The sequence below is a fragment of the Vombatus ursinus genome, unplaced genomic scaffold, assembly GCF_900497805.2.
Source record: "Vombatus ursinus unplaced genomic scaffold, bare-nosed wombat genome assembly UNPS02014861.1, whole genome shotgun sequence".
Classification (NCBI taxonomy): Eukaryota; Metazoa; Chordata; class Mammalia; order Diprotodontia; family Vombatidae; genus Vombatus; species Vombatus ursinus.
The window spans coordinates 16392402-16536580 of NW_020954639.1; the positions used below are offsets into that span (position 1 = coordinate 16392402).

At 38.1% G+C, this 144179-nt stretch overlaps 1 protein-coding gene across 1 annotated transcript; it reads left to right on the forward strand.

The window, feature by feature from the left end:
• The first annotated feature begins 8139 nt into the window (after window positions 1-8139).
• On the forward strand, window positions 8140-106534 carry PRTFDC1 (phosphoribosyl transferase domain containing 1). The gene is made up of 9 exons (XM_027841618.1): window positions 8140-8200; window positions 18642-18748; window positions 21811-21994; window positions 84580-84645; window positions 97139-97156; window positions 99907-99989; window positions 100532-100578; window positions 103351-103427; window positions 105122-106534. The coding sequence occupies exons 1-9, from the start codon at window positions 8153-8155 to the stop codon at window positions 105167-105169; spliced, it is 678 nt and encodes a 225-aa protein (XP_027697419.1). The 5' UTR covers window positions 8140-8152; the 3' UTR covers window positions 105170-106534.
• The last annotated feature ends 37645 nt before the right edge of the window (window positions 106535-144179 follow it).

A 144179-nucleotide genomic window follows, 5' to 3' on the forward strand; every position in this document is an offset into this window, starting at 1 on the left:
CAGTTTTCAGTCTGTGATCTTATGAACTATCCACTCATGAAATACTAAGTGGGTGAAATGGGTGAAGAATTCCTTTTGTCCAGACTATGCTATTGTGGGTCCTGACCCTGCCATTTTGTCACCTGCTAATGCCCTCCTATTATGCCCCTTGACCCACTTCTGCTTGAAATTGCAAGCAGCCAAGAATAGGTGTCAACATGTCCAGATCTGCACCAGGATTCTTAGAACTTGCATAACCTCAATGTCCTGGGTTAAATGGACAAACAAGTGTGAATTAAGATCTGCCCCAGACTCCTAGAAAGTGATACCCCACTCCCACTCTTCTCTATCCCCCTCAAACCCTGTTCCCTCCCTGAACCGTGTTGTTATACCCAAGCAAGAGAGTCACCCTCACTAGCAAAATCAATAAACCTTGCATTGGTTTAAATTTTCTTATCTGGTTATTTGGTTATTACATTTCCCCTTGCAATGCAGTTGCATGTATAGCCCTTAGAACTAGCCCATCAGTACAAATATCTTAGGCAGATACTACAGATGGACAATAAAAAGATTTTGAATTGGACAAGAGGTGAATGGGCTGAACTGCACTTGAGATATTGTACACTGCTTTTAACAATCCAAAGCTTCTCCCTGAAACAAAAGCCTATCTTTGTAAAAATCAAAATTCTTCCTGTAATGACAAATCATGACATATCACAGTTTCTGAAGAATTCAAGTTGCCAGTTACCCAAAAGGCAATAGAGAAAAGCATAAGGATTGTAAAAAGGTTGTAGCACATTAGTTTTCAAAAATAGATGGATAAAAAGCAGCACATACAGTATCGCCAGAGAGATATGTTACCAGGAAAGGAAATAGACTGGCTGTGTGGTAAGATAACAAACCTTGTGCTGCATTGCTACCCCTACTCCCTCCCCATAATTTCTAAAAGGCCTCCATCATGTTGAATGTGGAAGATTTTCAGGATGATGTAAATAAGACTCCTTGCTCTGCAAGAGAAGGCACAGATGGGTTGAAATTTACATTCTGGAAAGGAGTACTAACAGCTCTGAAATCACAATTCCAGTGACAGGATGAAGAAGACGCCACCCAATTCCTTCCATCCTTATGTCGAAAAGGAAATCGGCTTCCTCAAATGGAGTAAAATCCTTAACCTAAATTACAATTTTTACCTTTTTTGTTCACCTAACATTTATAAAGTGTTTTCTGTTCTGAACTACAGGAAAGCAAAATATCATCATCATTTTTACTGGCTTGTGGCCACAATGGATTTCATCCAGACTCTAACCAGTGACTCAGTGACTAACCATCTGAGTCACCAGGTTCCATATGTTTGTGTGTTTCAGAGCAGTTCCCAGGCTGAACATTTTATATTTATTTTCATGTGTCAGTACTCATGAACAATTAGCTATCATTCTGAGTTTAGCATGTATGCTGACACGAAGTGACTCTTTCAGATCTCAGGAGAGAAAAACATTCTATGTTCTGCACAAGAAATTTACCCAATAACAGACTTCAACTAGCAAAATATTTGCAGGTGTAAATTTCATACATTTCATAAATTTGGTGGAGGTCCACCAAACTTCTGAGAATAATCATATGTTTTAGAGAAGTAAGCGACCTTAGGGCAGACAATACTTACCTCATCACCTACTTTAACCTCCTCCTTTTACAGATGAAGAAACTGAAATGAAGCAACTTTGCCAATTTCACATAGGTAGTAGATAGCAGAGCCAAGTTTCAAACTGAAGTCTCATGACTTCAGTCTATTTTCCACTACCCACAAGTAATGATGAGAAGCATTCAAACAGCAAAACCTGAGTGGGTTAGTATGCCTATCACTAGATTTGGAATCAGGGGTGGTTGTTGTTTAGCTATTTCAGTCGTGTCTAACGCTTCATGACCCCATTTGGGGTTTTCTTGCCAGAGATACTGTAGTGGTCTACCATTTCCTTCTCCAGCTTATTTTACAGATGAGGGACCTAAGGCAAATAGGGTAAAGTGATTTACCCAAGGCTGCACAGCTAATAAGTATCTGAGGCTATATTTGAACTCAGTTCTTCCTGACTCCAGGCCTAGCACTCTACCCACTGGGCTACCTAGCTGCCACATGAAATCAGAGGACCTAGGTTCAACTACTGATTCTACCTACTTACTAACTGTGCGACCATGGACAAATTATCTTTCTGGGCCTTAGTTTACTCACTTATAAAACGAGAATGTTGGCTTGGGCAATCTCCAAGGTCCTTAAATGCTATGATCTTTCATAATATCTGTGTGTCTTCATGGTTTTCACTGTGGTAGGAACCATATGATTACTGAAGGGTTATTGTAAATGATAGTACATGACTATGTTTATTATTTTCTTTCATTAATAAAATTATGCATTCAGAAATTTTGATTCTATCATTATAGTTACATATTTATTAATTATACAGATAAGAACAATTACTGTTGAGAAAGGACAGTCCTTTATTTTAATTAAATAAATAATAATGAATTAGGGTGGGGGTTTGGACTAATGACTTAATGAAAGAGATCACAAGTTGATTAATGAAAAATAAACTATTCTATCTATAAAATTAAATATACAACAAGGAGTCTAATGGCAGGCCCAAGTCGGGTAATCTACAAGTGAGTGTGGTCAGACCCCATATCCCAAACCCCACTGAACCTGCTACTTGTGAGGCTCATGTCTCTCTATCTTTTCAGACTTGCTTCATGCAGATACAGAAAGATAGGAAAAAGCTAAAGGCATTCCCCTTGCCTTAGATTTTCAGAGCTATGAATTTCATTCTCCTTATATATGAACAGAGCTAAATCTACAACCTGTTTATGTTCCTAATTCCATAATTTTCTAATATTTCTACATCCAGCATAGTTTCTTATGCCTGCCCTTACTTGTCTCTGGGCAGTAATTTCAGGCTACCCTTTACTTGTGCTTGACCATATAAAAGGCAATTCTCTTTCCTTTGCTAACATTATCTCATTAATTCTCTCCACATCCCAGACTAACAGCACCTTACATTTTGGTAGCATTTTTCCAAGGGCCTTTCACATGTATTATCTCATTTAACACATTCATTGTGTAACCTTGTAGGATAAGACAGATCTTTAGTCTCCCGATTTTACAGTTAGAACAACTGAAGCAGTGGGATGATAAGGGACCTGACCATGTGACATGAGTTGTCATGGTCAGTTAATGGCAGAAGTAGGACAAGAACAAAGAACTCCTAACACCTAGTCAAGAACTCTTCACCGGAGACCAGAGGCATAGCCAAATTCCAGTGCACTTTCCCCAGGCTATACAATATGCCAATGGCAAGTTCAGGGATAAAACCTAGATATTTGAGTTAATGTTATTCTTTGAAAAATAAACTTTGCACTACCTAATAAGTATTATATTAGGGTTTCCTTTCCCCAATTTGCAACCTTTGGTACTGAAATTTATCACATTAAGAAAATATATCACAACTATCTTATAATTAGTCAGAGGAAGTCAGAGGAAATAGCAAAATGAATCAAGTTTACTCTTTCTTCCTTATTCCTCATGCTCAGCAAGCACTTTTTGCTCTGGATGAATAGGCAAATGGATATTTCCAAAGCTGTGGTTATACGGATTCCATTCCCTCCTATGACAATCTACAATTTTTCAGGGTGCAGTTATGAGGTATTTATAAATTATTTTAAATTCTTATTTAAAAAGAGATAGTATAGATTTTTATGATTTTCAACATTTGCTAGCTGTTATTTTGCAGTTTCATACAATCTCTGCAACTAGATCATAAGTTATCTAATGGCAGGGGTCTGTTTTCTATTTCTTGTCCTAGGATCCAGATTGGTAATCAAACCCTGAACACTACACAGTGAATTCAAAGTAATGCAAAAGAAATTAATGTAACCATTTACACTGAAAAAACAAAGTGGATGAAAAATTCATATTGCTCAGATTAAAACAAGTAGTAGCATAGGCAACTGACAAGTTAGTTCACGAACATAAATATTTGAGATAAGTGCTACAAAAGGATAATGATCTGGGCCTGGAATTAAACTGATATCAGGTTGGAGTGTAATCAGGAAATTGTGGAGTGCTTTCAATGCTCCTAAAAAAAAGAAAATAAAAGAAAGACTTCTAGTTCATTGGACACTTCCTTTATGGAAAATTTATAGGGAAACAGGGACAAGAATGATATGGGATGGAGTATTAGAGGATTTCAATCTTTTTCACTGGAGTTAGCATTCACAGAGATGAAATATTTTCTCAACTATCAAGTAAAGTGAAGATAAACCATCTGATAACTCACTACATATTGTTTTATGGTTTTTACAATTTATAAGGTCATAGATTTAGGGCTGGAAAGGATCTTAGAAGCCACTTTGTCCAAACCCCTAATTTTACATAGAAAGAAACTAAGGCCCCCACAGGGTCAATGGTTTACCCAAAGTCACATGAGTAAAGGTGGCAGGTTCTAAATGGAAACTCTAGTCCTCTGGCTTCGAATCCATCACCATTTTCTGTGTACCATGCTGCCTTTACGTAATAATTGCAATAATGCTCTAAGGTTTACAAAACATGACACACATACATATGTACATATGTGTAATTGAAAGTTATCCTTACAATAACTCTGTTCAATAGATGTTATTCTTTTCCTCATTTTACATATGAGGAAACTGAAGCTCAGAGAGGTTAAGGGGTGTTTAGGGTTACACAATTAGTAAGTGTCTGAGGAAGAACTTAAATTCAGGTCTTCCGATTCCAAGTTGAACACTCTATACTCTCAACCAAATAGCTACATACATTAATTAACTCAGCTATAACCATAATACAGAGAGATCAGGTAGAATAATGGATAGAGACCTAGCCTTGGATTGAGGAAAATGGGTTCACTTCTTTCCTGCCTCCAACACATACAGATTGTGGGACTTTTAGTAACTCACCTAACTTGGCGGTGCCCTCCCTGCTGCTACTCACAGAACAACTGTCTCTGCATTTCCTCCCCCAATTTCTACACAGTTGAAATCAAAATTTGCCTAATAGTGCCAGTTTGGTGAATAAGTACAGGCATCCCACATATAAGGTTGCAATAGAATTGTTAAAGCTACAAATTATGAGATTTTAAGAGAAATGGGAAGATCAATATAAAGTGATGAAGAATGAAAGTAAGCAAAATGAGAACAATATATTCAATGACCACAATAGTGTAAATGAAACAATTGATAGAGAAGTGGGGGAAGTATGGATATGAGTGTTGCATACTTCGGTATATTAGTTACTGGGTCAGATTTGTTTAGGTTTTTCTTTGCAACAAGGGAAAGTTTGGGGGGAGAGGGGTTTTCTCAGGAAATTACTCTGGTGGAAGAACCAAAGGCATCAATAAAACTTTTTAAAAAGTCATTGTTCAGCCTCAGACACTTGACACTTACTAGCTGTGTGACCCTAGACAAGTCACTTAACCCCAATTGTCTCACCAAAAGGCAAAAAAAAAAAAGTCATTGTTAAGGGAAATGGGAAAAAACATGGAACAGGTAAAAGGTAAATGTTTCAAAATTTAAAAAAAAAAACAAAACTAACAACAAATAAACAACATGGTCCTAAAGAAGAAAATGAGAAGATACCTCCACCCTATTCCATTGAAGATTTGAGAGGTCTATGACTATGGTACATTGCATGTTTTCCTACTTTTTCAATGTATTAATTGGTTTTGCTGTCTTTTTTTTTTTTCTTTAAAAAATATTGTTGGCTATATGGGATGGCTCTTTGGAAGAGATAGGAGAAGGGATACTGAGAGACATATTCTGGTGGTGCAAAAACCAAAGATATCAATAAAATTTATTTTGTCATTGTTAATGAATTATAGCCCAAACCTACTATAAAGTCACTAAATACTAGCTGCCCACAACTACCACTGTTCTCAATAACTTGCCATAAAGCATTACTTTACCTTCTTTGATTCAATACAAATCAACAAACATGAAGTACCTACTATGTGATAGGAACTGGGCTCTGGTGATACAAAGACAAAAGCGAAAGTACCTTTTCTTGGGGTGTTCGTGTTCCAGGGAAAGCTACAACATGAAGGCAGATAAGTAAATCAATAGAATGGAATCTGCAGAATGATGGCACATCACCCAGGAGGGTGGAAGGATCTGGGAAGGTGGACTTTTTGCTTCTGTGAAATCAATAAAAAATGTTCATTGGAGTCTGCTCTGGACTAGTTTTCACCATTTTGGTGTGAGAATGCTGACCTGACCACCCTTCCTATCCTGATGTGTTCACTGATGTTTTTCATTTTAGGTGAAATCATATATGAGCTTAAGCACCAAAATTCACTAAGTTGTATTATTCTACCCTGCTGGTTTAGAAACTGCCAAATTTAATGGACACTCAGAATCTTTTTAATCATGCTCTTCATGGTCGGGAGACTGTGTTCATGCAGCTGATATGTTTTCCCACCCTGTAGGTGTTCAATAAAAAGCAATTGATGACTATCCTCCTCTCCCATCCTCTTAAGCTTGGCAAAGGTCATATTCGTTTTCCTGGCTTCTACCCAAATCTGAAAAATGAAACAGTAATCCTTGGGGAGAATTCTGAGTCAGACCCTTGGTGGAGTACTATGTCCAGTTCTGGGCTCCATAACTTGAGGGGGTGTGGAAAACTTGGAGAGAGTTCAAAGACGAGGGTCATGGATTTATATGAAAGGGAAAACACACACATTATAGATTCTCATATGTCTGGGGATGGTTTAAGAATGTTTCAGCACACCAGAAGTCATACTGAACCTTTTCTCAAGTCCCTTTCAGGCCTAAATTGGGTTATTCTCAAATGTACCAGATTGATTCAGGTTTCATAGTGGCAGCTCAAATATCCCAGAATCACAGTCTCAGAGCTGGAAGGGAGCTGAATGAATTCATTCTCAGAGTACCACAGAACTTCAGAGCTAGAAGCGACCTCAGCAGCCTCCTCCCGTTCATATTTGAGAAAGACCTTCCACCTTAATCATTGGGGAGTTCTCTGACTCAGACCCTTAGGGGATTATTGTGTCCAGTTCTGGGCTCCACAACTTGAGGGGATGTGGAAAACTTGGAGAGAGTTCAGAGACCATGCTCATTAATAAAAAGGGGAAAAACACATATCACAAGTACTCATATGTCTAGGATATGACCTTAGAGGCGTCTGATTTCTTTGAGGAACAGAGTGAGAATTAGGCAGGATAAAAGCAAATGGAAATCCCCTGCTCCCCCTTCATTCTCTTAGAAATCTATTTTGGCCAATGTGCTGTTTTATTTTTCTTGACTAAACATATTTGTTACAAGGGAGAGATTCTATGCAGAGAAAGGTCCTGTGGAAAGTAGCAATAGATAATGCAAAGGAGGGGAATGAGTGTCAATAAGACGTTTTAAAATTCACAGAAGAAATAAACAAGAATTACAGAATGGAGACAGGAAAAGAGACATTTTGTACTACCATGTTAATTGTAATGTGTACAACTTTCTATTTTAAAAAAAACTACACATGACAGTTCAGTGTTTTTATATCATCTCCTTTTTTGTTTTCTAAACAATTGAAATATTTGTGTTTGTTGAAGATAAAACTCAGATTTCAAAAGAGATGTTTGAGGGTGGGGTAAGAACTCTACTGAAGCAATTGACACTCCTTTCTCCTTTTTTCTCAGTCCTTCAGGGCTTTCAGATACCTCAGGGACACAAGCACCCTGAGGCTCCCAGTTGAGCAGCTCGGGTGGAGCATACACCGGGTGTGGCTGGGTGGTGAGAGGCCGAGGAGGGGCTCCCACCAGGACTCCAGAAGCAAGTAGCCCTAGCGCTGAACTGCCGCAGGGAAAAAGCGAAGCCTCCCAGACTCAGCAGCAGGTCCCCAGGCAGCTTAGTAGAGCATCCTCCCGAAGCTGAGCGCTGGGGAGGGAAGAAGCAGCAGGAGGAGAGATTGGCGCCCAGCCAATGGGAACCCGGGGCAGCAGAGCGATCCTTTCCCGCCAGCTGGCTTGGGGGCGGGGGCGGAGCGGTCCCCAGCGACTGGTACCCGGCGCCGCATCCCCCTCCCCTCCCTGCTCCCGCCCCTCCTGCCCATTCACCCTCTCCCAGGAGCTCCGAGCTCCCTTTCTTTCCTTCCTTCCTGCTTTCCTCCGGGAGAAACATGGCTGGGAAGAGAGAGGAGGCGCGAGACAACGGGCGTGGGGTCGTGGTAAATGGAAACTTCTGATTTCCGGGCAGTAGTGAGCGCCCACACCCTCTGTATCTCCTTCATCCCTCCCTCCAGGCCCCTACCCTTCGCGATCTCTTTCCAGATAGGAATCGAATACCTTTTCGTAATCCTCCTCAGGCTGGCTCCTCAGTCCTAGCGATGGAGAGAACCCTTGGGCAGCGCCCAGTGTCTCCAGGGACACTTTGTTTCCATCTTCCAACAAAGACACTCCATCCTTACCCCTAGAAAAACCTACCCAGCAAATACCAAAAAAACCCAGCCCTTTCTTTTTTCTCTCTCTTTTTCTCAATCTCTCCTACACTCCAGACTTTTTTTCTTCTTCTTCATCCACTCACAAAAGCCCCAGCCACCCTACCCTGGTCTTTGACCTTGCCTTTTGTCTTCACTGCTCCAAACCTTGCTAACTCCAGGCCTAGATTTTAGAAATGGGAGTGAGGGGTTAGGGATGGAGAGGATGCAGATAAGAGAGAGGCAGGTGGGTCTGCGTTTTATAATCTTTCCCTTGGATTTTCCTACCTTCCTTTCTGCCTACCTCTAATGCCTTGGTTCTACCGTAAAATTAAAAGAAAAATTCGATGGGATCAATGTAGGATTATGAGATATAGGCAGCCGACCTCTGTTTTACCTGGAGAGCTCCTCCAGGGGTGTGAGGCCCCTGGTGCTTAAAGGTATTTGCTCTGATGTTTTATATAATTGCCATCCACTCTTTCTTTATTCTCCAGCTGTGATCCAGCATGTCCTTAGGTTAAAAGTTGGAGTGGAAGCAGGTTTCCAATGCTAATCAAAGCCCTGCAGCATCTTTTACAGTGTGCCTCATGGCCTATAGAATCACCACTCTGGCCTTGGTATCCCCCCAAAATCTTAGTTTTTTAGGGCTAGGTCAATTCAGTAAATTTTTGTGAACTGAATGGAATCTGTAAGTTAAGGGGAGGTAATATTTACTTGCATAAATGGAGTGAGAAGAAGAAAATGGAAATGGATAGAGACAGGTAGGGACTCCTAGGGTTCTTCAGTTTAGGACATATTGTTCAAATTTTCATTTAACAAGAGGGATTGTGCAAGTGGAAGTCAGTGTGGTTTTAGTGGAAATCTTGATTTGAAGTCAGAGGACCTCAGTTGAAATCCTGGACTCTGCTACTTACTACTATCTGTGTATTAAATTACTACTTACTTGGGTAAGTTACTTCTCTGGGTCTCAGTTTCCTCATCTGTAAAATGAGGGTATTGGATAAATGAGGGATCTAAGAATCTCTTTCATCATCAAAGCTTATCATTCTACTCAAGAAATTCAATAAAAACAGTATACTAAAAGTCTTAAGCTTTAGTAGCTTAAACCTGCACCAAGACTTTTATAGCACCTGGTTTTTAAGACCTCAATTAAAATAATAATGTTACTTTACATTTAGCTACAGTGCTTTAAGGTTTGCAAAATGCTTTACATTTTTTATCCCACTTTGAGGTTCATGGGTCTTGGCATTAAAATTGCTGTTATACACATTTTCACTTAATTGGGTGTGTTTTCAGAAAAGAGCAAACACATTCAAAATTGGGTAATTATGAGAACAATCACTTGGAATGTTTTGGCTTCTGCCTCTAGCAATTAAATTTTCAATCACTGAATTGAAGCTTTCTCCTCCAGCGCAGAATCCACCAAGAAATTTCTCTCAAAATTAATTTCCTTGACCAAGAAACAGCCCAAAGAAAACAACCCTAAAGGAATGAAGATTATAGCATTATTGTTGGGTTTCCCCATTTCCACTATCACAAAAATAAACCAGTATAAAGGGGGGAGGTCTGAGAGGTAAAATTTCTCGAAGCTTAGAGCCAGCTGGCTATAGTGGTTCTGGGTTCTGAGTCGGGATAATATTTAAAACAGCTGATTTAAGCACCTCCCTCACAAAAGACCCTGTAAGGTACATGCTACAGAGGGTCTCCAGTTTAGAGCTGAAAGAGATCTTAGAAATTGTGTACTGTGACTCACTCATTTTACAATTGAGGAAACTGAGGCTCACAGAAGTTAAGAAGTTCTCAGTGTTATACAAGTAGTTAGTGGTGGAGTCAGGATTAGAACCCAAGAATACTTTTCTCCATTTCACAAATGAGAAAACTGGGGTGCAGAAAAGTTAAGTGATTTAGCTGCCTAGAATGGGGTGGGATTCTAACCCTCATTTATCCTGGATTAAAGTCCAACACTATTTACATTTACATGGTAGCTTACTGGGCTACCCTGTGTGACCCTGGACAAGTCTCCCTGGGTCTTACTTTATTAATAAAATGTGAGTGTGTGTGGCCTTGATCATCTCTGAGGTCTTGTTGAACTCTGAAATCTTATGATTTTTATGCCTTTTGGAGAAGAACCATGTAAATGTGTATGTTATGGAGCTCCTGGTGAGGAAATATCCTTATTAGTCCAGATCAGCACTTTCTCTGCAATTTAAAGTCCTAGGGAGTTTTGGGGGGCTCTTAAAGGTCAAGTGACTTGTTATGATCACACAGCCAGTTTATGTTAAGAGCAGGAATCCAGATTTTTTTTTTTACTCCAAGGTTGGCTTACTAGCCACTACTACTTGGAGCTAGGAGGCACAGTAAGTTGTTGTTCATTTGTTTCAGTTTGAGGTTGTCTTGGCAAAGACACTGGAGTGGGTTGCCATTTTCTTCTCCAGCTCATTTTGTAGATGATGAAACTAAGGCAAACAGGGTTAAGTGACTTGCCCAGGGTCACACAGCTAGTAAGTATCTGAGGCCAGATTTGAGCTCAGGAAGATGAGTTTTCTTAATTCCACACCTAGAGACTCTATCCACTGCATCACCAAGCTGCCCAGGAAGTCAGGAAGACCTAGGTGTAAATCCAGCCTCAGACATTTATTAACTGTGTGACTTTGGGCAAGTCATTTCACTACTGCCTCAGTTTCATCTTCTATATTATCTGGGGATAATAATAGAACCTACCTCCCATGGTTGTGGTGAGGATCAAATGAGATAATATTTGTAAAGCATTTAGCTTAGTGTGCAGACATAATTAATGTTAGCTATTACTCCTCTTTCCTTAAGTCATATAACTATTAACATGACTGTTCCAAATAAGATAGAAAAGAAAGTGTGAATAATTTGTATTCAAGAGAAGATAGAAAATAAGTGAGTAATAAATAGCCAGTGTTGCTAAAATGTCACGGCAGACTTGTCTATCTTTTGTTGTTTAGATACTGTAACTTCTGAAGTACTTGGCCCTTTGAGTACTCCCATAAAGCAGGCAAATCACGTATAAAGTGTGATTCTAAATTCCTAAATTCTATTAGGCATATTGGGTAGGCTTCATCCTCAATTCAGTTTGATAATAAATGCAAGAAAAGCACTGGGCTAGGCATTGGGAATAATGACAAAAGTGAAGAGAGCTTACATTCTAATGAGGAAATAGAAGTATGCAAATATAACACAAGGCAATTTGAGCAAGGAGGAAAACAGTAAGAATGCATTGGAGGATAACAGTAAGAACAAGGGAAGAGGTGAGGGAAGATTTCACTGAAGAGTTGGCTTTAAGGAAGATAAAGATTGTGAAAGGTAAATCAATCAGTCAGTCAATGATTATTTATTAAACACTTAGTTTGTGTCACAGCTAGAGGTGTCCATACAAGTAGAAAGACAGCCCCTACCCTCAAGGGGCTTACATTCTAATGCGAAAAGACTACACATGAAAGGAAGCTGAAAAGGTCAGGGGAGAGACTAGCATGCCTTGGGTTGTGTTGGGCATAGCAGAGGAAATTCTGAGTACAGCCTAGAAGGAAATGAGTCATCCTTGGCCTAGACATCCTCCATAAATGGAGGTTCTAGGAGAAACCATCCAATCAGAGGGATGCCACAGGCATGAGTCCAATACATGAATTTCAGGGCTGGCATGAGGCTTCAGGTTGGTAGAGGAAATCCAGTGGGCAGCCCTAAGGTCTCTTTGGATGATTTGAGACCAGTGTTTTTAACCTAGGGTCTGTGAACTTTTGAAGAAGGTTTTGATAACCATTTCAATATAATTGGTTTCCTTTGTAATCTTACATATTTTATGCATTTAAAACATTCTGACAAAGGGTTTACAGGCTTACCAGACTATCCAAGGGATTAATGACACAAAAATTAAGAACCCCTGATTTAGGGAAATATATAGGATGAGGGAGAAGACATTGAGATCAAGGAACAGTTGTCTGTAACATCAAGTTTGCGAAAGGTAGTAATGTGAAAAAATCTAGAAAGATGGGTTAAGTCTAGATTTTGGAGGCCAAGGGGTTTATATTATATACTAGAGGCAATGGGAAAGCCATTGGAAAAGTCATAGCTTTTTTTCCCCCTATGTATGTAATTAAAAGGAAAATATAAAACTAAAAACCCTTAATCTGAGCAGCTGCTCCTTAACACTTAGAAACTGATTAGAGTTTCCTCTTGATTATTCCCAGACACAGAAAAGGAATTAAAAATTCACTGCAGAAAATCCTCATGCAGATGATCCAAAATCATTTGTATTTGCAAAATAAAGTGTCTGCTTTAAAACTGGTCCAATTGTAACATTAGGCAGAGAATTTGGGGGGAGGGGGAGGGTTGGCAGTCTTTGTAAGTATAGGAACTTGAGGAGATCTAAGGATTTTAAATTCAAATGTATTTCATTTTTAAGATGAAACCAGAGTCTGGTTGATTATTATTGTAAGAAGTTTTAATTTGGTGGTCTAAATTGTTATGGAGTTGACAGATAGCAAGAATTAGGGGATAGAGAGCCAGGCTTGGTCAGGAAGATGAGCTCAAACTCAGCCTGTTACACACTGATTCTGCGACCTTGGACAAGTCATTTAACTTCCTAGCTCCCCAGGTAACTCTCAAAGCCCTAAGTCACTGATGACTTGCTAATATGCATCAGCAAAGGGAATTTCCACACCTGTAGCCCCCTACATTGATAAAATCTCAAGTCTGAACCTAAAGTCAGCTAAGTGCTATGATAGACAGAGTGTTGGACCTGGAATCAGAAAGACCTGCATTCAAATTTGGCATCAGACTCTTATTAAGTATTTGACCATGGACCAAATTGCTTAACTTTTCTGCCTCAGATCCCTCATCTGTAAAATGGGAATGATAATGGCCATGGGTTAAGAAGAACATTGATAAGTTTGTCCAGAGGAGGGCAAACCAAGATGGTGAAAGGCCTTGAGCCCATATTGTATGAGGACAAATTGGAGGAACTTGGGATGTTTAGGTTAGAAAAAAGAAAACATAAGGAGGACAGTACAATTAAATTGTAATTGTAAAAGTATTAGTTGTATAACTATTTGACAGGCAGTTGTTAGAGGCAGACTTAATGCCATCTACCTGTTTAAGTTAAGAGGACTTGAACATCACTGAATAGTGAACACAAGGAGATTTACTTTGCCCGAACGCTGCAAGGATACAGTGGCATTTAGCTTCCTTGAATGTTGCTCCCTTGTCCCTCAATCCATATGTAAATGTGTCTGGTCCACAGGGTCAAATGGTGACTTGGTTGGTCTTCAAAAATCCAAGTTGAGAGCCCTGAGTCCATTGAGTGGGACTTTTTATACCCTTAGGTGACCAGGAAGCTGAGTCAAAGGAGGAAGAGGTCTATCAAGTCCCTGGGACAACTTTGTTACCTTTTAGGGGGAAATAACCCCTATTGTGGGAAAATGGGAACCCTAGTCCTACCACAGCAGTTGTGTATGTGTGTGTGTGTGTGTGTGTGTGTGTGTGTGTGTGTGTGTATGTGTGTGTGTGTGTGTGTCTGTGTGTGTGTCTGTGTGTGTGTGTGTGTGTAGAGGAGGAGATTCCACTTTGTTTTGCATCAGAGGGCTGAATTAGGAGCAAAGGGTAAAAGTTGCAAAATGACAAATTTAGTTTTGAAATCAAAAGAAACTTCCTTACAAATACAGTTGTTGAAAAGTTGAGGAAGTTGTAGAATCCTCCTCCTCAGAGACTGTCAAGGAGAGGCCCAATGAGCACCTGTCAAGAAGGTTGTTTCCAGGGTGCCTTTTGGGTATAGACTGGACTAGACCACTGGCATCCCTTCGAGCGCCCCAGTTTTGCTACTCTGTGATTCTATGAATTCTTGTCTTGCATTTTGAAGTGCCACATTTTGTCGTGTATATAAAAGTCATTCCTTCAACTCTCTGCATAAGCTCCCCCCCCCCAAAAAATACCTAATCTGGATAAATTTTGCTCATATGCAAAAATAAATTCTCAGTAAATGCTGTTGGTATGTAAGAAATGGGACTAAGGGTCGAAGTGCTTCTATAATTTTAAGGAAACCTCCTAATAATTGCCTTAAATTTTGTTTTCATTGGTGATGCATTCACCTTTTTCATTTTTGAAATTGGCAATTTGGTTTTCTGTTGTTTTTTTTTCTTAATTAAGTTAATTAGTGGGTTATCTACTATATTGGTTATTTCATAAAACTAACTCCTAGTTGTATTTGTTAGTTACATGGTTGTTGTTTGTTTGTTCGTTTGTTTTTTTGCAAGGCAATTGGGCTTAAGTGACTTGCCCAGGATCACACAGCTAATAAGTGTCAAATGTCTGAGGCTAGATTTGAACTCATGTCCTCCTGACTCCAGGACTGGTATTCTGTGCAATTCTATGGTTTTCTTACTTTCAATTTTATTAATCTTTCCTTTGATTTTCAGAATTTTCTATTTTGGCATTTAATTGGGGATTTTTAATTTGTTCTTTTTCTAGTTTTTTTTTTTTTCAGTTTCATGCCCAATTCATTGAATTGCTCTTTAATCAATGTAAGCATTTAGAGATATAAATTTCCCCTTAAATTCTGCTTTGGCTGCATCCCATAAATTTTAGGATGTTGTCTCCTTGTTGTCATTCTCTTTAATGAAATTATTGATGGTTTTTATGATTTGTCCTTTGACCCACTCATCCTTAAGGATTAGATTATTTAGTTTTTAATTAATTTTATCTATCTTTTTATTGCCCTTTATTGAATATAATTTTTATTACATTGTGACCTGAAAAGGGTGCATTTAGTATTTCTGCTTTTCTGCATTTGTTTGTGAAGTTTTTATGCCCTAATATGTGGTCAGTTTTTGTGAAGGTACCATGTACATCCAGACAAAAAAAAGTATACTCCTTTCTATTCTTATTCAATTTTCCCCAGAGGTCTCTCATATCTAACTTTTCTAAAATTCTGTTCATCTCCTTAACTTGTTTCTTATTCATGTTATGGTTATATTTATTGAGTTCTGAGAGAAGCAAATTGAGGTCCCCCACTATAGTATAGTTTTCCTGTCTATTTCCACCTGTAATTCATTTAACTTTTCCTTTAAGAATTTGGATGCTATGCTATTTGGTGCATATATGTTTCACATTATATTATTTCATTGTCTATGATACCTTTTAGCAAAATGTGTTTTCCCTGATTATCATTTTTAATTAGGAATATTTTTGTTTTACTTTGTCTGAGATCATGATTGCTATCCTAGCCTTTTTTGCTTCAGCTGAAGCAAAATAGATTCTCTTCCAGCTCTTATTTTAACTCTTTGTGCTGTCTTTCTGTTTTAAGTGTGTTTGTTTCTTGTGAACAACAATATATTGTTGGATTTTGGTTTCTAATCCATTCTGCTTTCCACTTCCATTTTTTCCACTTCCATTTTAGGGGTGAGTCCATCCCAGTTACATGCACAGTTATGATTGCTAACTGTGTATTTCCATCCATCCTGTTTTCTTCTGTTTATCCTTCTCTCCCTCTCTCTCTTTTTTTTTCACCCTGTCCCTCCTCAAAAGTCTGTTTTGCTTCTTACCACTGCCTCCCTTAATCTGCCCTCCCTCTTATCACCTTCCCCTTTCTCTTAGCCACTTCTCCTCCTAATTCCCAGTTGGATAAGATGGATTTCTATACCCAAGAGTGTGTGTGTGTGTATATATATATATATATATATATATATATATATATATATATATATATTCTTCCTTCTTTGAACCAGTTCAGATGAAAGTAAGGTTCAAGCTTTGCCACCTCCTTCCCAATTCCCCTTCCATTCTAAAAACTTCCTTGAGTGTCTCTTTTATGTGAGATAATTTCCCCCCCAATTCTTCCCCTCCCTTCTCCTTTCTCCCAGTACATCTCTCTTTCTCAGTCTTCCATTTTTCTTTTGAGATCACCACAATATAATAGACTCATACCCATGCTCTCCATCTTAGTAGTCTCCTTTTAACTGTCCTAATAATGATAAAATTCTTGGGGTTTACATGTATCATCTTCCCATTCGGGAATGTAATTACTTTAACCTTATTAAGTCCCTCATGATTTCTCCCTCATGTTTGCCTTTTTATGCCTCTCTTGAGTCTTCTGTTTGAATGCCAAATTTTCTATTCACAAGTTTAAGTGAATTGGTAGTTAGGAGGAGAGGAAAGGGGATTGGTTAAAATAAACATCTTCGTTTTCAAACCTCTATATTTTGTATGTATCTGTGTGTGTGCCTACTGCTTAAGAATTCTTTATAAAATTATCTGAACACAAAAAGAAATCTAAGTAGTAAGCTATTTTAATGACTCAGGATGAATATTACCAAGTTCTCTCCATTTAGGAGAAAAAAACAAATTCAGATTACTCTTAGTCCTATGATTTAGTGATTTAGTTGTATAAAATGACTCAATTAACATGTTTATTACTTTTCCAACCATGCTATTTGAAAGAGTACCTCCATCAATGACATCATAGGTACACCAAAGTAGTTCTAAATTGTGCTTTCTGTAGAAAGATGAAGTGTACCCTTAAGCAATAATGTTCACATCAGTTTTCCCACCCAAAATCTCTAGTGCACTTTCTCTCCAGATGATCATGAACTCTAAATTAGTATAATCTAAATTAATATGAAAAATTGTTTTTTTAGAACATGCAAATTCAACAGGATATGCAGAGGTAGCATAAGTCACTATGCCTTCCCTCATGAAACTTAGGGTCTACTAAGTGAGATATGATTAATATATACAATTACTGCTCAATATCAGGCAATATGTAGAATGTAAGTTCCTTGAAGGGCTTATTTATTTATGTCTCCAAAACCTAGCAGAGTGTTTGACATGTAGTGCTAAATGAACATTTATTGGATTACACACACACACACACACATGCACACACACACACAAACATGTACATGCACATGTACACATAGATTGCTGAGCAACAGCATGGCATGGTGGATAGATGGTCAACCTCATAGTCAGAAAGATCTGGATTTGAATCCCACATCTGACACATTTTAGTTTTGAAACTAAGGGCAAGTCTTTTAACCTCCTATGGCCCTCCGCTACCCTCTAAGACTAGAAGTTATAGACAAATGGCGATCTTTATCAGTGCAGGGAGTTTCCAAACTAGAGAATTCCCCCAGACTGATATAATCTTAGGTCTAGACCAAAAACAAACACGCAAAAAATCCAAATGGTTAAATAGTATTTAGGGTTAGAAAGCTAGTATAGCACAGTAGATGGAGAGCCAGCTTTGAACTCAAGAAAACCTGAGTTCAAGGTCAACCTCTGAAGTAGACTGACTATGTGAACTTTGTCAAATCACAACCTCTCAGTACCCTGGGCAGCTCTATAAGACCATAAGCTGTGGAATAGTTCCACTTGGGGGAAAGGAGGTTTTCTCCCCCCAGTAGTAATTCCCTATACCAATGAAATCATAAATCTGATGCCCCCTTCCTCCTCATCCCGCACCAATATAGTGCTGTAGAAATTTCAAGTCCCAGGTCCATAAGACCTGGAGTAATTGAGGATATCTTCATGGAAGAGGCAAAACTCAAGCCGGGCCTTAGAGATGAATTAGACTTGGACAGGTGAAGTAGAAAAGGGAAGGAAGGAAACAGATGCACAGAGGAGACACGACGTTTGACTTATTCATGAGACACATGACCAGTCTAGCTCTAGAACAGGGTAATTTGTTCAATGTCAGTTTCTCCATCAATGTTCAATAACTCATTACTTAACATGTCATTGTTCAGTTGTTTAGTCATGTCTGACTCTTCATGACCCTATGGACCACAGCACATCAGACCTGTGTCTGTGGGATTTTCTCGGCAAAGACATTGGAGTCATTTGCCATTTCCTTCTCCAGGGGATCACCTTTTGCCGGAACTCTCTACCTGTCTGTCTAGGGTAACCCTGCACAGCAAACTCATAGTATCATTGAGCTATGTAAATCTCTCCGCCATGACAGGGCAGTGATCCAGAAGGGTATTGCTTAACACACTTCCACAAATTATAGGAATTTTAACAAATTCTTAAGGGAAATAAGAAGGATCTTTATTGTCATATCCTTTGTAGACAGTCATAGACTGTACTTTTTTGGTGGTTGTTTGCTAGGTCTATAGGTATGTTTTCAAATATACTATCCAATTAAAAATAACCTCAATCCAAGTAATTTTATTTTCAGATTTCCGATGATTGGCCAGGTTATCACTTGGATTTATTTACATACCCACAGCACTATTATGGAGATCTGAACCGTGTGCTTATACCTCATGGTGTCATTGTGGACAGGTAGGTATGTTTTCTTCTTACATGCTTAGTTCAGTTTGATAGGCTAAAAGTGGATTTTAAAGCATGGTCTGAAAGGAAGTATGGTACCATAAAAAAGGACTGAGTCAGAGGACTTGAGGCCTCACCCTGACCCTTCTTTTTCCTAGCTCTGTGAATGAAATGATTGATAACCTTGTTGCCTATGACTGATCAAGGCACTATTGGAACTGTGATTTCTTTATCTGTAAAAAAAGAGGGTTAAACACATAAGATCCCTTCCAGCTCCAAGTTTTTGATGAATTTTCCTATACCTCAGGACCTCCCATTGCATTCCTTATTTCTTGATGTCACCAAACAGACAGTCAATGGGTTCCCTTTTATATGACATGACAAAAAAAAAATCTTAAGGGTTTATTTGCTATCTTTCTCTATTTTTACTCTTTAAAAGGTATCATGGCATATTGGACAGACCACTGACCTCAGAGCTAGGAAGACCTATACTCAAATTGTGATTCTGACACATATTAATTGTGTGACTGTGGGCAAAGAACTTGACCTGTCTCACGGGGGTGGGGGGTGCTAGTAAATGTTTAACAACTAAGTTTGGGAGGGGAGTAATGTATTCAACACTCGGTTTAAGCTTAATCTGCATTACTAAAGCTTTCTTAAATCTAGATGATAAAAACATAATAAGTCAAGCCCAGCTTTATAGCAATTGCTGATTTCTGAGGTCTCAAAGCTGGCAGTGAAAATTGAACTACTCAGCTGTTTGGAGCTGGCTCCAGCATGCCCCTATTCTTGGTGCTCTAGGCAAATCTCTGTAAGACTAAGTTTGCGAGGAATTGCCCACCTGCTTTGTTAAAGGAAGTTTCCTTACCTGGTCTAGTCCCTATCTTCTTTCATTCCTCTCACACCACATGCCAATCACTGACTTGATAATGGGGGCATTGCCTACTGGGACATTTGCAATTTAAAGAATGACAGCATAATGAAATTTCTCATAAGGTTTAATAAAATTGAACAACAGCTAGCAAATTTACTCAAAAAAAAAAAAGGAGGGAGGAAACTCTGATTACCAAAATCTAACAGAGAAAAGAGATCACAATGAACTCAAAGTAAATTCGAAAAATCATCATTGGTTACCATATCCTGAGTGGTACTAATTAATTTAAGAACTTAAAAGAAACAGATGAATATCTGTAAAATATTTTTAAAAACAAACAGACAACAAAGGAAATAGATAACCTAAATAGAGGGTTAGAAGGGGAATCAAATCAAAGTCTGAGGTGTCACTTGACTCTATCAAATTGATAAAATTAATTTTGAAAGTCTGTGGCATGCTATTGCCTTGTTTCAGGCCTTGGGGACAGGAAAGTTTATGCTAAATTCCTTCTTTTGACACTTCCCAACTCCGTGATAAAAGGCAAGTCACTTCATCATTCTGAACCTTGTTTACTCTTCTGAGTAGTTCCTATGAAGAGATGGCCCTTCTCCTTGCCAAGGCAAACTCTTTTTCCATGCAAAGTGATCCCATACCATCCTGTCTTCTCTAGCAGTCAGTTCCATCTATCATCTCCACTCTCTCATTAATCTTCAATTTCTCAGTGTATAATGGCTGTTTCTCTACTACTTAAAAACATGCCACTGCCTCCTCCATCCTCAAAAAACCCTCCCTTGATCCATCCATCCCCACTGCTGTCATTCTCTATCCTCCCCTTAGTAGCTAAACCCCTTGAGAAGACCATTTATAAAAGGTGCCTGTATTTCTCTCCCTCCCATTCTGCAGTCTGGCTTCCTACCTTATCATTCAACTGAAATTACTTTTTCCAAAGTTACCAATTTCTTAATCACCATCTTAAGCTCAACATATACAAAACTGAATTCATTATCTTTCTCTCAAAACTCTCTCCCTCTTCCTAACTTTCTTGTTACCATTGAGGGCGTCATGATCTTCCCAGTGTCCTAGGTTCACAAATTAAGTCTTATCTCTGACTTCTAATCTCTCTCACCCCACTGTATGTCCATCCGTTGCCAAGTCCTGTCTATTATACCTTTGTAATATCTTTTGTATATGACCCTTTCTCCTCTGACACCTCCACCACCCTGGTGCAGGCCTTACACATCTCACACTGGGACTACTGTAAAAATCATCTGGTCAGTCTTCCTGCCTCAAGTCTCTCCCTATTCCAGTCCATCCTTCTCTCAGCTATCAAAGTGACCTTTCTTAAGGTACAGATCTGACCATGTCATTCCCCCTCCACCACATTCAATAAACTCAGGTCACTCAGATCAAATATAAAATCTCCTATTTAACTTTTAAAACCCTTCATAACCTGGCCCCTACTACCTTTCTGACTTTCTTACACTTTATTCCACTCCTTTATAATTTGATGACACTGGCTTCCTTACTGTTCTTAGCAAAAAGCAATCCATTTCCCTACTCTCTATTTTCACTGGCTCTCCCCCAGTAAAATGCCCTCCCTCCTTGTCTTACACCCCCTGAACTCCTTCAGGTTTCACTTACAATCCTCCTTTTGCAAGAAGCTTTTCCTGGTCCCTTTCAATGCCAGTGCCTTCTCTCCGAGATTATCCCCAATATGCCCTGTATAAATCCTATTTCTAGATAGTTGTTTGCAAATTGTCTCTTTCTTTACACTATGAGCAGGAACTAGTTTTTGCCTTTGTATCCCCGGCACTTAGGATAGCTCCAGAGCTTGCTGACTTGAGTTATCTGTAAAACAATACTGCTGGTGTATGAAGTGCCTAGATTGAAGTGTTTGGGCTCAAATGAGTTAATGCTTGTAAAGCTGAAGATTTAAAAGCATTACGTATATGTCAGTTGTTGCTACTGCCAATTTCCCACTCACCAAAAACAAACAATAGCACCATTTGTGAACTGTTACCCTTTCATTTTAGAAATCACATAATTCTCCTAACTTGGAGCTCCTTTGTGCAACTAAATACATTTCCCCCAAAAGTGCAATCTAATGCTGGACATTGTGCTTTGCGCAAATGTAGCTAGGACACTGCGACCCCAACAAATTTATGGCCATTTATTTTTTGTCCTTTTATTTCCTTTCCAGGACTGAGAAGCTGGCCAAGGATATCATGAATGACATTGGATACTGTGACATCATAGTTCTGTGCGTGCTTAAAGGGGGCTACAAATTCTGCGCTGACCTTGTGGAGAATCTGAAGAACATCAGTCGAAATTCTGATACATTTGTCTCCATGAAGGTTGACTTCATCAGACTAAAGAGTTACCAGGTCAGTGAGCAGATTTTCTGTTTCAGTTACATAGCCTGGAGCCAAATAAAAGTGTGCAGAGAAATTAAATTTCTGAAAATAAAAATTCTGAAAAAAAGAGGTGGCTTAGTAGGTGGAGCTATTTTAGGGGGAAAAACTTGTTTTACTTAATTTTGTAAAAAGTATTATAGTACAACACAATTACTTTTATTTTCTCCCAAAACTATTTTTGTTGTATTGATATCAAAATATTCAACTCAAAGGTGATTTTATCCTTTTTTTAAAAAAAATAACTGCAAGTTCCACATGATTACTTTTTAGGGCTTTACTTTGACTTATCAGGTTGGGGAGGATTAGGGTGGCCTAGGGTTTCTATCCCCTGGTAGTCATTCATGGCCCTAGTAGAATATTTTTGCTTTGGCCTCCAAGCATGACCAGAAATTGTAGATGGGGAGCCATTTTAGGATACCCTGTCACCTAATAGGACTAAACAGGCCCAAGGCAATGCCAAGCAAAGGCTCCCCAAAACTATCAGAACTTCTGAAAAGAGAAGAGGGCTTTCCCTTCCAAAGACAACATCCTTACGACCTTGGTCCTTTTGTGCTTCTCTCTTGTACCTTTCCATCCACCTTGCCATATGTTCTATATATCTACCTAGTCAACTGCTTAGAATGTTTTGCTGGTGCCATGTGAGAAAATCTCTTTCTCTCTCTCTCTCTCTCTCTCTCTCTCTTTCTCTCTCTCTCTCTCTCACACATATATGTATATATATACATACATGTACAAGAAATTTTCTCTCTTCTACAGAGAGAGAATGTGTGTATGTAGTTTGGTTATTTATGAATGCAGTTTTATTATTTAAAATAACTTGTTACATAGCCTACTGTATATTACCAAATTCAACTGTGAAGCATTTCTTCTCTCATACCCAATCCTGCCCCAGGGTATGGTCCATGAAGGGCTACGATGAAGTTTAGTTTGGGAAGCAGAGTTGTGTGTGGTAGGTGGGGTGTACAAAGAGAAGAAGATGCTCTCTTCTCTTCTAGCAGATAAGTTCACTTGCCATTTCACATGAAACAATTTTGGTCCCAGGTTGAAGGGCACACCCTTTTAGTCCCAATCTTTGAGTTTTTCAATCCTTTCTTGATGACCCCCTAGTTCCAAAACAAAATTACTCCATTTCAAATTACCTGAGTTTTTAAGTAACGTGGTGAATAAATCTGGACTTGGAGTAAGGAAGACCAGAATTTGAATCCCGCCTTTGATATTTTACTAGTTGTTTGATTTTAGACAGATTACTTAAGCCCTCACATTTTGTTTCCTCAACTGTAAAATGGGTATAATAACACTTGAAGAGTTGCTGTGAGGCTCAAATGAGAATATATTGTAACACTTGGTACACCTTAAAGCACTACACAAGTGTTAGTTATTTTTATTATTATTATCAAGCTAGAATTGATTGATATTTGCTCAATTAAGCCAACCCACTCCATTTAAAGTAAGTGGTAAGATGAATAATCAATTTTACAATACTAGATCATAGACTAAGTAGGAAAAGTCTTTCAAAGTCATTTTGATGAAGTTAAATGATGCCAGATTAGAAGTCTGGGCTAATTGATTGGGGGTTTCATTGCATTCTCTGGGTCCTTTATAAAAACATTGAATCAACTAGGATTGGAAAATTCCAGAAATTAGAATAAGAATTGGTTTTCTATTATGCCCCTGAATAAAGAATGAATGGGGGCAGGGAAGGAGGAGAGGCTTTGACAAGGTTTCCCTCCTTTCCTTTAGCTGGAGGAGGACCTTGTAAGGTCTGAAAGGTCTGGGAAGATTTTGGACTACCCATCTTCTTATTAGTATCCCAGCATTCTCTCCTCCCCTCTCTAGGACAGCATCAAACTGTTTTCAGTGTCTACATTAGCAGCCAAGGATAGATTGGATGCAGGTTTTCTCTGCATAAGGAAAATTTCTTGAGCACCCCACTGAAAGGACTTCCAGCAACATGTGCTCTCTATCCTTGAGCCCCCTTTCCCTTGGACCATGTATGTATTTGTAAGAGAGTGTGTCAGACTTTTGGGGTTGTATTTTATTCTAATTAGTCTTATTCTACTACCTTAATAAATACTCCTTTCTGCAAGCTACTTTAAGGCTGGCTGTCTCTAATGATTCTCAGCTAATAATCTTAGGATGAAGCATACTTGTCAGAGGTCAAGCTCATGGTATTATAGGATCATACCCAACTCCTCAGGGATGCCTCTAGAACTTTGAAGGGGAGATATAGCCTTGCTCTGGGGCCCAATTTATCTGTGAGTTTGGGAGTTGGCATAAGAATCTTTGGAACATATATGGACCACATTATCATCATCATCATTACCCATATTACTATTAGCTGAACATAATTTAGCGGTTGTCTAAATAACCACTTTCACTGTACCCCAGTTCAGAACAAACCCTTGCATTTCTAAAGCTCATCAGGGGCATTCTCAAACTTCTGACCCATAGTTATTAACAGTTCCAAGGCCCATAAATAAGTAGAGCTAATGATGACATTCTTCTTGCTACCAAATGGAAGAAAAGGAAAGTAACTAGGTGAAACACATCAACTCCTGAGACAGTACCTATGAGAAACTTCAAAACAACTCCTGTAAAGGCACAGCTGTTCACTCAAGGCATGCTTGACCTCTAATTAAATATCCTTAGAAGTGGGTGGAAGAAGCTGGTCCAGGCTAGGATGTGATGAGCAAAGACTTGTGGGGAAGTCATGGATACTATTAAAAAAAAAAGAGCATCTGTGTCAGATGAGGCTCTCACCTCTCCCCTCCAGGGCACAGGCTAATTAAAGAAAGTCTACTAAATAAACACAGCCAAATAAGGGTAACCAAACCAGCTCATTTCCCGAGGGTATTGGGGCTTCTGCGTGCCTCTCAAACAGAGTCATTGGGAGCAGCCTTTTTAAAAATGGCATGCCTGCAGCCATGAACAGTTCCAGAAGTCTGTTACCCAGGAGGCTGGAGTGAAGTAAGGGCTGCTGTCCACGTATCACATGGTACTAGTCAGAAAATTCTACCATTTCTCTCTAGAAGTTAAAAAAATAAGCATGTAATTTTAAAAGCTAACCCTCTGAAGTGCTCTTCTAATTCCTCACCATGGTGTAGCCCTGGGTACTTGAAGGCTACATCAGTGGAGCACAATCTCTGTCAGGTCTTGCCTCACTCCAAAAGCTTTGAACACAACCCAGGAATGGACTGGATATCTGGAGGAGGACCAAGCTAACTAAGTTCAGAGAGCTCATCACCAGAAGGTGGCCAGAAGGTAAGAAATCTTTAGAAGAGCTGGAAGGGACCTTAGAGCTGCTTCCAGATGGGGAAAAAGAGGCTCATAGAGATTAACTGCCTTGACCAAAGTCATATAGATAAAAAGGGTGAGAGTCAGCATTTGAACACAGGTCTCCTAACTCTGAGACTAGCAGGTGCTTTCTTTCCTTCCTCCCATCCTTCCTCTCTTCTTCCCTTTTTTCTTTCCTTCCTTCCTTTCTTTCTTTTTCTTTCTCTCCCCTCCCCCCATTTCTTTAAAGAGATATTTATTGTGAAGCTATAGCAACTCCTGGGGCCACCCTCTCTCCTATACTACCCCAATCCCTGGGCAGAGTGGACTCAGACTTAACACAGCTCCTATATAGCATTCACTGCACCAATTTCATTTCCACATGCTGAATTGGTGGATGGATGAATGGATGAATCTCAGCTACTGCTGTTCTTAATCCCTCAGGTCATACCTCAGGTATGGCTGGTTATAAAATCCAGCATGGACTCCAGCTCCTGAACTTCTGGTATCTCATTTTCTTGACTTTTTGAAAATCATAAGGTCATAAGCATCTCCAGTCTCCTTCACCTGAAACAGGAAAGAATAGATGCAAAGAGGCAAAGAATGGAAGTCTGTATTCCCAGCACCATTTGTCAGCCTCACATCATTTCCCTTAACATCACTGTCTCTCTCTCTCAGGAATAGAAGCTTGACAATGAAGAGGCCCAGTGATCTTTCTACCATACCACACTTCCTCTAATTTCCACCCACAACAATTCATAAATGTTATCTACTTAGGAATAGAAGGATTGTGTTTTTGGGTTTTTGGCCACAACTGTAGGTTCAAGAAGAGGTAAAGGAATGCTGACCTGAAGGTAAAAAGAGATAATTTAATTAAAATACATTTGCCCTTCAAGAAACAAATGATGTCTTTGGACTATATTACTTCTAATATCCCTTCAGCTTTAAAAATATGATCTTAGAATTCTATAATTGGTTTAATTGCAATTAAATTAGTTTGAGTTTAACTCAATTTTATTTGTTATAGCTCTAGTAGAATGCCTTGCTTCCCTCAAAGTATAGCTCAGGTGGTACCTCCTACAGGAGTCCTTTTCAGTTATTGCTTTCCCAGACTTCCTCTCTTCTAAATTACCTTTCATTTCCTCTGTATTTCATATATATTTACATGTATACATGCTGTTTTATCTCAGTAGTATATAAACTTCTTGAGGGCAAAGGCTTTTTCATTTTTGTCTTTGTATCTCCATTACTTATCAGAGTGTCAGGGACATAGGAGCCACTCAATAAATGCTTGTTGAATTAAAACAATTTTAAAATTCTAATTTTTTGAAAAGCAGTTGTCTGTGAAACATAGGAATCTACTGTTACTCATAATATTCAATTATACTAAACATTCCATTCTTTGACTATATAATAGTTTAAATCATTTCCATTTTTAAGGTACCTTGATGAATTTGTGGTCTTATTGTTGCTTTTACATCCTCCAACAATGCAGATGACACATGACTCATCCATGGCTATATATCCTGTAAGAATCTTGTCCGTCTTTCTGAAAATCTGCCCCAGGGAGCCCACCTAATAGACTGAGTTTTCTTTTATATCTCTTGAGATTGCATGGATACCAATGGAGTATATTGACCATCCATTAGTTAAACCTTGCTCTCGCTATATGGCCACATATTTTTTTTCCCTATTCATACATTACTATGAAAACATCCTTTACATTGTTTCACAATTGCTTACTTCTACTGTTTTTCAGTCTGTTCATACTAGTCCATTGTTCTTTGGGTAATCTTCAAAACTCAATTCTTTAGAGACTGGTTATTTTGTGACTAGTAACCATTAATATCACCAGAAAACAATTAGTGTGAAAAAGATGGGCCTTTGTTGCAGGGGAAAGCTTGGGGCCATTAAAAGAACTGTGCCAATTCTCCCAGAGGAAATTTAGCCCACTGTCTTCCAATTCTGAGACCAGGTCATTTTTCATTTTCAGGATCTATTTAAGATATATGTACTCATGGACCAGTTAATTGTAAAGGCTGTCTTTCCAACTGCAAAACATAGCCTGAAAAATCATTCTTCATTCACTTGGCTCGTCTTTTGTGGTTATTAGGCTAAATTCTCGAGTGATTACAAATCTGATACAGCAAACTCCTCAGCATTCCGGAGCTTGATGCACAGAGTAGGACATCATCTGCAAATAGGAGCATCTGGAGGACCTCATTGTCTATAGAGAATCCCTGTTCCTTTGAACTCCATATCGGACATCCTCCATGATGATAGCCAACAGCTTTGTTTTATCCCTGGCTAAATAACTAAATGATCTTGAGCAGTTATTTCTGTTATTCCATCTTTCAATGAATCTTGTTTGATTTGACCTATACATTGGGGACACTTTGTTGGAGTAAAACCTTTAAGGTGACAATCGCTCTACCAAATCAAATCCCTTTTTAAAAATAATCAACAAATACTAAGCGCAATGGGAATCAATCAACAAACATTTATTAAGCAACTACTATGTGTCAGGCACTGTGCTAGGCACTGCGGATACAAAGAATAAAACAATCTCAACTCTCAAATAGCTTACAAATTCTATTGGAGGAGATAACATATGTGTGTATATACACATATACACATAATGTATATATTTATACACATATATATAATTTGTATATAAATATAAATATATTCTCTTGATATATAAAGAGAATAATTACAAAGTAGTTTGGGAGAGGGGAGTACTGGGATGGGATGGGTATCAGAAAAGGCTTCATGTAGAAGGTGGTGTTTAAGCTGCGTTTTGAAGGAAAAGAAATATTCCACAGGGCAGAAGTGAAGAGGGAGTGCATTATGGACATGGGGCAGTCAATGCAAATGCACACTGTTGTGAGATGTAGTGTCGTATGTGAAGAACAGAAAGAGAAGGCCTGTTTGGCTGGATTGTAAGGCAGGGGAGTGATGTCCAGCAAGGCTGGACAGATAGGTTGGAACCAGGTTGTGCAGGGCTTTAAAAGCTAAACAAAAATTTATTTTTTATTCTAGAAGCAATAGGGAATTTCTGGAGTTGATTGAGTAGGGAAGTAACATGATCAGATCTGTGTTTAAGGAAAATTTTGGCCACAAGTTGTAGGATGGACTTGAGTAGGGAGAGAGCTGAGGTCAGAATAACAGATTGCAAAAATAAAGGCTTGAGTAAGAGAACAGAAAGTGAAAGCAGTTACAATGGATAATTTTGTTTAAGAGTTTGACTGAGAAAGGAGTGAGAATGATAGTTTGAGGGGATGGAGTCTAATAAAGGTTTATTAAGGATTGAATAGAATTGGAGTAGTTTGAATGCAGTAAGGAAGGAACTAGAAGCTTGGGAGACCTTGCAGATTTAGGAAAAAGAGAAAGGATGATTGAAGATACAAGCTTCCAGGGAAAACAGGAAGAGATGAAATCAAGCACACAGAAAAAGACTACTCCTTTGTCAATGACCGGAGGAAATGAGGAGAGGGAGACTCGAACACAGAAAAGAAATAGCTTTGTGGGGAGGGAGGAGGGAGGCAAGAAACTAATTAGGATAGAATAGAATAAAAGGACTGCCTTGCTGCAGTGAGGACCTAACTGAAGGCAGATCATATGAGTTTAAAATTTGCCCATGGTTATGAAATTTCAGTACAGTTCAGCAGCTTCTGAATAGAAATGGAAGAAGAGGCTAGTGAAAGTAATCTAGGGATAAGTATGGCAAAAAAAAATGAGTAATGATGGGACAAGGAGGTGAGAGATTTGAGAATAGAGGGGAGTATAGAGTGGAAATAGCTAACTACAAGATCAAGATTGGAAAGGGAGGAAAAGTAGAGTCAGAGTAGGGCTAGTGACCTGAGGAAGTAAAGAGAGGTGAAGGACTGAAGATCTCTGATTAGAGCAAAGAATAGGTTTAAGAAGGATGAGGCATAGGATGAGATGGAATGATAGGAGATTGCCATCAGATAAAGGAATATCAGAGTTCTTATTAAGGAAGTGGAACACTTGTGGGCAGTAATGAGATTCAATGTGTGACCATCCCTATGTGTGGCTGAGGTGAAGTGAAGGAGTATGTCCTAGGATTTAAGGAGACTGAGGACTTGCTTTTCAGTTGTGTCTGACTCTTTGCAACCCCATTTTTTTTTGCATTTTTTGTGGCAAAAATGCTGGAGTGGTTTGCCATTTCCTTCTCTAGTTCATTTTACAGATAAGGCACTGAGGCAAACAGGATTAAATGACTTGCCCAGGGTCACACAGCTAGTGAGTGTCTGAGACTGAGTTCGAATTGATGAAGATGAGCCTTACCGAATCCAAGTCTAGCGCTCTACCCACCACTCCACCTGGCTGCCCTGAGGATTAGGAGTTTAGGGAATTTGAGGGAACGCCAACACAGATACTGACATTCCCTAGCATGGAGACAAAAGGTGGGGGAAAGAGGCAGACTAAGCCAGGTATGGAACCTCTATATTTTTTCAGTTAATTCTGTGACTACACAGATGTTTTCTGCTGTAGATTACTGTTTTCAAAAGCTCGTTTGTTCTCATCTCATTCCTTCATCAGCAGTTCCCACAATTCATATGTAAATTTCTCACAAAAATTTTTATAGCACTAAGGAAATAGATAGATAGGACCATAGTTATTGATACTATTTGAATTTTGGAGTAATAATAAGGTTCTAGATTTTTTTTCCTCATGCTTTTAATTATCTGCCCCTCATTCAGATACCTTGAGATCCTTAAATAACCTAAATTTTTGTCATATCTAGCATGGAACTCTATGATTGTCCTACAGTAGCTGCTCTTCTCATCTTTGTTTTCTTCCAGGCCTTTTTCACTTCTTCAGGGAGCATGTTTACAACTGTAATGTTAGATTTCAGATGGGGGAGCTTGGCTCTTTTGGAGGCTCTACTGAAAAGAGTTTGTGATTAAAAAAAGAAAAAGAAGAAGAAACCCTTTCCAGATGTTCCCAATTTTTGACCATTATCCTTGCTATTTCATCCCTAAGTGCCCTTGGATTAATTTTGCTTAATCTCTGACCAAGCTCTATAATTTATGGATGGGTTGTGGTAACCGTAAGGTACAGTTCTTAAGTAGCTATTCTTTGGTAGTGGCTAGAGAATTCAACTCAATGAGCTAATCTTGCTTTCGAGTTTATTGAGGTATCTGCTTTTGGGATCGATTCTTTTAAGTACCCACACTGTAGATATTTAGGGCACTCGTTATTGATAGCACCTAATCTGCTTAATTACAGCTTGGTTGTCTCCTGGACTCTTTACTTTGCTTATAGAATCTCTTAGGCATTTAAATACTTAGGCCTCTTCCTCTAGTCTAGGCAAAGATTGAGACTGGGGAATTCCCCTGCAAATGGACAGTGGATTTCCTATGGACTTGCAAGACTGGGCTGCATTTGATTCAGTAATGTGAAAAGATACCTCTATGGCTCTCTTCTAACTATATCTCTCCTGTGTCAAAATTATAGAAGATTCCTCAAAATAATGAGGGTCTTAAACTTTTGTGTTCCCTTTGTACCCTAGCATCTTACATATATTTGTAATATACATATGTCTTCTATAATATTATGTGTGTATATTGACCAGTTTCTAAAATGCAGTTATCTATATTCTTTTATTAGGATTGGTGATAGAGAATAATACATAAATGACAAAAATTAAGGAAATATAAACAACAAAAATTAAGGAAACATAAACAGAAAGAATGTAATTGCAATAATTAGCACTTGCCTACATATTATGTTTTATATCCTCATGAAATCATCTAGGATCTTTATTTTGAAAGTAGGTTGGTGGTTCTAAATGATGAAAATTTTGTTTCTAGCTAGAACTGTGGCTGACATATTATTTGGTCAGAAAAGAATGTTTTTTAAAAAATGAAACCACATCACCTCTTCCCACAGTTATCTTTGAAGAGTTCACTCACTCAAGTTGTACCACCTGCTACCACCACTGGCAGAAATCTCCTTTTCTTGGTTGCTGTTAGAGGATTGGCAATATTTTTAAAAGAACATTAGCTAGAACATTATTTTTATGGCATGGCTTGTACAATTTATATGAATAAAATATGAAATACCTTCCAAGAAACTGGCCAGCAAATATTGACACTTCTTTTCTTCTATAAATCAAATGAAATTGGGATTTCCTTCTTGGCCCTTACACCATGCAAACTTTCCTCCAGACCTGGACAAATATAGCATCCTTCACTCTACTAGAAATAATGCTGCAGTGCTACTGAGAAGCAACATTTGGCAGGGTTGCAAAAGACTGCTGGACTCTAATCCCCTTACCAACTGTTTAGAGAATCCGAACTTGGTACAAAAGAGAAACTAACAGGCTTTGCTTTGTGACCCATGTGGCTGGAACACCCTAATAAGTTTTTGAGAAGTTAGGGAGAAGCATTTTTTAAGAATCTGAAGGATTTAGAAGTGGAAGAAGATGGAGGGAACAGTAAAGTAAAGATTGTTGGGAGCTGGCAAGTTTGGAAATGAATTTTTGGTCTTTTACAAATAAATTTATTGATATCTTTTATATCACCTATATATCCTGGTGTCTCTCATAACATCTCATTCCTAGACAGCCCTTCAAACAAAAAATAAAAAAGAAAGCGGAAGGGGGAAGAAATCAGCAAAACTAACCACTATATCAAAAAAATTTTTAAATCTGACCTAGTATGCTCTGTTACATACCTATTGCTTTTCACCTCTGCAAAGAAAATGGAGAGGTGCCTTCTAATCACTGTTCTTTGGGGTCAAACAGTCATGATAATTGCTCCATATTCCATTTCGAACATTTTGTTGTTCTGCCCATTTTTACAAAGTCATCATTGCATGCTGGTTTCCTGGTTCTACTTATTTAACTTTGTATCAGTTCAGGTAAATCTTTCCATGTTTCTCTATATTCTTCATATCTATCATTTCTTAGAGTACAAAAATATTCCAATATATTCACATACCACAATTTGTTGAATAATTCCTCAGTTGATGGCCATCTATTTGTTTTCCAGTTTTTCTACTACAAAAATGGGCTACTTGGGGAAGCTAGGTGGTACAGTGGATAGAGTACCAGCCCTGGAGTCAGGAGGACCTTAGTTCAAATCCAACCTCAGTGTGACCCTGGGCAAGTCATTTAACCCCATTGCCTAGCAAAAAAAATGGGGGGGGGCGCTACTGTAAATAATTGATGCATATAGGGCCTTTCTTTTTATCATTTACCTACTGTAGCATGTGCCTAGCAGTAGAATTTCTGAGTCAAAGAGTATGGACACTTTAGTCACTTTCTTTCCATATTGCTTTCCAATTCTCAGCTCCACCAACAGTAGATTAGTGTGCCCATCTTTCCACTACTCCTGATGTGTTGTCTGGTTCTGTCTTGTCATTTCTGCCAATTGCTGATCGTGAGGTATAACCTGCAAACTGCAGAGTTGTTTTGATGTACATTTATCTTATTACTAGTGATTTGGAACATTCTTTCATACTCTTGTTAATAGTTTGCAATTCTTCTTTTGAGAACTGTTTCTTCATATGTCAATTAGATTTTCAAGCCCAGTCCCTAGATGGGGTTGTCTAATTTGCCAAATTTTTAAAGCTGAAATGTTGACCCAGTTCTTGAAATTAACTCACTTTTCATGCAAACAAGCCTAAGGATAAAATTCAGTTAAGGTCACACGTCTGTTTTCCATGAGGTTAGTCTAACATAATATATGAGGAAAGTAAAATTAGAGAAGTGACTTTAAAAAAAAATCTAACAGACCATATTTGCCCTTAAGCATTTGCCCGTACAGCTTGAAAGTAGGCTATGTTTCTCTATTAATTAACTGTTCCTGCATATTGGCAGAGCTAAGAGAGATTTTGAATGCCAAAAAAATACCAAAGCACGACCTTGGCAGGAAAGAAATATTTGCCATGCAGGAGATGTGAGCCCAGCGGAGAAATTGGCAGGCTTATTAAAGAGGCTAGTCAGAGCTAAGTATAGGCAATGTACTTACTCTCAAGGGAGATGAGAGAAATTATTGGCCCATATGGTGACCTTAAATGACCTTTGTGCAGTTTCCCTTTTAAATCTCATTGCCTTAATCATAGAGAATGGATAATTCTAGCAATTGTCTGTTCTTGTATATCCATGGTTTTTTGGAATGGGGATAAACTGAATCCCCATAATATTCCCAGGCTTTATTTTAACAAATGATTTTAGTTATTCAAATCTTGTATTGCATTTAACAAGTAGCAAAGTTTAATGAGGGAATTTTCACTACTTTTTCTAGCCCAAAAGGTTACTACCTCCTTAGTTCTTAATCTTTTTCAGGGGACTAAGTGAAGTCTGGTTACAACTGATAGACCTAAAGCAGAAAAAAAATGGTAAGGAAGAAGAGAGTGGGAGAGTAGAAGGTACAGCAGATAGACCACTGGACCTGGAGTCAGGAAGACCTGAATTTAAATCTGGTCTCAAATACTTACTAGCTACATGACCCTGGAAGGAAATTAGATAATATTTGTAAAGCATTTTGCAAATGTTAAAAAAACTATAAAGTACTAACTATTATTATTATTATCATTAATATACTTAGAGAAGCCATATATTACACAGGTAAGTGAATATGATAACAAGTAGTGGTGACATAACACTTTTTATAGTTCAGATTGAAGATGCTTTAAATATATACTATGTATCACTTTTTAATTTTTTTTTCTAATATGATATTAGCATTTAATCTCTGATCTGACAGTCTGAAGGTCTGAATATGCATGAACAGTTAACTTGGAAATGTCTCTCACCTCAGTAACCATCTGGCTTTTGTTTTTTAAGATGTGATCAATTTCATTTGTGTGTGTGTGTGTGATATTATTTGGATCTTCTCACATCCAGTGCTTCCAAAGTCTTTTCTTTTGTTTTGTGTTTTAAATTAATTTATTTATTTTTAGTTTTCAACATTCACTTCCACAAGATTTTAAGCTCCAAATTTTCTCCCCATCTTATCCCTTCCCCCCACCCCAAGATGGCATGCATTTGGAATACCCCTTCCCCTAATCTGCCCTCCCTTCTATCTCTCCCCCCCCTTCTCTTATCACCTTCCCCTTCAGTTTTCCTGTAGGGCAAGATAGATTTCTATACCCCATTTCCTGTATATCTTATTTCCCAATTGCATGTGAAAACAATTTTTTTGACTTTTGTTTTGAAAACTTTGGGTTCCAAATTTTCTTCCTTCCTCTCTCCCCACCCACCCTCACTGAAAAGGCAAGCAACTCAATACAGGTTATACATGTGTAGTCATGCAAAACACTTCCATAGTAGTCATGTTGTGAAAAACTAAGTATATTTCCCTTAATCCTATTCCGACCCTTCTATGGTCTGACTCTTTTTGTGCTGCTTACTCATGATCCCAGTCAATTACTTGAGTTATAAACTCTTTGTTAAGGTAGGAGTCTGCTTCCAGTGTGAAGAATGTACTGTCACAAGCTTTGGAGGTTTTGTGCAGCTATTTTCAGAGGTACTTCTAGGGACCTGTAAATTTTCAGTTCTTCCAAGGTGGTATGATCAAGGGTGAAGTGTTTACTCCTTTCCTGGCCTGTGCTCTGGTCTCTGAGTGACCACAAGCACTCTTTTCTGTCTTAGAACTGTGAGGAGGATTTCCTCTCCACAGCCACTACAAGTTCCACCATACCAACACTCCTCCTTGCCCCAGGACCACCACCCAGAATTGTGACCCAGATTCAAACACAAGCAAAGCAAGAGAATCCTGCACCAGCACCAGCAAAGAGATCCCAGAAATCCCCCTCTGATCAGCCCCTGTATTCCCCCTCAATCTGTGGGCCAGAAGCTCTGGAAGTTCCAGAAGCGGCCACCGCCCCGGGCCCAAGCTTGGGGACTGGGGCTGGGACCAAGCTTCTCTCTCACTGCAGGCGCAGACTTTTCCTACTGACCTTCTAAGCTGTCTTTGGTGATCATGGGTTGAGAAGTCTGGATACCACCACAGCTGCCTGTGATTTGGTCCCCTGAGGCCTGCTCCAGGTTCGCCAAGGCCTGTTTTGCCAGCATGCCTATGCCAAACTGCACTCCTCTCCCAGCCTGGTGCCACGATATACCTTTCTGATCAACCATCCAGGTTGTCTTGGACTGGAAATTTGTTTCACTCTGTCTTTTTGTGGGTTCTGCTGCTTTAGAATTTGTTTAGAGTCATTTTTACAGGTTTTTGGAGGGGTTTGGGGGAGAGCTCAAGCAAGTCACTGCTTTTACTCCACCACCTTGGCTCCGCCCCTCCAAAGTCTTTTCTTGAAGAAAATATTCATGATATGTAGGTTTAAAGTTTCTGCTATATAGACCCCAAGGCTTTAAGTCCTTCAATTTCTTGACATGGGGTCAAATTTTATAACATTTTTAACCATTCACCTATATCTTCATCTTTGCTTTTAAGTGATGGATTATTCAAGTATGTGTTGATTTAATATGGAGAGTCTCATGGAATTCTTTATAGGACTTCTTTCCTTCCTCATCCTCTGAAAAAGGTACCACATAAGCTACAATTATATTGTTGTTGTTGTTCAGTCATTTCAGTCATGTCAAACTCTTCATTACCCCATTTGGGGTTTTCTTGGCAAAGATACTGGAGTACCATTTCCTTCTCCAGCTCATTTCATAGTTGAGGAAACTGAGGCAAGCAGGGTTATGTGACTTGCCCAGGGTCACACAGCGAGGAAGTGTTTGAGGCCAGATTTGAGCTCAGGAAGAGGAATCTTCCTGACTCCAGGTCCTGAACTCTATTCACTGTACCACATAGTGGCCCTGTAGTTGTCTTAGCAGAGATCTTTTTGCTCAGGCTTGTCATGAGCACTGCAGTGAAATCACCAAATGTCTCTTCATATGGTATTTCTTGTTGCCTTTGCACACATAATAGAACTAACTCCATTGACTCCTTTATTAGCCTTTCCAAGCAAATTTTGGGAATCATCCTACCACTTAACTGCAACCTCCTTGTATCTTCTGATTTCATTACTAGGGAGAATATCACTATTTATGCTATTTATTTCATCTAGTGGTGTTTTAAATTGTTGGTCATTGGACCAACAAGGATCTCACGTTTAGAGTAGGAATAGGTAAGTTAATGTTTACCAACATTCTAAAACTGCTCGATCACTAATACTTTCTGTCCCCTTCTCTGCTACTCTACCATCATTACTGCAGAAGTAAAGAGACCTTAAAGAACTGAGGACCATTTTGTATTTCTTTTTATTTTATGAGTTTCTATTCATCACCAAAGAATTTTCATCACTAAGTGACTAGCCAACTAGTGTAGCATTTCTCCATAATGAGCTGTTAGAACTCAAAAATCATACATAGTCTGTGACCAGGATGCAGGAGAATAACTAGAAAATTTTTCATCTGGAGCAAAAATTATTGAATGGGCGTTTTGAGAGTGGGGTGGGGTAAAATGCAGAAGACAGTCTGGCTGTGGGTATAGTTACACTTGAAAAGGGGGTGGTCTAGCCCTTGCCTTTTAGGACTGGGGTTCTTAATCTGTGGTCTATGAACTTTTTAAACGTTTTGATAACTATTTCATTATGATTGGTTTCTTTATAATCTTTTTTATTTTACTTTATGCATTTAAAAACATCATTCTAATAAGGAGTCTATGACACTTTTCCTCTAAAAAGTTTGGAAGGAATCATAGCATTGGGGAGGATACACAGTATAGCCGTGACTGATGAAGGATGGTGAAGTAAGGCACAAGGGTAGTTGATATAGAGAAAGAGAATGCTTCCTTGCATGTTGGTATCAGGAGGGAAAGCCTTGTTTGCCCCGTGCTAGTTATAGCTTTTGCAAAACCAATGGACTCCAATTTTGATTGCTTAATCATAGCTAGAGAGGACTGTGAGATCTTGAAAGCTCTGCTAGCATAGCACATCTTGTAGCACATTCTACCATGCTAGAAAGTCTTTGCATATACTCTTGATCTCATAATACGGGTCATAGCTAACAATAGTTAAAAAGCCAAGACTTTTTTTTCTTGTATTCACAGTCAAATATTCTTATTTCTTGGGCAGACATTATTGACATGATAATTTTATATCCTCTGATACTAGAAACTTTTTTCCCCAGCTGCAATACCAAAAACATTCTCAACATCCCTAAACTATTCATGCACACTTCAAAGGGAGTTATTTACTAAAGACCAAATCATGTATAGGATTAGGCACCTTGAGCTAATCTGCAAAATCCTTTGAAATAAATCAAATGTATTTGTGACAACCAGAATATAATCCATTTTTTAAAATGCAACATCTGGATAGAAAGATGGGAACATCTCTGCTGAATTCCTGTGTTCACTCAAACAAAAGGTGTTGACATTCCTTGATTTTCCTTTGACCTTTGGTTTTGAAATATATTTACAACCAGTGCTGTGGATAGATTAGGATGCTTGGCACATAGTACATCTTCAGAGTGGAGAAAAGGGAAATGGCCTAGATTTGTTCTAAGCTTGTTTATTTAGAGATTTATAGTTCCATCCAAGTCAGGGGGAAAAGTTGTCCAAAGAAACTGTGAGGTCAAAAGCCTAGTTTTCTAATTTTTGTTTCATTTAATTTCATTATCCCCATTTTTACAGTACTTAAAAATGTTGTTGTTGTTTTGTAACAAAAAAAAGTTGTTGTTGTTTTTTAACATCAGCCATGACAAGATCCAGAGTAGAAATTATATTGAAGCAATGTTTTCTTTCAGTTATATATCTTAAGATCTTTTAATTTTGTATACAATATAACACATTTTATTCAGTTTTTTTGTCTTTCAAGTTTACAGATTTTCATATCTTTTGTAAATATCATTGTTGACAAGTACACATCATTTGCTTTATGGAAAATGAATATATTATAAGAAATATTAGAGAAATTATTAAATTAGAGAAAATATTAAAAATTACAAAACCTCAAGCCTTGATGCTAATGTGAGAGTGATTCCTAAATCACAAAGACAGCCACGTTGAAAAGCATTGCTGGGTTCTACCTAACGGCAGTGTAGCAGATGCCTCAGGGCATCAATTATCGTTCATATTCATGCTATCCCTTTAGAACTTCAAAGTCCTCTATGTCCACAGTCCATATTTTATTAATTATACTTAAGTAAATTCTAATTTTCTGTGTTATCTTAGTTAAAGGTCTTCAGGCAGCAGACCTTCCCCTCATTTTGTGATGGTTTGTACTTTTTTTTTATTCTTGACTTATCTCATATTTACATGTCTGTTAAAATGTTTATAGATATAGACCTGGAAAGGCTCTCAGAAGCCGTCTTGTCCAACCCCTTCACTTTACAGATAGTGAAACTGAGGCCAGGAATGGTTATTGATGTGTCTTAAGCCGTACAAAACTATTACTAATAATAATAGCTAGTATTTATGTAGCGCATTTTATAAGGATTATCTCAGGGTATCAGGACCGTAGGAGATAGATTACTATTACCTCCATTTTTTTTTCATTTTTAAAAATTTATTTTATTTTTAATTTATGAGGCAGGCAGTGGTTAAATGACTTACCCATGATCACACAGCTAATAAGTATCTGAGGTCTGACCCAGGCCCAGGGCTCTTTATCTCTGCCCTCCCAGTAAGTATCAGAGGTATAATCTGGACCCAGGTCCTCTGACTCCAGAGCCAGCATGCTTTTTACTTTTATTCATTTGTGTCCTTGGAGCCCCAGGACCTTGTGCATTGCAGGCACTTAGTAAATGTTTATGGAATTTTTTATTTTGTTGTTGAATATACATGGTAAAATATGACATGTTCCTCCAGATACAGGATAGGAATTGTTAACTAAAAACATCCTAATTATTATGATAAATCCAAATCTTGTAACTGATTTTTTCCCCAGAGTTTCTCTATAAGAAAAAAAATGCTGAAACATGCAAAGTATCTATACCTAGGCAACTATTTAAATAAGGAACAAGAATGTAAACAACAATTGACATTTACATAGTGACTTAAGGTTTACAAGGTATTTTAATTTCATTTAATCCTGTCCATCAATAAACATTTATTAAGTGCCTACTGTGTGCCAGGTTACTATGTGTTAAGCACAAGGGATACAAAATAAGGCAAAAGATAGTCAAGGAACTCATACAACAAATAGCTATGAAACTACAGGTATTCCCTTTTTCCCAGATAAGAAGACTAAGGTACAGAGAGGTTAAGGGATGTTTCATGGTCACCAGCTATTAACGTCACAGGCTGGATCTGAACCCAGATCTCTGCCAACTCCAAGCCCTGGTGTTCATTCCACCATACCAGACTTCTACTTTCTAAAGTAACAGTAGTCTGCAGAATGCAAAAAATCCTTTAAAATATCAGTTGTCTCACTCTTGACATGGTTGTTATCATCAAAACCAATTTAAAATTCCATCTAAGTATGGCATTGTGCAAAATAAGCCAAACTCCTGGTATCTACCCTCAAGGTACCAAATAAATAAATAAATAAAATAAAACAAACTACCTGCCATGCACATGTCTAAGAGACACAGGCACAGTCGACAATCTAAACAAGGGACACAACATAAGAAGAAACACTATACACTTCCCCTGATGGGAAGTCTCGGTTGGTCCATAGGGAAGCTGAAATAGAAAGATAAAGAAGTTGGACAAAATTAAGTATCAGTTAAGGGATGGGGAGCAGCTAGATGGTGCAATGGATAGAGCACTGGGCTTTCAATTAGGAATACTCTTCTACCTGAGTTCAAATCCGGCCTCAAACAGTTACCAGTTGTGTGACTCTGGGCAAGTCATTTAACCCTATTTGCCTCAGTTTCTTCATCTGTAAAATGAGCTGGAGAAAGAAATTTAGTATCTTTGCTAAGAAAACACCAAATGGGATCATGAACAGTGAGGCATGACTGAAACAACTCAACAACAATAACAAAGGGTGGGGGGAGTATAGCATATTGAGTAGGGGAAATCTAGTGAAAAAGAGATGCCCCTAGCCTAGAAGAGAAATGATAAATGGGTAAGCAAAATCAATGGCTATAGAGACAGAGAGGGATGGTCAGATTAAGTAGATGAAGGGACAGAAAGCCTATTAGCTCTCTATGGTTTTAAGAAGTGAAGGAGGATGGAAATTGAAAATTTCTCTAGATTATTTACATAAGAAGTATATGATAATACTTACTTTGTTAGGCTGCAATACTGGGTGGCTCCTGCCACTCTCGCCATGTTCTGCAGGACACCTTTTTTTTTTAATTAGTATTTTATTTTTTCCAATTACATATAAAGACAATTTTTAACATTCATTTAAAATTTTGAGTTCCAAATTTTCTCTCCCCTTCCCCTCTTCCTAAAAACAGTAAGCAATTTAACATAGGTTATATATGTGCAGTCATGTAAAACATATTTCCATATTAGCCATGTTGTGAAAGAAGAAACAATTTGTAAAAAGGGAAAAAAAAAAACAACGAAAAAAAATAAAGAAAGTAAAAATAGTATGCTTTGACCTGCATTCAGATACCATTAGTTCTTTCTCTGGCTGTGGACAGAATTTTCCATCATGAGTCTTTTCGGATTGTCTTGGATTGTTGTATTCCTAAGAACAGCTAAGGCAATTATCATTGATCATCACGCAATGTTGCTGTTACTGCGTACAATGTTCCAGGAGGCCTTTCTTGATCCCTCCCTCCCCTAAACCAGAGTTTTTTCCTCTTAGGTAACCTTCTACCTACTCTTTATAATTTTGTATCTATCTATTATATATATATATGTTGTTTTCTCCATTAGAATACAAATTTCTCAGGGGCTGGGACTCTTTTTGTTTTTCTTTACATATTGGGCTATTAGCAGTGCTTGGCTCATAGCAGGTACTTCATAGATGCTTGGTGTTTGATTGTTGATATTCTGGGCTGGTTTATGATAGAGACTGTAGCTGCACAAATTACATTTTTATTTTCGTGAATTTCTAACTATAAGTTGGCATTTCCCCCCATTATGTAAAAACATTGTTGTAAGAAGGGTCCCATAGGCTTCCCTAGATTGCCAGAGAGGCCCTTGAAACCAAAAGGTGGTTGAGGCCCTGTTGGAGCAACTGGAAGGGCTGTGTAGGGGGAAGGGAAGGGAGGGCATGGAGAGTCAGGGAAGGACCTGGAAAGGCCTCTTGCAGAATATGAAGTCAAGGGAACAATGTAAGAAATAGTATTCAGTTCCCCAGAATCCCCATCAGGTGGAGAGTTCTCTAATACCATTAATCTCGTCATCTCCCATGGCAATTGTAGAGGACAGAGAAGTTTCTTATGAGTTGAGATTAGTCTGATGCTTTAAAGGATCCATGATTTCATCACTGTTGGCTGCTCAGTTACTCTCCCTCCATACCTTCTCAGCCTTTGTGGTTCTGGCCTGCTTTCCCCATAAATCCTCCACAGAAGGTTTCCTAAAGTCCTCTTAACCTTTTGGGTATGGAGAAAGATTGTAGAGGGAAACAAACACCTCTGCCATTGCCATTTGAATTGTAAGGATTGTAGTGTTCTTTCTGGCACCGATTTGTTTATGAATGTCTTTTAAAGAGAGCTAGGTGGACTGTTTCCATGACTGAAAGAGAATAGTTCTAGTGATAGCTAAGGCAGAAGCAGCTTGTTTTGACTGTTACAAAGAGAGATTAGGCATAGCTATCTACTGGCATTAGCCTCTCTGGAGATGGAGATATCTGTGGGCTGAAACTCCTTTAAAGGTCACTTAGTATAACTAAGTCCCAGAAAGGCCCAAGCTACCTGGCGTAGGCCTAGGACCCTGATTTCCTGTGAGTATTCTAGAGAAAATTCTGCTGGCTTTTGTTAATCCTTGCCATTTAAAATAGATTATAGCTTGTGTAATTCTCCACTTAGGCCACACCCCAGGAATACTGAAGGTAGAACAGAATACCTCTGAATTTCTCCTAAGTACGAAATGCCCTTAAGATTGCCTTGGCTCTTGGTGTTTTTATTTTCACCATAATGTATTTTTAATTTATAACACTGTGTACACAGTGGGTGTTGGTTTCACTCACTGGCTTCCAAAGTGCAGTGGGAATAGCAGATGCATGAGGAATGATTTTGTAGAGGTCCATTGTGACTTTCTATCTATTTTCACAGCATTCAAAGCCAAATTGGAATATTTCTGCTGGAAATGTCAGCATTCCTTTCCTTTGAATGAGATACTTAGAAATCTAGTAAATAGGTGCTGTGTCTTAATAAGGCGCTCATTTGCAACTAAAATTTGAAACATTTTGTTATTAAAATGTATACTTTGAGGTTCCAGGAATAGGTTTTTTTTTTTTTCTAGCAAACTCAGCTTTGGAATTTTGAGGTATGAAAAAAGCTTACCCCAAGAGATACACAGTACAGTGTTAGTTTTGGATTTTACTTTCAGAATTGTAGTTCATAGTTATTAAAGTTATCAAAATAAAAAATGTCTAGCAAAACAGATCTTCCCATAAGTCAGTTGATTTCCCCAAAGGTCAAAATAGAATCAATCCCATTAACCCACCAAATTCAAATGTCTCCTGTTTATGAAACCCTATTCCGTAGACTATGGAAATCTTACTCATTTACAGTGGAATCTGAAGATCTGTTCAAGTAGCCAGAAGTGACAGGTGTTTTGTTAGCTTTCTAACCTCCACATATATACTTTATAATCCGTACTTGAGGGATGAGGAGCAGCAGAGCATTAGGAATAGATAACTAACTCTAGAGTCAGGAAGACGAGGATCAATTCCTGCCTTCATACTGTGTGCTAGCTTCATACTGTGGTAGCTAGCTAGCTAGCTACCACTTGCTAGCTGTGTGACTGACCATGGGTAATTTCTCTCATCTCTTAATGACAGACAACTTTCTAAAACCATCATGGTATGGTAGAAAAAAGCACAGATTCAGAATCAGAAAACCTGGATTCAGTACGGACTCTGCCACTTACCACGTATGTGACATTGGAAAAGTCACTTGAACCTCTCTGGGCCTCAGTTTCCTCAACTGTAAAAAGAGGAGGTTGGATTAAATGACCTCTAAGCTCTCATCCAGCTCCATACACATGATGTTACAATACTGCAAGTTAAAGAAGAGTTGCCTGATTTCCATTGGTGTAGGGAGGCTCTGTACCATTTCCTATACCAGTGGAATCCCAAGTCTGAAGAAAAATTAAGCAATAAATATATTCCTTTAAAAACAAGTTAAAGTACTGGGGGTCAAAGGGAGGAAATTACTCAGAATATTTGTTTCCAGCTCAGTTGACATAATCACAGTTAAGTATGTCAGATAACAGAGGTAAAGGAGTATCAATATGTGCTTATACCCTCTTGTCCCTTTATGAAGTAAGAAGACATTCCCTTGATTTAATTAAAAGGGGAGCTTGGCATTCCAGCTTGCCAAGTTCCCATGAGACCCACAGAAAATTCACAGAGCTCAAGAAGAGGAGGGCCCAAGAAATCACACAGAGCTGGGTAAAGTGAAACCTGGCCAGGGGGAACTGCCATGAGGAGTGGGCAGCCGGAATCTTAAAGTGAGGTTTCATGGGGTAATCAGACACAAGGTATGTCAGGATGGATGCTGTGTCACTAAAGCCCTTGCCTTCTCTCCCCCACACAGACCCCAACTATAGACACCAAAGTGATAATTATTTTCCTTATCCCTTTGGGCTTCCTCATGGAAACTTGGAAGATTTTCCTCTGAAAACAGAGGAAGATTCTGTTTCTTAAAAGTTTATTTACCTTTCTTTGTTTTAAATATTTGCTTTGTCTTGTAAGCCAACAGTTTCACTGAATGGTGTTAAACACCACAGGTATAAGGTGTGCTTATTGGGAACCTAATTGCAAGGAGATTGTTTCAAGAGAATAACAGAGAGAGACAGAGAGACAGACAGAGACAGAGAGAAAGAGACAAGAGGCAGACAGAGACAGAGAAGGGGGGGAGAGAAGAAACAGGAAGAGGAGGAGGAAGAGGAAGAGATGGAGGAAGGGAGGGACAAAAAGAAAGAGAGAGAATGAATCAATTTTTTTTTTTTTAACAATTTCCCGTATCAGAATGTTTACCCTGGGAAACCTATCTAGGCAATGAGTCATTAACAAGGCTAGAGAAAATAAGACAATCCTGGACAATCCTTACCACAAGATATTTTCAGTATGTGGCACACACACACACACACACACATACATACATATGTGTATATATACATATATACACACGTGTGTATATATGTATATATACACATATGTATGTATGTATTTTTTTAAACAAGATGAGGGACCTCAGGTTAAGAACCATCCTCTGGATTAGATGATCTTTGATGCCCTTTCCATCTCCCCGTCTCTAAAATCCCATGATCATGTGTGTATATATGCATGTATGTATACATATGTGTATATATGCACACATATACATACATATACATAAATACAGATAGTCTAGATCTTTGGAACTTCCTTGCCCAAGAACTCTCTAGCCAGATGAAATTACAGGTCTAGAGTATCTGTATCTGGGAGAGCTAAGAAATTAAGTGATTACCCGTGGTCACACAGCCAGTCTGTGTCGGGGGCAGGGCTTGAACCTAGGTTGTTCTAATTCAAAGGCTAGCTCTATCCACTATGCCATAGTCTTTCCATAATGCTTTGATGCCTCATCCCACCTTTCTAGATTACCTTAGTTATGAAGTATACCTAATAGATGCTTAAAATATGCTATAACCAAAATACCTTTTCCTTCATTTGAGATGGCAAGAAAAATGCATAAGTAACTAAAGAAAGTTTAAGCATTAACCAGGTTACATGAAATAGAACGTGTCCATTTTAAGAGTTCTCAGTCCTGTTTGAGATAGAGGATATAGTGTGGGTGTAGTCATACTGAGCAGAACTTCATAACAAGCCCCATTCACCATTCATTTTTAAAGGATTGGACCAAATCCCAGAAATCAGTGTTGCCCTCATGTAAAATTTTCCCATATCTGATGTCGGAAACACTTGGTCCCTTAGAAAACACTATAAAGAAATTGCACTGAAAATCATAAACTCTTGGAGCAAAGGTCATGGAATTTTGTCACAATTGCTCTAGAATGGAATTTTCTTTTATTAGATTGTTTTCTGTTTATAGTAGTTAGAATACTTCCAGTTGAAATGTTTTTATTTGCATTTTCTAGTCCAAAAGAGCAAACAATAAGGCCATTATATTCTTTGAGTTCTAGATGCCATGTTTGTAGCAATGTGACACCAGGCACAGTTTCATCAGCCATTTCAGAAACCAGTTAAGGAAAAAGAAAATTTTCTACCCAGCTCAACAGAATATGAAACTCTCTGAAGTGATAGGTATATGCTTTCATGTTGACAGAAATACTAGATCTTCCTACTACCCAAGAATTATATGGTATAAGGAAAGAGGCACTAACCTGGGAGTCAGAGCTGGAATCCTCTTCCTGGCTCTACTATACTGGCTATATCTGTTAACAACTCAGTTTCTATATCTGTAAAATGAGAATGATGCTTACTGTGTCAGCCTCACAGTGGTACGTAAAGATCAGATGAGATCATCTATGTGAAGATAGTTTTAAATCCATAAAGCTCCATACCAGTATTTATCAGCAGCAGAACTTGACCCCAGGTCTTCCTTGCTTTGTGGCCAACTCTCCATCCATTATGCCATAGCTACCTCTCTATACGTGGCATTACAATGCTGCTTCAGGCAGAATTATTCAATGAGATAAGGAACCATAGGATAGAACATAACTTAACATTGGGGGAACTAGATTCTAGTCCATTCTCTTATTTTACAAATGAGAAAACTGAGATTCAGATGAAGTGACTTATCCAAGGTCCCAGAGGCAGCAAGGGGGAGAGTCAACAGTTGAAGCCAGGTCTTCTTACTCTATAACCAGCATTTATTTCTTTATATCATCCTGCCCCTAAAAATGCAATGTTGTCCATATTGCAATCAGTAAATTCTCTAAATAAATTTATATAGTAATTTAGTTTTTAAACATCTTCAACCCAGTTAATTAGTCAGTAGGAAAAACTTTATCTACAATCTCAAGATATGGTCTAATGTGAGTGAAAAAATGTTGGGAGGAAATAGCTAGTAACTGTGAAGTGAATACCTAAAAACAAATGTTTGTACCTGTGTGTGATTGAAAGGCTTAGAACTGACAGCAGTCATCCTTTAAAAATGAGGTCAGTGGAAATCTTGGTTTTATTTTTATTTTCTATGGAACCAATCTCACTGGCTAACGTTCTAGTAGATATCAAGGAATGTCTGAAAATTAACCTCTGTGTGGACTTTTGGATCATTGTTATTTGGCAAAGTCAATAGGTATATTACCGTTATTTTTCTTTTTCTGTTTTATCACTTGTTTGAGAGTAGAAAAAAGAAAAAAGATGGCATCAGAGTGGTTCAACTGTCTACCACACGTAAGCATTCCATCTGGGCATTCCATATGTGCTCTGCAATGAGGCCGTATTCTAATGGATAGAAAGTTGGACACCCAGGACAGAGATCTGGGTTCTGACACTGGTTCATTTAATGTGACATTTTACCTCTACCTATATCAGTTCATGACTGGAAAATGAAAGAAATGTCTACTTTTCCTCCAAGTATATTATGGAAATGACTGTGATAATAGAGTGGCATTTAGGGGTCTTGCTAAGATCACAGGTACTACTTGGACCTAAAAGCTTTTCTTTTTGGCTAAAACTGAAATGAGATATACCAAGCCCAGAAGGCAGTATGAGGTATATGTCACATCAATACACAATTAATCAAAGGGAGTTTCTGAGATAACAGTTCTAGTCTTTACAGATTCAGGTCCAGCATTAGGTAGACCCTCGTATAGAGGGCTTCTATAAGATTGGTCTAAGTCTGAATAGTTCCCAAGTTGAACAGTTGCTATGAGTTCTGAGATCCAAAGGGTAAGGGAAGATATCAAAACCCCAAAGATAATCCACTAAAATGGTGTATTGCAGCAAAAATCATCTCAGTAAACACATTTCAGATGTGGACACTGTCAGATTATGGAATGGTCAGTTGGGATGAGATTGAACTAAAAGCAATGGGTTGTTACATGCCTGCTGTAGTATAGAGAACCACAGGGTATTCAAGTTTGAAGGGACCTCAGAAGCCATTTAATGCAATTTCTCAGCCAGGTAGGAATCCTTCCTACAATATCTCTGATAGAAGGTCATCTAGCTTGAATATGGTTAGGTTTTTGTCTCACAAAGCAGTCCATCTCCTGTTCGGATAATGATTCCTTATGTTGGTCTGAAATATGCCTCCATGTAAAACTTCTGTTCATTGGTCTCAGGTTTACCTTTCTGGAGCCATCTATAAGTCTGCTCCCTCTCCTGTGCGACAGACGTTCAAATAGTTGAAGACAACAGTTACGTCCAACTACTCAGTCTTTTCTTCCATAAATTAAATGCCACCCTGCCCCCAGCTCTCACAGTCATTCTTTCTATGAATTCAAGGTCCTCCAGGATTCTTGGCAACTCAGTGACATTCTGGACACAGGCTAGCAGAAGCAGCGATGAGGACTCATACCATGGTCAGGCTGCATCTCTATAGAACTTGGTGGGGCCACTGTTATGTAGGATCTGAGCTAAGAATGTGACCCTGAGGTGCTGGGGAAAGTGTTTGTATGTTTATTCACCTTACATATTTGAAATACATATCCCTTTGTAGAAACTTTTTTAAAAAACAAAAACAAAGATAATCACTGGCAGCTGTGTGGAAGACCGATTAGGGAGAGGACAGATTTAGGGCAGGAAGCCCAACCAGAAAGATAATGCAATAGGCCAGGTTGTGAGGTGATGGTGGTTTGCAATAGGGTAACAGCTATTTGAATGCAGAGAAGGAACATACACCAGAGGCGATGTGAAGGAAGAAACAAGACTTGGCAACAGGTTTCACATGTGAGGTAAAAACCTAGAACCAAACACAGTACTTTTGAAGAGATACTATGGCATAGTAGAAAGCTCTAGACTAGGAATCACAATATTGGAATCTGGTCTTGAGTTTTTCTTAAATAGCAATAAATTGTTCCATCTCTCAAGGTCTGATTTTCCTCATTTCTTATATGTGAGTGTTAGATGATATGACCACTTTCAGCTTTGTGATTGTAATGGCGTTGTTCTCTAAAGGTTGGCTAAAGAAAGAGTAAAGATCATAGATTTAAAGCAAGAGGGGAGGAAAGGAAGGGAACAAGCATTTATATAGCAACTACTATGTGCCAGGCACTTTATAAATATCTCATTTGATCCCCATGACAACCTAGAGAGATAGGTGCTATTATTATCCCCATTTTATAGTTGAAGAAACTGAAGTAGACAGAGGTTAAGTGACTTGTCCAGGGTCACACAGCTAGTAAGTGTCTGAGGCTAGATTTGAACTTACATCTTCCTGGCTCCAGGCCCAGCACTCTATCTACTGTACTCGAGCTGCCCCAAGAGACATTGGAGCTCGACTGGCCTGCCCCCCCATTTTGAAAATGAACAAACTGAGCCCCAAGGAAGTCAAGTGATTTTTCCAAGATCTTGCAAGCAGTGGGAGAGTTAGAATTTGAACCCAAGCCCTCATAGAATCACAGAATTTCAGAGTTGGAAAGGACCTCGGTGGCTATTTAATCACACACAAAAATGAATCTTTACTTCCATTTACCCAACAAGAGGTCTTTGCTTGAAAACCTCCCCAGTTAGGGGGAATCCACAACCTCCTGAGTCAGCCAGTCCCTCTGTTGGGCAGCTCTAATTGCTAGTAGCCTTTTGCTGTTATCTAACCCAAACTTGCCTCTTTGCAAGACCAATGGTGTTCCTGGTTCTGCCCCTTATTTCCGAATCTAGGATGTAGCCTGTTATCATGGAAGAGATCAAGGTTAACTGGGCCATAAAAGGAAGAGATTTGTGATATTAAAATAGATATTGACACTGTACTCCAACCAACTCAACTAAGTAGCCACAGGCTGATGCTCAAGAGGAAGTAAGCTATTGCGTTCAGAAAAGAGGCCATGCAAAGATCTGGGGGCTCTTTGTGCCCTGAGCAAAACTGACGGTATATCATCGTGCCCAGATACCAGCGCCTGTGACTGACCAGGGATGAATAATGACTGCCTCTACCAGTGAGAGCCAATCCTCATCCATCCCTTATTCTTCTGTGCCTCTTCATTCGTCAGTGCTCCTCCCTTTCCTGAAGCAGAGTTGAAGATTTTCCACCAGGGCAGGAATCATAAGTGTTGTTAACCACACACACCTGTCTCCTTTCTCCCACTGTGACCAACTCTATTCAATACTCAATTCTTTCTTAACGCCCACTCACCCTACAGCTAAATGGCATCAGGAACAGGAGAGACAAGAGGAGAGTGATTCCAACTCCCTGAGGGAGTATGTACCCATGGCAAGCCACCACACCCTTGTCATGGCTCAGCTTTGGAGCAGAGCATTGATTGATGTTCAGGAAGAGAATATGAATGTAAATCCAAAGTGAGTGGGTGTAGCAATGAGACATACTATGCATGACTCGAGTATTGTAATATCAAGGATCAGAAATAAAACTATTCTCATCTTGCTGCCAGGAAGCAGTTATTTGTCAGCTGGACTACACCCTCATCATTTCTCTTAAAAAAGTCATTTTTATCCATAGTGTTCTTTTTTATATTTAAATATAAAGACGTATTTTATGATTACCACTTGCTATGCATGTGTTCACTTCCACTCACTTCACCTCTTCCTATATTTGTTGATCTGACATCAAGAAAGAAACTCCCTCTGATTGTCTTATTTTTTTATTAGTATCATAGGGGTCACAGATTCAAAACTGGAAGGAAACTTAGAAGTTACCTCATCTAACCCTTTCATCTTACAGCTATGTTACAAGGTATTAGAACCATAAAAGTTATGGGATTTGTCCAGGGTAGAATGCGATTGGGCAGTTAGGTGGCACGGTGAATAGAGCACTGGACTTGGAATCAGGAAGACTCATCTTCATGAGTTCAAATCCAACCTCGGACACTTACTAGCTGTGTGACCCTGGGCAAGTCACTTAACCTTGTTTGCCTCAGTTCCTCATTTGTAAAATGAGCTGGAGAAGGAAATGGAAAACCACTCCGCTATCTTTGTCAAGAAAACCCCCAAATGGGGTCACGTTTCATGACTGAACAACAACAGGAACAAAAGTATTTAGTCAGGGGTGGGATTTAAGTCCTGATTCTCTAACAACAAAGCTCTCTCCGTACTGCCTCTGTGATGCGGCAGCATGGTGTGTTGATTTAGAGGCAGAAGGCACGAATTCAAATTCTTGCTTCTCTTGGCTTCAGATACCTCGTCTCTAAAATTACAGGCCTTTATAAAGAAACATGAGCTTTAATTGTTTCCTTACTCTTCCCTGAGGAATCTCTAGGCTTATTCTACCAATATGGAAAGGAGAGTGCCAATGAGCCACTTAACAGCAGAGAGATTTTAGTCATGGCCTTGCCACAAATTGCAAATCCACAGGGCTCAGGATAGGAACTGGATCTGTGATCTCATTGGTATAGACCTTCCTCTATCAATACAGGTGGCTACTTGCATCTCAACTGGTAGTCCAGAGTTGCTCGGACAATGAGAGGTGAATAACATGAGGTCATACAGTCAATTTGTGTCACAGTTGGGAATTTTGTACCAATTCATAAAGGAGTTGAAATCATGTTTTATATAGATCTTTGTAGGGATTCCTGGGACATGTGATTTAGAAAGAGTCCCAGAGACTGAACACATGTTAGGCATTCAGTGGTGACTTCAGAGTCAAATGTGGCATGCAGATTGCATCATTTAAGGGTCAGCTTTGAGACCAACTTTTCAAAACTCAAAGTCCGTATTCTTTCAAGCTACTATTCATGACATAGTACTCAAGAAATGATATCATTTCTTAGAGACAAGCACAGGAAAATGTCTCTTCCTGTTTAAACACAATCTTTACATGAAGCCCCGCATATAAAATATTCATCCCCAATCTTTATAAACAACCTCTGTTCTACCTGTTTGTTTTTCTTTTAGCTTCTAAAAATAAGCATCTAGAAAAATCAGCCACAAAGTATAAAATTAACTGGCCTGGCAAGACTGTCTTAGGGATTTGTTTCCTTCATTGATTTTTATTTACTAGATTAATATCCAGAATCGTCAGAAGATACAAAAGGACTTTGAAGACTAAAGTGCTATTCAAATGTCAGGTATTATCATGGCCAATCACCAGGTTACTCTTTCAGACTTTTAAATAGCCTTTGTAATTAGGATGAATTTTATCTCTCCTCTTTCTTAACCAGAGATTCTAAGAAATGCCTGAGGTATTAACTTTCTGTGGGCTTGCCAGAGCAACAGAGACATCATACCTGTGGAACAGTAACAAAAGATGATGGGGGAAATCCAGTCACAGAGAACCTGAGCAACTAGTCTGAGGTTACAGAACAGCTCAGCAATAGTGCCAAGATTTGTACCTGGAGTTCCTGGTGTTGAAGTCTCCTGCTTAGTCTGTTAGCTTCACCATGTAAAATAAGTATGGAGCCACACACCCAAATTCAAAGGGAAATCAGGAACCAGGTTAAGATTGATTTAAAATCATCCATCTCCTCATTTCTTATTTTGATTTTCCTTGGGATATATATTTACTAGGGACCTCCCAAGAAACAAATATTGATGTTCGCTTAATACACTGATGGAGCAATGCGTTTTTTGTTGTCATTGTCTGTTTGTTTTTATTGGTGGGGACTCCAAACAGGAGCTGATATTGATCAATGTAAGTAGAGCTAGGAGAATTGAGTGCATTGATGATTAGGGAAGGTGTAAAAGCATTTTTTTTAGTGCATTTGCAATTTTGTCAATTCTCATCTGTAAAATGAGGATAATATTAGTTGTTGTACTTAACCTCACAGGACCATTGCCAGTATGTAAAGCACTTTGTAAAACTTAAAGTACTGTATAAATTTTTATCATAGTACCTGATCATAGTATTTTGACCTCTACCATGAGATTGAGATGATCTTAGGCTTTATAAAAGTACTTTTCATTTATGTTCCATATCATCCTTTTCTCAAAGAGTCTAAAATGCTAGTGCAAAGGAAAGAGTGTTTGCTTTAGAGTTAAAGGACCTGAATTTGAATCCATGATTTGCCATCTTCATGACCTTGGGCAAACCAAGTTACTTCTCAGGAATCCATTTCCTTATGTATAAAATGAGGGAAATTGGACTAAATGACCTCCAAGAGCCCTTCCAGCTCTGAATCTATGATGCTATGAACACTCCCTACAGCTTATAAATATCATTTGAATAAACAATGATTTTCTCTTTCATCTGTAGTGGTTCCAAATAGAGTACAATGCCTCATCTTTTTTCTCCATTTCTATTAGTAGCTATCTGAAATTAGTATCACATCGTCAGCAGTCATGTTGTGTACTTTGAGACCCAGATGAAAACCCTCCAAAAACAGAAGTATCAGTTCCCATAATTAAGTTTATTGAAGTATTCTTATGACATGATGCGTCTCAAAGAAAGCTGGTCTCATCATCAGGAGGTCCAGGTTCAAGAATGCTAGTCCCATGTACTTTGCTTTAGTCTCATCTGGAGTATTGTGTTCAGGTCTAGGCACCATGGTTTAAGAACACTGATAAGCTGGTGAATGTCTAGAGGAAAGCAACCAGGATAGAGAAGGACCTTGAGGATGAGTTGGAGGAATTGGTCATGTTTAGTCTGGAGATGTGGCAACTAGGTGGTGCAGTGGATAGAGTGCCAGGTTGGAAGTCAGGAAAACTCATCTTCCTGAGTTTAAATCTGGCTTCACACATTTACTAGCTGTGTAACACTGGACACATCACTTAACCCTGTTTGCTATAGTTTCCTCATCTGTAAAAATGAGCTGGAGAAGGAAATGGCAAACCACTGTAGTATCTTTGCCAAAAAAACTCCAAATGGGGTCATGAAGAGTCAGACATCACTGAAACGACTGAACAACAAGTCTAGGGATGAGATGTTGAGGAGGACGTGATTTCTTCAAATATTTGAAGAGCTGTCTTGTGTAGGAGGTATTAGGTTTGTTCTAATGGGCCTCAGAGGTCAGGGCCAAGAAGAAAGGAGGGAAGTTTCGAAAAGATCAATGTGGGCTTAATGTCAGCAAAAACTTCATAACAATCAGAGTTCTCCCAAAGTGGAGTGAGCTTCCTCAAGAGGTTATGCCTTCACCCTTTGTGGAGGTCTATCAAGTATGCTAGAGTGAGTGTCATTAAGGTCACGTCCAATTCTGAAATTCTGTGATTCTCTCCTATTCCCCTTTATCTTATGACTTTTGCCATAGCAATATCTAATGATTCTTTTCCTAAAATATATCCAACTTTCCTGTCTTCAAGCCTTTCATACCACACACACACACACACACACACACACACACACACACACACACACACCATTCCCTCCCCTTCTTCCTCAATCTGTCGAGAGTCCTCTTCATCCAGTAAGACCTGGCTAAAATATTACCTAATCATACCTTCTATGATTTCTCTGATTCAGAAGTGATCTCTCCCTCTTCTGATCTCCCGCAGAACCTTATTTTGACCCCTTCTTATCACATTAGACCTCGTAGCATAGTTATTTTTGTACATATCTGCCTTACTTGGGGACAGGGACCACCTCTTATTATCTATCCTAGCAATGAGCACAGGGCCTTCATGCAGTCCGCAGTCTCTACATGTTTGCTACACGAATAAGAAACCAACTAAGTACAGATTACAAAACATCCTAGTGCCCAGTTCCTTTCTCTCACTTCAACTCTGGGAAAACCCCATCCAAAACCCCCTTTTCATAAACCTTTCCGCATTGGAATCTGTGGCCTTTCCTATGTAAGCAAAGCGGCCATCAGCAAAGTCAAGATCTCTGTATGTTGAATTGTCACTCCTCTTTGATGCCTCAGGGAAGATGATGTTCTTTTGATGATCAGATAGTAAAAGAATGGGTGATATCTCAAAATCTATAAATCTAACTGTGTATCTGTCCAGCCAAAGGGATGAGCTCATTGAATTAAAAAAAACTGATTTTAGTAGTTGGGTACTTTCTTGTGAACTGTTTTTAAAGTTCTTGTAAGGTTTCTTTTCCAAATATAAAACTACTCTGTAAAATTGGGCAAGCTGTGCCTGTCTTTAACTCTTGTTGAACAAAGGTGGATTCCATATAATCAGTGGTTTGGTAGCTGTTAATTCCCAGTGGCAGCTAAATCTCAGGGCTTTAGTAAAATTAAGTAGGTTCCCTCCTCTACTTCGAAAATACAAAGTACTGTTAGAAAACGGTTGTGCCAATTAAGTCATACAGTCTCGTTGTATACTGTTATTGCTAGTATTAACCAAACTGGCCCAAGTGAGTGGACTCTATAAATAACAGTTCCATGTAATTGGAAATTTCAGTGTTATACTAAGGAATGCTTCTTTTATCTGCACACACTCCAGGAATATGCATATGCATTTGCAATCTGAGTACCAGTGAATTAATCAGAATTAAGGGTCTATTATTAAATCTTCCAAAGTCATGTTACATGGACTTGAAAGGCATGTATATGTTAAACCACTTCTAGAGCATCTAATTGGCTTCAGGGAATAAATATTTGTATGCATTTATCCTAAAGATAAATGGGGTATAAGATTTGTTTTGATGGTTCTGTGGGGAAAATAACCGATTGGGGCAAAAGAGAAGCAAAGATAAACATGTAGGAAAATGATGTAGTAATGAATGAAGAAAGCAAAGCCAGAGGTTTCTGTAAGAAGTCATTTAATCAAAGCATTGGTGAATGGAGTTGGAAATGAATATCATATCTGACAGATATTTGGGGCATGCTATAAAAATATGTTGTTGTTTGCTTACCACAATGTAAATAGAAAGGAAAAAAATAAATAAGACTGAATGCTGTGTAATTATAGTGATGAAACTTAGCCCCAAAGAAGAGATGAGAAAATGCACCTTCCTCCTTTATTTTCAGAGATGAGGACTTTGGTGTGAAACATTGCACACCCAGTAAGACTTGGAGCATGTATTGATTAGTTTCACTGAGCTGCTTTTTCTTTCTCTCTTTTTATTCTTTCTTACAAAGGATGGCTCTCTAGAGAGGGTAGGAAGAGGGATTTATTTGGAATTGAGGGTGATATAAAAGCAAAAAGAAATCAATATTTTTAAGCTAATGTGAAAAATAGCTTGGTTTCAATGGTGGAAGTACTGGAGAATATGGAGTACTGAGGTTCCTAGTCCTTTTGATCCTAGTAGGGAGTGAATCATATTAAGGATGCAAATTGACTTCTCAACAGGACACTTGGGAAAGAATCATAGGATTTAGAATTTAAAACAGAGATCATCTAATCATAGTGTCATAGGTCTAGAATAGAAAGTACTTCAGAGCCTAAGCCCCTCATTTTACAGATTAGGAAACTGAGAACCAGTAATGTTAAGTAACTTTCTCAAAGCCATACAGTTAGTATACACTAGAGGTGGCATTTGAACCTAATTCCTCTGGCTCCACAGTCAGTATCCTTTCCACTCTACCCATGCTTCCTCCAATTTACAGAAGGGAAGACTGAGCCCCCAAGAGAGAAAAGGTGATTTGTCCAAGGTCACACAGTTAAACAGGATCGTATATTTAGATCTAGAAGGCACCTTAGAGGTCATTCAACCTAATCCACTCATGAGAAAACCAAAGCCCAGAGAGGTGGTATCACTTGACCAAAGATTCAAATTTAGGTTTTCTGACTCCAAATCCAGTAGTCTTCCTGGCAGACCATACTGCCTCCTTGTAGCAGCTCTGAGATTTGAACTGAGGTCCTCTGGTTCTAGATTTAGTGCTCTTTCAACAGTGTTTAATGCTCACTTGGCTTTTTTAAAAAATACATTAAGAATTTATTGAATATATATTATAAGTCCAGAAAAAAAATTTTGATTACCTACAGGGTATTCAACTTAGTAAAATCATCTCAGTGACCCTAGAATATAGCTTATTCCCAGAGTAAGAAATTTGCATTTTCCAGCCCTCAGTGAGTTTCTACCCCTAAGCGAGCTGTGCCAATGAGCACATCACTTTTAATATGAATTTCTTCTCTCCTCAATTTATAAACATCTTTAGAGCTGATTTCATGACTCATACATATACATGACTTATACATATTTGCGTAACAGTTACAATGGCTGCTAGGTCAGTGGGGCTAAAGGCATTCATTCCCTGACTGCTGATCTACTTAGGTCTCCAACAGTTCTGGGTTCAATTGTAGAGGAGACTGGCCTCTAATGAGAATCTGTCTTAGACTTCTTTTCTCACACTCTTTGGCTCTCTACACCCTTACCAACATGGGGAAATTTGCTTAAAATTTAGATTTGGTTCATGTCTAGGGACACCCCAAAAGAAGGGAGTAAAAAGATTTCAATGTATAATGTGAATCAGGTATGGGAAAGATATTTATTTCCTCTACACAAAAGAAATACTTAATACATCCAAACCCACAAATGGGCCTTGACAGAAAGACTTAAAATAGAATACTAAAACTTATAACTACTCTTATTCTCTCCCAGGAGGTTCAGACTTCAAACCATCAAAATATAAAACATTGTGTAAGACTGCTAAATCAGCATTTCAGATTTCACCTCTGCTCTGCACTTTCCAAAAAACTCCAACCTGTCCATGTCTTCTGGAAAGTCAGGCCGGAAGTTGGTCTTATCTTCTAACTGATGGCCATTTTCTCCAAGAAGCACTATTCCCAGCTGCAAGGGGATGCCTCCCAAAATGGGGCAACTAGGTGGCAAAGTGTATGGAGTGCTGGGCCAGTAGTCAGGAAGACCTGACTGAGACACTGACCTAGCTGTGTGACCCAAGGCAAGTCACTTAACTTCTATTTGCTTCAGTTTCCTCATTTATAAAATGGAGGTAATAATAGCACCCACCTCACAAAGTTGTTGTGAGGATCAAGTGAGATAACATCTGTAAAGTGTTTAGCTATGTGCCAGACACACAGCAAATGCTACATAAATTAGCTATCATCATCACTATTAAATGTGTTCTTGTTCAGTCTATTTTTCAGTAGTATCCAACTCTTCATGACCTCATTTGGGGTTTTCTTGACGAAGATACTGGAGTGGTTTGTCATTTCCTTCTCCAGCTCATTTTTACAGATGAGGAAACTGAAGCAAACAGGATTAAATGACTTGCCCAGGGTCATACAGTTAGTGTCTGAGGTCTAATTTGAACTCAGGTCCTTCTGACTCTCCAGATCTGACGCTCTATCCACTGCACCACCTAGCTGCCCCACTATTAAATGTAGTTAGCAGTAAATGAGGATCCAGAAGCTTCTTAAACTCAAAAGGTTGACTCTTAGAATAGCATATCCATCTCAGGATAGCTGTTAGGTTGCCTACATTTAGAAAATAAAACAGAAGAAGAAGCCAGTGTCCAAAGCCCATGTTTAGATTTGTCTAAGCCCCCACATGTGCTTTTGCCTGCATGTATTCACAGCTTCTCATTTCTCCCAGAGGAAGAGTAAGGGTATAAGTCCTCTACCGTCCAATGAGAAGCTCAAATAGTTTTGGCATGTCCTACAGAAAGAAGAGAGACTGAAGACAGGTCCCTCCCTTTTAAAGATCTGAGAAGTCAGTGTGACTCTTCCTGTTGGAATTGGCCATGGAAGGGTTTCTTCATTGATCCAAAGTGTCCTTCAGCACTGTGCTATTATCTCACAGAGGCCCAGCTCTGTTTTTAAAAGATAATGAAGAGAATAATTTCCATCCTGTGACTTATTGACTGCTTCTTATCTCAGAATATCTCAGCAGTGTTTGAAGTTATTTTAATTCCATTTTATTTTTAAAAATTAAGTCTGTGGCATAAAATATCTTCAAGGTGGGGAGGGAATCATGAACTCTTCTCCATGGACATCTGAGTCTTAAGTTCTTACTAATGTAAATAAGCTCAATAAGAATATAGAATATACAGAATACAGAAGAATACCGAATAAAGAATACTACATTAAAAATATGCTAGAGACACAGAATTCTTGAAGCTGAAAGAGACCATAGCATGGAAGCAAATGTGGGGAAGCTAAGTGCAGCTAGGTGGTGCAAAGGATGGAGTGCCAGACTTGAAATCAAGAGACATATCTTTCTGAGTTCATATCTGGCTTGAGATACTTACTGTGTGACCTTGGGCAAGTCACTTAACCCTGTTTGTCTCAGTTTCCTCATCTGTCAAATGAGCTGGAGAAGGAAATGACAAAACACCCTAGAAGAAAACCCCAAATGGGGCCATGAAGAGATGGACATGACAGAAAATGACTGAACAGCAACAGGAAGCTAACCAGATAGGGTAAAATGCTAATCAGCTACATACCTAATAAAAGGTAAAATAAAATAAAAATAAATAAAAATAATCCTAATAAATATATAATAATAAATAAAAAATAAAAATAAAAATAATCCTAATAAAAGGGATTGTCTTTATTTATTTATTTTTATATTATCATTATTTTATACTCCTTTGATTATTAAGGGATTTGTTCTGTGAAGTTTGAATTCAGTCAAAGGGCTGCACTTGAGGACCTAGAGGGCCACACATGGCCTCGAGGCCACAGGTTCCCCACCCCTAGTCTAGGTAATATGGATGTCCTTCAAGTCCAAAGCCCCCAAACAGTGTGGTTTGTGACTTCATTTGAAAATCTCAGCATGGATTCATTCCACAGAATACCTAAAGGCAATCCTTTTAGATTAATATGGAAAAACAATAATGAGAGGCAATATTCAAGAGATCTTCATGGGGTCATGGACTCCCCTTCACTGTAAGAGTCAATAAATTCCTACTCAATCAATTCTAGTAGGTTCCTATTTAAACACGAGCTCCTTGAGAGGCAGGGCCTGCTTCCTTCTGTTTGTCTCACCACTGCTTAGCAGAGTATACAAGATTATAAATGTTTTTTCATTCACTCATTTATTGCCCCTAGCATCAAATGTAAATTCCTTTGTTTCAAAACCTGGCTCCAACCTACCTGTCTAGCATTATCATACACTACTATTCTTCACAGACCATCCTGTGGCCTTCTTTCTGGTTCTCACACACTACATACCATCATAGCATCCTTAGTTTCCTTCACAGCTCAGTTCAAATATCATCTTCTAAGTGAAGTCTTTCCTGATCCCCTAAGCTGCCTCCTCCCAATCTAGTATTTATACATTTGTTAGACAGATGGATGGATAGATAGAGTGATAGATACTCTGTACTTATAAATGTACGTATTATCTCTGTTGATTAAAAAAAAAAAAACAAGGTCCATGATTGTAGGGACCATTTCTTTTTTTTTTTTTGTCTTTGTATTCTCAGTGCTTATCATCATGTTTAGCACATAGTAGGAACTTAATAAATGCTTATGGAAAGATTGATTGATTGCTCATATCCTTGCTTGCTAAGTCAGTCAGCAATCTGAGTATAAAAGGTTCTTAACCAGCCTCTTATTTTGAATGCTAAGACACTTCTGGTTGTTTAGCTTCATATACATAGTACCTGGCACATAAGAGGCACTTAGTAAATGCTTGTTAGCTCTTTAAAGAAGGAATTGTGAATTGCTAAATCAGAGCTAATGCTGGTTTACTTTCAGTGGTTGATTATTAATGACTGATTGATTGAGTAAGGGAGGGAGTGACTCTAGTGGAAAGAGAGCTCTGGCTTTAGAGTCAAAGGACCCAAGTTCAAATCCCAACTCCTATATGACTGTGGGCAAGTCTTTGTCTCTCTGTGCCTCAGTTTTCTTCTCTATAAAATGAGAAGCTTGGGCTAGATGACCTCTAAGATCCCTTTCAGCTTTAAAGCTATGATCTGGTTATCTCTCTCTCTCTCTCCTCTTCTAGCCCTGCACTGTCTATCTGAGGCTGCAATATCTCATTTCCTCTAGGGTCCCTGAGCTTCCTTTGTGCTCCAATTAAAGAATCATTTATTAAAGAGCAATAGGCACACTAATGGAGACCAGATTCTGTTTGTATAAGATGAGCAGACAGATGTGCATTGTTTTGTGCTACTCTTAGATGAACAATATTATTTACAAGAAATTTTCCTGAGACCACCCAACTCATTTCACATGGAGTCTCCAGCTACTTCCAAGCCCTGGCCTCTAGAGAAGAGAAAATTTAATAGCTTATTGCCCCACCTAGTTCCTAAGACATGACTTAATCTCCAAAGAATTGGTAATCCTCTCCTGCCAATCAACATTCCTACATCAAATAAAGCATCCCTTTTTATTTGGAAAAATAAAGGTGACTTAGGAGTCCAGATGGTGGAATACAGTCAGCAACCCTGCTGCATTCTCTCAACATTCCCCAACAAATAACTTTAAAATAACTCCTCAAATCATATTTTGGAACAGCACAACCAACAAGAAGTCAGAATGGGATATTTTTGCAACTTAAGGCAGCTTAAAAGGTCAACAGGAGATGTCTGTGACAATGGGGTGCAGGCTCAGCCCAAAGTAGCAGGAGAACCAGTAGTGGGCCTTGAAAACAATTCCAGCAGCAGCTTTGGAGACTTTCAGCCCAGAGATATTCTGAGTTGCAGTTCTAGGACAGAGCAGAGAGGAGAGTTTCTCATCAGACACAAGGGAGCAGAGGTCCCAACAGCAGTTCCAAGGCCGAGAGGAGTACTAACACTTGTGTCTGCAGGGGAGAATTAGCTCTGAAAACAGATATATAAAAACTCTGAAGCTTGGAACAGTGCATCCCCATCCCCAAATGAGCTAGGCCCAACATTAACATAAAATTCAAAATCAAGATATAAAGGGGGGCAGAGCCAAGATGGCAGAGGAAAAGCAGTGACTGTCTTGAGCCCTCTCCCAAAGCCCTCCAAATACCTAAAAAAAATGGCTCTAAACAAATTCTAAAGCAGCAGAACCCACAAAAAGACAAAGTGAAACAAACTTCCAACCCAAGTTAACCTGGATGGTTGATCGGAAAGGTGTATCGCGCTGGGCAGGGAGAGGAGCGCAGTTTGGCGTGGGCGCACAGGCCGCGGCGACCCTGGAGCAGGCCTCAGAGGACTGAATCGCGGGCAGCTGTGGCGGTTTCCAGACTTCTCAACCCCTAAATGAAAGACAACTTAGAAGGTCAGTGGGAAAAGTCTGTGACCGCAGTGAGAGAGGAGCTAGGTCTCGGCCACAAGTCTGGAGTGTGGCCCAGGGCCGTGGTTTTTTCCTGAGCTTCCGGCCCATAGACTGAGGGGGAATTGAGTGGCTGATCAGAGGGGGATTGCAGGGATCTCTTTGCCAGTGCTGAGGCAGGAATCTCTTGTTTTACCAGTGCATGGATCTGGGTCACAGTTCTGAGGGACGGTCCTGGGGCAAGGAGGAATGCTGGTGTGGTGGAGCTTGTTGTAGTGGTAGAGAGAAAACAGCTCTCCCCTTATCATAGCACCTTGGAAAAACTGAAAATTTACAGGTCCCTAGAAGTACCTCTGAAAATAGCTGTACAAACCCCCAAAGCTTGGGACAGTATACTCTTCACATTGGAAGCAGACTTTTACCTTAACAAAGAGTTTAAAACTCAAGTAATTGGCTAGGATCATGAGTAAGCAGTGCAAAAAGAATCAGACTATATTATCTTACTTTGGTGACAAAGAAGATCAAAACATACAACCAGAAGAAGACAATTAAGCCAAAGCTCCTACATCCAAAGCCTCCAAGAAAAATATGAATCAGTCCCAGGCCTTGGAAGAGCTCAAAAGGGATTTTGAGAAGCAAGTAAGAGAAGTAGAGGAAAAACTGAGAGTCTTGCAAGAAAAATCATGAAAAACAAGTCAACAGCTTGCTAAAGGAGACCCAAGAAAATACTGAAGAAAATAACACCTTAAAAAATAGCCTAATCCAAATGGCAAAAGAGGTCCAAAAAGTCAATGAGGAGAAGAATGCCCTAAAAAGCAAAATTGGCCAAATGGAAAAGGAAGTTCAAAAGATTACTGAAGAAAATACTTCCTTAAAAATTAGAATAGAGCAATTGGAAGCTAGTGACTTTATGAGAAATCAAGACACTGTAAAACAAATCCAAAAGAATGAAAAATTAGAAAACAATGTGAAGTATCTCATTGGAAAAACAACTGACCTGGAAAATAGATCCAGGAGAGAGAATTTAAAAATTATTGGACTATCTGAAAGCCATGATCAAAAAAAAGAGCCTAGACATCATCTTTCAAGAAATTATCAAGGAAAACTGCCCTGTTATTTTAGAACCAGAGGGCAAAATAGAAATTGAAAGAATCCACCGATCTCCTCCTGAAAAAGATCCCCAAAGGAAAACTCCTAGGAATATTGTAGCCAGATTCCAGAGTTCCCAGGTCAAGGAGAAAATATTATAAGCAGCCAAAAAGAAACAATTCAAGTATTGTGGAAACACAATCAGAATAACACAAGATTTAGCTGCTTCTACATTAAGGGACCACAGGGCATGGAATATAATATTCTGGAGGGCAAAGAAGATAGGATTACAACCAAGAATCACCTACCCAGCAAAACTGAGTATAATCCTGTAGGGGAAAAAATGGTCATTCAGTGAAACAGAGGACTTTCAAGCATTCTTGATGAAAAGACCAGAGTTGAATCGAAAATTTGATTTTCAAATACAAGCCTCGAGTGGAGCATGAAGAGGTAAACAGGAAAGAAAAAATCATAAGAGACTTATTAAGGCTGACCTGTTTACATTCCTGCATGGAAAGACGATATTTGTAACTCATGAGACCTTTGTCAGTATTAGGGTAGTTGGCAGGGAAAAAATTATATGTATGTATATATAGACATAGATAGATAGATAGAGGGCACAGGGTGAGTTGAAAATGAAAGGGTCATATCTGGAGAATAAAATTAAGGGGTGAGAGAGGAATATACTAAGAGAAGGAGAAAGGGAGAGACAGAATGGGATAAAGTATCTCACAAAAAAACAGAAAAGGCACTTACAGTGGAAGGGAAATGGGGGAAGATGAGAGGGAATGAGTGAATCTTATTCTCATAGGATTTGACTTGAGGAGGGAATAACATACACACTCAATTGGGTGTGGAAATCTGTCTTACCCTACAGGAAAATAGGGGGGGAAGGGGACAAAAGAGTAGGGGAATGATACAGAGGAGGGCAGATTGGGAAAGAGGGTAATCAGAAGCAAATGCTTCTGAGGAGGGATAGGGTCAAGAGAAAGAATAGAATAAATAGGGGGGGCAGGATAGGATTAAGGGAAATAGTTTTTCACAGCATGTCTACTATGGAAGTGTTTTGCATAACTGCACATATATAACCTATATTTAGTTGCTTGCCTTATCAATGAGGATGGATGGGGAGGGAGGAAGGGAGAAAATTTGGAACCCAAAGTTTTAAAAACACATGTTTAAAAAAAAGTTTTCACATGCAACTGGGAAATAAGAAATACAGGAAATGGGGTACAGAAATCCACCATGCCCTACAGGAAAATTGAAGGGGAAGGGCATAGGAGAAGGGGGGGAGAGATAGAAGGGGAGGCAGACTAGGGGAGGGGGTATTTAGAATGCATACCATCTTGGGGTAGGGGGGGTGAGATGGGGTGAAAATTTGGGGTCAAAATCTTGTGGAAGTGAATGTTGAAAACAAAAAAATAAATAAAACTTGCCATAAAAAAATTCTAAATCAAGAAATAGATTGGGAAAATATAGAAACAACAACACAAAGAACATGACCATAAAAACCTAACATGGTGGTAGGGAAAACCAAGACATAAATTCAGAGTAAGACAACGTGAAAACAGCTACAAGTGAAGCCTCAATGAAAAATGCTAATTGGATCCAAGCCCAATAAGAATTCCTGGAGGAGTCAAAGAAAGAGATGAGTGGTAGAGGAAAAATTGGGGGGGATGAGAATGACGCAAGAAAATTGTGAAAAGATAATTAACAGTTTGGTAAAAGAAATAACACAAAAAATACTGAAGAAAATAACACCTTAAAAAACAGAATAGGACAAGTGAAAAATAAGGTACAAAAATTCACTGAAGAAAAGAATGCCTTAAAAATTAGAATTGGCCAAATGGGGAACAAAAGATACAAAAACTCACTCAAGAAAAGAACTCCTTAAAAATTAAGATTTTTGGCAAGTGGAAGTGGAAGCTAATGATTCCTTGAAACATCAAGAAGCAATAAAACAAAGTCAAAATAATGGAAAAGAAAAGAAAAGAAAATGTGAAATATCCAAAAAACAACTATCTCAGAAAATAGTTCAAGGAGAGATATTTAAGAATTATTGGAATACCTGAAGACCATGATCAAAAAAAGAGCTTAGACATAATTCAAAAACTTATAAAGGAAAACTGCCCCTGACATCTTAGATCAAGAAGGTAAAATAAAAATTGAAAGAATCTACTGATCACCTCCAGAAAAAGATACCAAAATAAAAACTTCCAGGTATATTATAGCCAAAATCCAGAGCTCCCAGGTGAAGGAGAAAATATTGCAAGTAACCAGAAGGAAACAATTTAAATACCATGTAGCCATAGTCAGGATCACACAAGATTTGGCAATTTTCATATTAAAGGAGTAGAGGGCTTGGAATATGATATTCAGGAAGACAAAGGAGCTAGGAATACAACCAACCATAACCTGTTCAGCAACACTGAGCATAATCCTTGAGGGGGTAAATGAATATTTAATGAAATAGAGGACTTACAAGCATTCCTGATGAAAAGACCAGAGCTGAATAGAAAATCTGACATTCAAACACAAGTCTCTAGAGAAGCATAAAAAGGTAAACATGAAAGAATAATCATAAGGGACTCAATCAAGTTAAACTGTTTACATTCCTATATGGGAAGATGATACATGTAACTCCTAAGGACCCTTATCATTATTAGTACAGTGAGGAGTCTACACAGATAGAGAGAGAGCATGAATGTGAGCCTATTATGTTGTGATGATGTCAAAAAATAAAGGAAGAAAGGGGAAAAATGAAGGGGTGAAAGAGTGGGATGCACAAGGAGAAGGGAAAGGGAAAGATAGAATGGAGAAAATTTTCTCATATAAAAGAAACACACAAGGAAGAGTATTTATAGTAAAGGGGGAAATGGGAGGGAGTGGCAGGCAATGCGTGAACCTCAGTCTCATAGGAATTGGTCCAAAGAGGAAAGAATATATAGACATACTCAGTTGGACAGATGGATATAGATATATATATCTTACCCAAATGGGAAATAGGATAGAAAGGGGATAAGAGCTATGGGAGGGGAAGATGATAAAATGGAGGGCAGATTAAGGGAGGCTGTAGCTAGAAGTAAATCAGACTTTTGAGGAAGAACAGGATAAAAGACATAGAGAAGGATAAACAGCAGAAAATAGTATGGAGGGAAATACACCATTAGTAATCATAATTGTGAATGTGAGTGGGATGAACTCATTCATGAAACAGAAGCAGAATGGATTAGTTGGATTACAATGGATTACAAACCAGAATCCAACAACGTTCCTTATAAGACACGCACCTGAAACATAAAAACACACAGAGTTAAAATAAAGGGCTGAAGCAGAATCTATTTTATTTCAGATGAAGTAAAAAAAAAAAAGGCAGGGGTAGCAATCATGATCTCAGACAAAGCTAAAGCAAAAATAGACCTGATTAAAAGAGATAATAAGGAAAACTACATTTTGCTAAAAGGTACCATAGACAATGAAGCAACATCAAAAAATTTTATAGCAAATTTCTCTGATAAAGGCCTCATTTCTTTAATATGTAAGGAACTGAGTCAAATTTACAAAAGTAAGAGCCATTAACCAATTGATAAACGGTCAAAGGATATGAACCAACAGTTTTCAGAAGAAAAAGATCAAAGCTTGTCTATAGTCATAGGAAAAAAATGCTCTGAATCACTACTGATTAGAGGCAAACTTAAAAACAAAACAAAACTCTGAGATACCAACCTATGCCTATCAGAAAAGACAAATGCTAGAAGGAATGAGGGAAAATAGGCACACTAATAAACTGTTGGTAGTGTTGTGAACTGGGCCATACATTAGAAAACGATTTGAAACTATGTCCAAAGGGCTATAAATTGTGCAAACCTTTTGATCCAGCAATACCACTATTAGTCTGTACCCCAAAGAGACTTAGAAAAATGAAAAGGATCTATACGTACAAAAATATTTATAGCAGTTCTTCTTACGGTGGCAAAGGATGAAAATTGAGAGGATGCTCATCAATTGGGAATGGCTGAACAGGCTATGGCATATGATTATGATGGAGTACTATTGTGCTATAAGAAATGATGAAGGGACTGGTTTCAGAAAAAACATGGCAAGACCTATATGAACTGATGCAAAGTGAAGTGAACAGAAAGAGGAGATTATGGCTAATATGGAAATAGGTTTTGTATGATTTAACATCTATAATTGATATTTGCTTGCCTTTTCAGAGGGTAGGGGAAGGAGGAGGGAGAGAAAGTTTGGAACTCAAAATTTTAAAAGAAAAAAATATTTAAAATAAATAATGATTTTTAAAAGAAACGTAAATAAATATAATTTTAGAATCTTCCTAATTTCTGTCCTCTTTGAATATTACTCATAATCTAGTGGTTCTATTGAGGGCTTTTAGGTAAAAATATAAACCTGAAAGTTAATACAACAGGTGAAATACTTGGTAGAGAATTTTTACTTCTCCATATTTTTTTTTCCTTTCTTCTTCCTGGCTTTTCACATGAATGATCCCTTTTCTGCTAAGCTACGTGTTATGCAGAAGAAACCTGTTTAATAATGCCAAGAATTAAGGTAATCGAACTAGAGCTAGAAGAGACCTCAGAGATAATATAGTCCAACCTTTCCCCACCCCATTTTACAGATGAGGAAACTGAGGCAAAATTATTTTACTTGTTTACTTTTTTGTTGCTCCTGTCACTTCAGTCATTAATTCATTCATCACTTTCTTTTTTATTATTTTTACTTCTTTATTTATATTTTATCTATTTTTATTATTATTTTAATTGTTTACTTTAATTTTTATTTATTATTTATTTATTGTTTTTATTATTTTATTATATAATATAATATTATATATTATGTGTTATTTATTTTGTAATTGTTTAATTTATACTTATTTATTTATCTTTTATCTATTTTTATTATTATTTTTAATTGTGTGGTACCTTTCGTCTTTATATCACCTTTATTTCCAAATATATCCTTCCCCCTTTCCTACCAGTGAGCCATCCTTTAGAAAAAAGAATACTAAAAAAGGAGGTTCAGGTGGAAAAGCAGTCAAGCAGAACTAGGCAACATCTTGATGGAGCTGGTTAATATATATAGTGTTCCACACTTCTAGTTACCCACCTCTAAAAAGAAAAGAGGGAGGTTCATCATATCATCTCTTCTTTTGGGCCAAGGATATTCATTATAATTACACAGTATTCAATTTCATGTTTTTACTCTTAGCATTTATACTGTTGTAATTGTCACGTATATTGTTTTCCTGGTTCTGCTTACTGCAAACTACATCAGATGTTCATACAATTTTTCCCATGCTTATCTGAATTCTTCATATTCTTAATTTTTGACAACTCAATAATATTTATTATGTCCATTCGCCAGAATTCGTTTAACATATACGTGTGTGTGTGTGTGTGTGTGTATAATGTGTATGTATGTGTAGTTTATAGTTCAGAGTTACAGAGTTTATAGTTCAGAGACACCAAATATGTGACCAGGAACAGCATTGCTACCCAACATCCAACCAGATTAAAATGTAATTGTGAAATATTTAACAAAATAAATAAAAATGCAATATAACATAGATGATGATAATTTGAAGCTTTCTAAGTCAATATGCATTATGCAAGGATCCTTATGTGTGACTTAGTGCCCAGTTTCTATTTGAGTTTGAAACTACTGATATAATTGATGAATAGTTACTTTGTTTCCAGTTCTTTGCCACTACAATTAATCATCTTATGTATATGGAACTCGTATTTTGGTCATTTGCCTCTTTGGAATCTATGTACCAAAGGGAAATCTCTAGGTCAGAAGGTGTAGACATTCTATTGACTTTCTCAGCATAATTCTAAAGTGATTTCCAGGATGGTCATACAGCACTGTGATATGTTAAGTAGAGCTCTGATATCTAGAGGACCTGGGTTCAAAGCCTGGCTTTGTCACTTGCCAGCTGTGTGACCCTGGATGAATTAATTCATCTCTCTGGGCTACTCTTCCAGCTCTCGATTTTATGATTCTAATTCCCTTAGTAAGAGAGAGTGCTGATTATGTTGGATTTTTTTATATATATAATAACAGACTCAGATTCAAAGAATGCTTGCATTGGCTGGAAATTCAGCAGTGCTCTGCACCAACCCCTTCATGTTGCAGATGAGGGAACCGAGACCCTGAAAGGCCAAAGAGCCTATTTGGACTCACACAAATAGGAAGTGGCTGAGGGCCAGAGAGGATGTGATCTGACCAGGTCATACGGTTACACAGAACAACCCAGCTAAAAGCAGGAGTCACCAGAATGTTTCATTGATTCATTGTGGTTCAATTGGGTAAAGCAAAACTATGGATTTTATTCCAGTAACAAAATATTTGGCAGAGATGGTAATATCTGTACCCCAGCTATTTCATAGGGTCTTGGCAAATATTAATTAGTTTTTAAAACAATAATAACTCCCTTGTCCATATCATCTTAAGGTTTACAAAACACTTTTCTCACAACACTATGAATTAAATAGTACAAATATTTTCCAAGTATTTTTACAGGTGAGGAAACTGAGTCTTGGTGAAGAGAAGTAACTTGCCCAAGGCACACAACTACAGAGATCCCACAGAGCTCAGTTTTGAAACTAGGTCTCCTGACTTCAAATTTTTCCACTATACCCAAATGCATAGATACTTCTGTTATATGTAACAGAAGGCATAAGTGCCTTATATCTTATATAAATTTTGGTTATTCATGGAAGTCTTACTTTTAAATTCTTATTACATAACTAATTAAAGAAAAACCTGAAGCTGTACATTGACATAGTTCATTATCTTTTATTTTTACTCCAAATTACCCAAGAGGCAGTCTTTTAAATTAAAACAGTTAATTATTTCTACCCTTCCCCTAACCCTGTAACTCGGGAAAAGTAGAGCAGTATTTTGCATTGCTCTGAGATATGATGCTATCCACTTTCAACATGGAATGGGAAACAAGCAAGCATTCTGGGCAAATAGGAAGCTGGATAACTTTTCCAATTCCTTCTTACGCAGGTTTGTGATGGTTTTATTAGTATACTTTAAAGTTTTATGAATTTCCGGAATGCCAAGCACAGCTATGAGTACAAAGGCATGTTTTCAAGACAAAGTGAAATGATTCTAGATTAACAGTCTTCATTTCTGTAGGGCTCAAAAGCTTTTAAAATACCTTCCACACAATGACCCTTTGAGCTAAATAGTAGAAGTATTTTTTTTCTCCATTTTACAGGTAGACAAAATGAGGCTCAAAGAGATTGCTTAAGCAGCTTCCTCAAGAAGTTGTGTTTGAATTACTTGGGATAGACTATCGATATGTTTCATTTTGTGACAGCATTGTTCATGAGTGTATACTTTTACTAACACTTGGCTAGCTCAGAATAAATGTTTGTTGATTGTCTGAATGATTGTGGCCAGATGAGACCAGATTGAGGTGGTTTCAACGCTGTTAGTTCTCTTTCAGTTGAGTGTTTGATTTTATGTTACATATACATTTTTCATTACTTTTTTTTTCGCTAAGAATGGATTTTATTCCAAGGAAATGTGTAAAAATTGGGGCTTTTAAAAAAGACTACTGGTAGAGCTACTGCAGAGCCTATTGGTGTGGAGAATTCACATATTTCAAGGATATTCAAACTCATAACGAAACAATCTATCACCCCAAAGACAAAAGAAAGTGTGGTTGAAAATTTAAAACTGACAAACTATTGCTGTGAAAGGCTAATTAATCCTCAAGAAACCAGCAAAGACTCTCAGAGAGGCCTGGCAGCCAGAAGAGTTGTTATTGACTCCTGTACCGTATGGTATAGACACCATGAATTTGGAAGAGAGACAAAGACAGAAAGAGGGAGAGTGAGCGGAGCGGGGGTGGGGGGGGAGAAACGGAAGGAAGGAAAAAGGTAACCATTGTTATGAAGAAAAGAAAAACTTCTTGTCATAGGCAAGACAATAGAAAGACAAATACTAAAGACTGGGGGGGGGGGTGTTATTCTTACTGATGAAACTTATTTTTCATTCAAGACTATACCAAAACTATTATCAGAAGTAGTCCAGGTGAACCTGTAAGATCTGATAATCTTCATTTGTCTATAAAACAACTACTCCAAAAAAAGGTTTTGTTTTTTTTTTAACTTCAAATGGGCCTGGGAGTCTTGCCCATATGGAGGGAATGATGACATATGATAAATGTATTGATATATTAACAAACAGAATTGTTTCAAAATTGTAAAAATTCCCAAATGAAGATGGAATATTTCAATATGACCTTATTTCTTACCACAAATCATGACAGATAAGAAATATGTTCAAGGGATGAGAATAAACATGTTGATGAGTGGCGTGGAACCCTACCTGATTTAAACCCTATTGAAAACTTATGGGCTATAATTAAGGTTAGATTTGGAAAAATGGACAGTTTGTCAAAAGTATGCTTAATAGACAACGTGATGCAAACAAAGCCAATGCAACCAAGATTAGTAGGGAAGCAGAGGACTGGGGAATAATTCTTACAGTCAGTGTCTCTGATAAAGACCTCATTTCTAAAATATATAGAGAACTGAGTCAAATTTGTAAGAATACAAGTCATTCCCCAGTAGATAAACGGTCAAAGGATATGAACAGGCAGTTTTCAGGTGAAATTAAAGCTATCTATAGTCAAATGAAAAAATGCTCTAAATCATTATTGATTAGAGAAATGTAAATTAAAACAACTCTGAGGTACCACATCACACCTATCAGATTGACTAACATGACAAAACAGGAAAATGATAAATGTTGGAGAAGATATGGGAAAATTGGAACACTAATGCATTGTTGGTGGAGTTGTGTACTGATCCAACCATTCTGGAGAACAATTTGGAACTATGCCCAAAGGGCTATAAAACCGTGATTTTATGTTAAATACACATTTTTCTTTACTTTTTTTGTTAAAAATGGATTTTATTCCAAGGAAATGTGAAAAAATTGGGGCTTTTAAAAAAGAATACTGGTAGAGCTATTGTAGAGGCTATTAGTGTAGGGAATTCACATATTTCAAGGATATTCAAGCCCATAATGAAACAATCAATCATTCCAAAGCCAAAAGAAAGTGTGGTTGAAAATTTAAAGCTGACAAACTATTGCTGTGAAAGGCTAAGTAATCCTCAGGAAACCAGCAAAGACTCTCAGAGAGGCCTGGCAGCCTCACTAAAACCCTTTGATCCAGCAATACCACTACTAAATCCGTATCCCAAAGACATCATAAAAAATAGGGAAAGGGGAACCACATGTATAAAAATATCTATAGCAGCTCTCTTTGTGGTGGTAAAGAATTAGAAATTGAGGGGATGCCGATCAATTGGGGAATGGCTGAACAAGTTGTGGTATACGAATGTAATGGAATACTACTACTATTCCATAAGAAATGGTGAGTAGGCAGATTTCAGAAAAACCTGGAAAGACTTGCATGAACTGATGTTGAGAAAAGTGAACAGAACCGTAAAAACATTGTGCACAGTAACAGCAATGTTGTGCAATGACCAACTTTTGTTAGACTTAGGTCTTCTCAGCAATCCAATGATCTAAGACAATTCCAAAAGACTCATGATGGAAAATGCTGTCCACATCCAGAGAAAGAACTATGGAGTCTGAATGCAGATTAAAGCATAATATTTTCTCCTTTTCTGTTGTTTTTTTGTTTTTTCCTTCTTGTGGTTTTTCCCTCTTGTTCTGATTATTCTTTTACAACATGACTAATGTGAAAATATGGTTAATTCTGATTACATATATGTAGCCTATATCAAATTGCATGCTGTCTTGGGGAGGAAGCAAATTTAGAACTCAAAATCTTGTAAAAGTGAATGTTGAAAAGTAAAAATAAATAATTTTTGAAAAATAGCCAATGTGATGATTAGTTTCATGAAAAAGGAAGGGAAATTTATTAATTTTATGAATTCAGTTTCAAACTACTTAAAACAAGTTAATTTAGGTAAAGGACATATTGCATATGAAAAGGTTTTTAAGCTGTCAAGTTTATTTTATGTCAACAAATTTAATTATCTTATCTTGTCCCAGTTAATTTGCATACAACTGATAGGAGTATCATACTAGGATATGAACCTAGGTGTCTCCTAAATCAAAGTTCTTTCCATTATCTTATGGCTAGCTCTCAATACTTTATTGCTGTCCTCCATAACTGCAGATAATAAAAAGTTGACTATTTAAGATTTTAGCACTATCTATCATATGCTCCTTTCTCTAGAGTTGCAAAGACACTAAAGGTCATCTAGCCCAATGCCTTTATTTTAACCCTAATTCCAGCTGAAGCCCTGAGGAGTTAAGTGATTGTCCCCAAACCACATAAGTAGTAAATAACAAAACAGTATTTAAATTTAGGTTCTATGACTACAATTTCAGGGGTCTTTCCTCTGTAGCACGGTGCTAATCTTAGTTACAGGTATAGTCCTTTATTGGAAGAAGGCATATATTTTAACTTTTTTTTTTAAGTTAACAGTGAAATAGAGAGGATCACAGGAAGCAAAATGGATAATTTGATTATATGAAACTAAAAACTGTTTTGCACAAATGAAACCAATGCAATGAAAATTAGAAGGAAAGCAGGAAACCGAGGATGGGGTGGAATTTTACAGTGAGTTTCTCCGATAAAGTCCTCATTTCTCAAATATATAGGGAACTGATTCAAAATTCATTATAATTACACCATTCCCCATATGACAAATGGTCAAAGGATATGAGTAGGCAAAGGAAATAAAAGCCATCTATAGTCATGTGAAAAAATGCCTTAAGTCACTATTAATTAGAGAAATGCAAATTAAAACAACTCTGAGGTACCACCTCACCCTATTAGATTATTTAACATGACAAAAAAGTAAAATTATAGCTGCGGGAGGGAATTTGGAAAAATAGGGGCACTAGTGTACTGTTGGTGGAGATGTAAACTTATCCTACCATTCTAGAGAACATTTTGGAACTATGCCTAAAGGGTTATAAAACTGTGCATACTCTTTGACCCAGTGGTACCACATCTAGGTGTGTATCTTAAAGAAATCAACAAAAAAGGGAGAGGACTTATATATAAAAATTATTGATAGCAGTTCTTCTGATAGTAGCAAAGAATTGAAAATAGACAGAATGCCCATCCATTTGGGAATGGCTGAACAGGTTGTGGTATATGATTGTGACTGAATACTACTGTGCTATAAGAAATTATGAAGGGGATGGTTTCAGAAAAACCTGGGAAGAGCTATATGAACTGATACAAAATGAAGTGAGCAGAACCATGAGAACATTGTACACAGTAACAGCAGTATTGTGATGATGATCAAATGTGAAAGACTTAGCTAATCAATACAATGATAGATGACAATTTGAAAGGCCTCACAAAGAAAAATGTTCTCTATATCCAGAGAGAGAACTGATGAACTCTGAGTTCATCATTTTTCTTGCTTTTTTTTTTTTACACCATGGCTAATGTGGAAATATGTTTTGCATGAGTTCACATTTATAATTGATATCATAATTCCTTGCCTTCTTGATGGGTGGGGGAAGGACTAGAGGAAAGAAGAGAACTTGGAACTCAAAATTTTTAAAAAATTACTGTTAAAATAAAGTATAATTTTTTAAATTAACAATGAAGGAAAAATGTTCCAGGAAATCATATGGGGCCTCATTTGCACTAAGATTTTGTAGAAGACTATATTTTACTGGGATCTTTTCAGGTCAATCACACATATACACTGAAAGGGTCCAACTTATTTGCACTTTTCAAACACAACCTAAACCAAAATAACAACCCTATCCCAAGGTCTGAACAGAAGGATATCCTGCTACAAGATTCCAAAGTTCAAGTAAAAAGCAAAGTCTCTTTATTTGTTTTTCAGCTGAGTTTCCTTTTTCATTGTGTCTTTAATTGCGCCAACAGACCTTCTGTGCTACATGGTGTGTCTTTTCATTTCTCGATGTCCCTTCATTTTTGCTATCAGCCCACAGCTGTCCCTAGCCCGCTGGCATCACTGGTCTCTTTGCCTGACCTTATTCTCCTGCATTTCTCATGGGGAAAAGAGACCTTTATGCTGGGTAGGGATCACTCTTAGTCAACCAGAGCCTGTGTGGGGTAGGATAGTACCCTGATCACAATGGCTTAACATATCACTGTCATAAAGAAGGAACCATTTTATCTTATAGAAAAGTTGAGTCAAAAGTTAAACAGCTAGATACACCAAAGGCAGGAAATAACTGATATATGTGACCTACAAACAAACTCACCCTTCCTATATACTATGTTAACATTTATTTTCCAGTTAAAATATTAGTTTGGTTATGAAACATTATCTTTCTTTTGTGTAACTATAACAAATATAATATATAAAATCTGTGAAAGTTTTGACCTTGACACTTCATATTTGTATTCTTACATTTAAATTGCAGGTAGCAGGCATGCGGTTTCGCATGTAAATTTTAAAGATCAAGAGAAAATGGTTCTTTTTTTAATTTAAAGAAATTTTAAATTAAAAAAACTATGATAAATAGCTTTCCCCTTTGAACCCCATATGAAAATGTGTTTTGTACCTCTGTAATGTGTGTGTGTTATGTGTGTATATATATATATATAATATATATATATACACATACATATGTGTGTGTATATATATACATATATACACACATAGCTTTTATTTATATATATATAATTATATATACAATGTGTGCCTCTCTGCGTGTGTGTGTGACAGAGGTACAAAGTATTTGCACTATGTCTGTACATACACACACATATGCACGCGCGCACACACATACACATATACACACATTACAGCGGTACAAAGCAAAATTTCATGTATGTGTTGTATATGTACTATGTCTATACACATATATGTGTGTGTGTCAGTGTGTGCGCGTGTATTATTGTAGATTATAGTTATCCATGTTTGTATATTTTTGTGTGTATGATTTCATCTGGGTAGGGAACTCCCTAAATAGAGACTCCTTTCATAGACACTGATAAGCAACTCATCTGTAACTCAGAATTATCTGGGGCACTGTGTGGTTAAGAGATCTGCCCACGTTCAAAAACTCAATATGAGTCATAGTCAGGATTTGAAACCCCCTCTTTCTGACTCCAAGACAGGGCCCTTACCCAATATAATAGCTAGCTTTATATAACACTTTGAGTTTTGTAAAGTATTTTGCATATCTTATCTCATTTGATCCTCCAAACAACTCTGGGATGTAGGTGATATGATTATTCCCATTTCACAGCTGAGGACATTGAGTCTGAGGCAGGTTGAATGCTTGCCTGGTGTGACATGGCTAGTAAGTGTCCCAGGCAGGATTTGAACTTAGGTCTTCCTGATACCAAGACCAATACAATATAGTGTGATGCCTCTCAATTGTGGACCTGTGTCCACTCTGTATAGTGATTGTGGACTCCATAAAGTCAAGGACTTTGTTGCATTCCAGCTCGTTGTGAGGAAAAACATACTAACAATGAGAACTGCCCAAAAGTAGAATGAGCTGATTCAGGAGATAGTGGGTTCTCTTCCCCTTCTCCCCACAACATGCCCTGCATTGCCACTTGTCTAGTATATTATAAAGGGGATCCTTGTTTGGGTACAGATTGACTATACTGAAGACCTCTGAAGACTCTTTCGACTTTAGGTTCTGTGATCTGTGACATTATCAAATCAGTGGAGATTCCTTAATCGTACAGAAAGGAGGCCCTCCATTATTCAGTGATCTGTTTGTATCACTGCTTTGCCCTTACTTTCAAACTCCTGAGAAAGACATTCAAGATCATTTACAATCTGGAACCATTCTACCTTTCCAGTCTTAGCTCATGTAATCTATACTCCAGCCAAACTGGACCACACTCCTCCTTTGTCCACGATGTTTCTTATTCCTATAATCATCCACTTTCTGAACTTTTCTCTCTATTGAGTAGGGACTGTCTTTTTGACTTTCTTTATATCTCCAGCACTTAGCACACAGCACCTGACACACAGTAGGTCCTCAATAAATGTTTATTTACTGACTAATAAAATCCTACCTGTCCTTCACATTTGAGTTCAAATACCAACTCCTCCTTTAAGTCTTTCCTTGATCTCCTGGTCAGTAATGCTTCTTTCTTCTCCACTTCAGACCTCTTGTATAGTTATCATATATAAGAACCTTTTATATATCTGTCATACAGTCCTACTATACTACAAACTCAGTAAGGTCAGAAGCCTTGTCTTATCTAAATCCTGTGTCTACCTCCTAAGCGCAATGCCCTGTATGCATTTGTAGTTCAATCATTTTCAGTCTTGTCCAACTTTTCATCACCCTACTTGGGGTTTTCTTGGCAAAGATACTGCAGTGGTTTGCTATTTCCTTCTCTACCTAATTTTATAGATGAGGAAACTGAGGCAAACAGGGTTAAGTGACTTGCCCATAGCTAATGTCTAGGAGGTAATTTATAAATGTTTATTTAGCTGTATTGAATTCATCCTTCCCATCTGCCCAGTTATTACTCAACTCTTTATTTATCTCTATGCATGTTAAATTAGTCCTGTCTATGTCTCCCTTCGTCATCTGTGTTTATTTTTATGATCTCTTTGTCTTGAGTTTCTCCATCAGAATGTCAGTTCCTTGAGAATTGCAGATGCAGAAAAGATGGTTTAGGTTCCAAGAAAATAAGAGTTGTTTGGGGGATACTCAGTACTTAAAGTAAATAGCAGAAGGACTATTAAAGAAGAAATCAATACATACATTCTAATAGCAGCTGAGTACAGGCTAGAACAGATTTATCAGAAGCCCTAAAAATGTCCTGAGGTCAGAGAAAAACATTCAAGCAATTACATTTTTAGAAAAATACAGATTAAAGCAGTTAAGTTAGTGACAGGATATTTAATTATACTTAGGAATGTTTTTTCTTTTTGATCTTTGCTGAAATTGGGATACTTCAGAGGTTGTAATATCACAGAACCACAAAACCTTAGAAGAATCTCAGACACCATTTGGCCCAACCTCTACCTAAGGAAGTAAATTACCTCTACAACACCCTTCACATGTGATCATCGAACACCTTCCTACCTGAAAACCTTCAATGATAAAGAACTCAGCACCTTCCAAGTGGTTTATTTCATTTGGTGACAACTTTTTAACTATTTAGGAAGTTTTCCTTATATACCGTGTCCCAAAAGTCTTACTGCAGTCTTAACCCTGTATTGAACAGTAATCTGACATCATTTAACTTCTGCTCATTGATCCTAGTTCTTCCCTCTGGATCTAGCTATAAAACCAGTCTGATCCCTCATCCAAACGTCAATCCTTAAAATATCTTAAGACATTGACCAATTCCCATTTCCCCCCAAAAACCAAGTTTTCCTTTTACTGTCTAAAAATTCTCATTTCCTTTATCTGATCTTCATATGAAACGGCATGGTATCCTTCACCATGCTGGTAACCCCACTCTGGACACATTTCAATGTACAAAGTAGCATTTAGAGCTAAACACAGTATTCTGCGTGTTCTGTGACCAAATAGTAAAACGAGATGTTGAGGGGAAAGGAGATGTTCACTTTACCCATTCATGGTACTAGTCTTTTATTATGCATCATATTCTGACTTTTTGGCTTTTTGGGCAATCACATCACACTGTTGACTCATATTAGCTAAAAATCCACTGACTTTCAAGTTTTCCCCACATCTATACACAAACTACTTTTTCCATGAACTATAGCTGTTCCATACTGTGCCTATGCAGCTTTTTAAAAACTAAAATGTAGGATTTTATCCTTAATTCAATATTATATTGATAGACTTGGCATATTGTTCCAAGAAGGCTAGATCTTTGTGAATTCTGACAGTGTCATTTAAGGAATTAACTCTACCTCCCGGCTTCATGTCATTGAAAATCTGCTAAGCAGGCTATCTCTGTCTCCATGCAGTTCACTGTTCAAAAGTTGAACTGTACAGGGCAAGGAAAAAGCCCCGTGACATTCCATCAAAGACCTCCCTCTGGGTCACTACCTACCTGTCTTTTGAATCTCATCAGTCTACCAGTTTTGATGTTTACCTAGCAGTCCCATCTTTCAGTCCTTAAGGATATTGGGAGAGACATGTTCAAATACTTTCTTAGATATATTTTATCTAAGATCTTTCCCATAACCATTAGTCTAGTATCTTTCAAAAAAACAAAACGAGATTAATTTAATATGCTTTTTTATAAAATATGCTTTATTGATGCCTTTTGCCTTGATATGTGATAAAGAAAGACAATTAAGCAAAAAAACATCCGAAACAGGGATAAAGTGACTAAATTTGACGATGTACACAATATTCCATCCTGGTAGGCTCCAAACCTTTACATCATGAGGATGGAGGTAAGTTCTATTATCTGGTCTCTGGGACCTTTATTGAATTTCTTTGTTGTTCAGTCATTTTCAGTCATTTGGGGTTTTCTTTGCAAAGATAACTGGAGTAGTTTGCCATTTCCTTCTCTTGCTCGTTTTACAGATGAGGAAATTAAGGCAAACAGGGTTAAGTGACTTGCTCAGAGTCACACAGCTAGTATCTGGCCACATTTGTACTCAGGAAGATTCATCTTCCTGACTCCAGGCTGGAGACTCTATCTACTATGCCACCTAACTGCCCATATATATGCATTTGTATCTATGTATATAAAAACATGTATATGTACATTAAAACATGTATATAGGCAAAATATGTGAATATGTACATGGTATAAAATACCTATAAATATATGTATTTGCAGAATATGTATATATATATGTATATATATGTACATATATGTATGTATACACACATCTCATATGTTCCTCACAGTGACCCTATGAGGTAAATACCATTATTATATTCATTTTACAGATGAGGAAACTGAAGGTGAGAGGTTAAGTGCCTTACGCAGAGTCACACAGCTTACAAGTGTCTTAGGCAGGATTTGAATTCAGATCTTCTTGACTCCAAATCTAGTGAGCCACTATGCTCAGTTATCAGGTGTGATACAGATAGGCTGTCTTGTTCTTCAGAGTATGGGACAAGCATATTATTATGAGCAGCATGGATGTCTGGGACCAGCCCTGGCATAGCTTCCACATGGCAAAGACATAGGAAGATGTTGATAAGGCCCAACAGCCATCAAAGAAGAGCATATGACAAGGTCCCATAGTGAACCTGGAGCTCTGTTTTCTCAGATACTAGACTGGATTTCATGACTCTACTCTAGTTGTTTCTCTTCATGTCTCTCTGTTGGTATTCGATTTTACATTTCTTCTTAGATTTTCCTTAATATCCTTGTTTCTTTTTCCCTTTACCTTCTCTGAGTCTGGATTATTGGTGAATTGAGCTCATAGACGCCTGTAGGCCTTGTCAGTAGCTATTATGTCTTCCCTTTCTTAAATACCCTAAAGTCTCTCCTTTAATAACCCATCCCAGTCTTTTTTTCCCCAGGAATCAATGTAAAACTCATCAGTCTGTAGTTAGACAATTTACCTTTTCTCCCCTTTTGAAAACTTCAAACACGCTCCCTCGTTTCCAGTCCTACGGCACTTGTGTTCTCTACAATTTCTCAGGTTACTGACAGTGATCTGGCAATCACTTCAACAAGTGCTTTTAGTACCCTGGGATGGAATTCTTCTGGGCCCACTGACTTGAATTAATTGAGAAATTCCTTTGCCATTTCACCTTCTTTATACTGGGTTACAGTTCACTCTTAGTCATTTTTGGTTTATCCTCCTGAGTCTAAAGAGCAATCTACTTGGTGATGAAAACAGAAGAAAAACAAGCATTGAATCAGTCTTCTCTCTGTCATCCATTATCACTTACTCCCTCCCCCAACAGCAGTTCTATTCCTTTCATTATCCTCCTTTTTTTTGCCCCAAACCATATTGCTTTTTAAGGTCCTTTGAGTTTCCTTAGCATTATAACAAAGTTTAACTCATATTAGATGTTTGCCTTTCCAACACTTAAGGACTATGCTACTTTTAAAAAAATTAATATTCATTTAGTTGTCTCTAATTTAATTCCTTTACCTGCCCTTTTAAAATCTAAGGGTGTCAGTATGCCTCTGGGACTCTCACTTATGTCTCTTTAAGAAATTTATCTCTTTCCTTTCACATTACAATCATTTGTGACTAGGTTGTGGAAATTTTTCCTCCTGGGATCTTCCTACCAGCTTGAGTTGACTTCCCCTTTTGAGACTCAGACTATGGGATCCTGTATATCTTTTATTTGAATTTTTAAAAAAAATCAATCCCCCTTAATTATGTCAAATGTCAGACTTTGTCTGAAGTTCTCTTCCCCACCCCCTTTATCTATTATGAATTCTAAGTTAACGTGCTCATTTGCTCCCAATTTCTAGTCATTTCTATTTGGGCAACTGGTCTTTTGCATTTGAAACTTTTCTTTTGTCTCCTGAAATGATCAGTAAATGTAACTCAAGACACTCTAACTTCAGCAGGGGAAGATCTCCAAGAGATGGCTGAATTAGTCGGAGTCCTGAATGAGAAACTGAAAATTCATTTCCTCCATCTGACTGGGTAGTCTCTAGCATACTATCAACATGGTATCACTTCTGTTTTTCTATTCTTTCATCTTTATAATGTTATCCACTATGGTTTTTCCCCTCTGTTTTGTGGGTTTCCACACAAGTTCTTGATATATATATATATATATATATATATATATATATATATATATATAAAACAAGCTAAACCTTTCCATTATCATCTGAGTTGGCACTACATAAAATTTTTCTGATAACCTAGAAGGCATTGTGGTGTCTTCAAACAAGTTTTGATTTTGTAGTCAGAAAATGTGGATTTGAACTCCAGCTCTTCCATCAAGTTATTTCACGCCTCTGGGCCTCAGGTTGCTCATCTGAAAAATTAAGGTGTTGGACTAGATGACCTCCTCAGGTCCCTTCTGGCCCTAAACCTATCGTCCTGTGTTCTACTTCAGGCTTTGACCCTATGCTAGAGTTTCTGAAATATTCTTCTTTTTCCTCTTGAGGCTGGCTTAACTTTCTTTGGGTTTCTTTTTTGGTGGTAGTGGGGTAGAGGGAGAAAGGAGGGGAAGAAGGGACTCTATGAGACCTAAGTATCAAACAGTGGCACATAATGTTTGCATGAATGAAAATAAAACCAAAGCTGGTAGCAAGCACCATTTCACAAATACTAAGAGAATATTAACAAATGCTAAAGATAAAAGGGGGAGAAGGGAAGGCTCAATTAGCTGGTACCATTTTGATTAGGAGCTGATTAGTTTGCCCATTACAGTACCACAGAACAAAGTGATTAGCTCTCTTTTAAAAAAAATAAATAAAAAGTATTTGACAGTATAAACATGGTGAGAGAATTACGATGAGCAAAGTCTAAAACTGAGTGGGGAAAAAACAGCAAGTTAACCTGTCATTGGCAACGGAGACCTTGAGAACCGGCTGATGTGTCTGGATTTGAAACAAACCCCTCTCACTTTGGAAGTGAGTTATGATTTAGAGAGTGCTGCTTTTTTTTCATTTTGTTTTGCTTTTTCCTTTCTAGACCCTTAAAGGGACAGGATATTTACTTTGTCTTGGCCCTGTTTTTCCACAACCTTTACCTAAATGTATAGTCCGGTATGTGAAAAATGACCACTCCAAGTGGCACATTACTATATGATTTGTGTAGGCTTGGTTCAGTATCTAGATTACGTTTCTAGGTCAATGATTTCCAAACTGTCTTCTAAGGATGCCTTTGGACATATAACTAAATTTCTGTGACTTCCTTGAATATTTCACTACATCTACGTAACTTACTTTGGTTTTTTTTATGTCTATATGTTCTCTTTCCCTAAGACTCTTTCACTGCCCACCCCCCAACTAGAGCATAGTTATACCTAGGACCTTAGCGATTATCTAGTTTAACCATCTCACTTTAAAGTTGAAGTGACGCCCATACAAGTTAGGTGACTTATCCAAGGTCACACAGGCAGTAAGCAGAAAAACTGGGATTTCAGGTCATATGACTCCAAGGACTGGGGTCTTTCCTCTGAACTATGATCTTCTTCCCTAGCTCGAGCCTCAACTCCCATCACCCATTAAAGCACACAAAAACAAGTTTTAAGGGTGAGCTCTTTGTTGTTGTTGTTCAGTTGTTGATTCATGTCCGACTTCCTGATCCCATGTACATTATGTCCATGGGGTTTTCTTGGCAAAGATACTGGAGTGGTTTACCATTTCTTTCTGAAGTGTGTCCCAATTTAATAGATGAAGAACTGAGGCAAATGGGGGTAAGTGATTTGCCCAGAGTCACACAGCTAGTGTCCAAGTCTGATTTGAACTGAGGTCTTCCTGACTCTAGGCATGGTGCTCTATTCACTGAACCACCTAACTGCCTAAGGGTGAGCTAACTCTTCCATATTCCCTTCCGACCAAGACAAAAAACAATCACTCCCTCTCTGAGGTTACCTTTCTTTATTTTATGTATTTTGCATATGCCTGTTTATTTACATGTTATCTACCCCACTAAGAATGTAAGCTCCTTGAGGGCAGAGACTCTTAGGTGTTTATTTTGGATCCCCAGTACTGAAGACAGTGCCTGGTATATGATAACTGCTTAACAAATGCTTCTTGATTGATTGTATAAGAACAAGAAGGTTCTAAAGTAGACCTGAGTTACCTCCACAGCCCTTTCTCTCCAAACTTAGTCTATGTCTGTTCCTGTCCTCACTTTCCCCTACACACTGCCTCTTTTCATAAGCTCAAAACCAAGGCTTCTTACCCTTTATTGTGGCATGAACCCCTTTGGCAGTCTGGTGAAGCTTACAGACCCCTTTTCAAAATCCTGTTTTCAAATGTGTAAAATAAAATATGTAGAAGTACAAAGGAAACCAATTATATTGAAATATACTTATCATTTTAAAAAATCCAGATACCCCAAAATACATCATTGGAGTCCTTAGGGAGCTATGGGATTTCAGGTTAACAATCTAAGCTGTATAGAATACTAGTCACATTCATTACATGAAAAGAAAGAATCTTATCCCTATAAAAGTTGCTATCATTTTAATTCAACAAACATTTATTAAAAGCCTGCTGTGTTCCAGGCACTGTGGTATAAATGCTAGAGACATAAATAAGAAAAAGTCAGCCCAATGCTGAGTGAAGTGAACAGAACCAGGAGAACATCGTACAGAGTAACAGCCACGTTGTGCAATGATTAACGTTGATAGACTTAGCCCTTCTCAGCAATGCAAGGATCTAAGACATCTCCAAAAGTCTCATGATGGGAAATGCCATACACATCCAGAGAAAGAACTATGGAGTTTGAAAGCAGATCGAAGTGCACTATTTGCCCTTTTTCTTTCTTCTGTTTTGTTTTGTTTCTTCTTTCTTGTGGTTCCTCCTATTGGTTCTAATTCTTCTTTATAATAGATTAATGTGAAAATATGTTTAACAATAATGTATAAGTAGAATCTACATCAGATTGCAAGCCATCTTGAAGAGGAGGGAGGAGGAGGAAAATTTAAAACTCAAAAGCTTATGGAAATGAATATTGAAAACTAAAAATTAATTAATGAATTAGTTAAAAAGAAAAAGACAGTCCCTGCCCTCAAGGAGTTTACAATCTAATGGAGGAAGATAATATACAAAAGAAAGCCGAAAAGACAGGACCACCAAAGAATACCTGAGCAGGGCCATGATAATGTTGGTGGAGTCCAAACTAAGCAGAACCACCGGTAGAAAGTTCTGAGCCTTCTATAAAGGAAGGCTTTGGGAGGAGTTTATCACTCCTACCTCTAACCTTCCAATCAGAGGGGAGAGGCTACTAGGGAACTGGAAGATGTTGAGTGTCCAAAACTGAGTATCTACATAGTGATGAGATTTCAGGGGATGAGCTTTTCTTGGGGATGTATAATTTTACTGGAGTCAAGCAGAGCCCACTGATGGAAAACAAAAATATCTTCTACCTCTTTAGAACTATGGAACATCATGGGTCAACTATTCCTACTTTTTGATGACTTATCATTAACTAACAACCCAAAAGATGGTGTTTTGAAGGGTTTTTTTTATTCATTTAAATATTTCTTTTCTTTTCTTTTTCTTTTTTTTTTTAAAGAATGACCAAGCCTTGGGTGATATGCAGATAGTCGGAGGGGATGACTTTTCTGAACTAGCTGGCAAGGTATGTCCATTCAACTTGTCTCTCTGAATACTGATGTTACAAAAAAAGTCAATAATATTTATTGCACTAAATTTCACACAATTTTCCCAGGTTTTTTTTTTAATCCATTTCATGTAAATGGAGATGCGAATGCTTCTAAGGGTATTTCTTTTGTAATGCACTTATTTTAGAAAACTTCAAGGACAAGATGCAGACCTTTGACTGTCTGAGCTTTTTTCTTATCCTCATTCAAACAGCTTGATAATAGGAATGTCTTTGTGGAATTATAGATTTAGAGCTTCAGGGACCTTCAAGATCTTCTAGTCCAATACTTCTAATTGATAGGTGAAGAAACTGATGCCTAAAGAAGTAAAAGATTTGCCCAAGGTCACACTTTTACAGAACCAGGATTTGAACCTAGGTCCCTCCTAGGTGTTCTTCCAGTACTCAGTCACATCCCTAGTTAAGCAAATGAAAGGGAGACATTTCCCTTTATTCTCATCACTATCTGTGTGTCAGCACCTAGGTATTTTGATGACGGTTACCACGGGAAAGTTTCAGATTGTTATTGTTTTTGAGTCGTGACCCTCTTTGGAGTTTTCTTGGCAAGGATACTGTAATGGTTTGCCATTTCCTACTCCAGTTCATTTTACAGATGAGGAAATGAGGCAAACAGGGTTAAGTGACTTGCCCAGAGTCACATAGCTAGTAAGTGTCTGAGGCTGGATTTGAACTGAGGAAGATGAGTCTTCCTGATTCCAAGCCCAGTGCTCTATCCACTGCTCCACCTAGCTGCCCAATGTTTCAGATTCATGGAAAGAAAAGCATTTGAAGCATTTAATACATTTGTTCCTTAGTACAAAATTCAATTCTATATAGGATTGTGATGGTATAAGAAAAGTTCCTAGTTCTCCATCCTCTGCCTTGTCAGCTGGGGGAGGGGGAGTATCATCCAACCACTTCTTTTTCTTCTCTTCCCTTAAAAAAAAAAAAAAGCCCAACAGATGTGTGTGAGGTGGGGTGGGTTATGCCAATCATGAGGTCATGGGAGAACCACCCCCAGTCTAGAAATGGAGTCCCAAACCTGGTAGCTTTGATTTCATATGCTTAGCAATAAGTGAAAAAGCTGTTTTGATTCCAGCACAAATATACAAACAGGAAGGAAGAATTGTTCCATAAAGCAGATGGTCTCTGAGGAATGTGACCTGTAATGCTAGCTTGCTGTGAATGAAAGCAATGTAGTCTTTGTTTGTTTTAGACTGGGCTGACTTATACCTTGTAGTCATTATCCCTGAACAACTTCAGCTTTCTAAGTAAAATGGATCAGGCTAATACCCAAGCCTTAATCTTCCATTTTTGTGGTTTTTTCTTCTTACGTAACCACTGCTTTGATGGAGAAAAGAAGTAGCAGCCACATTTAATATTTTGAAAATGTATAATAATATTAGAGTAACAGCAGAGAATCAAGGGTTTTGATTGAAAACAGCTTAGTCTTTCTTCCTTGATCCCCCAAATGAATGAACTAAGCAACATAGTATGTGGGACAGAGTACAGAATTTGGAGACAGAGAACATAGGTTCAAGGTCAAGCTACTTACTAGCTCAATGAACTTGAGCAAATCACTTGTACTGAGCCTCATTCTTTTCTGCTGAACAATGAGAGCCTTGGAAAAGAGCATCTCCAAACTCCCTCCCATCTCCAGAGCTAGGATCCAAAATAGAATGAAGACCAAATGCCAAAATTATTTCCCTGTCATAAATTAGGCTTAATTAGAAATTGCATTAATCAATCAATCAACAAGCACTTATTAGGCCTCCACCTTGTGCTGGTAGGCACACTAGGAATTGGGGATCAAAAAATGGAAGTGAAACATTCCTTGATCTCAAAGAACTTTCCTCATTAGTGTAACTAGATTACTAAGTCATTATTCTTAGTTGCATAGGTTTTATATCAAGAAAGAACCTGAAAGATTATCCAGACAACCACCTTCATTTTGCAGATGACGGAACTGAGGTCAATAAGTTTTTGCAATAGTTGTTCAGTCATTCAGTCATATCTGATTCTTCATGACTCCATGCCCACCAGGCTCTTCTGTCCTCTACTGTCTCCCAAAGTCTGTCCAAATTCATTCATGTTCATTGCTCCCATGACACTATCCATCTCATCCTCCGCCATCTTCTTTCCTTTTTGCTTTCAGTCTTTCCCAATTTCAGGGCCTTTTGCAATGAATCTCCTCTTCTCATTATGTGGACAAAGTATTTAAGCTTCAGCTTCAGTGTTTGACTTTCCAGTGAATAGCCTAAATTAATTTGCAGTAGTAGATTGAGACTTTTTTTTTAACTTGGCCATTGATGGAATTTGTTTTGTTTGTCTATACATGTTTGTAATAGGTTTTGTTTTTCTCACCCACAAGGGGGGTGGTGGGAGACAGGAAGGAGAGAATGTGGACCCGAAAATAAAATAAAATTGAATTTTTAAAAAATTATTGCATCAGTGTTCTAATACCATATTAATAGCTAATATTAATATAGTACTTTAAAGTTCGCAAAGTGTTTGATAAACATTATCTCATTTTATCCTTACGGCAACCCTGGGATGTAGGTGCAATTATTATCCCCTTTTTAGAGATGAGGAAATTGAGGCAGAGGAAGCTTAGGTTATTTGTACAGGGTCACACAACAGGAAGTGTCTGAGGTCACATGTGAACTCAGGTCTTTCACTGTGCCACCTAGCTGCCTCATTATTAGGCTAAAAACTACCTGTGTGATCCTGGACAAGTCCTTAACCTCTTTTGGCCTCAGTTTCTTCATCTGCAAAGTGGGGATGATAATACCTCCCAGGGTTGTTGTGAGGATCCAGTGAGATAACATATGTAATACTTTCTGCCAACCTTCAAGGGATGTATAAATGCTAGTTAGTTTATTATTATTTGTCTCTGTAGATGCCATATCTCCCAACAGACTATGAGTTCATTGAGGGCAGGGACTATTTAATTTGTCTTTGTATCTCCAGCACTAGTACAATACCTTGCACAAAGCAAGCAATTATGAAAATACTTATTGAATTGGCCTGAATACCTTGATGGTCAAGTCACTTTCCCTCCCTGGGCTCCATTTTCCTCATCTGAAAAATAAGAGGATTGGAGTAGATGATCCCAAAGACCCTTTCCAGATTTAAAATGCTATAATCCCATAAAGCAATTGTTTCCCTCTTATTTCTACTAGAATGATGTCACATTTTCCTAAAAGAGTTTTCCTCATCAAAACAAAATAAAACAAATCCCTTTTAAAAAACACAAGAGGACCTGGTTACTGCTGCAGTCATTTAAAGTTAACTAAAACCTTTTGTCTCCATTACTTATCCCCTGCCACTGCCTCTATAGTTACAGGTTACCTAGGCCATTGGCACATGCTGGCACATGCCCCAGTCATTGGTATATCTAGGTCAGTCTAAAACTAGAGTGGAAAGGACCAGAGGGTAAAAGTTTATACTACTGCCTAGAAGCACAGATATATCTGTCTACCCAGCACCCCTATAAGTCAAAGATAAACCAATGGAGAGATCACCCCACTACTAAGACATCAAATCAAGCTATTGTTTAGGCACATGAGATGAGGCAAGAGTGTGTGCTACATACCAGTCATACAATCAATCACCCTCAGCTCCAAGGTGTCAAGTCAAGAAGTCAACAAGCTTTTGCTAAGTATTTACTATGTTCCAGGCACCACCACAAGCCCTGAAGACACAAAAAAAAGCAAAAACACAGTCCTGCCCTAAGGAGCTTGAATTATAATGGAGGAGACTATATTCAAACAACTATGTGCAAACAAGATGTATACAGGGCAAATTATAGGTAATCTCAGAGGAAAGGTATTGAGGGAAACTGGGAAAGGCATCTTTCAGAAGGTGGGATTTCAGCTGAAACTTGAAGGACCCCAAGGTCAAGACCAGAAAGGAGAGTCAGACATGAGGGACAAGCAATGAAAAGCCACAGGTACACGGGAGCCTAGCTGTCCTCAGAGCATTCTCCATCTTGGAGGTGATTCACAGAACTCCAGTGACGCTGACCTAGAGGCTGTTCCACTGGCTGTCCCCTATGTCCCTCCTCCACTCTGACCACTGACCTCCTTGGCTTCCTTTAAGTGCCAACTAAAATCTCACTTTCTGCAGGAAGCCTTCTCTCACCCCTCTTAATTCCAGTGGTAATGATTTTCTATTTATCTTGTATATAGCTTGCTTTGTACATGTTTGTTGAATGTCGTCTCTCCATTAGACTATAAGCTCCTTGAGGGCAGGGACTGTCTTTTGACTCTTTTGTTTCATCGCTTAGCACAATGCCTGGCACATAGAAAGCACTTGTTAAATGTTGATTGATTGATTGATTGAACTACCAAAATCTTGACTTCATTCTAACATCTTTTCCAAAGATCCATTTCCTTGATGCTAGTTTTTGCTATCAGCTCCAGATGTGCAAGTCATCCTTAATAATATGCCAAACCCTATTAATACATCCACCATCAGTCCCTCTGATACTCTTTGGATCTCCTGCAGTTTTGATTTTTATGAGACCATTTTCCATGATTCACAGCTCTGTAGCATCACCAGGAAAATGTTATTGTTAAAAAGATAGACTTTGATGAGGTAGCAGTTCGAGATCGTTGAAGGAGCTATGCAGTTTCCCAAATGCAACACCGCCTATTATAATAATATATAATAATGGTGAAGAAAGGGATGTTGAAAGCTTTTCAAAGGAAAAATCAATAGAATTTGGTTGTTCATTGTATTTGGGGGAGGCTAGGCAGAAGCTAATCAAATATTTTTGATAAATTCCAATTATTTGATTGGAATAAAAAATATCCAAGAAAATAGCTCAGAAGAATCACTTTTCCATCCTGTAGAATGAGGACACCCTCTGATGAGAGACCCATGATGTAGGTAGCTTGCAAACATTTGTTCAGGCTCATGGTAGCTTAGTCCATATGGCCTAAAGAAAGAAAGGGGCCCAGGGGTGAACTTAGATTCAAAGAATGGAGAAACCAACTTCACAAATAAGAATAATTGGCCTGTGTAAGCTGCCATAAGTGACTAGAAGAACCATTTCAGATCAACCAAGAGAACCAAACAAGAGTAGGAAAAGATATCTCCCCCCATGCCCACGGGAAAAAAAAAAAAGATGAAGCGAATAACTTCAAGTTTCCTGGAGTCTGAAATTCAAGAAGAGAAAATGTGGGAAATTTAAATAGAAGAGACTTTTCCTTTTCCAGGTAGAGAAGACAAATCTGTCTCCCAGGCCACGGACCCTTGGGATCCCTCCCAACTCTGAAATGCTATGACCCTCAATCTCACACTCACTATATGAAGGCACTAATACAACTCCTTCCTGAGGCTTCTAATAAAGTGGGTATTTAGGAAGAAGAAGAAAGCCCTGTACAGTGCAGGGTTTTGTTTTGTTTTTTTTCTTACAGTATGGAAAAGATGCTCACGTGGAAGTCTGTCTGAGTCATGGGTTTAAATAGGTCAGTGCTGTTGAAGAAATGGAGCCTTTAACAATCCAGATAAATGTCCTCTTTAGCTCACCATGGTAAAAGCATTTTTTTGTATGTGTTCACGCTGTCTGCACAATGCGCTCCTGCGAATCAGTTTTACATTTTTAGGGGTTAGTTTAATTCTGGCACACTGCAAAACCAGTGTATCCTTTAGAGCAAGAAAATCATGTTCATGTTTAAGGGGGAAAAATCTCTGAAAATCGAGGATAAAACTCAATGCATGAAAACAATGCCTAGATCTGGCTGCCTAAGAACACAGATGTGTGGGTTAAGAGCAAAATGTTGGGGTTGGGTTTGGGTGTTTTAATTAATCCAAGCAACTTTATAATCCAGTGCCAGAATGAAGCCTCTGAACCTGCCAATTTTTTTTGGCCCTAGTTGTGTTAATAACTATTTCAATCATTCCTTCTCATTGTTTCTCCGACTAGGTTGAAAACTTGCTCGTCGCTAGGAACACCCCACACACTCAAACGCCTCCCACTCCATTAGACTTCTAGTTCTTCAAGAGCCTGGATTGTCTTTTGTCCCTCTTTGTAGCCTCAGCACTTAGCACATTGCCTGGCACACAGTAGGTGCTTAATAAATGCTTACTGATGTGAATCTTACAACTCTGAGAATGATCAGAGAAATAACAATGATCTGCATTTTCCATTACGCACAAACACACACACAAGATAATATATACATGATATATACATACATATTTAAAGTCATCCTTCATATTTGTAGGTAATTTGATTGATGGTAGTTGCTCTTTCTATTTGTGTGTGACTGATAGCTACCAGAGTTCTCTCACCATATTTAAAACGGGTATGCTGGAGCAAGCTCAAACTGGCTCTGGAGAGCTGGTTGTTAAATTTTCAGTGTGAGCATTTACAACTTGGGAATTGACCAGTGCTGCAAACCAGAGCTTGATTTATTGTTTTGTTGATGGTCTAGACTTTAGAATGTGATGGAAGAAATGTTAATATTGCAGATTAAACTTAAAAAGTGTGTTTGTTGTATGGTCTCAGACACTTAGTAGTTATGTGACCCCGGGCAAGTAACTTAACCCCATTACTTACAAAAAAAAAAAAAAGACTGGGAAAGTAGATTTGAGTTTGGGGCAGGTTTTAAAGGGCCTAAAAGGGGGAGGGGCAGCTATGTTGTAAAGTCCATGGAGCACTGACCCTGAAATCAAGAGGACCTGAGTACAAATCTGGCCTTAGACATTTACTAGCTATGTGATTCTGGGTGAGTCACTTAACCCCAATTGTCTTCCCCCGAAAAAAAAATATGTTTGTGCTCTTTTATTTCTCCTGGAGAACCTGGTTGTAAATATTATGGTTCTAGACCAGTTGAGTGAGGTGCCACAGTGGTACATTCAATTAAGAAAACCAAATATAAGAAATTCTTCAGCATTTTCAAACATTTTTGAATAACCTATTTTTAGGAAATAGTTGTGATCTGCATATACTTATTTTGTAGTAAGAGTTTGAGCCTAGAACTTGAAATAGCAAGGAAAAAAAAAGATTCAGAGAGAGAATATTTTTGGCTCCCCAGAAAACTTTGCCATCAGCCAGTGGGCTGGAGATTTTACTAGGTTTTCTGTGAGAAAATGAGCTAGGTGTGATGAGATGATTCAGACAGTTATTGGCAAACATCTGAGGTACAGTAAGCATAATATCAGATTGGTAGTGTTGGAGAAGGGATAGTAGGTTTGAATAGAATTTCAAAAGGTAGCCCACTCAAAAATGAAAGCACTTAGGAGCCATGGAAGTGAACCTCAAAAAATAACTGCAAATAGATTGTAGTTCAGCCAGGGGAGGGGAAAAATGTTAAGGACAAGCAAAAACATGAAGGGAATTACTAGCATTATTCACTGGGGGAAATGAATAAAAACGAGGACAAATCACTTGCTAAATTGTGATTTAATCTCACTTTGAGGCCCCTTGGTATGTGAGGGCTAATAATAGCTTCCATTTATATAGCATTTAACAATTCACATGCATTTTGTCATCTGATTTTCACCACTCTGCGGGATAGGTCGGGCATATGTTACTGTCCCCATTTCGTAGATGAGACTCAGAAGGGTTAAGTCACTTGTCCAAATTCACATACCAACTAAGGGGTAGATCCAAAACAAGAACCCACTTGTTCTGGTTTCTGATCCAATGCTTTTAATTTATAGCTGGCTTTCCTTTTGATTTAGCCAGAAAACTGGTTGCAGACAGGGGTAGGGAGGTTGGAAACCACCATATCGGGAGCTGTTCCTGGTAATTAACTGCAGTGGTCTACTATAATTCAATTTTAATTTGATGCAGTGAACATATTTAACATGCAGTAACTACTAAGAAATTAAAGACTTGGAGGAAAGATAAAAGATAATAGCTTTTTTCCCCCTACTACCAGCAACACTAACCATTTACCTCCTAATCATCCATACTTTCCCAATTAAATCCCTCAGTTCCCTAAATATCTGCATGACATTCTTCTCTAACACGTGAAAGGTACTAAAATTGAATCCTCTACAATCTCAATATCTCTTGAGAGTTGGGAATTTTATACCTGAATCCCTGATAAAGCCAGAGTCACTGTCTATATTACTGAGATTTATCTTGAGTTCTTATCTAGACTTAGGTCTCAGTAGTCTTCTACTGAATTCATGATGAGGGTACCTATTGTTGGTCTGTGATCTTTGAAAATTCAAAAAGAATGGAAAATACACAGGCACTTAACAGAAACAGGTAAAACCAAAAACCATTCTCCAAGTGGTCAAAGGATATGGAAAAAAAAAACTTTCTCAAAAGAATTGAAAACTTTTAACAACCTTATGAAAGAATGCTCTGAATTAGTAATATTAAAAAAATGCAAATCAAGACCTCAAGATCAGCAAATTGGCAAAAATGACAAGAGATGAATATAGTCAGTATTGGAGAGATTTTGGAAAGATAGGCACATTAAGGTACTGTTGGTGGAGCAGTGAACTTGTCCAACCATTCTGGTACCTACTGATCTTGGAATGGCTAAACAAATTATAATACATGAAGGCAATAGAATATTACCATGTTATAAGAAACAATAAGTATGCTGACTGCAGAGAACTTTGGGAAGATGTATAAACTAACGCAAATTGAAATAAGACCAGGAAAACAATATGGCGTGTCACAAAAGTTTTAGTGCAGTTTTGAGTTTAATTTCGGAAGCATAAATGCCACAAATTCACAAAAAACAATCAGTTATTTTAATTTTAAAATATTGATATGTTTTATTAAAATTCAACATAACCATGATCTTGTGCTATATATAGCTCTAGTTTATTTTCAAACTTTGTGAAAACTTTCATTAGCTGCTGCTCAGTGATTGAAAGGATTCCATTTGTAATCCTAGCTTGGAGATCATCCAAAGAATGAAGTTTTGATGCATACATTACCATTTCAATATGACCTCACAAGAAAAAGTCTAATGGAGATAGATCAGGTGATGAAAATGGCCACACGAGAGGAACTCCTCTACTGATCCATTGGTCTGAGGAAGTGTCATCCAGAAAGTGTCACCAGCCATTCATAATAAGAGGGTGCTTCATCTTGTTGAAAAAAATGATGTTATTTAATAAATTTGAAGTATTGCTAAGTAAAATTCACCATTAACTGCATATTCTTCAAAAAACAAAGGATCAATAATGTAAGACTTTCTAACGGCTTGCCAAACATTAACTTTTGGGGAGTCTCATGTTGCCAGACTTGCTAAGGTTTTCCTGTCCCCCTAATGTGTCATTTGTGATAGTTAACTTTGCCACTTAGGTGAAAAGTTGCTCCATCAGTCAACTTGTCAAGAGCATCATTGGAATTTTCTATTTTTTTTTACTTCATCAGCTAATGGAAGTCTAATTTTGCATAGTAATCCTCTCTTTGTAGCATCTGAAAAAATGTAAACTTGTAAATATACTTTTGAAGTTTCACTATTAGAATTCTATGCACTGTGGCTTTTGCATTGTTCAACTCAATCAACATAGAACACCCTGATTTTGGGAGGATTCTGTTCAAATATCTTCTCAATTTCAGCCACAGTCTCTTCACTTGCTTGGCATCTCCCAGATCTAGTCTTGCTATGAAATGAACCATTTTCTTAAATTTTTTTCACCAGTTACTAATTAAATTTCTGTAGGAATCCTTCTTCTTGTAATGGGAGGCAAATTTTCTTCTTACTGCTGTTGTAGACTTGAGTTCAGCTAACCAGAGAATGCAATCAACTTTTTTCTTCCATGTTTGCCACCTTCGATTTGAGACACTAAGACAAAAATTTTAATTTTGTTATTCCAAATTCACAAGAATAAAAAAAAATCTAAATAATCAAAATTTGAAATGATATTTTGTAAGTTCATGTTTATTTATATTTATGGAGCTATTAAAGCTTAATGCTGCACTATGACTTTTGGTGTATATATATATATATATATATATATACATATATATATATAGTGTGTGTGTGTGTGTGTGTGTGTAATTACAATCATGTCAAAGGAAAGAACAACAGTAAAATAATTGAAAATGAATGCTGTAAAATTATATTGGCCATATTTGGTTGGCCCCATAGAAGAGTTAGAGGAAGTCACTTCCCCTGTCTCTTTGCAGAGGCGGAAGACTATCGCTATGGAACACTGCATACATCAGACATTTTTAATGTATTGTTTAGTTTTTCTCTCTTTTTTAAGTCTTTTAATATTTCACAAGAGATAACTGTCTCTTATGGAAAATATAGAAGATACAAAAACAAAAGATATCCCTTTTTTAAAAAAGAAGTCAGACTGGGAGAAGTGCCATGAAATTGGAGATAGTCAAATATTATCCAGATTTTTTTATTAAAAAGGAAAAATGTGGAATCCTCACACTATAGTCTGTGAACTTAACTTTGATTCCTGGTAAAAAACTCTAGAACAAGGGATCCCAACTGGGGTCTATGAACTTGGTTGTTTTTTTTTTTTAATTTGAATAATTATATTTCAATATAATCAGTTTCCTTTGTAATCTTCTGTATTTTATTTTATTCATTTAACAGTACGATTCTGAGAAGGGGTTCATAGGTTTCACCAGGCTTCCAAAGGGGTCCATGACACACACAAAAAAGGTTAAGAACCCCTGCTTTCAAACACATTATTAAAGAAATGGTTGGGGAGGCTTCAAAAAGGGAAGTGGTGGCCAGTAAGAGCTAGCATGTCTTCAACAGACGCTTAACTAAATATATGTTTGTTGAATTGCCATGCCAGCCTAACCTCATTTCCTTTTTTGACAGGGTTATTAGGTTGGTAGACAAGGGGGATTCCATAGGCAAAATATAACTGAATTTAGCAAGACATTTGACAGCCTTCTTGTTGAAGTTGTGAGTTAACTGGAAAGATGTGGGCTAAATAATAACAGTTATTATTATTATTATGATTATGATTATGATTAATAGCTAGCATTTATACGGTTCCTGGATGTGCCAGGCACCTTTTGGTCCTCACAACCCTGGAAGTAGGTGCTACTATTATTGCCATTTTGTAGTTGAGGAAACTGAGGCAGACAGTTTAAGTGATTTCCCACATAGTAAGTATCTGAAGTTGGATTTTAATTCAAGTCTTCCTGACTCCAGGTCCAATGCTTTATTTACTAGTTACAGGGATTTGGAATTCTTTGACCAAACCCAAGGAGTAGTCAATGGGCCAGTGTCATCTTGGAGGGAGGGCTCAGTGGAGCATCCCTAGGGATATATACATCCTTGGCCCTATGCTGGTTTCATCCATGACTTGGGTAAATATATGGTTCGCATGTTTATGAAATCTTGATAAGATGGCTAACTTGGCTACAGTCAAGATCCCAAAAAGCTCTTGCTAGGCTAGAATGGTAAGTTGAATCTAACAGGGATAGATACAAAGTCTTTTGTTTGGGCTTTTAAAAAAAAGTTCTACAAGTATATGATGCAACAGGCAGGGATTTTTTAAAATTATGAAAAAAAATCTAGGATTTTAGTAGATTGTAAACTCAATATGAGCTAACAGTGTGTCCTGGCAGACAAAAAGCAAACTCCCTCATATATTAAGAGAATCAATGAGGTGATAGTTTCCCTGTACTCTACTTAGTTTAACAATATCTAGAACATTGTGCTTGGTTCTTAAGTATGCCAAATTTTAAGAAATTCATACAAGCTGGGTTGTGTCCATCAGCTGTCATCTAAGATGCTGGAGAAGAAGGGATACCATGACCTATGAAGATTAGTTGAAGGAATTAGAAATGTTTTACCTGGAAAACAGAAAGTTCAGAAGAAGAACAAGATAGCTAATTTTAAGTTTTTCTAAGGCTGTTGAATAGAGAGAGAGATTAGCCTCTTTATATTTGGTCCCACAAGGCAGAATTAGGAACCACTGATGGATGTTATATTAAGGAGACTAAGTTCAATGTAAGAAAAACTTCCTGCCAATTCAAGATGTCCAAAAGTAGAATGAGCTGCATCTGGGGTGGTGGATTCCTTTTCACTAGAGGATAGATGCCAACTGGTCATCCTGTTCAGGTGCAAATTGGATGAGGTGACTGGGTCATCTCTAAGGACCTTTCTAACTCTGAGATTATATGAATCTGTTAAATATCCAAAGCATATGATGATACGTCAAGTCCAATTAAGTCAACAGGCATTTATTAAGCACCTATTTACCAGACACGGTTCTAAGCACTGGGGATAAGAAAAGAAAAAATAAAACCAGTTTCTGCTGAGGACCTGGGGGAACCTTACTCCTATTCCAACTGAATTGATTTGGGTTGGCACAAATCCATAGAACACCCAGCATGGCCCTTGCTATGACTGGAGTAACTGGGTCATAGACCCATACACTTAACAGGCTTTTCTGCTGTAGAGAACAGGACTGGAGCAGATTGTGGGGTTTAAAATGGAACCAAAATGCTAGATAGCTCTTCAAATTGTATTCTGAATAACTGTGTTTCACTTGTCTCTTTCAGAATGTACTCATCGTGGAGGTAAGCTGACTTGTCCCCATCCAATTTTTGATAGTTGGCAGATTGTTACGGTGAGTTTTTAAATTAGCGCTGGTTCCCCATCTCCAAGTAGCTATTGGATTCCCATTGTGTACTAGCTGTTACTTGGATTCCATAGAACAGGATGGTACAGATCTAATTGCTGTCCTTAAATAGCTTAGAATCTCTCACAGTTGCTTGGGAACAGGAAGACTTGGATGCTAGTCAATCGATTTATTGATGGACAGTCCTAGTTCTACAGCTTCCCAGGTAACCTTTACTTAACCCTAATTATCCTCAGTTTTCTCATCAATTAATAGGGGTCATAATATCCACCTTACTTGCCAAACAGCATTTCTGTTAGCACCAAATGAGGCAATGAATGTGAAAACACATTGCAAATGATCAGATGTTATGCAAATGCAAGTTTCCATCATCAGGAAATTGATTAAATGGCTATTATGAACTGCTACCAACTTCTTGTTTGAGAGGTGATAGACTCAGATACAGATTGAGACTTTTTGGACATTTTCTTTTTGTTTTGTTTTGTTTTTTGTTTTTTGAGTTTTTTTGTTAGGCAGTGGGGTTAAGTGACTTGCCCAGGGTCATACAGCTAGTAAGTGTATGTGTCTGAGGCCGGATTTGAACTCAGGTCCTCCTGAGTCTAGGGCCGGTGCTCTATCCACTGTGCCACCTAGGGATTTGTTTTGTTTGACTGTACGTGTTTGTAACAGAGGTATGTTTTTTTTTGCCTTCTCAGCTGAGGGGAAGAATGAGAGGGAAAAAATGTAGATCTGAAAATAAAATGTAATTTAAAAGATGAAAATTATCTACGATGTGCAAGATACATTTTTTTTCCTTTTCAAAAAAATACTTTGCTTTTGGACCATGGGATTTAGGGCTGGAGAGTACTTTACAGATCATCTCTTCCAAGTCCTTCATTAATAGATGAGAAAACTGAGAGCTAAAGGAGTTAAGTGACATGCTTAAGGTCACACAGGTAGCAAATGGGCCACTTTATTGTCTAAGGGCTTTGATTTCTCTTGACTCATTTGATCTTTACAACAACTGTGTAAGTTGTTCAATCATTTTCAGACTCTTTGTGATCCCATTGGAGATTTTCTTGGCAAGGATACTGGAGTGGTTTGCCATTTCCTTCTCCAGTTCCTGAGGAAACTGAGGCAAACAGGGTCAAGTGACTTGCCTAAAATCACACAGCTAGTAAGTGTCTCGGGCCAGATTTGAACTTGGGAAGATGAGTCTTCCTGACTCCAAGTTTTTGCCATCTATCTACTGTACCACCTAGCTGCCCCAGTATAATGTAGGCAAGATCATTTCTATTTTACAACTGAAGAAATGCCTGTGTAGTCTCACAGCTAGTTAGTGACAGGGAGGGGGCCATCTTTAGTCCTGATCTATATCTTGCCACTGGACCCAGGTGGCTCCAGAGGAGAGAGTGAGGCTGGTGACTGTGCAGTTCTGTCTCACTTAAATCCAATTCACTTGCAAATCAACACATCACCTTCCTGATGTCATTGGTCTTCTTTGAGAATGAAAGACAAGCAATCTAGAGACAGAGCTGAGGGAGTCCAAATTTCCTTCTGTCTAAGCTAGTGCTCTCTCTCTCCCACATCCTCTCCCCTCTAAGACTTAGTTTCCAGAGTTCCAGAGAGGCCATTCATCCATTGGACAGCTGAGATGGAAATCATGGCACACCTGTCCAAAAGGGAAGAAAATACTCCTCTCTAGAGCAAGGGTTATTAACCTGAGATTTCCAAACTTTTTTTTTTTTGGTCTGTTTGTTTTTGGTTTGGGTTTTGTAAAAAGATTTTATCCTGTGGATTTTATTTTATGCATTTTAAAACATTATTATGAAAAAAAAGACCCATAGGCTTTACCAGATTGACTGTCAAAAGGGGTCCATGACACCAAAAAAAATTAAATTAAATTAAATTAAGAACCCTTGGTCTAGAGTAAGCAAAGGCAGATATTTTCAATGAACCACATATAGTTCCCAAATGATTCTCAGGGATTGCCCCATGATTGCTTATATAGGTCACATGTATATAGGCCTGTTATTTTTCAACAAAACTTGTGATGTGTCCTCCATTCAAAAAAGTTACTCAACCCAGGCTGCTGGGATATAAATCTTTTGTTTCACCGATCAGCAACTGATAGCTTATTTCTGGTTTCTTGTTTTTGTTTGTTTTTTTAAGTTTCTGTGGTGTCTTTTGCTTTAATTGTGCCTCAGGTCATCATCTGTGATGATCCCCAGCCAAAGGCAGTTGTGCCCACCCACCCCCACCTCTCAGTTCACTCCCTGTCACCAGCTGCTTTCCAGACCTCTAGCTTCTTTAGTCACAGAATCTCTCCCTAAATGGGGCTGAGGAGGTGGGGGAAGTGTTTATATTTTAAGGGTATTCAAATGTAAAGAGTATGTCCATGAAAATTCATGTGCATTGTATTGAGTCCCATAACCTCCAGGCCAAATTAGGCCTTGAAAATGTACTCACAGCTCCAATTCTAATCAGAGGGAAACCACACATGCATATCCAAAGATTGAATTTAGCCCTTCAAGCTAACAGCCAAAGAGTAGCTTCATCAACACTCAGTTGCCTGGGAGAAGTAAAAGCCTTGAAATATGTAGTCCAGCTAGCTCCCCACCCTCCCACTCTCTTGATAATATTCCTAATCATGGCACATTATTATTGAGGAAGATTGATGTTGAATGTATCTATGTCCTTTTCACAAAGGATGTTGTTGGAACTGGGAGGACCATGAAATCTCTGCTTGGCAAAATAAAAAAATATAAGCCCAACATGATTAAGGTGGCAAGGTAAGTCTGAAATTCATAAAGTCTATTCTTTCTCATTTTAAAAAGTAAACCATGGTGCCTTCACAGAATACAGATGTCTTACCCATGATCCTTTGTTTCAGGGAGACCTGTGATTAGCCACAAATAAAAAAAAAAATTATTCCCCTTGGCTCTGAGGCTAATAATGAGGCAAGGGAAGGGAAAACATTATTCTGTACCTTCTGGAGCCCTCCTCTACCCACCACTCACTCTTTGGCCCTTTCTAGAAGTAGCTTAGATAAGCCCCAGAGACAGTACCCTACTTACTTCCTTCATCAGACAGATTGTCATCATGGTGAAAGAAATAGCCATAATTCCAAGAATGAAAATAGGATTGTTATGACTCTAAGATGACCATGGTAATTTGGTAGGTCCTCAGGTATGGGGTGGCAGGAAATGCATCTTAAAGATTCCGAATAATATAATAATAATAATAATTACATATATATATAATATAATAATAATTCCATCCAAAGAGATGTTATTTCAGCTACTCATAACATAGTACCTCTTTCTAATTGTAGTTTGTTGGTGAAGAGAACTCCCAGAAGTGATGGCTTTCAACCTGACTGTAAGTACTCTTCTTGAGAATCTTTTGACTATCAGTCGGTGATACTCTATGTTCTAGCAGAAATTGTGTAGGACTGGCAGAGCCACTCTGTCCCTCTGATGGCTCCAGCTTCCTAGCAAGGAGGATGGGCCCACAATGTGATGATGGCGGATCCTTTCCATGGCAGATTCCCAATTTGCACGTTTCTGTCTTTGTGGGGGCTGTCGAACTTGGTTATTTATCACTGTTCTTGGCTTTACATCATGACTTTGTTCCAAAGAGGTCATGTGATAATAACTCAAATGATCGCAATGGCACACTCCTTCTAAGATCTTCCTTGGGGTGGGATACTGCCTGTCTGAAGAGGACAGACTAGAGCCACCCTCTTCAGTTATTGTCTCCACTGATCATCCATAGAAAAAAAAAGTGTAAATGTAGGAAGGTTTGCTCAAATGGCCATTCGGAAACTATTACAAAACAAAATTAACATTGGTAAAGTATTATTTGACTATATTTTGAAAATTCCTCTTAGATTGGTCATTTGGCCAATTTTTAAAAATTGCATAAAATCAGGAAGAGAGGGAAAAAAAAAAACTCTCGAAAGCACCCTCACAGGTCTTGGCTCTCAGAACATGCTATCCAGGAGATGAACTTTCTCTTCATAGAATGCAACTCTCTAATTCTTCCACAAGTTATAGGCAGGTCAGAAGCCTGAAAAAATAAACCTACAGTCCAATGATTTATTATATTATCTGTAGAAGTGACCCTTTTTTCCCTCAGTTGCATGGTATCTGGAATGTCATATAATACAAAATGGCCATGACTTGATTTTCACAAGTTATGTTTGCTGTGAAGTCCCTGAAATAATTTGGCTGAGGTTTTGGTCAGCAAGCTGAATAAACATTAGAGCAAGGGAAGTACGGTATGGATGGGGAACATGCCAATGACATCAAGTGACTCCCTTTATACCAAAAACAATTTTTTTCCCCCCAAGACTAAAACATTTTCTTATTTACATGCTAGTAAAAATAACTAGGGTTTCTGAAAAAAAAATGATCACATAGCATTCTAATTCAATAAGCATTGATTAAGAGCATGCTGAGCCTTATGCCAAATATCTAAGATGGTGCCTGGCATACAGGTGGTGCTTAATAAATGCTTGTTGGTTGACTGATTGATACAAAAATCAGTAAGACCTGTACCTTACTATCAGGATTTTTAGAGAATAATAGGCAATATGTACACTCATGATTTTAGTACAAAATAGACTACGATGGGTACATAAGAAAAGTGCAGACAAGTGAATATGAAAGATCTATGTCCAGATGAGTACTAGGGAGGTAATGAAGGTTTCCTGAAAGAGGTGACATTTGAACTGGGCCTTGAAGGATGGGTTTCAGCAGGTTGAGATGGGGGATGAAGGCATTCCAAGTGGCTGGAATAGTGTGACCAAAGACATGAAGGTAGGAGAGCTCAGAATACTGATGGAATGGTGAAGAGCCTTGTTTGGCAGAAGTATGAGATGCAAGATGAAAAATGGCATGATGAAAAGCTGTGGTTGGCAGACTGATTGATAGATTAGTACCTTAAGATGGATGGCCTTCAATGCTGGACTAGGAATCTGGCCTTTTTTTTTTTTTTTTTTTTGGTAGGCCATTTGATAGCTGGCATTTGTATTGCACTTTAGGTGCTATTATTATGACCATTTTATACATGAAGAAACTAAGACTAAGAAATAAAGTTACTTGCCCGGAGTCACACAGCTATTATGTGTCTGAGCCATGATTTAAACTCAGGTCTTTCTGACTCCAAGTCCAGTACCCTATCCACCGTACTACCTCAACAACTCATGCAGTCAATTTAGAGCCATTGGAAGGCTTCAAGCAGTGATCTGACATGCTCAGATCTGTGCATTAGTAAGATTGTTGATGTTTATCCTTATGTACTCCTCCTCCTAGGCTGCAATGCAGAGCAGCATGCTTACTTAGGGTCAGTAGGAATGGAGGAGACCTTGGGAATTCATTCCTATTTCAGGCAAGATGATGGACATGTGACCTTCACAGAAGGATATTCTGCAACCCAGACTGGAGTGACCCAACCTGGTGTCTAATAACCTTCCCTGTCAGGAAATTCTTCCTATTCTTAACCTAAATCTCTCATGCTGCAGTTGAAGCTGGCTTGCTCTCGTCTTGCCCTTTGGAGAGATAACGTACTAATCACTGCTCTGCTTATTAACTTCTTGCCTACTTGCAGACCCTTGTGAACCCCATGCTTAGAATTCTCTTCTTCAGGCTGAATCCTCCCATTTCCTTTGACCATGCTCCAGCAGAGTTGTTTTCCAATCTTTCCTCCACCTGGGTGGCTCTCCCCTGAATTACCTCACAGTTCCTGCATTCCAGCCTCTTCTCGATGCATGCAGTATTTCAAGAATAATGGCTGCCATTTATAGAGCCATCAGAGCTGTAAAGATGCACTCATTGACATTATTTAATTTGATTGTGCTTGCTTTTTTCACAGCATTACATGAGAAAACTCATGTTTGGCTTGTTATTCACCAAGGCTCTTGGCTCTTTCTTGACTATTTGTTCAGAGAAATTCTTCCTTATGATTTTGCTCACAAAGTATACCATGTCACCTAAGCCCCTATTGAACTGCAACCAGGCCTGTGTATTCCGTATCATTTCACTAGCTTGCTTCTGGCCAAATGAATAAATGGATACAGAATGAATTCACAAAGTCCTATTAGCTCATTTATTTGTACTTATCTTGTCTTTCTTTTTTTTTCCTACTCAGATACTGGATTTGAGATTCCAGATTTATTTGTGGTGGGCTATGCCTTAGACTACAATGAATACTTTAGAGATCTCAACGTAAGTCTTTTGTTGCTCATAGCTTATTTCCAGTTCCTGAGAATGTCTAGATTCAGTTCCATTTATCAGAGATGTTTTGAAAAGTATCACAAAAATGAGAGATACCATGGCATGATGAGCAGAGAGGCTGGTCTTAGAGTCAGGGAGATTTGGGTTCAAGTGTTATTTTGCCACATATTAACTCCGTAACTATGCCTAAGTCATTTGGAAAAGCCCCCTGGGAAACAACAACAACAATGGTAATAAGAATAATTCAGCAAGCATTTATTAAGCATCTGCTATGTTCAAGCACTGCACTAGGCATCGGAGACACACACAAAAAATGAAACTATAACAATAATAACAATAATAATGATGATGATGATGATATCTGGTTATATAGTGCCTTAAGGTTTTCAAAGTACTTTACATACATAATTTCATTTGGTCATTACAACATTTTTTGTGGGAGAAGCTATTATTTTCACTATTTTATAATTGAGGAAACTGAGGCTTAAAAGTTAAGTGACTTGCCCATGGACATTCCAGTAGTAAGTATTAGAGGCAGGATTTTCAACTCAAGTCTTTTCAACTCTGAATTCACCACATTGTCCATGTCCTCATACTGCCTCCAAGACTATAAGTTGGGGAGGAATTGCTTAAATGTATCAGTAAATGTAATTCCCACACTAGAAATTCCCCCATACAATGGAATCACAGGTACATTTTTTTTAAAATGATCTTAAATGAAATAAATATATTTTTGTCATCATATCACCCTAACTTAACAGTGTGTCTGACACAAAATAGGCATTTAATAAATATTAATTGATTGACTCCTTTTTTTACCCTAAGAAGCTCTAAAAATTTGCCAGATATTCTGTTCAGTTAATGAAAAGACAATCTGGGATAGAAAAATGATCTGCATCAGGAAGACCTACATACAGACTCTTGGTGCCCCAGATAATTCTAAACCTACATGTTTCAGAGAGGAGGTTGATCTACATTGGTAGAAGGATTCCCTCACTTGGCATTCCCTAAACTTTATATTATATTATATTACATTATGTTATATCATATCATATCATATTGTATTATATCATTAATTACATCATATCACATCATATTATATTTATTATGTTAATAAAAATCACAGACTTAGAAAAAATACCAGAAATGCAGGTATACAGAAGTCATTATTATCTTCATTTGACAGCTGGGCAGATAGGCACCCTGAGGTAAACTAGGGATTGGTGTGTTATCTTCCAATCCTTCTGGTCATATACTCTGCTCTCAGGTTTATCCTAATAACCAAGTTTCTTGAGCTCATGTCAATGGTGGGAATAACATGACATTTCCCTCTTGTCCTTAAGGCACATGCTACCCACCTGAGAAGGGTTGGAGTCTATGCTGTACTCAACATCATTATTTCCCATCAGGTAGGGTTCAGGAGGAGTAGATGTAGTACATTCACAGAGTGATACATTCCATCTCCACCAGGGCCCTTCAGGATTCTATTGTCAGAGTCCAGGACTGACTAGAAATCAAAGCTGCAGGAGTGGAGAATATGAATTATTTGGCAATTGAGTGATTCACATATACAGCTTTTGCATATATTTTTAAAATGATGAATATTAATTACTTATGTTTGCCACCTCTGTTATTTATGCCTAATTTATGTGTGCCTAATTTATCTTAAAATCCTGTCATTTCAGCATATATGTGTGATCAGTGAACAAGGCAAAGAGAAATATAGAGTCTAAAGAAGTACGTTCTCACCACCTGAAAATCTGTGAATTTCCTCAACACTCTAATTGTCCTATGCCTTTGACTACAATCAAGAAGCCAGTGTGTGTGTGTGTGTGTGTGTGTGTGTGTGTGTGTGTGTGTGTGTAAGTCAGCTCTGCACGCATTTTCATGTATTAGGATATTAAAAAGTGGTTTCATCTGAAAGCATTCTTTTCAGGGATCATAACACATCAAGTAGCACGTCTTTATCGTGAAATACATGGCATGCCTTTTGCTTGGTTTGTTCCAAGTCAAATACTCCACCTGGTGACTCACAACTTCTGTCTACCTTTATGCTCCCATGCTACACCTTTTTTGGCCTGGAGAGTCCTTTGGACTCACTGCTTTTCCCTGAAATGCCCCACCCCCACCTTCTAGTTGCTCAATTTATTTTTTTTTTTATTTTTCCTTTAACAATGTCCTAGCTTTTTTTTTTTTTTCCTTCTGGTCACAAACTGAGAGATGAATCATTTTTCTTGAGACCTGAGCCCACACAACTGGGATGCACACATGTTCTTATGCCCAAAAGGAAGGAGAAAAAAAAGGCAGTTTAATATATATTTATGTGTTTGCACATTTCTGACAGGCCATTATCATCCGCTTTGTCAAAACCTTTCAAAACCTCAGGGTACGCTGAATCTTAATGACACTATGAAATGAGCCTTTACATAGCACTCTCGATTTGAACTTCCAGGACGTGACAGTGGCATGTTGAGTATGCACGGACGTGCTCAACTGTGTTTAATACATTGAATTTTAATTAGAAAAAAAACACAATGCCAGTGAGGCTTTCATTTCTAAGCTGTATCCCTTGATTTGAGTGGTCCATGAGCAAATGATCAGATCTGGAGTAGAGAGGACAGCTCCTTTCACATGTATATTTCCACACTTGGAGCTAATCAAGTAGAAGTCTGTGCTTATGTTGAAATTATTCCAATGCTAGTTTCAATTTTCCTCTCCTTTATATCCAAGGGTGAGCTTCCCCGCCCCTCCCCTTCACCTTCTCTCTCTCTCTCTCTCTCTTTCACACACACACACACACACACACACACACACACACACCCGTTGTCATAAATGGGAATGCAAGAGCTCCGTTTAAATAAAAGAAATTCTTTTATGAAAATAGTAACAGCAAACAAAAGGTGAGCTGACTTCACAACTTCTGCCATTTTTACAAGATCTTTTCCTAATTTACAAGGGAGTTTAATGGAAAATAAGCTTTGGAGTGCCAATAGATCTTACACTGTTCTCTTTCACTTCCTGAAAGAAGCTGTCTCAGCAGAAATAACTGAGTAGCCTTTGCTTTGTTCCGAACCCTATGGGGCATATTATTGTTAAGCTCTGACTTCTTTTAAACTAATAAAGAATAAGAAAACTTGTTACATTTCTTAACTGTTTATGATTTTTCCCATTCTGTATTGTTGCTTTCATATATTATATATACAGACCAATATATACACATATATACATATATTTTATATAATATATATTACTTCATATTACATTTCTCTTCTATATTTTATATTTATATCATGTGTTTTATATTTTATGTAAATATAATATATTTATCTTCTAACATATATAGTACATTCTATATATCATGTTTATATCATGTGTTTATTTTATATAAATATGTTATATGTCTTATATAACATAAATGTATTATATTCTACATTTTATATTTAAATCATGTGTTTTATATTTTTATATGAATATATTATATCTTACATAACATATAAATATATTGCATATGCAGGTACACATACATTTCCAGCCTTTTTAAAAAAATGTGTGTTTGGGTCAGTGTATTTGGGCCAGTATATTTCAGCATATACCCACTCTATGGCTTTATTTTCATTTTTTTTTTCCAACCTGGATAAGCTCCAGTGTATGCAATAGCCTAAGCAAAGGATGACTACAGAATACATTTTTCCTCCTTCCTGGCCCTCCCTGCGGCTTCAGGTTGTTTACGTGAACATGGAATTTAGGTTGTAAAAGAAGATTTTTTTTTTTTTCCTGTGTATCCCTGTTCCAGACGCAGAAGAAAACAAACCACACCCAACCATCCCAGGGGGAAAAACCAGCAATGGGAATTCCTCCCAGTCCTGTGCTCTAGAAATATTTGTGTCTCCGTTATGGATTGATGATGACTGAGCTCATTTGGTCAATTTCATGGAATATCAGTAGGAGATGTAAAATGGGACAGCTGTGTCAAAGTAAATAGAATAAGCATAATTATTCATAATGATGCCTCTTCATCAGCTGCCACAAGAGGACAGAGAAGCATATTTCCTTTCTACTCCCGCATTTATTCATGGACACATCCATAAAGTATGCATTATTAAGACCTTATTTTATAAAGCACTTTTATATTAATCAATATTAATAAAGATCGAAGGGTCTGCTGTTTAATTAAAATTTCAAAGCTTTAATCAGTTTTACAAAATTAGTATTTTGGCTTGTAATTGTGAACACGGGCAGAAAGTAAAGGATGTATATTTTATTTGTATGTATACAAAACATGTTACATACATGTGTGGATGTGTATCTACATATGTACACATATATGTATACATATATTAATATATAACCATATATTTATATGTATATACATGCAAATGTATACATACATATATGGATAGATAATCATACAAATTCAGACATTTCCGGCACTTTTTTCTATCTCCATCAATAGTCTGACAAAATCCTGAAAAGAAGCTAGGTGGCACAGAAGACAGAACACTGGACCTGGAGTCAGGAAGACCTGAATTTTAATCCAGATTTAGACACTTAACTAGCTGTGTGTGACCCTGGGCAAGTCATTTAACCTGTTTTGACTCAGTTTCTTCATCTGTAAAATAATAACACCTACCCCAAAGAACTGTTGTAAGGATCAATCCTGACATTTAGTAGGCACTATATAACTTCTTATTTCTCTTCCCTAGTAGATAGTGGACCAGCCCTAAAATGAGGAAGATCCGAGTTCCAGGCCTGTTTCTGACAACTACTGTGTAAATTAGGGCAGCTAGGTGGCACAGGAAGATTTATATTCCTGAGTTCAAATCTGGCCTCGGATACTTACTAGCTATGTGACCCTGGGCAAGTCTCCTAACCCTGTTTGCCTCAGTTTCCTCATCTGTAAAATGAGCTGGAGAATGAAATGGCAAGCCACTCCAGTATCTTTGCCAAGAAAAGTCCAAAAGGGATCACAAAGAGTCAGACACAACTGAAATGATTCAACAATAACAAAACTAGGTAAATCACTTAATCTCTCAGCAACTCCCTAAAAACAAAAAGGGCATACAGCTGCTAAAGAGTCCGCAGACTCTTCCCTTCAACAAGCCTTAATTACGTGTCTGTACTGGACTACCACCTTTACCATCTCATAGCTTACATTCTACAGTAAATTCCTTACACCTAAGTAAACACAGGGAGTCCCTCCCACTGGAACCTAGGCTCTGATAGGTGAATTTCTACCTTACCATACTCGGACCCAGGTCTCCAAGTCACTTTCTGGCAATGTCCAAATCAAGTTTCCACAGAGATAGCCTCACCCCTTTCTAACTCTTTTCAAGCTCTTTAGGGCAGGGACTGCCTCACTCGATTATATTTTTATCCCCAGAACTTAGCACATGCTGTGTCTGACTCTTTATGACCACATACGGGGTTTTCTTGGCAAAGATACAGAAGTGTTTTACCATTTCCTTCTCTAGTGGATCAAGGCAAACAGAGGTTAAGTGACTTGCCTAGGCTCACATAGCTAGTGAATGTATGAGGCCAGATTTGAACTCAGGCCTTCCTGAACTCCAGGCCTAGCTGCTCTATCCACTGAGCTACCTAGCTGTCCTAGCACATAGTAAATACTTAATAAATGCTTTTTATTTCTTTTGTTAATTCACAGGTCTAGACCTCCCTCCAAAACAAAAAAACTAAGATTTGTTAGAATAAAGTGCTTTGCAAACCAAACACGCTAAATCTTATCTATTATTCGGTATTAATATTGCTGGTGTTGAATTCATTCACCAAAAAATTGGGCGTGGGGACTGGACCTATGATTTCACTGACAGAAAAAAATTCATTGAGGAAACAGAACTAGGATTAAGGTTACATTAACTATCAATGCAGGTCAGCACTTTCTCTGCAATTTATAGTCTTAGAAAGTTATTGAGGGCAGAGGTGTCAAACACAGGGCCTTGCAACACTCCTGACCCAAACCAGATTAAAATGTAATTGGGAAATATTTAACAAAATAAATAAAAATATAATAAAACATCTGTTGCTGTTCAGGCATAGCCGACTTTTTGTGACCCCATTTGGGGTTTTCTCGGCAAAGATACTGGAATGGTTTGCCATTTCCTTTATCAGTGTGTCCCAATTTTACAGATGAGGAAACTGAGGCAAACAGGGTTAAGTGACTTGCCCAGGATCACACAGCTAATAACTGTCTGAAGCCAGAGTTGAACTCATGAAAATGAGTCTTCCTAACTCCAAGCTCAGTACTCTATTCACTGAGCCACCTACCTGCCCACAATGAATAGATAATAGACAATATTAACATATGGTTTTCTAAGTCAATATGCTGCCCCTAGGGATTATCATGTGTAGTGTACTGCCCAAGATTTCTATCTGAGTTTAACACCACTTGTCTAGAGCATTGGGAGTTTCAGTGATATTCCTGGGGTCACACAGCCAGTGGGGACCAGAAACAGAACATGGCCCCAGGTCTTTCTGGCACTTAGGCCAGCTCTCAATCCACTTTGCCACAGCTGCCACCAAAAAAAAAAAAACAAAAAAACAGAAAAGGCTAAATAGCTTGATTCACAGTATAATTTTTCAATTCCCTTTGGCAAAATTAATATTGCTAACAATTATGACAATGTCAATGGAAATGTCTAACATTTGTATTCAATTTGGGGATTATCAAAATCCAATGAACTGTATTATGATATGATATATTCTTCCATTGGGCAGCTTGGTGGCACAGGAGGCAACTAGGTAGTGCAGTGGATAGTGCACCAGCCCCGGAGTTAGAAGGACCTGAGTTCTAATGTGACTTACTAGCTATGTGACCCTGGGCAAGTCACTTAACCCTGTTTGCCTTAGTTTCCTCATCTATAAAACAAGTTGGAGAAGAAAATGACAAACCAGTCTAGTGTCTTTGCCAAGAAAATCTCCAAATGAGGAAATGAAAAGTTGGACATGATTGAAATGACCAAACAACTAATATTCTTCCACTGGAATGTAGTGTGGTAGGAAAAGCACACTAGATTTGGAGTCACATGACTTGAAATAGAATTCTGGATCTGCTACTTATGGCTTATGTGACCTTGGACGAGTAACTTCATATCTCTCTCACCCTCAGTTCTCTCATCTATAAACTGAGAGGATTGGATCAATTACCTATAAAGTGCTCTTTTAGGAGTTTTATCTAAGCTATCAACTACTCATTTAAATCATATCACAGGAACAGATCACGTGTTGTCCCTTGACACAGAATTACATATCATCAAAGCCTGATTGATGCAATATGGTCTGCCTACAAGGCAAGAATTAGTTTTGTTGGATACTGTTTCTACAACACTGAAAACGTGTTCTTTAGAGGTTGGACTCTGCCAGAGATCAACCAGGTATTTAGCGACTTACCTGCGGGATAGCTTGCACATTTCCAGAGGTACGGGGACAGAGTTGCTCCCCACCTGCCAGAAAGCCTAAATAGTACTTCCTGGGAAACATTCCCATCCTACTTTCTAAAAATAACCCAATTAGGTAGCCAGTCTCAGAACTTCAAACTGGAAACCACACTCTCCCCTCACTTCTCTGGGTAATGTTGGCAAAAATAGGATTTGTTTTTCATCTTAATTACCTGAATCTCACAGAGTTCTTTTGAGCCCTGGGGTCATAGAGAATAGTGTGTGGTTGGTGTATAATCACCATTTTATAATAAGTTTCTGCACATGTCTCATTAATGAGCTGATTATGAAGTGGTGATAATGCACAAAGTATGCACATACCTGTTTAACTATGTATATACTATTATGCTTAAGTGGTTAAGCAAGCTTGTGTGTTCAGAGCACTCTACCAATGTGAATTCTAATAGAAGATGCAGATGTAAGTTTTTGTTGGATGGAGAAATTGAAGTGTCAAATTGGGTTGTCCAAAGCTAAGAAGTTAATAAGATTGGGGCTCATTTTTGTTTGTTTTTTTTTTTAGGCAGTTGGGGTTAAGTGACTTGCCCAGGGTCACACAGCTAGTAAGTGTCAAGTGTTTGGTCTGAGGCCGGGTTTGAACTGAGGTACTCCTGACTTCAGGGCCGGTGCTCTATCCACTGCATCACCTAGCTGCCCCTTCATTTTTGTTTTTTAAGGAAAGGAGTGAAACCCTGGAGCTTTGAGTAAGAATCTTAGATGGGACTTGATCTATTACTTAGTCTGGCTAGAACTGAGTAAGAATCCCTGACAAATATTCATCCAACCTTTGCTTAAAGAAATCTAGTGATGACCAGCTCACTATCTCTGGGGGCAAGACATTTCACTCTTAGACAGTTACATCGAGCAAATATCTGTCTTTCTAACTCCCTCCATCTGTTTCTAGTTCTGTCCTCTGGGGCCAGGCCAAATAATGCTAACCCTTCTTTCATATGACAGCTCTTCAAATATGTGAAGACAGCTACCATATTCCCAATAACGCTTTTCTAAGCTAAGCATGACTAGTTCAATTCACCTAATGCAAGTGTGGTAGGTATGGCTTTGGGTTCCCTCACCATTCTGTTTAACTTACTACACTGGCATTCCAGTTTTACAATATCTTTCCTAAAATATGGTGCCTAGAACTGAGTACAATACTTTAGATATAATCTGACATGGGCAAAGGAGAGACATAACTTCCATTTTTCTGTTTCTATTAATGCAGCTTAACTGATCTTGCCTCTAGGTCCTTTTCACGTGAACTGTTGTCTACTGTCTTGTCCCATCTTATATTTGCACTGTTGATTTTTATAAATCCAAGTCATCATACACTTATCTATCCTTATTATATTTCAGTTGATGAAATTTGATCCATTGTTCTAGCTAATTATTTTTATCCAATTCTGCTATCCCTTATTAACACAGCTCCCTTTTCCAATTTTGTGTCGTCTGCAAATTCAACAAGGAATCCTCCTTCCAAGTCATTAATAGATATTTTTTGCAACAGGACCAAGGACAGAGCCCTGTAACTCTCCCCCACAGACATCCTTTCAGTTTGCCATATAGCTTCAACCTATCTCTAAATCTATCAACTCTACTATTCTGCACAATCTAGACATACCCCATGCTTTCCTACCTCCATGTCCTTGTTCATACCGAACCCCTATACACACACACATAACCATAGAATGATCTCTCTACACATCTCTGAATCTCTCCTCATCAAAATCCTACCCATCTTTGAGTACTTACTCATCTTCATGATAACTAGCATTTACATAACATTTTAAAGTTGCAAAGCACTTAACCTAGATGGTCTCATCTGATCCTCACAATGACTCTGTGAAGGCAGTGTTAATTTTTATCCCCATTTTACAGATGAAGAAGCTGAGGCAGACAGAGATTAAGTGATTTGCCCAGATTCACCAAGCTAGTAAGTATCTAAAGCAGAACTCAGGTCTTCATGACTCCAAATGAGAGCACTCTATCTAGTGTACCACCTAGCTGCCTATATACACCGTAGTCTCTACAGTAGTCACTCAGTAATTGTGTTTGCCTAAATAAGTTGATCATCCTGATTTCCAGCTATAGCATGGTAGGACCCAGAACTTAGATTCCCCTAGAAAACCCCAGGAAAACTCTAAAAATGCACCAGAAGAAACAATAATGAAGAAAACCTAAGATAAAAACACTATAAGCTTCTCCATCAAGCCAAGGACTACATAAAAATATCTACAGAGGCTCCAAATGTACATAATCCTGGGTAAGGTGGAAAGCAGAATCATAACAGGAGATAAGACCAGATCAAAGCATAGGCAATTCAAGCCCAGGTAACTTCATCAAAGTCCCCGCAGGGCCAAAGCTGCACCCAAGCAGCCTATGCCTAACCCAGAACTCAGAAGGCCTACATTCAAGGCACAGAAGACAGTGATAGCAGCCCATATTCATTCCACAGCAGGAAAAAAAAGACCAATGTAGCACATGGCGGGGAGTGGGGGCAGAGGGAAGCACCTGGGATCTCCCAGGAAACTTGCACAAGTGATAATATGTGATTGATGTCCCTCAGGGTCACAGTAAGGGATGGAGTCAACTCCAGGTTCATCTCTGTCAAGGAAAAGGTGATAGAGAGGGGACCAAGGCCAAAGCCTAAGTTGAGCCACCAAGAGATTATCTAAAACCCAGAAATTCCTATAGAGGGTGGACCTAAACTTAGCTACCCCTTCCAAGGAAATCAGGGCCAGCCCACTCCACCTAGCAATACAGGAAGGAACAGAATTGGCCCCAAGCACAAAGTCCCACTCCAGAAGCTGCTGATGGAGATGTATGCAAGCAGAAGAAAGCACTCAACACAATGAAGAAATACTATGGATAGATAGAAGCCTAGGAGGTAAACTCAGAAGAGAATAATTCCATGAGAAGTCCAATGAGAGACTCAGAGAAAAGGACAGCTTGGCCACCAGGCCTATAAGAGAACCCAGAAGAAATTTAGCAAGAAATACAAAATGCAATGTTAAATGCTATTGAAGGAAAGAAAGAAAAAGACAATGAATAGCTTGCAACAGATCTTAAAACTTATCCAAGAAAAAACTCTCTGAAGATTAGAATAGCCCAAACAGAAAATAATGACTTCATGAGACAAAAAATTATATTAAAACAAGATCAAAAGACTGAAAAAACAGAAGAAAATGTAAGACATCTAATATCAAAAACAATGGGCCTGGAAAACAGGTGAAAGGACAGTGACTGAGCCTCTGACTTATCAGCATAACTGAGTCAGAAGTAGGTATGGAACCTTTGGCCTTTGCCTACACTAAGCCATGAATCAGTATTGGGTAGGGCTAGGTGATATATGCACCTGCCATGAAAGATCAATGCTTTTGGGGAGACATTGAATCAATCAGCTCCCTCTAGCTTGATTTTTTGATCCCATGTATACCTCCTTGGCTTAAATTTCCACTTTCCCACAGGGTTTTTTGTTATATCAACCCCTTGTATTTTGGCTTTCCAGAGAACCTGACTTTCCAGATTTAACAAGGCCTTTGGTTTGACTCTCCCTTAGATCTCCATTCAAGCAATACTCCTCTTTTCCCAAAAGATTATCCACCTCCCCTGTATCAGCCCTGGTGGCTACACTAGTGACACAGGTATGTGTCAGCTCTGTGAGAATACAACAGATCAGAAATGTGACAAATGGCATTTTGAAATGTTATATTCTGTACTCCACATTACTTAAGGTTTTATGAATGATCAGGACATAATTTAGAATTATGCTAAGAACGCTATTAACATGTCCTTACCCTTTGACCCAGAGATTGCTCTGCTGGACATCAAAATATATACGTAGCGAAATTTTTCAAAGCCCTTGAAACAAATTCAATGATCATCAGTTGGCATGGATAAATTCTTTGTGGCACAATGTTACTGTGCTGAAATGATAAATATGTTAATATAGGGAAACACATGAACGGATGTGAAATTAAATAAGTAGACTCAAGAAGACAATAGAAAGAGAGAAAGAAGGAGAGAGAAAGAGACAGGAAGAGGAAGGGGGAAAGACAGAGATAACAAACAATATGCCTGATGACTACAACAATGTAAGCAGAAAGAACAAAAGAAAAACATATAAATTGCTTGCTATGAAATTATAGTCAAGTTTGCCCTGCCCAAAAAAAAAGTTCTGAGAAAATATTCTGCCCCTCTCTCATTCTTTGCAGAAACAGGGAGCTATGGGTGTGAAATGCTTTATATAATGTCAGATCTTTCAATGTGTTGGTTAGCTTTACTGGACTTTTTTTCCTCTCTTTTTTATTTTATATATATATATATTATAATTATTATACTTATATATATATAATATATAATAATTATATATATATAATAAAAGATGAATTCTAGGAAGGGGAAGGGAAAGGACACACTGGAAAATGTAGGTAATATAAAAAATGAAAGTTATCAATAAGACATATTTTAGATATCTAAATTCATCATCATTATCACCACCACCACCACCACCACAAAAATATTATATAATACCTAATAATTATTTAATAATGATATATTAAATTCCATTGGGAATTGATGATGGAACTTAGGGGAGAGATTAGCAACTTTGGAGAAGTAATTCCATACATCAGAGTATCATTTTTCCCACCTATAAAAATGAAAGCGTTGGAGTAGGTAATGAATGAATGGGTACTAATTGGGGATAAGAAAGAACGAGTAGCATCTTAAAGGATAGCACCAAAAATCGCAGTGATCTTCGTAAAAATTACACAAACATTTCAAAGAAACATGAAATTGATTTCTGAAAATTGGAGTAATCAACAAAGATGACTTAAGGCAAGTCCAGGTTAATTCAGGGGGAAAGAACAAGTGTTGGATGGAGATTAACCATCCTCTGTGCAAGGATGGCAGAAAAATATCTGTTGGTCTTGCTCCATAGCAGGTTGTTTATGAAGTAACGAAACCTCCTAGTTATACAACATTTCAAGGTTTACAAAGCACTTTTCTCCACTGGAGAGGAGAAAACTGAGGGACAAAACAGTGTAGGCAGCTTATGCTGTGATGTAACTTCAATCCATTGTTCAGTCCTAGCATCAGAGGTTTAAAGCTGGAAGACCTTAGTATTAGCTACTCCAACTCTTTCATTTTTACAGATGAGAAAACTGACACCCTGGAATATCAAATTACTTCTCCAAAGTCATTAATCTCTCCCCTAAGTTCCATCACCAACTCCTAATGGAATTCAATACATTATTATTAAATAATTATTATGTGTTAATTTTATGGTGGTGGTGATGATATTGTTATTATAATGTTATGATAATAATAGCCAGTATTTACATGGCATTTCAAGGTTTGAAAAGCATCTTACAAATACTATATCATTTTTTCTTTACAACAACCATCCATTATTTCCATTATAGGTTCCATTATTATCCCTACTTTACGGATGAGGAAACCAAGGCAGGCTGAGGATAATTAACTTGACCAGGGTCATAGAGCTAGTAAGGGTCTGAGGTTGGATTTGAACTCAGTTCTTCCTTATTCTAGTGCTCTATCTACTATGCTATCTTGCTGCAGACATGCAAATTGGATGTCTCAGAGACAGTTCAAACTCAACACGTTCAACCAAAAGAATATTCTACGTTGTCACAACAATATTGTATGCTAATCAACTGTGAAGGACTTAGCTATTCTCAGCAATACTACAATCCAAGTCAGTTCCGAAGGACTTATGATGAAAAGTGCTATCCACCTCCAGACAGAGAATGATTGAGTCTGAATGCAGATTAAAGGATACTTTTTCATCACTTTCTTTATTTTTCTTGTTTTTTTTTGTCTGTGTTTTCTTTCACAACATGACCAACATGGAAATATATTTTGCATGACGGCACATGTATAACCTATAACAAATTACTTGCCTTCTCAATGAGGACAGAAGGGAGGGAAAGAATTTAGAACTCAAAAAAAAGTTTTAACGAATGTTAAAAATTTTGACATGGAATTAGGGAAAAAATAAAATATTAAAATACTAAATTTCAAAAAAACCCTCAACATATTCAAAACAATATTTTTGGTTTTTCGTCTTTTGTCTTTATCTTTTGGTCTCCAGTTTCTAGCACGCTTCCTAGCACACAGTAGGAACTTCATACTTTGTTCATTGATGTGTACAAATCATCTCCCCCTGATAGAATGTGAGGCAGGCTTGAAACTTTAGTATCATTCACAACTGCTCACTCCTACTCACCTATTAATATCCAATCAGTTGCGAAATCTTGTCATTTCTACTTCTACAACATCTCTCACATATGTCCCCTTCTCCACTCACACAGACAGATACCTCTCTAGACCAAGTGTTCATCACTTCACCTGGACTGTAGCAATAGCTTTTAAAGAGTTTTTATTTTATTTTTTTCTCAATTGCGTGTAAAAACAATTTTTGACATTCACTTTTTATAATTTTTGAGTTCCAAGCTTCCTCCTTCCCTCTCCTCCCCACTCCATGAGAAGGCAACAACAGCCTTCCAATTAGTCTTCCTACCTTGAGATGCTGCCCCACTTCAATCTATTCTCCCCACAGCTACCAAAGTGGTTTTCCTAAAACATAAGGTTTGAACATGTCAACCAACTCCCCCATTTAACTAACCCTGGTGGCTCCTATTACCTCTAGGATCAAATATAAACATTTGATATAAAATTTGATATAAAATATCGACATTTTAAGTTGACATTCTGGCCCCTCATCACAGTCCAGTAGTGGTCCAGGCATATTGTCCTACTTACTGCTCTTCCACATCCCTCCTTCGTGCATTTTCCTTGGTCATCTCTCAAACTTGCAACACCCTCACTTCTCACAATCCTTGACTTTCTTCAAGATTCATTTAAATGTCACTTTCGGCAGGAGGCATTTCCCAATGCTGCTTGTAACTTTCCTTCTAAGATTCTTTTCCATTCTACTCTAAATGTGTCTTGTAACAAGAGAGAGAAAGTGAGAAAGAGTTGAAAGAGAAGTGAATAGATATGTAGATGATAGATGAATAGATGATAGATAGGAGAGTTATATACATACATACATAGTATAGATATGCATATATATTATATATTATATATTCATATATGTGTTATCTCCTCCATTCAAATGTAAGCTTTTTAAGAGTAGGGACTGTTTTTGCTTTTCTTTTTATCCCCAGCACTTAGCATCTAGTACAAGGATCCTTTATCTTTTTTTATATTGGTAGTCTGATAAAACCTATGGACCCCATCTCACAATAATGTTTTTACATGCATAAAATAAAATACATAGGACTACATAAGAAATCAATCATGTTGAAATGTAGTTATCGAAACTCCAAGTTAATAACCCCTGGCCTAGCATGTAGTAAGTTCTTTATAAATATTTGTTGATTTATTGATTAACCAGCAGAGCCAGCACGTAAGCCCTATCCTCTGACTCCATACCTTATGCAGTATGGTACAGTAGAAAGAATACTTAACTTGGAATCCAGGTCTGGATCTTCCATTTACTTCTTAGGTGACCTGGGACACATCACTTAGTCTTTTTGAGTTTCAATTTCTTCATCTGTAAAATGAGGGAGTTGGATAAGATGCTCCCTTAGGTCATTTCTGGCCCTTCATTCAATGATCTCATGGATTTCGGTTGGGTATAGGAAAGATTTGGCTCTCAGGGATGTTTATTTAACATTGTATTAACGAGGGAAGTTGTGGTATCTCTTCAAATATATATCGTTTACAGACATACACACATACATATATATGTGTGTGTGTGTGTGTGTGTGTGTGTGTGTGTGTATCATAGTATGTGTGTGTAAGTATATGGCCAATATTATATATACAGTATAGTTAAATACTACATATGCTAATATATAGTATAATTAGAATATTTTTAAAAATAAGATATAGTTCTTTGACATTTGGCCTTCACTGAAGGTAGGAGTGGAGTGAAATAAATGACTTCCCAAAATCCTTCCAACTCTACTATTCAATAATTCAGTAATTCTGTTCCTTTAGGCTTTGCCTCAATATACCCAATACCAGGCATTTCTCTCCTGGTTTAAAATTGTACACACTAATGAATTACTCCCTTAAATAACTACACATTTGGGGTGGGGGGAAGGTCATCCTTTGGTTTGCAGAAGAGACTGGTGTGAAAAGCTCAAATGTTTCTAACAGCTGCTTAATCTTTGTCTTTTGATCTCCAGTTTCTGGCATGCTCCCTGGCACATAGTAGGAACTTAATAAATACTTGGTTCATTGATGTATACAAATCATCTCCCTGGTGGAATGTAAGCTCCTTGAATGCAGACAACACTTCATTTTTGTCTTTGTACCCTACCTCGTCTTCTAGCACAGTGCCTGGCACATAGTAGGTGCTTCAAAAATGCTTTTTTAAAAAATTAAACTGAGTTTAATTGAACAACTTTCTTAGCTTAATTGACCCTGCAGTTTTCTCCCCCTCACAAGGTGTACATTCTCTAACCAACTGTCTAGTCAAAGGAGACCTATTTGGGGGGTTATTATGGTTTATGACTGGAAGTGTTATTTGAAATATGTAAAATTGCATTTTTATTTTGAAGAGATCCACAGCTCCTCATTTATAACATTGTTTATTTCACATACCACAACATGCTTTAATTAAGAGAGCCAATAAACTTTTTTCAACTGTGGTTGCACCCTATGACTCATAAGTTTGGTTTCTCCTTCCCCTCCCCCCACCCCAAATCAGTTCAACAACATCTGGTAGCTTATATAAGGAGAGAGGATGTTCTTTACAATCGGTGATCTCTCTGGACAACATGTTTCTGCGTTTGGCCAGCTTCCATTTTTGTCAGAGTTGCTTTCATACAGTCTTACTGGCATTCCTCTGTCCTAAAGATGCACACACATGAGAATTTGACCCACTACTTTATTTAAAAAAAAAAACTTCATCAGTGATCAATCTGTTAATTTCACTTTGTCAGCGATCAGTTTCTAAATTCCACTGTTAATTTTATCTGCATTACCTTATTAACAAAACAGGCAGTATTTGTGAGTATATTAACAGAGCAAAATAACAAATAGGACACTGATTTAGAGCTGGAAGGGATGCTAGAGATCATCTGGTCCCCCTCATTTTACAGAAGAGGAAGCTAAGCCCTCAATAAGTTAAGTGAGTGACTTGCCCAAGATCAGAAAGATAAAGAAGCTGCAAAGTTGGGACTTGAAGCCAAGGGCTATGCTGCCAGAATGCATACTCTTTCCATTGTACCTTGACCCTGGTACTGCCTTGGTGGTTACACATTGCAAAATCCGCAGAACCTCAGTGCCCTCTGATAAATCACTGAAAAGAAGATAAGGATCAGATATTGCAAAATGTATCTCTAGACATGCAGCTTTTTTTTCTTCACAGATGTTTCTCACATCCTCTCTGACTCATAGCTCTTCAGACAGCATAAAATATGCATGATATTCACACTGTTAAAGCTTCTTAAAACATGCCCTTAGGTTTCTGAATGTTTCTGTTTTAATATCTTTTATTACATTAAAATTTAAATTTGAAAACAAAAAAGAGAAAGGGACCATGTTCTGCAACTGAAATTACATCCGTTTAAATCAGATCAGATTCTTGTGATTTGGGGCTATTGTTTCTTCAGGCGGAAAAGGATGAAGCTATTCCAAGTCACTCACTCTGCATCTGCTGCTTTTTCATTTCTCTGGATAAGATACGCTGTGAGTAAAAAACCATATTGTAATCAAACTTGGCAGCCCCAGAGACTGTAATTGAGTCCAGATACACAGAGCACTTAATTTAATTTTCAGTTTAAGGATAAAACAACATTGACATCCAATGTGCAATTTAGTATGATGTAGATAAGCTCCATGAGGGCAAGAATTGTTTCACTTTTGTTTGTGTATTGCCATCACTTAGAACAGTGCCTGGCACATAGTAGGAGGTTTGTATGAGTTTACCTAGCTGAATTAGATAAGGTTCAGTTAGACCAACTTTGTATGGAACTGTGACACCTGCTCTGTTTTAGTCAGTCAGTCAATCAATCAATCAAAAAACATTTATTAGATGCCTACTATGTACCAGGTACTGTGATAGGTGCTGGGGATATTCAGACAACAGTGAAAACAGGGATCTGCCCCCAAGGAACTTACATTCTATCTGAGGCATTATGCCCAAACATAAGTTTAGACAATGCAGTGATAAAAACAGGTATAGATATAGATGATATAAAAATAGAGGTTTAGAGATATGTAGCTATAGATGTATAGATTATATGAATATAGAAATATATAGATGATATAGATATATAGATGAGATATGATATAAAAGGGTCAGCTAAGTGGCACAGCGGATAGAGTGCCAGGCCTGGAGTCAAATCTGGCCTCAGACACTTACAAAGCTGTTATGGCCCGGGCAAGTCACTTCACCTTGTTTGCCTCAGTTTCCTCAACTGTAAAATGAGCCGGAGAAGCAAATGGTGAACCACTTCAGTATCTTTGCCAAGAAAACCCCAAATGGGGCCAAAAGAGTCAGACATGACTGAAAAGCCTGAACAACAATGATATAAAGAGAAAGATAGATATAAATATAGTATGTAGCTGGTAGAGAGATGGTAGAGAAAGATCTATAGACATAGACATAGGCATAGATGATAATTCTGAAGCATCAGCAGATGGGGGGGTGGGAGTGAAAGAAAAGTTTGTGTAGGAGTCAGCAATTGAGCCAAGTTTTAAATGAATCTAGGGCTTCTAAGAGCCAGAAGCGAAAAGGGAATGCATTGCCGGCATCACAGACAGCCATTTCAAAGGCACAAAGATGGCAAACCTTATATGAGGAACATGAAGAAGACCAGGCTGGTTGAATGATAGAGTTCATGAAAAGTGATCACATATAATAAGGCTGGAAAGGTTGAGATTAGGTTGCAAAGGGCTGTAAATGCCAATAGAAGAGTTTTTGCTTGCTCCGAGAGGTATTAGGGAGGTGTTTGAGTATGGTGAACGATATAATCAGACTTCTGTTTTGCTTGCTTACAAAAAGCCAACCTGTAAACTTGGGGACCTGTTCTCTTAACAGCAGTCTCGTCACCATTTCCTCTTTCAATTCTTACTACAAAGGACTGTTACTGAGCCAAAATATTTTATTAAGGACAGATTCTTGATGCTCAGAATCCCTCCCAAAATTAAAAAAAAAATGGTCATTTGGAGTGAAATAATTTGCTTCTGACGGCAAAACTAGAGTGTACACATGTACGTACTTTTAGGGATGTTACCCTCCAAAGACTTTGATGACTTTGGAAAATTTGGCTCCATTCAGTAGAGAGGAGGAGACCGTGGAGGCCAAATGTAGACAGTGTCAGATGCAGTCTCTCTGTTGGTTGGCTTTGCTGAAATGTTTTTCTTTGTTACAAGGAAGGATTTTATGTTGGGCATTGAGAGGGGCACTGTAATGTTGAGAGGAGATGACTGTGGTATAAAAGCAAAGACAGTAACAAAAGTGTTTTTTTTAAACATTGATGTACTTTTTTTCGAATATTGATAGTCCAGCTTCACAATAAGATATTCAATTTTTGTTCTTCTCTGAGTAACATATTGCCTTAATTTAAAGACTGATGATTTGATTGAAAGAGTTTTTAATTTATGGTATTTGTTTTGCTTTAGAATTTCCAGTGATGGAGAGAATCTATGGCAACTTGCTGTTTGTCTCAGACATCCTAAAAAAATTATATACACATTTATTCCTTGTCAGCACCAAGTAAAAACGTTAATCAATCCTACTGAATGCAGAACACTGACAAGATTCTAGGAGCTCTGGCATCCAGTTTGGCAAACCATGGGAACTATGGCTTGGGGATGAGAAAATAAATTATGTATAATATTTATTTAAACTATCCGGCAATGTGACTGACATGTACTTAGAGAAAGGAATGGTTTTAGGAAGTAGGGGATAAGTGTTGGTTTTTGGTTTGGGTTTTTACTGTAAGAGAAAACAGCACGGAAAGAAGAGAGATGTTTGTGCATTTCTAGTCACAAATATATTTTCCCTTTGCTGGATTCTCCCCTGGGTCTCTTCCTTTTGTCATGCCCAGCTGATGCATTTGGGGCCCAGCTTTGCTCTGTAGGCGTTTAGAGCAGGAGAAAATGACTAAAATCCCTGCTTTCACATGTACCCACAGGCAACATTTAAGAAGCTGGTTGGTGCAGTCATTCCCCACCTGCTGCCAATGCACCCGAATCAGAGCAGCTGAATTTCTTCCTACTTGTGAGGGAGTAGGTGTGAGGTTGAGAGGGGGGCGTTCCCCTGCTGCCTTTGGACTTTATGAATTCTCCAAACTAAAATTTCTCACATAATCTGCTTGTTTTCTTAAACCAAGACTTTTATTTCTTGAATTTTTAAAAAAATTATGTTCTCTTATCCAATTTAAAAATATTTCACGTTTTACATGATTGCACACACACGTGTGTGTGTGTGTGTGTGTGTGTGTGTGTGTGTGTGTGTGTGTATGACCTATATCAAACTGCTTACTGGCTTAGGGAGGGGGGAGGGAAGGGAGGGAGAAAATTCACAACTCAAAATTTTTTTAAATGAATGTTAAAATTTGTCTTTGTATGTAATTGGAAAAAATAAAATAATATTAGAGTGTCAAAAATAAAGATATCTTTACCCTTTATTCCTCCACTATGACTTTTCTGTGAAGCTTTGTCTTGGTATCAGAAAACTCAAAGGCTGTGTCTAAAGGGTATAAGCTCCTGCTATTCATGAGCCAGTCAGTATTATTTGCTTGCAGAGTTGTGTTCATGGGTGGGAGAAATATTATCTGGGTAAGAGGAAGCATAGTATAAGGGATAGAAACGAGTACAGAACCTAGGAGGACCTGGGTTGTGGTCCTGCCTCTGACATACAAATACATACACATATGTGTGTATGTACATATATACATATACACATGCATACATACATGCATAATCTGTGCCACTATGGGTAAATTATTTAATGTCACGGTGCCTCACGCATCTCTCTCAGACAATTTACAGATAAAGCAGTTAAGTAGCACAGCACAGCCAGGAGTCAGGGAAACCAGAGCTCAATTTTTGCCTCAAACACTTTTTGGTTGTGTGGCCCAGGCAAAGCATTTAACCTCTTTCTGCCTTAGTTTCCTCATATAAAATGGGAATTTTACTCCCCCTGTGAAATGGGAATCATACTAGCACCTTCCCCCAAGGCTTGTTGTGAGGATCAAATGGTATGATGTTTATAAAGCTCTTTGCAAACCTTGCAAGCACTATATAAATGCTAGTTATTGTTTTAAATTGGTAATCTGCATTGACAGAGGCAGTTTCCATGCCAGCAGTTCCATGTGCTGAGAAAATAAGAGATCCAAATCAAGCTCTCTCCCAAAAAAAAATCTGTAAGTGTACCCTATGTGATTTGAACTTCCACTCCAATATGAAACAGTAGCCTTTAATGTTAACTCAGGTATAGACACTCATTTCTTACCAGAAACCTCGGTTCAAAACCACACTAAGACTTTTGGAATGCCTGGTATTAGCTGTTTGTCTATGAGAAATCACATTTTCTGAGCCTCAGTTTCCTTATCTGAAAGAAAAAAAAGGAAAAGAATACCAGCTGTAATTATTTCAAAGAAAGAGTGTGCACAAAGGACTTTGTGAACCTTAAGGTCCTCTCTCAGTGTCAGCTCTTAATTTGTTTTAGTTTTAAGCTTCTTCCTTCTTCCTGCTACTGCTTGATTACAATGGATTCCACCAGCAAAGTCATTTAGAGAGAAATACATCCCCCAGAACACTTTAGTTACTGTGGAAACTATTTGGTTCCTGTTTGGGTCAGCCTGTGAACACTGACTGACTGGGTGAAATGGTCTGTCATCACTAAAATGTTGCTTATATTGTTTCAATTCCCTTTCAAAGATAGCATAACTTTGCACACCAGAACCAAAGGCTGGCTTTTGCTCATGCTCTCCAGGAAAACAATCTAAGTGCGTAGCATTTTCCTTTGCACAGACCACACAGAGGTCTCACATTTCTTATGCGTTATATATTCTACTGTAGAAAACGAGCCAGCCATTTCCACCAGCTGCCACCACAGGGCAGGCAAGCTAGCCTGGCTAAAACAGTAAGGCACCCTGAGGGAGAAACAGTATGAATTATGTGCCAAGCAAGTCAAGCTACCACCATTATCTCAACCATCATCTCCCCTCAGATCTTGGTGGAGACAGCCCCAGGACACTGAACTCAAGAGCCTTGGGAATAGCAGTGCCTCCAAGACACCAGTTCTGCTTTCATCCCAGGCTCTGTGGACATAGCTGAGGGGAGAGATCACTGTGTAGAAGGGGCCCATTTTCCTTGCCACCACCACCACCAATTGCAGCCATCATCCTAGAGACATGATTTGGTAACTGCTTTTGCAGGTATAACAGCCCCTGCCTTCTCAATAACCATTGCTACTGAAGACCTAGAAAATAAAATTCTTGTCACCAAAGTCTGTGGCATGGTCAAATGGTCCAACATCAAAAACAGATATGATTATCTGTGAAAATGACATTAAAAAAGATGCATAGGCTTTATTTCTGCACCTTAAGGACCATGGTGCCTTTCCAAAACCTACATGTGTCACCTCCTCCATTCAAATGTGAACTGCTCAAAATCAGAGACCATCTTTTGTATTATCTTGTACTGTCTTGCTATTTATATATCCAACACTCAGTACAAATCATAATAAAAGTATTTTTAATCATGTATTCATTCATACATCTGCTGCCATCTTGAAGGACTAGTGGAACCTATTTTATACCAGCTCCAGAACTTTGTCATGACCCAGCTGCCCAAAATCATAATGGGATACTTTCATAATGATCGTTCATCAAATGGAATCCCCTACCCAACGTAACACTTTTCTATCCTCACTGTAATTTCTTCATGGGGTCCTATTAAAGGACCCAGGAAAGGTTAGTGGGGTAGGACTTACATTCTCCAAGTCTGGGCTAGCCCCTGTCCCTGATCTTATCTCCATTCTCCAATCATGACCTAGTGAAATTAAGCTTTTGAAAAGTCAATTCTCAATTCATATATGTCACATGCACCTGGCATGTGTGTGCCCATCTAGTCCACAATTGTAAAAAATAAATAAATATTCCAGTCTCTGTGCATGTTGCATAAGTCCTGATGAATATGGCCTTTATCTCTGAATCTTAACCTTCTTGTCCCTCTGAAGGTACTAGAATCAGACTAGTAGTGTGAATAGAATAGAAATCAGACTAGTAGTAGACCTAGTTTTTACAATCTAGATCCTCATGAAAAATATAGTTCCTGGTGGGATGGGCATATGATTGTCATTGGAAATTATAGGCTTGCCCTCATCTAACTCCTATGACATTTGAAACACTTTTAAAAATTAACTGGAAACAGACCATGTGCATTTTGTCAAAGGAATAACCTAGCTAAGTTCAGAATATCTCATCACTCGATTATCATCCATTAAGTTAGTGAATGATTTTCTTGTACATTGAAGCTCATGACATTGACTTGTAAGGCAAGAAAGAAATAAAAACCACTTTCAAGGAAGGAAGCAGCCAAATCAATTGAAGAAGTGGCCTTATGCAGTTGGATAAGCTAGTTCTGCAATCACTTTGAGTCTGATGTTGGACTTCCATGGTTCCACCAAAGGACAGGAACTGGTTTATTTGAGAGGCCAGTCTTTATACATTCTCCAAACCGTAAATGCAATACCTTCAACATTTATAATACTACAATTATTGTTACAATACACTTATTATATAATGAGATAATATATGCAAAACACTTTGCAAATCTTAAAATGTTATATAAATGTTAGTTATTACTAATTATTGTTATCGTTATTACAGCCTTAGGTACAAGGCACCAAGCCAGGTTCTGGGGGTATTCAAAGATAAACAAGACGTGATTTGTAATCTCAATCAAATCTTGTTGAGATAACACTCCTATATAAGTGACAATAATACAACATAATTGAAAATAAGTATAGGAGGAGGCAGTTAGGTGGCACAGCGGATAGAGTGCCCTGCCTGGAGTCCGGAAGACCTATCTTCGTGAGTTCAAATCCAGCCTCAGATACCTCCTAGCTGCTTGACCAAGGTCAAGTCACTTAACCCCGTTTGCCTTAGTTTCCTCATCTGTAAAATAAGCTGGAGTTGGAAATGACAAACTGCTCCAGCATCTTTGCCAAGAAAACCCCAAATGGTGTTACGAAGAGTCAAACACAACTGATATGACTGAATAACATCGAAAAACTCCTGGAGATCAAGGACTGTTTTTCTTTTTGCTCATATTTGTATTTTCAGGGCATCACACAGTGCCTGGCACATAGCAAGTAATTAATAAGCATTTATTTCTTTCCTTGTGTCCCTCTGTCCTTCCTTCCTTTCCTCACCTCTTCCTCACTTGCTTCCTTTACTCCCTCTTCCCTCCCTCCTTCCTTCCTTCCTTGAATTTGAACAAGCCTATGGAGATATCTCAGACTATGGTGTGCCTTGAATTCCAGATCAAAGCATTTGGATTTTATTTAGCAGACTATGACGAACTGATTAAACTTTTTGAGCAGAAGAGTAATGTGGCATGATGTGTCCTTTAGTAAGATTAATTTGGCCACACTGAATGAAGGGAGGAGAGCACAGAGGCAGCTGGTCCTATGGCTATTCCTTTGATTTTTTTTTTGTTGTTGTAGTTGCAAAATTCCACAAATAATTGCTGGGATTTCTAAGATTAAACTAGGACAGCTCCCAAATGTGTGTGTATGTGTGTGTGTTGTCTTGATTCATTAACTGACAGTTAACTAACCAAATTAATCAAGAGAAAGAAATAAGGAAAAGCTGTGAAACCAGATGAGAAACATCCTTGCTAACACAAATGCCTCTGTTGTTGTGAGTACCGGTCCTTACTCCTGCTTCTGTTAAATTAACTCTACAACAAATAGAAGAAGTAGCTGGGATATTTATTTAAGGAAAAAGTGCATCTATCAACTACTGGTGAATAATTGGGCAGACCACAATCTTGCTACTTTTAGGTGGCTCTTGCTGTTCACAGGGCAGCTAGGTGGCGTGGTAGATAGAGCACAGGCCTGGAGTCAGGTAGACCTGAGTTCGAATCCCACCCCAGACAATTACTAGCTCTATGACCCTGGCAAGTCACTTAACCCTGTTTACCTCAATTTCCTCACCTGTAAAATGAGTTAGAGAAATATACGGCAAACCACTCCAGCATCTCTGCCAAGAAAACTCCCAATGGGGCCGTGAAGAGTCGGTCATGACTGAAATGACTGAACACATACTGTTCACAAGCCCCAGGCAGGAGTCTTGCTAGGATCCAGAAGGCTAGGATTAGGAAAGCTACAGCTTCTGTAGGATTTATTTCTGGAGATTTTCCCTTATGTAGGTAGATGTGTCTCTATGTCTCTTCCCTAGTGTAGACGGTAGCCTAGGATGCAATGTGTTTTCTGTTTACATTTCCTAGGCAGACTGTGCTGAGAAGCACTTGGTACTATCCCTGGTGGCAAGGATGTCGGTTTCTCAGTAAAAATCTGGTCTAAGATGATATTCCTAGTCAGGTGCTGCATTTCAAAAACAGCAAAATGATTCCAAGACTCTGTCCCATGACCCTCAGGATATGTTTGATGAAATAAACTGACAAGGAGTCAGGAAGCCTCGGCTCTCATCTTCACTCATCCTAACTCTGTGTGTGAGCACTGAAAAATATAGAAAGGTGGGGATTGGGAGGTGAGGTGGGGGTTGGGGGAAGGGGAGATCATCTATGTTTCATGGATAGAAAAAGGAAAAACCATGAAATTTCATTTTCAAAAGACAAACTATTTAAAATTAGCATAATTTTCACTAATAGATAGTAATGCCCTCTTAATTTGCCATCCATTTTAGAGTATTCTGCCAGGATTCCTTTTTAATTCCCAACGTTCCTCACAGATTAAACAATTGTCAAATATTTCCACAAACACATATTTTTTTTCCTAAACCTTGGTTTCATTCTAATTCAATTCAGTAAACTTTGATTAAGCATCTAGGAACCTAGGTTATAGAAATATGAAGACAAAAATCCCTGCCTTCAACTATTGAGGAAAAACATATAACTCAAATAGCTCAGTGCCTGGCATGTAGCATGTGCTCAATAAATATTTGTTGATTGACTGTTGACGGACTGATAAAGGAAGAAATCTCAGCTTTGAAAAAAAGCCTGAATAGGTGTTCCAGTTAAAAAGAATTATGGAGATGTTCTAATTTGAACAGGCAACCTTATTTTTATAGTTATTTTTTAAAATTTATTTTTATTCTGAACTTAACAAACACTAAATAACATGGGTATTTGGTAGTTAGTTGGCACAGCGAATAGAATGCTGGGCTTGGAGCCAGAAAGACTGGAGTACAATTCCTGTCTCAAATACTTACTTGCTATGTGAGCCTAGGCAAGTCACTTACCCTGCCTCAGTTTCCTCATTTACAAAATGGGAGTAATAATAACACCTACTTCACAGGGTTGTTGTGAAGATCAGATGAGATAATATTTGTAAAGTGTTTTGCAAACTTTAAAGTACTATGTAAATGCTATGATTATTATTACAAAGTTTATTAGAAATTATTACAAAGATTGTTATCATAAAGCAAACTTTAAAGTGCTGTATAAATGCTGTGATTGTTATTACAAAGTAAATAGAAAAAGGGGATTAACCACGAAACTGTAGATCTCTCTTATGGATAGTTGGCTCTTCAATTGTATCATTAATTCAACTTAGAGCTTTCAAAACTGCCCTGGTAGTCTGTGTTTCTCTCTGGCCTTCTGTACTGTTCAACAGATGACCTTTAAAAGGAAAAAAAAAGAGAGAAGAAGAACACCCAGTTTTTGGCACTCCATCTTGGAACCGATGACCAGTGAGGGCTTTTGAAAGAAGTTCCAACTTTTAATTGGAGAGTTAGAATAGCTGTATATCTTTTTAGCACCAAACATTCCTCCTTATGCGTAGGCAGCTCAGTTTCACAAGGTCATATGAAATACTCTTTTACAAAAGCCTTTTGGTCACAAAAAAAAAGTGACAGGCAGAGAGTAAAATCTCATGATCACTCTGAGCTTTAACTTCAGGAAGCCAAAACCAATAGATGCCATCCCCACCTCCTTCTGGATAGAGGGAAGGAGAGCTAAGCCCCAGAAAGCCCCCTAGATGAACTACTCCCAGCTGTAATCTTGATCCTGTCAATATCTAGGGTAGTACTATGGATTCACTAGTTCTTACTCAGCCTAATTTTCTTCCTCTATAAAATATAAAGAGTCATACCAAGCTCCCCCAAAATAATAACAGCCAGCCTTTGTATAGGACTTTAAGGCTGGCAAAGCACTCTACGAAGATTTTCTCATTTAATAGATGCCATTTGTATCCCTATTTTACAAATGGGAAAACTGAGGCAGAGAATAAGTGACTTGCCTAGGGTTATATAGCTAAGTTAATATCTGAGACCAGATCTGAACAATAAGTCTTTTTGACTCCAGGTCCAGAGCTCTACTACCTGGCTCCCTAGCAGGGTGGGTAGATGATCAAATACAGATCACCTGGGGAGTAATCGTTCAGTAGCATCGTAGTGAGAATGCTGACTTTAGAATCTGGACAGGTCTGTAAATCAGAAACAATGTTGTCACTGTACATATCATTCTCCTGGTTCTGCTCACTTCAGTCTCTATCAAATCATGCAAATCTTCCCAGGTTTCTCTGACCTCAACCCTTTCATCATTTGTCATAGCACAATAATATTCCATTATTTTCATTCATTTAGTCTTTCTCCAATTGATAGGCACCTCCTTTTTAGTTTCCAATTCTTTGTTACAACAAAAAGTGCTACTATTAATATTTTTGTACAGCTGCATCCTTTCCCTCTTTCTTTTATCTCTTTAGGGCAGAGGTTCTTAATCTTGGGTTCCTAACCTTGTTTTTTGAAAAATATTTTAATGACTGTATTTCAGTATAACTGGTTTCCTTTGTAATCCTATGTATTTTATTTTATGTATTTAAAAGCATTATTCTGAGAAGGGGCCTATAGGCTTCACGAGACTGCTTCCAAAAAGGTCCAAGCAAAAAAATTTTTAAAAGGTTAGGAACCTCTGTTTTATAGTATATCTCTACTGGTTGCCTTGCTGGGTCAAAGGGTATGCAGCGTTTGGTGACTTTAGGGGTATCCTGTAATTCCAAATTATTTTCCATAATGATTGAACCAGTTCAAAACTCTAACAATGGCACATTAGTATGTTAGGGACTGTTTTTCATTTTTGACTTTTCAAAATTGTCTAGCACATAAACATTTAGTAAATGCTTATTGGATTAGAACAGGTATTTGATAAGGATTGGAATCTTACTGTCAGGCCAAAGTAAAAAGCCTGCAGGGTCAGGAGTAATGGGGAGGGGGCTATGTGAATGGGGCTAAAGATGGGAGAGTTTCACTCATGGCTGTTAAGAAGCTCCCACATCCTTGCGCTTGTTGACCATCTAAGGCTTCTGAGCAGTCTCAGTCCAAGCCTGGAAATGAAAGAATGCTATGGTCCCATGGTAGAGTCCCTCCAAGGCCTTTCCTCTTCCAGCTGCCTCTCCATCCCCTGGAAACCAAGCTGATTCATTCAACACACCCTCAAATTGTGCCTCTCTTGTGGGATGAATGTCTGCGCCATTTTCATAACAGATGATCAAGAGAGACTGCCTAGGAGTGTGGCCCAGGGAAGGGGTTCATTGGTGGGGTTCATTGGCTGGGCTTGAACAGGCTCTGTCAGATGTGACTTACGGCCTTGGGCCTGGCAACAGTTTGAAGAGAATTGTTTGGCTTGGCCTTGGGAACAGCGCAGGCTACCCAAGCAGCTGGAGGCCTGAAGGGTGGAGGGAAGAACCTATGTGGGTAATCTGGCAGCAGAGGCAGGTGATGATGTAAATGTATCTGCATAGGATCTATGTGCTATTCTGAAAGAAAAGAGGTATAGGAAAGTGGGAGGGTGGGAGGAAATATGAGGCAAAGCTCGGGAGAAGGGGAATCAGGGTTTCTGTTGAAAGGTGTGAAGGCTAAGGAGCTGACCGGAAATCCGTTGACAGTCACCTGAGATCTGAAGCCCAGGCAGGGGAAGCAAGGTGAGCTCAGGTGAGAGATGTTTGGCAGACAGCTTCTGGGAAGTCCTGGCCATGGGTTGTCTGTATTTTTATCAGTGATGGTGAATCATGGGCATTTGTGTCAGAAAGACTTACTGTTCTAATACCTCCTGACTCCACCGTAGTTATTTTTAACCCAGTGTTTAATCTGAGCAGAAAAAAAGAGGGTGCTTGTAATTATACCTTGTGGAATAGAAAAACCAAAAGCTTACCACCACTCTTGTGCCAGAACTTTTCATGATTGATGAACGTTGAGGCCTCCAAAGGAGTGCCTTTTGATGAGGCTGAGCTATCTGACTGGGCCTCCTTGAACCAAATATTATTCCAGGAAACAAAAGCGTTGTATTGAGGTGTTGTTTGTGTATCTGCTCTTGCATTGTTTCTCAGGCACTGCTCTGAGTTAGGAGGTACATGCCTCTGTGGGACTGTTTGTACTCTAGCAAACACAGTGGCCATTATGTACTCTGCAACATCCTACACGCAGCTGTGAACACTTGTGCGAGAGCCAGTTTATCTGCTGTGGAATTAACTGAGAAAGGAATTTTTGAACATCATCCCAAGTCAGTTCCTTACATTTCTCTGGGAATGTCCTGGGCTCCCTAACATTCTTCTTATGGCCAACAAAAACAAGCAAATAGAGTTTTGCTTTGATGTGTGTGTTACCTCTGAGCTACCCAGGGGTGTGGCTTTGGGATTATAACCCCCAGTTTCCATATGGAATCTCCATTCACAATTTTTTGGCCCAGACCTGGGAAGGTGTCTCTTGGGATAGATGACATACACTAGCCTTTCTCTTAAAGTGATAACCTCTAACAATTTAAAAAAAACCCCTATCATCCTATGCATCTGCGTTATGTCCTATTTTCAGTCAAAGCAGAGATGACAACAGTTCGCTTAGCAATTTGACTCCTTAGAAGTCTATGAGGGTGTCTTAACATTTCTTGTGTCATGGACCCCTTCAACAATCTAGTAAAGCTTGTGTACAGACCCGTTCTCAGAGTGTTTTTAAATGCATAAAATAAAATACCTAAGGTTACAACAGAAACTAATTGTACTGAAATAGTTATAAAAGTATTTTTAAAAAACAAGTTCACAAAACCCTGGTGGTGTATATGTTACCTTGTGTCTGTCAGTCAATATGTATTTATTAAGTGCCTACTGCATGCCAGGCACGGTGCTCAGCACTCGACTTACAAAGGAAGGCAAAAGGAGCCCCTACTCTGGAGGTGCTCACAGTCCAATAGGAGAGACAACAAGCAAACAACCATATACATATCAGACAGAATAGATTGGAAATAATCTCATTGAGGAATTAGGAAAGGCTTCTTGTGAAAGGAGGGATTTTTGCTATGACTTGAAGGAAGCCAGGGAAAATTCCAGGCATAAAAGAGTGCCTTGTGAGAGGAACAAGGGGACCAGTGTTGCTGGATTGTGTTAGGTGATGGCTTCCAGGTTCCCACGTGTGACCAGAAGTTCTAGGAGAACACTGGTGTTAGGAGATCATTACCAAACATCCATCCCAGTGTTCTGCTACTGACACCTCTACACACGATGGTGCTGACATTTGTCATCACTTTAACATTAGGATTTGCAAAGCCAAGTCTATAAAGGCCTCTTTCCTCTTGGGTACTATTCCTGCAATTTAGGTACCTGCCACCAGGTGAACAGTTGGATCTTGAGGTATATTTGTATGAGCTGACCATCTAAGCTTTCTCTAGGCATGGATGATAGCAAAGTGCCTGAGCTCTAGCCACCTATTATTTTCCTATTAAATATCCAAATATTTAATGAGACATTTTATTTTACCTACTTCAGGAGAAGATAAAATTTAGAGGAAGATTTAAAGAAATATGAAATCATAAGTACTTCTGAAACTTCTACTATTAATGGCATTTAACTCCAGTTTTTCTTACCAAGAATGAATTTTTTAAAAAATATTCACTGACCATTACACCTTTTCTTAGAGTCTAAAGCCTTCCAGGACTCAGCTCTGGCTTAGAGTTCACCCTCTCTGCTGCTACTTTTGCATTAAGAGACCTTACAACGTTTTTTTCTTATTGTTAAAATTAATTATCCTTCTAATTCTATCCTTCTATCCTAATTCTAACTGCCCTAGCAAAAGGACCTCATATTTGGTTCATAATCCCAAATACTTAAAAATAGTTGTATCTTCTTCACCAAAAGGAAACTATTTCTCCAGCACATGACACTTCTTTGTTTCCAGCCCTATGTGTTGCCTCCCATGAAGGTACGGGGAAGAGTCCAAAGACCATTAATATATGCAATGCATTCTTCCATAACTCTTTTTCTTATTTTGAGGCTAGGTCTCTATCTCACTTATGCTGAAAGTGTAGCACACCATTCACAGCCTGAATCAACACAGGAGCTTTGATCTGCTCCATTTTAGACCTGGACAGGTTCACCTCTCTTTAGATAGCCTGGTGGCCTCCATGCTCCTGAAGACTCATCATATTGGTGCTAGATTTAGTGGTGACACCAAATGGACTTTAGCCCTTCTAGAATTCAGAACTCCAATGCTCAAGTAAACCACCAGCCTTAGCTTCCTCAGTAGCAGGGATTGCAAGCATGCTTGACCATGCCTGGGCAATAACTGTCTTTTTTGTTTTTCCAATCAGAAAAGAGCTCTCTTGGCAGTCAAGTTCTTTAACTCATTTGCTATTGTTCACTCTCAGCTGATCTTTACAACCCAGAGGTGATTTAAAAATTATTTTGCTTAACAAATATTAATAATCACTCACTAGCAAACCTAGATCCTTTCAAAAAAAAGATTGTGCCTTTTTTCTCACATTAAAATTTTTTGAACAGAATGGTATTTTTAAAAAACAAAGCTATAAGGTATTCTCTCTCATCACATAATCAGGAACCTAAAGCCTATCTTGGCATATGTCCTGGCAACCATAAGCTTTTGCTTCCTATAAGATGATGAAGAAACTGACCTGAGTCATTGTGACTGTGATAGTGAAACTTCATTTTCTAAGGTTTCCAGGGACAGAATAGACACCAATGGTGCAAACTAACTTTTTATTGCAAATTATGGGAATAAACAGCATATACTCACTTATACAGATTAATGGACGAGCATCATGATAAAATGGAAAGCAGAGCAGACTTAACATTAGGAGACCCGGGTTCGAATATTACCTTGGACATACACTAGCAGTGTGGACCTGGACAAATTACATAATCATCCAAAACTTCATCTTCTCAAAATGGGGATGATGGCACCTGGACTCCCTACTTCACAGGATTGTTGTGAGCATAGTGCTCTGCACACCTCAAAATGATAACAGTCCCCTCCAAATATACTCAACAAAATGATAAATTATGTCAACAATTCTCAGCACTCTGGCATCTCTCCATGACCTCCAGAAGCTCAGCAGTCATTTGGAAACCACCTGAGGTTCTGAGGTTTCATTAGAAGTCAACCCTACTTCCATCCCAGGCCACATGGACTGCACTTCCTTCTTTGTGAGATAGGAACTAGAAAGCAATATTCCAACTTGATTATCTAATAGAGGGTCAACTTAGTTGAACTAAGTTACAGTTGAGGACATGAAAATCTAAATTCTTCAAATTAAAAGGGAAGAGTCAGTCATGTGATCTAGGACCAGGGATAGAAATAACCAAGTGGCCAGAAACTGGTCTGGCAAAGTAGTACCCAAAACCTTTCCTCAAGTGCAGATGAGAAATATACTTACTGATGATTAATCTTTGATTCTAGAGACTGCTGGGAAAATGTTGACCTTCTAATAACCGTAATCCATTTTTCATTAAGAGAGGTACTAAGTAACTTATTTTACTAATGTTTTCAGAGTCTTTGGATTTCTACGAATGATAGGTGCCAATATACAAATGATATGCCAAATATTTCACTGAAAGCCTGGGGCAGGATTCTCCCTAAAACCTTCTGAGAAAGATGGCCAGGGTGAGATATGAGGGGAGGAAGGAAGGCTGTTGGAAAATCTAGCCCCCTGGTAAATACTTCATGCTGTAAACATGAAGATCCACTTCTAAAATATCACCCGTAATTAAAAATAGGTAGGAGGCTGATCCTGGCACACAACACATACTGAAAAGAACTTTCTGTATTCACTAGCATGTTCTGTTTGGTTTGTTCCCAAGAAGTGGAGAAAACAGCTCTGTTCTGAAATAGCTCCAAGCTGGAGAAGCATTCTGGCCCCTAACAGACAAGTCAGCACATGGAAGCATTTCCCAGAGTTTCCCCCAATCCCATCTTGTGCTGCTACAGAAATCCCTCAGACCCAGTTAATATTGGTCTCAGTGACAATGTAGACCCATTAAAATGCTACACCGTAGGAATAAATGGAATTGTCAAAGTGAAACGGAGCATTACCCTCCTCTCCATGCCTGCACTACTTCATCTGTAAAACACAATCTAGTGACTGATTTCATGTGATCAAAAAGAATTCCCTGAAATCCTCTGGAAACTGACTCTGGAACCTTTTGCTAGGTTTCCCAAGTGTGGTGTGAGGTCTTTTGGGTAATCAGTTATTCACATCACACCGAAAGACCCCCACCAATACAACACTTTCTATTCAGAGACCATACTTCCATGGTTCTGTAATCTTGTTCATGTAGATCTTCCCTCTGCAATCCCTTCATGGGTCACCATAGCCAAAGCCTCAGAGGAACCCATAAATAGACACAGAACCCACAAGGAGCACTACTCAGAACGGCCAAGGGGGAACACTTTGACATGCCAATGAATCCCTGACTCTCCCATGGATCCTCCATGGTTCTTTTCCAGATTCATAGCCAGATTCAACTCACCCCACCTCACACCAAAAGGCATAATGCTTTTCATACTAAAAAGCACTTTAATAAATGCTTGTCAATTGATTTATTGAAAAGACAAATGCAGTTTCGGGCTGTTAGGCAACCCTTTTCCCAACAGACTTGCCTTATCCAAATTCCTCATGTAATAGTGGGGAGTAAAGTATGGAGTGAGTGTTCCCCCATTGAATTAGTTCAAGGCCTTTACCACTCTGCTGCTGCCAGAAGCATATGAGCAACCCTCTTTATTCTCCAAGCAGTATGTTGTTCAGGAACTCACTTTTTCTCGCTCTGGAATAGGAGTTCTTAAGCTTTTTATATGTCATAGACCCATTTGGCAGTCTGGTGAAGCCTGTGAATCCCTTCTCAGAATACTGTTTTTAAAGCAAAAATAAAATACATAGCATTATAAAAGAAATCTATAGTTAGTGAAAAAAATACCCTGTTTTCCCATCCAAGTTCAAGGACAACCCCCTCAAAGTCTAACCATGGATGGGTCCTTGGTCCCCAGGTCAAGAACCGTTGCTCTAGGTCACTTTTTCAAACCCTTAAATTTGGAGTTTCTCTTGAGGCAACCTCCAAGGCTGATGCTAAGAAATATCCACTCTCTTTCAGGTGAGATTCTGGGGTCATGCTCATTCAGTCATTCATTCAGTCCATATGCATTAATTAATCATTTACTCTGTGCCAGGCAAAAGTGACTATGCGCCTCAGGGCCATAGAGAGGAAGTGATTTGTCCAAGAATACAGAGGTAGTAAGTAGTAGAGTCAGGATTTGAACTCGAGTCCTTTGATTTCATATCTAGCAGTCTATTTCTGTTTATACAGCCTAATATTGGGTGAGTTTTCTTAGCACGTTTCATGCTGTTGTCTCATATTAAGGTTGCATTTATGTTTTTTTTTCATTATAAACTTCCCAACAATTGCTTAACAAATTTGTTTATGCTTTTCAAATGCTATGTATTTATTTTAGCTTCTTCTCTTTCTACTCCTCCCCCTCTTCCTCTGAGACAATGTAGTACATCAAGACTGATAAGTGATTAGATTAGCTGCAAAGTAATTTAATTATGAGGTCAAACCCAGAAATTCTATTGGTTGATACTCAGACGCAACTTGGTAAGTGATAAGAGCAGAATGCAACAAACATTACTTTTTATTTCATTATTCTTTCCATTGGACACCTGTTGGTGAACCCAAACCAAATAAAATTCCGTGCAAGTAAAGATGGTTCCTTCTAGTTCATCATGTCTGCACAAAATCCTCTGTGACAGCAAAGGCATATTTAATAAAGAAATAAAACAGCGATGCACAGATAGGAATGGAAGAGTGAGACAGAGATAACTGCCTTTTCTTCAGTAGTAGAGATGCTTACTGTGAACTCTGGTTTTGCTCAGGTTAACAGGTCTGTCTAATTGACCTTAGGAAGGCTGGGTACTTCTGCCCTGTTGCAGTGCTTAGGTCTGTTGTAGAGTGGCCTGAGTTCCCAAGACAAAACTGAACCTTGAGCCCACTCTGGACATGACCTGAAACCTCAGATTGCTTCCAGAATTATCCCAACCTACAACCAGATAGGGATAACTTGTTTACTGGAATAAATGCATAGGACCAATACCTCCAGGGCTGGATCAGGGTAAGGACCAACTTTTGATGATACAGAGATGATTAGGCCTGGTGGTTCCCCATCACATCAGAAAGAATAGAATTGGTGACTCCCATCTTAACAAAGTCATATGAGCAGTCAAATAGTATAGATGGGTTCTGGGAAGTTGGGACCTGCGGTGACAGGAAGCTGTGTTCTATATGAATATGGAAAGTTATTGAAAGATACAAGTAGAAGTAAGAATGAGAATGAGAATGATATTTTTCTCTCACGTGCACAAAATGGAGGTAAACATTAGTTCTCTGAAGAGCCTGAAATAACTTATCATTTAAAGGTAAAAGGAAACAGAAGCTATCCAGGAAATGAGGATTTGGCCAAGGTTTTCCCCTCCCCAACCCAATGAAAAATAAGTTGAAGAGCAGATTCAAGAAGGTAGAGTCATTCTCTTGGGTTCCTGTTTGCTATGTGGAAAACCCTGGTGCTAATGTCCTTCAGATTACCCCTTTGATACCTTGATGAACCTTAATGATCCTTCACATCTAAAAGAACTGAATTGGATGACTGCGTGTATTGCTGTTTGCATATTAATTAATTAAAACTTTCAATGGTAAAATATCATTTTTGAAATATTGCACACAAGAAGTGGTGGCATGGAATGCAAATAGATAGGTGATCTGCCGTCAAGAGTTGAGAGGAAAATTAGAAACTCATGTAGGCATGCGCATATAGATGGGAGCAGAACGGAAGCTTAATTGGTCTAGTCAGCAGTGGCAAGTTATTTCTGTTCCCCCCCAAATTACAGCCCCAAACTCCCTAGAAAAATGTTTTTGTTTTAAGAGAAAGCACATAGAAGAACTTTTGTATCTGGGGTCAGAGGAGCTGATTTAAATCTTTACTCTGCTTCTTGCTACATGTGTGAACTTAGATAATAATAATTACTACTACTACTACTATTACTACTACTACTACTACTACTACTACTACTACTACTACTACTACTACTACTACTACTACTACTATTACTATTATTACTGGTTCCTGGGGACATGAGAATATGCACTTATATAAACTTACTGTCCTCCTAACCACCACCCAACTTGAATCCAAGTCTGCTTTACCTGCAAGCTGGTCTGTCATCTGAATAGGGAAAAGGCAAAAAAAAAAAAAAAAATGGCTGAGCAGATCTGTCAGCTCACTTTTATAGACCATTAGATGGCTCCTCCCACAAAAGTCCATCCCTCCAAGACTTCCAGTCAACCAGTGATCTTGGATTTAGGCCCAATCATTATTAAAGAAATGGGAGCTATCTTTGTCTTCTTAACAAGATGCCAATGGGGATGTCCTATATTTTATAGGGCAGGAATTTTTAACCTGGGGTCCATGAGTTTTTGTTTTGTTTTTAATATTTTGGTAACTATATTTCAATATAATTGGTCTCTTTTGCAATTTAATTAGGTTAAAAACATCACTCTGAGAATGGAACCAAAGGCTTCAAAAGAGCAGTCTGTGACAGTGGCAACTAGGTGTTGAAGTGGACGGAACATTGGGCCTGAAGTCAGGAAGCCCTGAGTTCAAACCCGGCCTTAGACAGTAACTGTGTGACCTTGGGCAAGTCACTTAACCTCTGTCTCAGTTTCCTTAATGTAAAATGGGGACAACGATAGCACCTATTTCCCAGGGTTGCTACAAGGATCACATGGGATAATAATCATAAAGTACAAAGCACAATGCCTAGCACATAATAGTGAAACTTAATAAATGCTTGTTTCCTTCCTTCTTTCCAAAGGGATCCATGACCCAAAAAAGCTTTAAGAACCTCTGTTATAGAGAGGATAGTTATTTATTAAATTGATTGGGGACTCTTCCCATCAACTTTTCTTTATACTAGATTACATTTACATATCACTTTTCAGGTAGAAGTATTTTACATACAGTATATTAGCTCATCTGAGCTTCACAGTAGATCTAGGAGACAGATCATGTAAAAAACCATCCTCCTTTTATAGACAAGGGAGCAGAGGTTCAGAGATCATGAATGATGACCAAAGCCCTACAATGTGCAAATAGCAGGGAGGGTATTCAAAATCAGGTCTTCTCATTCCATTCTTTCTACCACGCCACACTTGTCTCTTCTACTTATAGTCTTGAGTGAAGAAGTGCATGTGGTTAAGACACTTTCTTACTTGGACTTTCCTGGCTAAGGATTACTCTCAAAGACACCTGATCTCTCTCAATGAGAAGAGCCTCATTTCTGTACTGTCCACGAGGCCTGATGTTTCATACTGGCCTGAGCAAAATATCCCCAGAAATTTGACATTCTTCTCCAAAGGTCACCAATTCAAAACTAAATCTAATAAAAATTTCCCCCTTGAATATGACATTTATTCGTGGAAAAAAAATCAAAAAGGGACATTTTCTGACCAAAAAAGCAAAGAAGAAATCCAGGTACGTCACAGGGTACTTTATAGGATCCTTCTTGATAAGGTCCATTCATGCATTAAGTACAGATTAGGACTTTATTACACAAACTTAGATTTGTGTTGCTCTGATATTGGCAGCAGGTAAAAGAGTAAAAAAAAATCAATCTTTTTAAAAGAAAAAAATTAATTAAAAAATCACTTGTCATCAGTCACAAACTAAGATCAGTAGACACCATGAATGCTGAGTCTAAGATATGAAAACATTTCAAAGTCATCAAGGCCCCAAACCAGAATCATCACTCCATTTAAGATTGGCCTAAATTTAGGATTAGAAGGTATAATCCCTCAACTGCATAAAAACAATAGAGATTATCACCCAGTTAAGAATAATTAGTTAAAATGAGAAGCTACCATATGGTGGGCTGAGAGATTTCTCCCTAACTCCCTAAGTGGTATCCTGCCTCTCTGTCTGTCTCTGTCTGTCTGTCTGTCTGTCTGTGTCTCTCTTTTATTCTTTGTTCTGATCACCTCAGGTTCAGTTTGTGATATTTGCACTGGAAGCAAAAATGACTAATTATAGTCTTCCTAAAACCAATCTAAAGAAAGTAAAAGTAACGAACAAGGTGTAGCCAGTTAAGTCAGGTAAAACCAACAGGTACAGACAATTAGTATTCACATATCCAAAAGTGAGTTCAAAGAGTCTATTGCAGTAAGTTGGAGCCCTGCCTTTACTTTTAAAAGTCAAAATGTGCTTTTCTTATGATATCTGCATTTTGGATTTGCTCCTATTTCTAAACAATACGATGGAGTAAGAATTGAGAGTTAGAAGAGGACCAAGAGGTCATCTAGTCCAGCTTCCAAGCAACATAGCAGTCAGTTTTGCTATCTCCCTGGTTTTCCAGACTACCTGAAAGCTGCCACAGATGGGGAGCTTATTATCTAATAAAACAGACTGTTCCATTCTTAAACAGCTTTAGTCACTAGAAAATATTTTTTGCTCATGACCTGTGTGACCTTGGCCAAATTACTAATCCTCTGTAGGTCTCAGTTTCCTCTTCTGTAAAATGAGGGGGTTAGGCCAGATGGCCTCTGAGGTCCCTTTTAACTTTAGTTCTATGTTCAACAAAAAGCTGTCTTATTATAACTTCATCATAATATTGGATTCAGGAACAGTGCAGAACAAATCTGTGCTTTAGTCTACATGATAGCTACTCACACACTTTAGGACAGCTAGAATGTATTCCTTTAATCTCCTTTTCTCTAAGCTAAATACACTCAACTCCTTCAATTCTTCCTGCTAAAACGTGGTTTCCAAACCTCTCACTGCCCTCTTTACTTATGCAGACTCATTCTAATTTGTTAATGTCCCTTTTAAAATAGAGTGTCATTGAACATGACAGTCTAGATATGATCTGACCACTACAATGGGATACTTTGTGACTTGGGTACTCTCTAGTGACTATACAAGACTATATATACTCAGACTCTTAGGACTCTTAAGAAATGATATTGGAAATCACCTGGTTTTACCCCTCATTTTACAGATGAAAGAACTGAAGTTCAAAGAGCATTGTCTAAGATCACACTGATAGATTACTTTAGCTTTTTAGGAATATGTGTAACCTAGAAACAATTGAACACAATAGCCTAGGAACCGATCTAAGTTCTCTGAAGGAACCAACTGTTTTAGTATTCCCTGCACTTAGCATAGTACCTTGTTTGTGAATAAGCACTTAATAAGTGTTTGGATTGCATCTGATGTACCCTTGGACACTATCTACTGGGGTAAGGGACTCTCTAACTAGAACTGCAATAAAGCAATTTGGAAGAAAACAGATTTAGACCAGCTCCTTATACTACGTACCACAGTAAGCTCCCAATAAGTAACTAAATTATAAAAGATAATATCATTTTAAAAAATAGGAAATAGAACTGGATACCTTTCACAAAAATGGCTGGGGGAGGGAGAACATGAGAGAATTCTTAATGGAACAAGGGATAGACGCAACATAAAAGATAAACAATTTTGATTACAAAATTTCAAAAACTTTTGCATAAGCAAAATAAATGTAGCTAGAAAAAGAAAGAAAATGTTGAGTGGGGAAAAAAAAACCTTTGCCTCAAATAGCCTTGGTAAAATTCTGATATCCAGCATATATAGAAATTATCACAAATACTGCATATAAGATCAAGAGCCATTTCACAACAGGTAAATGGTCAAATGATATGAATAGTTTTCAAAAGATGCAAAGCAAACTATCATGCAACATATTCAAAATGTTAAAATACAGTCAATAATGGATGTGGCTGTGAGAAGATGGATAAACTGCTGATATAACTATAAATTAGCTCAAGCATTCTGGAAAACAACTTGGAATTATGGAATAAAAGTCACAAAACTTCATATTCTTTGGTCCAATGATCCCATTACTGGGTTCTAACCCAATGGCATAAAAGTCCCATGCATAATGAAAATATTAATAACAGCAGTTTTGTGATAGCAAAAAAAATTAAAAATAAGGTAGGTATACATCAGTTGGGGAATGGCTGAACAAGTTATGGTATGTGAATATAATTTAATATTATTTTAATAAGATAATAAATATAAAGAATTCTAAATAGGAAGACTTATAAGCCAAAGAAGCAGAGACAAAAGGACAATAACTACAATAATGTAAATGAAAGCAATACTAAAAGTGTCCAAAATCATTAATTACAATGAGCAATCTTAGACCTGGAAAACTGACCAAAAGACATACTTCCTTTTTCTGTAGTAGACTATGAGTTGCACATGATGATGTCATTTCCTTGGCTGGTTTTGGCTGTTTTTCATTTTGTTTTGTCTTCTTTCTTTGCTCTGTTGCAAGGGAGGGGTCAATGAATGAGGGCTAGAGAGGGGAGGAGCTTTTAATTTATAAATAACAAAAGGTATCAATAATTTTTTTAAATATATGTGATAACTTTTTCCTGGAGAGCTCTACAAAGCTAATAAGCATCTCTTTTTCTTTTCTTTCTGATTAGTGTCCAGCACATCATGAGAAATGGTGCCTCAGGAATAGGCTAGGAATACAGAAGAGTCTTTCACCTGAATATTGAATTAGCTCAGAATCATTCTAAGCAGATAACTGACCAGTGGAGAGTTGCTGTATGAATAGGAAACAGAGACTCAGCCAGAGGGAAAATATGTCCACATCACAGGGGGTATGTGTTTGGGGGCCTAAACCAAGAGACTAATGACAGAATTCTCTGGGAAATGCAATGTCCCCTCCTATCCCCAACATTTAT

Coding starts and splice junctions, on each gene's coding strand:
- PRTFDC1 (XM_027841618.1), top strand. CDS start 8,153: ATGGCTGGGAAGAGAGAGGAGGCGCGAGACAACGGGCGTGGGGTCGTG. Junction 18,749..21,810: donor CATGGTGTCATTGTGGACAG/GTAGGTATGTTT, acceptor TTTCCTTTCCAG/GACTGAGAAGCTGGCCAAGG. Junction 100,579..103,350: donor TGATGGCTTTCAACCTGACT/GTAAGTACTCTT, acceptor TTTCCTACTCAG/ATACTGGATTTGAGATTCCA.